Source organism: Notechis scutatus, chromosome 1, assembly GCF_049901735.1.
Source record: "Notechis scutatus isolate UNSWTSFEM ecotype Mainland chromosome 1, rNotScu1.2, whole genome shotgun sequence".
NCBI classification, from domain to species: Eukaryota; Metazoa; Chordata; class Lepidosauria; order Squamata; family Elapidae; genus Notechis; species Notechis scutatus.
The window spans coordinates 44334039-44478217 of NC_142009.1; the positions used below are offsets into that span (position 1 = coordinate 44334039).

The 144179-nt window shown below is 36.6% G+C and overlaps 1 protein-coding gene across 4 annotated transcripts; it reads right to left on the reverse strand.

The window, feature by feature from the left end:
- Positions 1-16377: 16377 nt before the first annotated feature.
- EPAS1 (endothelial PAS domain protein 1) lies at positions 16378-110721 on the reverse strand. Of its 4 annotated transcripts, XM_087962679.1 has the most exons (17): positions 85373-85530; positions 68217-68255; positions 59454-59644; positions 47344-47495; positions 45274-45358; positions 43974-44092; positions 43674-43876; positions 32719-32825; positions 25568-25715; positions 24840-25048; positions 24137-24324; positions 23267-23377; positions 21941-22428; positions 19953-20076; positions 19719-19842; positions 18216-18398; positions 16378-16853 (listed from the first exon to the last, which is right to left on the reverse strand). In XM_087962679.1, the coding sequence occupies exons 1-17, from the start codon at positions 85426-85428 to the stop codon at positions 16702-16704; spliced, it is 2679 nt and encodes an 892-aa protein (XP_087818805.1). In that variant the 5' UTR covers positions 85429-85530; the 3' UTR covers positions 16378-16701. The 4 variants fall into 4 exon arrangements, with proteins under 4 accessions (XP_087818805.1, XP_026539430.2, XP_087818827.1 ...); XM_026683645.2 differs by lacking the exons at positions 68217-68255; positions 85373-85530 and adding an exon at positions 110047-110721; XM_087962701.1 differs by lacking the exons at positions 68217-68255; positions 85373-85530 and adding an exon at positions 108752-108888.
- Positions 110722-144179: the final 33458 nt, after the last annotated feature.

The window sequence follows — 144179 nt, forward strand, 5'->3', positions numbered from 1 at the left end:
TAGGTCCTACTTTGCCTGTGCAATTCTGATGAATTTCTTTTTTAAAAAAATTAGCCCCTCCCTCCTTCAACACAAGTTGTTTGCAGCCATCTGGTAGATGCCAAGTTTTTGTTCCCTTTCTGAATAATTGAAACTGTGAAGCAAGCAATCACTAGCAGTTTAAAGGGCTTTTTATAAAAGAAGAGCAAATTCTTCAGGATTCAAACCAACGTGCTCTCTTTATTCCGTCAGTTGGAAAAATCAATAAGAGAATGTGTTGTAATTTGGAGTGTTATTTATAGGAGAGAAAGGAGCTAAAGGAGAAGAAGAATTGCAGGCCTAGTGTTATCTTGTTAATAAAACAATTAGGTCTGAAAGATTCCCAAGAATGTTAGAATTACCTGAGTGCAAGAACACTGATCTTTTCTTTACAAACAACTCAGAGAGTGCTGGGTGGTATAAGAAATGACTGATTAACAGAGTTGTGCATGGAAAAAAAATATTTGAGTCTCTTGATTTAAAGAAGATTGAGGACAGTTTGACTTGTATCTGAGCAATAAGATGGTGGTGCATTTTGCTTCGTTAATAAATAAATTGTCAACAAAAATTATCACATCTCTAAGTATTTATTGTATAGCAAGATTCTTTTCCAAGCTAGTTGCTCCAGAATTGTTCCCTCATCTTGTAGTCTGCCATGTGTCAACTCTTCTTGAAACAGAAATCTATCCAAAACTCTGGAAACCACCACAAACACCAACGGGACTGTGTGAATAAATACCCTAGTTTTATCAGGCTTATGGATAGAATTCAAAATTCTGGTTTTCTTAAGGAAATGGATCCTCCTGCTCCTTATGATGGAATTATACATTAACAATCATATTTAATATCCCACCATAGTTTTTGAAAGCTTCTGGAATGAATCTTTAGAATAATTATTTGGTGAAGGCCAGAATTGGTGTTTTCTCCATATGGGTTCTGGTTTATGCAGAAAGAGATGGTGGGAACTCTCAAGATGTTTCAGTGGAATTTAGGACAAAGATTAAAATGACCTGCAAGGGTCTTCCTGTAGAAGTGTGCTCAAATATTTCTGAGAAATTTTATCTAGACCAAGATCAGGGGCAGCCTGCTCTGCTGGTTTTTGAGCAGAATATCTGGTATGCATGATGCTGGCTGAAACTAGAGATGGAGAGACATGAGGCAATATGACCCCTTTCCCATTTCTGCCCAGAGGGAAGTACCTGTCTTTTCTTCAGAGTAGTTTTTTCTTACCTTGTGAAAATTATAAATATATAAAGATGTAAATGTAAACTCATATGTACTTATACCTATTTATGTCCATGTGTGCGTGTGCATCTAGACCCTGATCACACATTCATCTCTACACACATACAACCCACTTATAGATTCACTGAACAGGAGTAATCAAAAATAAATAAAGACTGCAATAAAACAAGAAAAGGAAATGCATATTTCTCAAGATCACAATCAGAAGCAAATATCCAATTTAATCAAAATCACATACCTAGGACGATGTCAGAGTCATCATAAAGATATGCAAAGAAAAAGAAAGCCTTTTTTTTAAAAAAAAAAAAAAGTGGAGTGGAAACAAAGCATTCTAATAATTTAACAAATTTATCTGCCCATTTAAAAAAAATTAAAAGAAAAGATTTATGCCCCCTTTGAAAAAGAAAGAAAGAAATGACCATATAAGTTACTGGCAATGGAAAGGGAGATAAAGATGAAGAACATAGTTGAACAAGAGTGATAGATTGATAATTGGATGTGTATGGATTCATGGATCTGGTAGTGATCCTATAATCCTCTACCAGTAATCCTAATTGAGGGTATCACTCAGGGCAAACATTAAGCACCCCCTCCTGCCTGCTGTCTCTCACACACAATGACTTTTACATGTAAGATGCATTTTACATGTAAGACATAAAATCTCACTTCTCGCAGAACTTCACTGGGAGTTCTGTTTGTCCTCGCCACCTTTTGGGCACTTGGACATCAGCCATCCTCTGCTTGATTGGGAGGTTGGGAAAGAAAGGGGATTCCCACTCAGCTCAGAAGAGTCCATTCTCCAGGCAGGGACCAACCTTCTCAGGAGAAAAAAACAGGACGCTACCTCTGTTCTGTATCAACCCTTTTTTGCTTTATTTACTTGAAGCTTATCTCCATACGTTTTATTGCTCTATCTGGGATTTGTCTTGGAAGAGAGATTGATTTTTGCAATTTGTAGGAGGTCTTTAATGCCTGTTGATTTTAATCTTTCCTTGTATTAATGTCCATCCCTTTACTGTATGTAAACTGGCCTGAGATAGTTTTCATCTTAAAAGCAAGCAAAAAAAAAAAAAGATATGAAATTAACAAGGATTAAAGAAGCAAAATAGGATTTCTGGCTTCTGTCAGAGAGTATATGTCAAGTCATCTCGTACAATAAAGAACCGAGATGGGCAAAATGTAGGTTTCCAGATATTACTGAACTCCAGCTTTGTAACCAGTGTTGAAAGATGATGGGAGGTGTAGTCCAGCAGCATCCACATTCTGAAGGGATACCTCAGAGTATATACCTAAGAGAGTATCTTAACTTACTGCACCTCTGTATGGTTTGCCAATTGCACAGTAGCAGATAGGAAAGCACTCCAGAGGATTAACATCATTGCCCTCTCCCCTCTTTGGAAGAGCTTTATAGCTCCCGCTGCCTTAAGAAAGTTCAAAACATTCTCAAAGATCCATTTCATCCAGGGCACCCTTTTTTGAACTATTACTATCTGGCAGATGGTACAGAATAATAAAAACAAGGACAAATAGGCTGAAGAACAGCTTCTATCCCAGGGCAGTAGCTCTTTTGAATTCTGCTGTATAGTGCAGTGTTGGTGTGGTGTCAGAGGTTTCCAGTTCAATGTGCGAAGGATGTGTGTTTGTGTTTATTTTCATGGTCGTGGTCATGATGTGCACTGAAGATGGTGTTTATTTATTTATTTATTTATTTATTTATTTGATTTGTCAATTGTTTACAAGATAATAAGTACAAGTGTATACATAGTTGTGAATACATGAAATGGGTACATATAAGAAAAATAAAAGAATAAGAGAAACAATAGGACAGGGACGGTAGGCACGTTGGTGCGCTTATGCACGCCCCCTACAGACCTCTTAGGAAAGGGGTGAGGTCAATAGTAGACAGTCTAAGGTTAAAGTTTTTGGGGTTAGGGAAGAGACTACAGAGTCGGGTAGAGTATTCCAGACATTGACCACTCTATTGCTGAAGTCGTATTTCCTGCAATCAAGTTTGGTGCAGTTTACTTTGAGTTTGTATCTGTTGTGTGCTCTTGTGTTGTTATGGTTAAAGCTGAAGTATTCATTGACAGGTAGGACATTGCAATGTATGATTTTATATACCATGCTTAAGTCGGACCGAAGACGGCGTAATTCAAGGTTTTCTAGTTTTAGAATTTCGAGTCTGGTGGCATAAGGTATTCTACAACGAGTAGAAGAGTGGAGAACTCTTCTTGTGAAATACTTCTGGACTTTCTCAATTGTGCTAATATCACATACGTAATAAGGATTCCAGACTGATGAACTGTATTCGAGTATTGGTCTAGCAAATGTTTTGTATGGTCTGGTTAGTAGTGAGATATTACCAGAGAAAAAGCAACGTAGGATTAGGTTAACAACTCTTAATGCCTTTTTGGCTATGTAGTTGCAGTGGGCTCTAGCACTTAGATCATTAGAGGTGAGTATTCCCAGGTCCTTTACAGAGCTTGGGTCATCAACAAGATCTTGACTATTCAGCTTGCATTTTATTTTCTGATTTTTTTTACCAATATGTAATACAGAGCATTTATTTGTTGAGATTTGAAGTTGCCATATGTTAGACCATTCAGATACATAGTCTAGGTCTTTTTGTAGGGTAGTAGTATTGTCTGTGGTATTGAACAGCTTTACATCATCAGCTAAGAGAACGCAATTGCTCTTGATATGATCACAAAGGTCGCTTTATGTAGATTATGAAGAGAGTTGGTCCTAGAACACTGCCTTTGGGGAACACCACTATTGACAGGTACTGGATTTGATAGGGCATTCCCGATTTTGACCATTTGTTGTCTGTTTGACAGGAATGCTTCTATCCAGTTATTCAGTTGTCCAGAGATACCATAAGATTTTATTTTTAGGAGTAGTTTGTCGTGTACCACTGAATCAAAGGCTTTACAGAAGTCTATGTAGATTGCGTCTATTGCTTTGCCCTGGTCGAGTTGTGTAGTCCATATATTTTTGCAGTGAAAGAGTTGCAGATTACAGGATAGTTTTTTTCTGAAACCAAATTGTTTATTGGAGAGTAGGTTGTTTGTCTCTAAATGGAGGATGATGGATTGGTTAATAATTGATTCCATGACTTTACAGGTGACGCAGCATAAGGAGATTGGTCTGTAATTTTCAACTAGGCTTGGGTCTCCCTTTTTGAAGATAGGGATGACTGTGGCTTGTAACCATAGGTTAGGCAAGGAGCTGGTCCTGAAAGATTTTTCAAAGATTATGCTTAGAGGTTTGGCTATGGCAGTGGATAGTTTTCTTAAGAAGTAGGCACATATTCCATCCGGTCCAATAGATAGAGATGGTTTTAGGTTGCGTAGTGCTTTTTCAACGTTGTTTACTGTAAAATCGATATGTATTAGATCATTGTTGTTATCTGTGGTACGGCTAGGAAACATTGGGCATGATCCATTACTGTTTACAAACACTGAGCCGAAGAATGTGTTAAAGATGTTGGCTTTAATGGTGTCGTCGCTGCAGTCTTTACCATCGGGTCCTATCAAGGGAGGGATGGACCTTGAGTCTTTTAACATCAGCCATCCTCTGCTTGATTGGGAGGTTGTAAAAAGCACGGGTGGAAAGAAAGGGAAGGTTCCCACTCAGCTCAGAAGAGTCCATTCTCCAGGCAGGGACCAACCTTCTCAGGAGAAAAAAACAGGACGCTTGTTCTTTCTGTATCAACCCTTTTTTGATTTATTTACTTGAAGCTTATCTCCATTTTTATTGCTCTATCTGGGATTTGTCTTGGAAGAGATTGATTTTTGCAATTTGTAGGAGGTCTTTAATGCCTTCAAGTTGATTTTAATCTTTCCTTGTATTAATGTCCATCCCTTTACTGTATGTAAACTGGCCTGAGATAGTTTTCATCTTAAAAGCAAGCAAAAAAAAAAAAAAAAAAGATATGAAATTAACAAGGATTAAAGAAGCAAAATAGGATTTCTGGCTTCTGTCAGAGAGTATATGTCAAGTCATCTCGTACATAACAAAGAACCGAGATGGGCAAAATGTAGGTTTCCAGATATTACTGAACTCCAGCTTTGTAACCAGTGTTGAAAGATGATGGGAGGTGTAGTCCAGCAGCATCCACATTCTGAAGAGATACCTCAGAGTATATACCTAAGAGAGTATCTTAACTTACTGCACCTCTGTATGGTTTGCCAATTGCACAGTAGCAGATAGGAAAGCACTCCAGAGGATTAACATCATTGCCCTCTCCCCTCTTTGGAAGAGCTTTATAGCTCCGCTGCCTTAAGAAAGTTCAAACATTCTCAAAGATCCATTTCATCCAGGGCACCCTTTTTTGAACTATTACTATCTGGCAGACGGTACGGAATAATAAGAACAAGGACAAATAGGCTGAAAAACAGCTTCTATCCCAGGGCAGTAGCTCTTTTGAATTCTGCTGTATAGTGCAGTGTTGGTGTGGTGTCAGAGGTTTCCAGTTCAATGTGCGAAGGATGAAGGATGTGTGTTTGTGTTTATTTTCATGGTCGTGGTCATGATGTGCACTGAAGATGGTGTTTGATTTCGTTGTATGAGGTGCAATGACAATAAACTAAACTAAACTAAATCTGGACCAGATTGGCAGAAAAAGGGAAGCAAAAATGTGAATACCTACAGACTCTGACTATTAGACCAGGTTTTTTCCCCCCTTTTGGTCCATGTACTCAATTGGCTGGCAGTAAGGCTTGATGGGGACACCACAATTGGCTGCTTTGGAACTGAGGCCAAAATTTTAAATCTCAATGGCAGTGAGTGGTGAAATTTTTAACCCTATTGGCAGTGAGTGCCCGAGAGAGTAGGGAGTCTGCCAATAAAATTTTAAATTCATTCTCCTCCAAATTTGTAACAAACACCAATTATTTAACCACTAAAACCCTGACCTATTGGGGAAAACTGCAGTACATGCACAAAGAGCTGGGTTTTTAAATAGTCATTAGCATCATTAGCAACTGTGAAAGAGAGGGTTTCTACCATGTTGAAAAAAAAATTGCAACAAATCAAGATGTTTTAAATCCTCACTCAATTTTAATTGGGTCTAACTTAAAATAGGCCAGAGCAATCTTTCAAATGTAATTCCTAATTCTAATATTATTCAACAGCACATGCTTGATGCTCTTCTATGGAAATTGGGGAAAGTTAGAAATGCTGGCTGGCACATATTCAAATCCCATTTCATTGACTGGAAATCTCTTTGTTTAAAAGACGCTGCCTTATAATTATTCGGTTTACTTGTTTGCCTTTTTTTCATTTGTGTTTGATGCTTCCATTTGTTGTCAATACTGCTTTTTGGAATGTTAATCACAACAATGGATAGTTGCATCAACTTGTTGCTCTGGTACATTTGCAAATGCAATCCAGTATGGAAAGGAAATATAGAACGGGGTTGTTGTTGTTTTTTGGACTTATGTAATTCTCTAATGGCTTGAATGAATATGGTTAGAAATCAAGAATGTGGGACTATTTAATCAGAAAACAAAGGGATTGTTTCACTTCAGATCTCATTAGCCTAGGAAATTGTTAGTAAAGTGAAGCATGAAAGATGCAACATGGCGGTGAAGTGGCTGAGCCATCACCTAACTGTAAGATTTCCTACCCAGTAACAGCATTCTTATTAGTCCTCCAGGAATCAACTGCAAAGTATAGTCTCTGCTACATTTTGCAAGCTGAAAATAGACCCTAATTTCTAGACAATTGAATGTATTAATGAGAGGTACCATTTGCTATTGTTAGTTAGTTCACACATGCCTAAACACATGCTCACCTGTCTAGAAGATGGTTTGGAACTTTGTTACTATAAATGTTGACAGCAGCAAGACTATTGCATGTGCAAAAATGGAAAGACACTTCGATTCCTAGCATGGAAGAATAGCATGGTTGCAGAAGTTGATGGAGTTGGCGGAAATGACAAAACTGACTACTTTGATTAAAGAAAAGGACTGCTTCTGACTCTGACTTTGGGTTTTACAATTTAGACTGATAGATCTTTATAGAAATGACTTGTTCATACTATCATGGAAAAGCATAAAGCTGTGATTTGACGTCAATGCCTTATTTTACTGTGACAGAGAGTCAGAAGTCAATGCTTCTTTTTCTTTCCCCCCATCTTTCCTCACTTCACACCTCCCTTTTCCCTCCCCCCCACTGTTCTTCTGTTTACTTTTGTATTTTATAATACTTCAGAACTTAATAAAAAAAATTGATTAGGAAGAAAGTTCTTCTAATGTAACATATCTGGGACATCAAACTGAGAGAAGTCAGTACTGTATAGTTGCCTTTTCCAATTGCCCCACTATATGATTGATAAGGAATTTGATTTGGTTTGATGGATTGCCATACAATTAATCCCTGATATGACAAGCAGACAATTTAATAGAGTTCTATGCAAGTGGGGAGCTCCTGCTTCTTCATTTGAATGAGAAAGATCTTAATTTTGCTCAAAAAAGTTACCTGTAAAGACATTTCTGTTGGTCCATAACTGGGCATCTGCCATTTGGAAAGATGTCACATTGTGTCTTACAGTGAACGCTTTCAGGCAGTAAACCATAGAGATCAAGAGGAGAAAGAACAATGAGGGTTTAGGATTATGGTGAATAAAAAATTCCTCCTGGCAACAAATGATGGAACAACACTTGAAAACAAACACAAAAGGAAGGCAGACAGCAGGTGCTGGTGAGGGCAATGGATGGAAGAAAGAAGTAAATACCATCAGTTTTATTTTTCTGTCAAAAAGGACAAAGATGGTTGTTTTCCTGCTCTAGAAATAGTTTGTTTTTCTGTGGAAGGAGATTTATAATGCAACACACAGAAAAGGGAGCAGGTGGGCAGTTGAAAGAATGAAATAAATGGCTTGAACCAACAAATAGGAAAACACAGAACCAGTTGGGGAGGGGTGCGTGGTCAGCAAGCTGGATCCTCTTTGAAATTCTCAGGCCCAGAGATGTCCTTTTTTTTTTTTTTTTTTTTTTTTGCAGCGGTTTTCTTTCCTGAAGCTACAGAAATCAGCCAAGAAACTTCTGTGACTCCAATGATGCAGCCCTCTGGGACACATGGAATATGGGAGAGCAATCCTGGTCAGAGTTCAAAGTGATGCTCTGTAGTTGCTTAGCAATTTCATAAAATCCCTATAAAATTGCTTTTCCCAGCACAGTTATATTGCAGTTTAATTCTCAGAAATTCCAGTCAGAATATTCCCTTGGGGAGTTGAAGTAATTGAAGTAATTCCTTTATTGCAACCTCCTGGCCTTGCCATATAGAGATGTGTGAGCAGAGGATTCATCCCCCAATATCATAAGAGAGACAACATGAAACTTTTTGTTTTAAAGATAAAGCTTAGAACTACTTTTATGAGTAATTGTAATGGTATGTGAGAATGACCTTGGGAGATGGGGGAAGAGCCACAGCTAGGGAACAGTCAGATAAGAGGCAGCTTAGCCTAAGAAAGAAATATGGGCATTATGGGAAACATTTAGGAAGGGACCCTTCCTAATTTCTTCAGGAAGAGATTTACTTTCGGAATTGCAAGATTCTGTTAATGTTGCCATACCATGAAGTTCATCTGGGTGTGCATCCTGTCTGGACTACATTGCCAAGTTGACAATAACTTTAAAGATGAAAAAAATAAATCTTCAGTGCTGTAGAAAAATATAGAGCTCTCCAGATCATTCTAAAAGAGTCCCCCCCCCAAATGAATTTTAAGCTCTGGATTGACCAGAAGATGGTACTAGTCTGCTGCAATTTTTTTTAAAAAAGAGATTGAAATAGAATTTATAAAGGACTTGGAATAGGATTCAAATTATACAAGAAAACTACAGGAGAATTGATATTGTTATGCTCAACCTGAAAAGTTAAGGGCATCCATGATTCAGTAGCTGTACAAAGAAGTAGAAATATGAGCCAATGAAAATTGATTCACGCAGAAAACAAATTAAACCTAGTCCAGATTCCTAGCTAAACATTTTACCTATTTGGATTTATTTGTATGGTATCTTGAGTGTAGTACAATAAAAAAATATATCAAACAATATGTTCTTTCTCCTTCTGATTTCCATCTGGAAAACAAAGTTCCTCCTCTTGCCTTTTGCTACTATAGATGCTCATGGGATAAAGCATAAGGTCCCAAGGTTTATAGCAGATAATCCTCCATTAAAAGACTTAGTGAGTCACAATCCTCAGTTTTAATAGCCATCAGAAGATATTCCTCAGCTGAAGAGATGCATCAAGTTCAGTTTGGTGTAAAGACATGTGATATAAGAGTACCTCAGGTTTTATCACATGCTGCTGATGGTTACCTTTTAGACTACAAATGATCCAAAGGGTGCTCATCATCAGCATGTGATAAAGCTGAAACAAAGCCTTCTGTAATATGCTGAGATGTGCAATAACTTTAATGATTCATGGCTTGGCTAATTTTGGCTGTAGTGGACCCATGTTTTGCTTGGATTACCCTCCCATTTAATAGACTGAATTTAATAGACCCTCCATTTAATAGACTTAAACAGAAGTTTTATTGGAAATAATACCAAAATCAATTATGTAATTATTCAAACTATGTAAAGTGGGGCAAATCATGTAAATTTCTCCCAAATGACCTGTTAATTGAGGTTTTCCTGTAATTTTTAAGATTATAATCCTAAATTACATCTAAATACAACAACCATTACATCTCTTTTTTCTTTTCTTTTTTCTTTTTACAACCCTGTAATCCCTTAATTCAGGGCAGAGTCAGGGCAACTGAATGGAAGTGAGCGTTTACTGGCCAGCTGCCCATCCTGATGCCTACATGGAGTTCACAGCAGAGCAGTGGTGGGATTCATATTTTTTTTTACTACCGGTTCTGTGGGTGTGGCTTGGTGGGCGTGGCAGGTAAAGGATCCTGTAAAATCTCCAGTCAGAGGTGGTATTTGTTGGTTCTCGGAACTACTCAAAATTTCCTCTACCGCTTCTCCAGAACTGGTCAGAACCTGCTGAATACCACCTCTGCAGCAGACCCTCCTCACCACAAGCCCACCATGTGGTTCTACATCATTTTTTTTTAAATTATTGAAGCTATTTAGCTTTTGAAGACGCAGATATCTAAGGGGCACTGTAGAAAATATACATAAGCTTTAGAGAAGCAGAACATTTTATCTACCATTTAAGAAATATTTTAAAAAGATTCCATTCTTTACATTCATAGCTTTTATTCAGAAAAGTGGAGGGAGATTTATTGTTTATCTCTTTTGCCCTGTTATAGTTACGTTACTTTACAATCTATTCAATTTGGAGAAAACCTGCATTTGAGTAATTTGAAGAAGAGACAACAGAAATGCACTATTCCCCCCCCCGCAATAAATTTTTTAGTTTATGTTCATAGAATCAAGTGTTAATATGATCTTCAAAACCATATGGCCCAGCAGTGTGTATCTGAACTGGAGAATGAGTGCCTCTTCCAACTCCCATTAGTATTTATGACTAGCCATGGTGACTGATCTAAGCTTTTATGGAGTACCTATTAGAAAAAGTCAAACCCTCTCTCTTTTTATAACTAAAAACAAAAATGAAAAACAGTGGAGATGAAATATGATTCAGAACATCAATAGCTGTCAAAGAAAGATGCTAAATCTTCCATTATGCTGTACAAGTCTAAAGGTGAAATCAGGTAACTTACCTCAGTATTATGAAAACCTTTTCAGCTGTACAAGACACTTGTCCTTACATGTCTGTGTATGCAGCACCTTGGGCTTTTTTGAGGAGCAGCAGGATAGAAACATGGTAGAGAAATAACTAACTGCACTTAACACTGAATCTGGTACAAATGGCAGGAACAGTTGAAAATATCCAGTAATAAAAGTAGACAATATATGTGGTTGTTGGTGCCATAGCCAATTCTTAATAGTTTTAGAAGACATTAGAATGCCTTATTAAATAAAAAAAAATTTGAAATGAATTTGAGATTAAATTAATTTGTAATACTGTGGAATTTTAATAATTTCATACAGTTATCTGTAAAATATGTACTTGAAAATCTTATAATAAATTGATTAACAAATTATGGCTCTTATCAGTGAAGGGGGAAGGAGGAGGAAGAGATTAGGAGGAACAGCAGGAGGAATTTCCTGGGGAATATATTTTTAACTTGGAAGAGCAGATCAAAGAATGTAAACAGTTATATGTTGTCTGTATGAGTGTTGTTTAATGGAAAATTTCAAGCCATTTAAAAAGCATTATTCTATCATAACATAAAAATTATAAATTTTATAGAGAATAAATAAATACAACATGAAATAAGATTCATTTTAGACTTCTCTAAAAGTGTACTTTTTTATTAGCTGTCAAGATGGCATGTTTAAAAATAATTGCAAACCTTAATTCCTATAAACAATTTAATAAACACTTGCACTTCACAAAGATACTTTCCACTGATGTTTTGTTTTGCCAGAATCAAGAATCACAAGACATGGAAGGATCAGTAATCTTTAATAAAGTATCAGTGTCAAAATACATTTCTTTATTGAGTTAAAAGTTGCCATACAATTACAAGATTATCAGTAAGAAATTCAACAATAATAGAACATGAAATATGACAATAGTTATGGTTAATATTGTAAGCATGGTCTCCCTCTCCCTCAGTGTATTTTTAGTAAAAGGTTAGGGTAAACACTTGAATGCTGAAACTACAAATAAAAATAAAATAGCAATATATGAGTGCCATTCAGGCACACAGCTCTTTATCACAAACAGATCTGTTTTGCTTCAATCACTTTAGCTCCAGAGATATTGTTGTAAATCAATGGATCATTTAAAGCGAACTATTTGAGATTAGCAGCTTAATGTGGATATTTTAAATTTTTAATTTCCTCCAAAATTAAAACTTTATAATGATAACTGAAGATCTGATCCAATCAAAACTCATATATGAGAGTCACATTAAGCAAATCAAATTTGCCCGCTAAATATATTTTAGATGAAGCCGTAATACGTTGCATTGTGACAAACTATATATATATATATATATATATAAACAATACTTTAATGCTTCATAAATCCTAATTTTTAAATACAATATTCTGATAAAATACTCTTCCTGCAGATCTGAAATTATGGCATATACTTAATTAGTTGTGAAAGTATTATCATAGTCTTCCTCCACATTAGATATCCTTCTAATATAAAGTATTGTGGGTTCTGTATTTCTTAAAGTTGCAATCAACACTGGAAAGCACCAATTTGGAAAAGGGTATATTATGATGGCTACCCTTTGAGAAATTCTTCCTGAAATTTGCATGGCTGTAGGCAAACACTTGGAAATGCAAATTTATACATGTCTTTCCAAAATTATGTCCTTTCTCTTTCAGCGGGGCTTACTATCGTATAGGTATAGAATTATGGCTGTGTTTGTACTTCATGTGAACCTAGAATATGCATTTTTCAGAGGCATGGCCCACATTTTGGCTTTGGACCGCTTGCTGAATAATTTCTAATTTAGGCTGCTACATTTAGATGAGACAGAGGATATTCTTGTCATCAATTATGAAGAAGATTCAATTCTGTCTGAACAATTTCTGGAATTGGGAGAGTTCTATACTTCTTTATCCTTTGCTGTAAAGATGGCTTTGACTGGCCCCAGTTTTCCCTCTGCCTTATACAATCTCACCTGTAGATGCTAATCATCAAGTGGTAGAATGTTAAGGCTAACATCTTGAGTGGAAGACGTGCTCCAGACTTTTCTTTCACAAGCGCTTGCCCTTGGTACAATGTAGTGAGCTGCTGGGAAATGATGAAAATCCTAATTTGGGGACCAGAACAATCTCCTGAGTATGAATATTTTAACATGGAGAGATTATGCCCTGGAACAAACAGAATCAAGGCATCTTTACAGCATTTCTGAGCTTTTTTTCCATTCATTATGGAAATGTTGAATCAATAAACAAAAGTGTAATGGTTTAAAAAATCAAAACAAAGATCCCTGAGCAGACCTCATTCCTGAACACTTTTCACTCTAAAATCTTTCTGCAAACAACTTCTTTCATGAGTTTACCTAGCTTGAAGAACTATTTTTCCAAAATTGCAAGCAAAATCTATTTACATCATATTTAATCTGTTTTTCTCCTTTCTATTAACTTAGCTTTGGCTAGATGGAGCATTGATGTTCGTCAAAACTTCAACTTCTATGGAAGGCAGTCAGGCAACTGCTTGGAGTTTACAAGGACTCCACTAATACCTTCAATAAAGAACATACAAAGTTCTAACAAAGTTTTATATTTCTCATGTAGGGAAGAATGGGAGCCATATTTGTAGCAAATATGGACTAAGCATTTTAAGGCACTTCAGCAGTAAACCACAAATAAATATAGGCCTGAAACTCTCCTTTCCCCCTTCAAAACATAGTAATGATAGTCAAGATAATAAATAAAACTTTGAGAAAAGCTTGGCTACATCTTGAACCCTACTGTCTTCAATGAGCCTTAAATACTAACACATTTGTCTATATGAGGGCAATGAGCACAAGGAGTAATATAGTAAAACTGTTTTAATTTCTAAGAATGGAATTTAATGCCATGTAAGTATGCTTCCACTTATACAAGAGGGCTTTTTTCCCCTCTGATTTTTCCCAAGGCACAGAGTCTTCACTCCTTCCCCCAATCTGCTCTGGAGTGTTCCCCCATAACCCCATTCTCCAATAAAACCAGTTTCACTCTAAAAGAAGTCTCTGTTTTTTAAAATTTCAATTGGTGCTAATTTAGATAATCATCTAAGCAGATGAGACTTCAGCATCAAGTAACATTATCACATTTCCCGATTCCATGACTCTACCTTGGCCTTCTAAACAGGGGTGGGATTCAATTATTTTAACAACCGGTTCTGTGGGCGTGGCTTAGTTGGTGGGCATGGCTTGGTGGTCATGTTATTAGCTGGGCGTGGCCAACTCAGTATCACTCACACCGAGGCATGCATCTCCTCGCCTGGCCTCTCATGACTGTGGGGATGCTGCAACAGTCGTAAGTGTGAAAAATGGTCATAAGTCACTTTTTTCAGTGCCATTGTAACTTTGAATGGTCACTCCACACAAGCAAAGTACCAGCAAAGGGGGGGGGGGGAACTCCAGAGAAGTTCCTGAGACGGGAAGTCTAGTCCTGCCAAAAATGTAATAAAGGTTAATGGAGAGGCAGTTTGTGTAAGCAACACCAGAATGTTTCCTTCCTGCCTTCCTTACAGGATTAGGCCAGTAATTTCTTCTAACAATAGGTTCTCTGAACTGCTTCGAATGTTAACAACCGGTTCTAGCAAATAGGTACGAACTGGTAGAATCCCACCCCTGCTTCTAAAGCTTGTTCTAAAATTCAAAGGATGTGCAATTGTTTCTGTGCTAAGCATCACACTGAACCTTGGGCAAGCTAGCTGGTAGCAGCTCTCCAATATGATGTCATTTCATTTACATCTAAACTGAATTCAAATTAAAATAATAACAACAAAACTGATCTCTACTTGCACATTTAATAACTTTAGTTTGCTTGTCTTATTAAATATTGCTGTTTGGTAACAACTTTTGGAAGTCTCTAAGGGTTGGGTTCAAAGCTTTTGGGGGCCAGATAAGACCTTAGGGCCTCAGGTTGTACACATCTGTTCTATGGTTTTAATAAATAAATTTAAATCTGCTAAATTCCTTGAGCTTATATTATTACTGAATTGAATGTACAGCTGTTCCTGTTTGCCCAGTAAAGGGAAACAGGACTATAACATGGAATGAAATGGACTCCTTCTATTTAAATAAATTCCTGAGCACCAACATGTTTTCTTATAGTGTTTCTGAAAGTTCAGAATAGTCTTTTGAAAACCTACTAAAAGACTATTTGCATGGAAAGATTATCAACATTAAGGTAGACTAAAAAAAGTGACAAAAATCTCAATTGCACCAGAATCTAGAATGCTTTCTGTAGCATAGTAAGCAAGCAAGCAGGCAAATGTATTTATTTAGAGTGAGGGATGTGGCTGCTAGCTGAGAGGGGAAAACAAAAGCCTAAACTACAAATAGCAGTGTTAATGATAACCTTTAGACAATTCTTGTCATGGCATAACAAAATGATGGAACTGGAGAAAAGGATCCCAAAGAAGCATTCATAATTCAGCCTCTATCTTAAAAGATATTATAAAGTACCAGTATGTGAAATATTTAACCCAGACAAAACTATCAAATCAGCATGATGGTTGGGTAAAAAAATATTAGGGAATTAAAACATATACAATAATATAGGAGATTAGTATTTTTATGACTATCTCCAATTCTTTTAACTTCTCGACTTAATTAGACAGATTCCACAGTAATTCTGATCTAAATGAGATAGAATGCAGTAGTTCCATTGTTTTGGATTCTTTTCCAAAATACATGCTTAAAACCTAAAAAGTCAGCAACTTTCCCACCTATTTTAATTTAGGAAAACATTGAATTGTGGGAGTTCTCTTAAGATCGGGTAAGGAAGGCACTTCCATATTGTTTAAATTCATGGCAGGGATTGGCCAGATAGCTTTGGCTCTTCAATACACAACAGGAAAAAACATCCCTCTTTAAAGCTAAATCAGGATAAACTCTGAAGCCCAGTCTCTACGCTGCATGTTCTGTGAGTGCACTTTAAGATAATTTGCAATGTTGCAGAGGAACTAAATGATCCATTCTCACATTTGCTTCATTTTCTGTTCTTGATATGCATAGCCTTTGCATACTATTGCAAACCATTGTTTGCATTACCAGAACATTCAGTTTTAAATGAGGACACTGACCCAAACGTTAAATTAGACTACAATTTGTTATTTTCACAGGGATTAGGCAACACACTATTAATTCTTAGAATTAACACAGATTTTTCTCTTCTTTTTTGGATTTGTAAAAAGATTGAAACTTGCATTCTTTTGCACACTAGAAAATTTAAGAAACAATTTGGGAATGGCCATATAGATCTTCTGTTTGAATAAGGCATTGCTGACTATCATCAGGGGAAAGATTTATTTCACTTAATCTTTGGCAAAAAAAAAATGACACAGTTGCAATAAATTGAGCCAAAGTATTACATACAGGCATTAGCACACGCAAAGCCTTTTTAAAAAAAATTAGCATGAATATTGAGGAAATTTCAGAACATATAAATTACACACAGCAAAGGGGAATAATATAATATAAATTTTCTAAGGAACACTTTATTGGAATAAAAGGAAAAATACAGTAGATGCATACTTCTTTTAAAGCAAATAAGAACGTGAGTTAACTTTTCAGAAAGGCCACTGTTTGGTAAAGTGGACAAGTTCAACAAGTAAGTAAAATCTTGTAAAAATGTAAATTGGTATTAGAAATTGTCTACTTGCAAAAATATATTTTGAAACTGCAGCTGCTTGGAACAGTATCAGCCCGGGAGCCGGGGGAACCAGATTTGCTCAAGTGGCTTGGTCAAGAGCTTGAAGCAAGTCACCTCCTTGCAGAAGTGTCGAACTGCCCACCACCGGAACGTTAACCTCACAGTCATATCGGGTTAATTCTGGCAACAAATAAGGTTCAAAAGAAGGCCCGAGCAGACGACTTGCAACTCCTGAGAGGCAAAAAAATATATGCAGAAGCTGAGCAATATTTCATACCCAAAGGGTCTTAGCAGCAGTTGGGTTGAACTTAAAAAATGTCACATTATAGTATAATCGAAGTTAAAAAAAAACCTGGGATCTGCTTTTAGACTCAAATGCTAGGTGAATAGACTTCCATAATATTAACATTCTCCAGTTAATATTAGTCTCATTGTCTATGGAGATTCTCAGTCATCCAGGTCATGTTTTCCCAAAGTTGCTTTTTTCAAAAGGCAGCTGAACATTTCCCCCCCCCCTTGAAAACGTTTTGCTTCTCATCCAAGAAGCTTCTTCAGTTCTGACTGAATGGTGGGAATGGAAGGATTTGACTGAATGGTGGGAATTCAGGTATATAAATTATCTATGCAAGGAATATAAATCCTTCCATTCCCACCATTCAATCAAAACTGAAGAAGTTTCTTGGATGAGAAGTGAAACATCTTCAATAAATACCCCCCTCAAAGTAAGTCCAGTTGTCTTTTGAAAAAGCACATTTGGGACATTAGGCCCACTGATCAATAATTATCCATGTTCCCATTTCTTAAATATTTATTTATACTTCTCCAGTTTTCTAGTATCTCTGGTTATTTACAAAACAATGCTGCTTTTGACTTATATCAACCATCATATAGATTTTTCTATAGCCAGTTTATTAACTAAGAGAGATCAATTAGAGAAAGTCTGGTCTAGTGTTTAAGGCACCAGGCCAGAAAGCCAGAGACTGTGAGCTCAAGTCTCACCTTAGCCTTAAAAGCCAACTGGATGATCTCGGGCCAATCGTTCTCTCTCGGCCCAACTCACCTCACAGAATTGTTGTAAGGAATAATAGGAAGAGGGAGGAGAATTAGATGAGCTTGTAGCTTTGAGTTATTTGTAAAGATTATAAAGATGGGATTTGAATAGAAATAGAAATAAAGAATGGAATGGAATGGAGCGGAACGGAACGGAACAGAACACAACAGAATAGAATAGAATAGAATAATAGGTATCTCAATTTATGGGAACTGGGAAGAAAAAAAAAAATTCCAGAAGATAGTAATGGCAAACCGCTTCCATATTTTTGCCAAAATAAGTACAAGGTCCACGAGGACCCTAGCAACTGAGCTTTATTTATATGAGACTTTATGGGAAAACCTTCAACTTATTTGTTGGGCAGATTGATAAAACCTTCAACTTATTTGTTGGGCAGATTGATCATAGTACTTCATTTGATCACTTTCAACAGCTCACAGTAAGAGCCCCTCCCCCAACTAAAGGAACCGGTTTAAAGTATTCTTATCTTTATTAAAAGTAAATTTTTCATTACTGAATGTAATCTTTGACATGACACTCACCTGACATCCTATGAGCTTGCGATACACTGAAGTCCTGATAAGGGGTTTTGTAAAAAGGCGGAGAGTATACTGCTTTGGAATTATTTGCAGAGTTGCCAGAGGACAGTGGTAGATCCTGCTGTTGTTGCTGCATCACATGCACTGGCTGGCCTGGGCATCTTTGTAGGTTATAAAGAAACTTATCTACAATTACAAAGTTAAAAATTGGCTTTAAAATGCTATCAGAAACAGAATACTTCACATAGCCAAATTTATATTTTGCCTGGGAAAGTATCTGTGTGTGGTGATGGTGGTGGGGCAGATAGGCAGAAGTCCCATGTTTTTGTAAGGCAATTTCAGAAATGATGAATTGTTTTCTGTGGATACTTTCCAGATTGCAAACATCTGCAGAAGGAAATTAAGCAGCTACTAGAGTCAATTTAATGGTGAGCATCAGTTCATAATATCTTAAGTCACAAAGATTTTTGAAGGTTAGAATTAGTTTATGCATACATATAATAGGCAATATTGGAAGATGGATCTATGTATAAGCACGAATAGATTAGATATTAAAAATGAATTCATGCGCCCAGTTTTCATTCATATATAATATAGAGATATTCTTATCTTGCCAAAAGTCATTGAAAAATAGCTGAAAAACCTAAAGGCATTTTGACAGTTGGATATTGAGCCTGTGAATATATGATACTGAAAAGTAGGCAGGACATAAGGGCTTTGGATTATTATTTGATTATTATTGTTGTTGTTCATGACATGTCACTTCTGATCCTAGAGGAGATAAATAGCAAATATATGGCTAGTGGCCATTATGCATTTGTCTAAGCTTCTTTTTAAGACATTTAAATTATGAATCAACATCATATCTCATGGTAATTGACAATGCATTTTAACCATGTGTTTTGTGAAAAAGATTTTGTTTCCATAGACATCCAAATTTCATATCATGACTCCTGGTTCTGAATTACAGAAACCACTGTCGGTTATTGTCATTTGAGCTGCCTGTAGAGTTCTCAGAAGTATCTGAATTTTCACTGTGTGAAATAATACTAGATAAGATGGTCCACTACTCTTATTCAGCAGAACCTTTACTTTTAAGAATGATGAAGCCGAGTGTAGATAGGGTAGCACAGAATTTGGTAAATATGAAAGAAAAAGCATATGCATACCCTCTTTTGAATAATTTTTGGTATTCTGCTCACAGCCGCCAAAGAGTGATCTATTCCACTATGTGTGTGTTTTTTTGGTTAGATATGAAGCCTAGTGGCCCAGTGGTTAGAATGCAGTATTGCAGGCTGACTCTGCATTCCACTCCCAGGAGTTCAATCCTGACCAGCTCAAAGTTTGACTCACCTTCCATTCTTCTATGGGCAGTAAAATGAGGACCCAGATTGTTGGGGGCAATAGGCCGACATTTGTAAATGATCAGAGAGTGCTGTAAAGTACTACAGGGTGATATGTAAGTCTAAATGCTATTTCTATATTACCAATTTAAAAAATTCTTACCATTAAGGACACTTGTGCTGAGTGACTTCTTTTCTGAATGCAATGCACAGTTTTCACTTCTGAGAAGTTTCATTCTTTTCAACATTAAGTGGGTTGGATTAAGGCCGGATATGTCATCTTGTGTCTATGGTAGGTAAGGAAAAACATGAAGACATGCTACTCAAAGAAACTTGTACAACCTTATATTTAGAAACATGAAAGGCAAAATACATTGATCAGTCATAATAAATTTACCCCATTTAGATGTTGAAATGTTTGGTCCTCGTAATCTAACTGCCGCTTCAACTTCAGACTGTTGGCAAGAGCAACTCGGGCTGGATTTATATCTATGCCACGCTGTCCAAAACTTTCCAGTGATCTATCAAAACAAATCATTTTTTTAAAATTAAGTTGAAACAAACTTCACTTTAATGCAGAGAAATGTGACATGTTGGTCTGCAGAAATCTTTTCTTTTTCAGATCTGTTCCTATTATCAATGGTTAAAACGGAAGCTTGCAAGAATATTTTTACTAAGACAAAAGTGGCTAGTAGTTGAGAACAGATATGAGATTCATAACTGGCACAATGATAAACATTAACAAATGATAAACATTAATAAGGTGTGTCAATGCTAATAAAAATTGAAACATTATTTCTGTAAAATCTCTTATCAGAAAGCTGAAATGGAAAGAACAGAGTGAGCTGTGCAAATTGATAATAGCATTTTATTTAACCATTGCTCAACAACTGCTTTCTGCAGTTAGTTTCTATTGCCTAAGTACTGTTGACTCTCTGGTGTGGGCAAATCACTAGCTTGCGCCACAGACATTCACTCATTGATTAGCAGTTTGTTTATCTCTAAGGTTAATAAATAGTGCAAAGATAAATTATGGTCTGGGAATTGCTTGAAATCTACCCTCTCATGGATAAAGTCAATCATATGGATCCCATCCCTTCCCTATTGGCTATATACCAACCATTTATTTTAATTATGATTTTATTTGTCAGATTTAAAATTGTTCTTGGCCAGAAACTTAAGGCAACATACGTAAACTTTATTTCCATTTTTTCTACAACAATATTGTGGAGGCTGGTTAAATTAAGAAAAAGTGACTAGCCCAAAGTAACTTAGTACTATTGGTAATCTAAGTCTCCTCAGTCTTTCTCCAACTCCTTAATACTTGGTTTCCTTGTATCTTGAGTGCCTCATACCAAAAGATGATAAAAAACAGGTGGATTTGGAATTCTTGCTCCTTAATTTTCTCAGGTGCAACTGAACCAGATTCCTTATACAGTATGTAGTCTACAAGGTTCCTGGGAGGCACAGAGGGATGCTGGGAACAAGAATTACATTTTTTGTACTCCTCCCTTACATTGTGGTATGCTGAGGGGAAAGGACTTAACATTTCAGAAGGTTGGAATGTATGCTAAGCTCCTCTCAAACCAAGAGAGGACTTCAGATGGATGGGTGGATAAACACTTTGGGCTACATCCTCATTTCCACCCTCCCTACAATGCCCTTGATACTCACACTAGATTATCACCTGGCATAACTTCTAGGTAACATACAGTCCACTTCCTCCTTTGAAAATATGTGGGTTTGTTAAAAGATAGTTAAATGCTTGGTGCAGCTTGTGACTTTCAGAGAAATTTCAAAATAGAAATAAAATTGATTAAAAACTGTGGATCACTCAGATGTCCACCCAGAGAGTCAAACAACACTCATTGTTTCCTCAAGTTTTCCCCTTTTCTATTTTGGATAAAAAGATGACTAATGAAAGAAGTGGAATCCTTGCTCAGCTGCAGTGATTAGAAAAAGTGTTGTACACATACCCTGTGCAAATACTCTCACAGTATGTGAGCACTTTTTTAAGTGTTTTTTTTTTAATGAAGAGATATGATTATGTGCCATGAAGTCATTTTCAACTCCTAGCACATAATCTCTTTAATTGAAGCTCTGATAACTTATTTAAAAATAGGCATACGAAACCACGACCTTTCTCTGACCCTTTGACAAATGGTTTTGCTGGCAATTTTCTATTTTTATATGATAACAAGCTTTGCTCTGATGTTTCTGTTTTGCCATTAATGCATATTGTGTTTTTCATTTCTTCTTTTTGATTCAACCACTTGCTTCCACAAGCATGAACGTATGTGGAAAATGAAAAATCTAGCTATTATTTTGCTGTATTTAAACTACTTTTGTCTATTATCTTCAAAATCCCTTTCTGTGTTGAATTACCTTTTCCTATCTGTGCTTATGCTGGACAAATGCAGCGATGGAGGGTCTGATGCAGAGCTTGTTAAAGACTTATTGCTGATTCCTCTCCATTTTGTTGGCATATACTGTAATGGTGGGTCAGGTGGCCACTGTGTATTTGGTCTCCCACCCATTGAAGACAGTGGAGTGTTGGCTTGTGCATAGTAGGGCAGCAAGAATGAGGGTGATTGACTGCCATGGTTGTAGAATGCCAGTGGCAGAGTCCCTTGGCCTGCTGGCATATTTTTGTCAGATCCTGGCTGGCAATATTTCTCTAGCAGGAAGTCGCTTTGGGAAGAAGGAGCAAGTGGTTGGAAGAGACTGTTCATGTTACTTAAGCTGTGCTGGGGAAGCTGGGCGCTTTCACACAGAGGACGTTCCTCTTGACAGATAGGGCTCAGCTGGAAATCTTCTCCATCCATGGGAATATAAGGAGCCAAAGTTTCAAGATCCAGTTCATTGAAGTCACTCTGTCCAATGAAAATTAAAAGGGGTGGGGTAGTGAAGAAAAACAAATTTACAATTTAAAATGAGAAAGCTAGAATCCCTCTCTTTTTGCATGTCCCAGAACAATGTCTAAGGCACAATATGCCTTACTCCATGTAAGATATGGCTTTGCAATTTCCTAGTTTCCCAAATTTAAACCAAATTCTCCAGCCATCTAGATCAGGGGTGTCAAACTCGCATCATCACGCATCGTCACGTGACATATCGTGACTTTTCCCCACTTTGCTAAACTGGGCATGAGAGTGGCCAACACGCCTGGCCTGTGGGATGTGAGTTTGACAGTCCTGATCTAGATGTTTTAGACTTCAATACTATAGCACAAAGACTAAGAATGATGGAAGTTTTAGCATCTGTCAGATATGTTATATAATACTATATATTACTATATATTAGTTTTCTGAGGTTAATTAATTATTATATATCAGTGATGGGATTCAATTTTTTTACTACCGGTTCTGTGGGTGTGGCTTGGTGGAAGTGGCAGGGGAAGGATACTGTAAAATCCCCAGTCAGAGGTGGCATTTGCTGGCCCTCCAAACTTCTCAAAATTTCTGCTACCAGTTTTCCAGAACTGGTCATTATATAAAGAGCCCCAAGCCTGACATTGCCAGGTGGAAAAGCCAAGTCTAGGGAAATGGAAATGATTTTTCCATTATATCTCTCCCATTAATGCAGAATCCCTGCTTCCCATTTTAATGAATAAGAGCAGTAGCCACTGACCCTTGAGTGCATATAAGGAACTGAAACAACATGCTCTTTTGACTTTTGGTTTGATGCTAATTTATTCATGGTTTCTCTTACCTGTGAACTGCATTGATTCTTGGCATCTGTGTCCATGGCAAAAAGCTTCTCAATCATCTCTATCTTCAGGTCTTCATCTAAAGAAGTGTAATAATCTCCTGGGCTACTTGGCTATAGGATGAAATGAGAAAACAGACTATCAACAAGTACACAAATGGCTGTAATGCAGTTGGCTGCATAGAATGAAACACCAGAAAGAAAAGACCTGGCCAACTGTCCTGATACTCCCATTTTTTTAGCGCTTGGCGCTGCAAAACTGTGTCTTGCTTCCCATTCAAATTACGATGCAAAAATGATGACAGAAACAGAGAACACTGAATTGTGCTTCTTTTTCTCCTTCTGCTGATTCGGGGATCAGGGCTGATTTAGCCAAATCTCCAGTGAGTGAGAGAATTGTAAACTGGGTCCCACTGCTTTCTGTCCTTAAAAGATTGATATAGAATCACATGAGATAATAGGAAATATTTGCATTTCTGTTTGGGAGCACTTCTTTCCCGATCTTGCCTTTGTATTTACTGGTGACTTTCCATATTAACCTCTTAAGGTCTGGGAATGGCTGCTCCCCTTCTAAGCTACTGGTGTGTGTGTGTGTGTGTGTGTGTGTGTGTGTTACTGATAAATTCCCTGAAAATGTCATTCCTTTTCTCTCATTTTCACATTCTGAATGAAGTAGGATTACACCAAATTGATCTCACCCACCATCAGCCTTTGATATTGGTTTTGAGTTCAGTGGATAAAGGCAACTGGAAGTAATTCCTTTAAAAAAAATACTATTTCTACTATAACTCCAGTTAGTGCTGGTGGAAAAAAAAAACCCCACACTTCAAAGCTGGCAATGCTGCCAGATTTCAATGTAAAGTTCTTTCTTACGGTGGAACAGCTGCTGTTGCTGCTTGCGCTGGGAGTAGTGCTGCCAGGTGCCACTTGAGGCAAGGTAAATGATGGCACACTCAGCTTTTCAGTCTGGGATGGCTGGTTCTTCCCTTCTGGAGCCCACTGAGTGTTTGGAGTAATCACAGCTTTGTTATAGGTAGGAATTTCCTCAAAGTTTTGTGTTCCTGAAATTGAGGCAAGCAAGGTCAGTTCATCCTTGGTACTAGAAATCCTAGTACTTTTTTAAGAAAAAGAAAACAAATTGGGAAATATATTCAGATTGGGAAGCTTATCTTACTCCCCAAGTAGTTAACAGCTAAATTTCAATTAAGTGGGAGATATTAAGCCTCATTCAATGCTCACTAATGCTTCTTTTATAAGTTTGAAGTCACTGATATGCCAATAAATGACTTTCTTTAATTAATCAATTCTAATCAGTCAATTAATCATACTTCCACTCTGCCACAATCAAAATAATTCTTGGCTGTTTGTACTCTATCTAATCAAGAATTAAATTATCCATAGTTAGAGTAATCATCAGCATGAAACATAACAATAATTATCCATCCATCCATCATCTATCATTGTGTGTATCTGATACTTTGTGGGAGATGCTACAATCTACTAGCTCTCTTGTGGTTAACTACAATACAAACACAAGATGATTTTCACCACTTATTTTTCCCAAAATATTACTAACCAAAGTCAAGAGAAATAATTGCATCGCCTGGTGTTGGTGCCAACTGAGCAAGTTCTTCTGGTTCTTCCTTCAGCTTGCTGAATAAGAAGTCACTCTTATCAGCCACTGGAATTCCATGGTCATATATAGAGTTCATGGCCATCATATGAGGCTTAAAAAGTGATTCTGTCTGATCCATGGAGAATACAATGTCGTTGTTCTCTATTTCACTACCAAGATAAAGTGTTAGATATTTGTATTATGGAAGACAGTATTCATGTAAATACAAAGAATCACAATAAGAGAGTTAACCAAAGATCATGGGACAACTAGATATTGTTGGTTTACAATCATCTTGAGTCCTGGGATTCTCCAACAGTCTGCAGGGCTACCGTTTCCCCACTCCATACTTTCCCTGTTATTTGAGGGATTTGCATATAGCTTTGTTAAAAGTGTCTAGGGAGATTCCAGTCATCCAGGCAAAGGCTGTCCCAAAGATGCTTTCTCAAAAGGCAACAGGACTTTGTTTTTTCCTTGAGGAAGGCATTACACTTCTCATCCAAGAAACTTCTTTCAGATCAGTTCTGTTCCCACCATTCAGTCAGAACTTGGGTGAGAAGTGAAACATCTTCCTCAAGGAAAAAACATCTTTGAGACCTCCTACAGAAACATGCAAAACTGCTCAGACTGTGTTGCTTCTTCGTCTGTTCTCATTTAGCTAGCATTCTTTGGGATTTCAGCTGCCTTACCTTAGAACATAGTTAACACAAATTATGCACTGAGGCTGCAAGTTCCGAGTATTGTAGATGACTGTTCCTTGGGTCTCAAGCCACACATAGCCGCCATGCTTGGCTAGCATGCGATACTGCCCTGTAACCACTTGACCTTTTCCACACACTGGGGATAAAGAAAGAAAGGGAAACATGGAAAGAAGAGAAATTGCATTTCAATATCATTTTTCAGTATTATGACACCTTGCTAAAAGCATCAGAAATATGTGGCATCACAGATCTGTTAAAGTATTAATTCACTCGAAACAAAGTAAGGAGCAGCAAGGCGATAAGCAGTAAGGGCCCACTTCAGTTCTCAACCCTTGCAAGCTTCTAATTGACCTTCCTTTTCCATTGGTGCATCTTCTAAGAGAGGAGAAAACTCGGATGAGAGAAACCAGCCAATCTCCATTATTCCCATTGGCAATTATATCTCCATCTGGCAGAAGTCACATCTGTGATGGGTTTCGGTACTTCAGTATGAGCTCTGTGGCAGTTTCCCAAGGATCACAGAATTCGTCTGATTCCCTCCTTGAGATTAGAGGCAGTTTCCAGCATTGGATTCCCCAGGTTGTCATTTTCCCCAGCCTTGAAGCTGGCTTAATTCTGATTTAGATGAGAATTTAGGCACTTGTTGGATCAGTAGAAGTATAATATATTTACTATAGTTACAGCCAATGATAGGCTATGAAAAACTCAAAAGAGCAACAACAAAGGCAAGAAAAACAATGACTGTTGCTTGATGGGTTTGTAGATATTGTAAATATTGATTTTACGCGCACACACACACACACACACACACACACTATCTTGATATTATAAAGACTGAAAAATTCTTGCACAATTTAAATCCCAGCTTCAAAAATACTTTGCACAATTTTGCAAATGGAAAATCTGAGAGGCTCTAATTCTGGGACTTACTTCTGGGTAAATATCCATCAGATTTTATTATTATAATTCACACAATGTGGTATTATGATTAATGTGGTATTATTAGATTCTAGGACTAGAACTGGCAAAACCTGGGTTCAGGTCTGCCAATCTCTCTGCTCAACCTCCTTACAGTGTTTTTTGCTGTGGTAAAAATGCAAGAATAGAGTGGTATGTAAGCCATCTTGAGTTCCCATTTAGTGTAAATAGACGTTACTAAGGAACTGCTTAATAAACAGGACTATTATAGAAACAATAGCCTGGGACTTTTCTGAGACAGCCATAGAACCATTTTAAGGTGAACAAATAGCCATACTAAATCCTTTGTTTATGTATAATCTACAAAGCGCTCCTCTAATGTTTTTATTGCATCCCTTTATTGGTGAAGTTCTGCATTCAGAATAATCTTGCTCTTAAAGAGATTATATTTTGATTATTAGATTAGTGAGGTGCATAAACAAAAAATAATAATCAAAGATTTTGTCTGAAAATCATTTAAGCAAATGGTTTCTGTTTGTCTGTGAAACATTATTACATGGGATTCTTAATCGAGAACTCATTAAGGCATCATCATGTGATGTGCCTGTTACATTACTCAGAGGAGTTTTAGTGCTTTCATCTTTAAAAGAAAACAAGTCACACCGTGATTTGATACAAGTTGCTGTTGCAGATATGTTAGTGGAGAATGATATCTAATGGTGAATAAATAATTCTTTCATTTTAGGCCAACTGAAGGGTAACTGCTAGCTGATTGCTACAAAAAAGGAAACACACCACTGAACATACTATACAATCTGCACATGCCACTAGCCAGCTTTAATAAATTGGGTGTTAGCAACAAATTTGGCCTTCCATTGCTCACTTGCAATTTCTCATAAATTATAAACAAGCTAAAAAAATAATGCTGTTAATTTGCAGTTAGGAGTGAACTTTGAAATGGGGTGAGGAGCTCCTTTTCAACTAACTGATTTTATTAAAAAGGCTAAAAGTTTGCAATTCCCTTCAATAATTCATTTTAGACTACAGTTAAAAGCAGACTTCATGTTTTTAATACAAGCTCTTTTCCCCTCCCATATGCCTTCTTGTCTAGTGCCTGGAATATGCCTCTAGTGCTTGGAAATCTTGCATATTATGAGTTGCCTTATTAAGGATACTGCCCTAACATACTGAATTTAGAATGCTGTTTCCCGTCCCTCCTCTGATTCAAGTTTTCACAATGAATTGTAGTCATAAATAGCTGAATTTCTGGAAGAAGTCTAGTCTGTGATGCTATTGTTAAATTCAGAAGTGGTTACCATAAAGCAGGAAGCAGGAACATGCATTAGATTAAGCCATATCCTAAATCAAGATTGGAAAGATACAATATTACAATATTAAGTCAAAGCAGGGCTCCTTTAAATCTGAATTACCTAGCAGCTTCATAACAACTCAGAGCACACTGCATTATCACTTTGTCCTGTGTCTATGATTTGGACTCTTTGCATGGCACATGATGTACTACCAAACCAATACTCCTGATGCTCTTTCTTTTTCAATATTCCAATTTTTCCAAGACTACTCTCATGACAATTTTCTACTCTGTAGCAATTGTTTTGGAACATTTCCCCCCACCATCTTCTCTTACTTTTTCTTTTACTTCAGATTAACGAATGTGATTTTATAGTTTAAAAAAGCAGATATTTTTCATCTGCATAAATTTGAACGTTTACGTTTTTACACAGCTATACAGGTGAACATGCAGTTAAGGAACAATAAACTACAATTTCACAGCTCAAATTACAGCATGATCCCCTATTTCTTTACTCTCTAAACTATAGAGCACTTTGTGGCTTACTTCTACCCAGATATTATTTCTAGACCATATCCCTTCACAGTTGCACATACATGCACACAGTAGTCCTCAACTTACAACTACCATTGAGATTGGAATTTTGGTTGCTAAGCAATGCACTAGAAAACAAGTCAACACATAATCAAACCCAATTTTATGACCAATTTTACTGTAGCCATTAGGTGAATCATGTGATCATTAAGTGACTCTGGCTTCCCCAATTGACTTTGCTTGTCAGAAACCAACAGGAAAGGTTACACATGATTGCAAAATGCTGCAATGGAGAGCCATTGGGCGGTGCCCAATTAAGACCACATGATTGTGGAGGGATGGTGTGACAGTCATAACTTTGAGGACAGATCATAAGTGACATTTTCTCAGGCCATTGTAACCTTGGACTGATGTTAAATAAATGGTTGTTAAGTGAAGGGCTACCTGTTTTTATTGAATATAATTTCCTAACTTAAAAGACTACAATTGTTTTAAATGGCAAAAATACATATATGCTAGGTTTTATTTTTTTTAAAGGCTGGCAACCAAAATGAATAATAAAGTTCAGTGGGATCAGAACAGACTGAAAATTGAAATGAAAATTTGTATTAGCATTAATACCGTTTGGATGACTTTATAGCATAAGTACATAGAAATTTTCTGTCTCATTCTCTTTCCCCATATCATATATTCAATAAAATGTAAATTTATTCATTAGTTTATTTTCTCCCTGCCTTGATTATGTTTATAAAGAACTCAAGGTAGTGAACACGCATACTACTCCATTCTCCTATTTTTCCCACAACAACTTCCCTGTGAGGTAGGTTGGACTGAGAGAGAAATACTAGTCAAAGTCACATGCCTAAAATGGGACTAGGACTAATTGTTTCCTAGTGTCTAGCCTGGTGTCAAATTAAATTAATTAATTGTGATCCCATCTTCCTTATTTTTATTAATAACTGCAGTGAATGTATCTAATATTATCTTAGACTTGCATTTGATAACTCCAATAAAGTTTTGAAAGTTTGAAATGAGGCCTTTACTCATTTTTTTCCTTGGTCATTAAAATAGTTGTATCTCTTTTTTTAAAACAAACAAACAAGATGTATTTAATTCTCCAATAAAAATAGCAGTGCCAGGACATTGTACAGGCACTTTTGAAACTAGAATTGGTATTTAATTGTTTATGCTTGCCTATAACAGAAGTCTCCAACCCTTAGAAAATTTATGAAATATCGTGAGTATTCTCCTAAAAAAGCTGCCATGAAGTTTGTGACTAGTCACAAAACACCCATTTAAGCAATCCAGTAAGACCACAAAAAAATCCCCACATGAATGTGTGTTAATACCTCGTTTTCAGTACATAATCTTTTCCTCTACTTGACTCAATGCTTGTTCTTAGGGAGAAAAAAGCCATAGGAAAACTGAGAGACTATTCTGCAATGACAATGTATAGGTAACTATAATTAGCATCTATTTTTAGATATTATGTAACAAGCTACAGTGAGAAACAATATGAAAGGAACTAAGAGACAAGAGGACAGACAGCAATAAAAATAGAACAAGCTGCAATCCTGCTTTCATTTATCTGAGGATTAATAAATCTTGATGAGAATGATTTCTGAGTCATACTGACTTCTGAGACATACATAGGATTGTGCAGTTAATGTTTTGTTGTTCTAAATATACAGCATTAAGAAAGGAAAGCTGTCAGAGTTATTATAGTGTGGTTGCATGAGTCACTATAGACTTCTAAAACATGGCCATCCATAGGTTGGCCTTCAGGTACCTTGTGCAGGTCTCTGAACCTTGGCAAATAGACATCTTTTAAAGGGTTTCCACTATTTCCCCACCAATGCACTATTTTTATTAGCAGTAGTAGCACATGATGTTATTGCATTAGCCAGGAAACCACAATGCTATTACAGAGTAGTAGTTTGGCTGACCATTTACCAGCTCCATTGTAGGACATGTTCACACTCTTCCCAAGGTGCGCCATAGGAGAGCAGGCTAGTTTTGCATCAGAGAGAAAGACGAGCAGCTCTCCTGCAGTGTTATCAAAGGTCCCCTCCCTTCTTTGGACCTGACTTGCAAAGAGGTGCTGCAAACGGAAAGGTTCAGAACTGGCAGGAATCTGCCTGCCTGCATGGAGCACCAACTCGTCTCCCCCCTGAAATGGTACCTATTTATCTACTTGCACAGAACATGCTTTTGAACTGTTAGGTGGATAGAATCTGAGGTGAGTGATGGGAGCTCATCCTGCCACACAGTGCTAGGACTCAAACCTCTGGAGCAGACACCATCTCCAGCATCATTAAGCTATTGAGCTGCCACGGCTCTACCAAAACACTGAGCAGGGGATTGGATTCAGTGATCTAAATAGCCCCTTTATTTCTGTTTCTGATAACTGTATTACTCAGCAGACCGGTATCCGTATACGAATTCTTCAGGTTGCTTTTCCTGTAACATGTTTCACACAGCTATTTGCTTATTTATAGTTTCATAAAACCATCTACTTTTTCCTTTTCCCTTCATTATGAATTCCACCCCTACAAAAAAATCCTCTACTACCAAGTCCCTAACATGGGTAAATCCTTTCCTGTTAGCATTTATAACATTTATCAAATGCCATCAAGATAGGTTTTTTGTTTATTTATTTTCTGCTTGAGAAAAACTAACTTTCCAATTACAAGCTAAAAGCAGCAATAACTTTTATGGTGCATTAAAGACCCACAGATATATTTCAGTGTTAGCCTCAGTTAGCAAGGTTATTTATTTATTTATGATATTTGGAGGAAACCTGGATACAGAATGACCCCTAGGGGATTAAAGTAGAAAATCCTACATATCCAGACAAACATATTCCCTGTAACTTAAAACATAACCAACAGGGTCTCCACAAGCATCCTTTTGGAGGGCCTGGAACAGTCAAAATTTTAAAGATGTTCTGAACATTATCAGGGTGGTAGCCAATGGATGTCTGGGGATACAATATCTCATTCCAAAGGGCAGCACAATTACTGAGAAGGAATGCTTCTTGGCCCTGGTAGATCATAGTGTTTGATCCAGGAGGCTGAAATGCACCACTGCCCAATTTAATTAGTTGGACACTGACCCTATGGCATGAATGGTGGCATATCTGCATATGTATAGGTAAGTCTGTCTGTAATGAATGACGAAACAGGGTTCAGTCTGGGTCAATCTAGATGTATTCTTCCAAGCTTCTAGCTCATGTCAGAACCTATCAACAGGGAACTTCTTTCTCTCAGGAATATGTGCATTGGACTGTTCTACATGTTATATTTATATGGTTCCTGTTGTGTGCAGCTTTTAGTTGTTAGAGTATTTATGGCTGGCTATTAAGTCATTAATTGTTGCCTTTTGCCACCCCATCCTCGGCTCCTAAGTACTTGTTAGGCAGGTGGTAAGTCAGCACTCCTATTGACTGACAGGGTTCTCAGGCTTCAATCATTTTTCTGGATGTTTTGGTCTCTGCTCAGCCAACAATCACAGTAGCTGCAAAATTGAATGCAATGTCCTTGTTCATTGCGATGTGAGGCTATCACTGAGTTCGAGTCATTGGTAAGAAAATTGGAAGACTGGAACACATGTATTTACCTTTCTTCTCAATGAGGAAACAGTTGAATTCAGCAGTGGATAATGTGGCCTCAGAGTCACTTGAAACTCCCCTATCAATTTAAGCATATCCCACACTAGAAGTTCCCTCTGATTGCACTGCCAATTTTTGCATATAGATAAAATAGGTTTTTAACACCTAAAATTCCTCCCCCTCAAATAAGAAGGAAAGAGACATTTGTTTAATCCTGCCCATGTACATTCTCTCCTGACCACAGTGACAACGGTAATGTACAAGTTATTATAAAAAAATTGGCCCTTCCAGCTTTTTGTTTTCTTAAATAATATGGTCACTGGTTCTCAACATTAATCATTTTCCAAATCACACCATTCACAGGGAATTAGAGACATACAGGTAGCCCTCTATACAGATATCTGTAGAAATACACCTCCAACTGGAGTCCCTGACAGCTTCTGTGAAAGAGACATAAGGCTCATAGTCTAAGTGATGATGATGACGATTATACTTTTATTCATTAAATGTGAAACTTAGTCAACTGAACATTTAAAAATGTATCACAAATATTATTGACTGGCACTGATGATTGATACGGGATGCTGCCAGCATCCTAGGTATCAACTAAGCATCTTCTTAAGATGTGTGATGTTCTGAGTAGCACAGTTTTTGGTATCATCATCATCATCATCATCCTCCTCCTCCTCCTCATCATCATCCTGGCTGACTAGAGTCATATTCAATTCATGCTTCACCTAATAATTATAGTTTTTGAGTGTGACTTACAGTTTTGATGACTTTTGGTCATACTCTCAGAATCCAGTGCATGATAGAATTCATATGCAGAACGACCCAGCAGCTCCTCAGGATGATATCCAACTAATTCAGTTATCCTTTACAAAATAAATAAATAAATAAATAAATAAATAAATAAATAAATAAATAAATAAAAATTATATCTATATCTATATCTATATCTATATCTATATCTATATCTATATCTGTCTATCTATCTATCTATCTATCTATCTATCTATCTATCTATCTATCTATCTATCTATTTTCTTAAGTTTTCGCGGGTACTTGCATGTATGGTATTCAGCTTTGTTCGGGTATTTTCCCACGTCATTATAGTTGTGCTTTTAAAGTTGTAGCAATGTTTTGGCAGAATCTCATCTGCCATCATCATCACAATACAGAAGCCTGATGATGGCAGATGAGATTCTGCCGAAACGTTGCTACAACTTTAAAAGCACAACTATAATGACGTGGAAAATACCAACAAAGCTGAATACCATACATGCAAATACCCGCGAAAACTTAAGAAAACACACATATATATACATTAATTACATACTGAATTTAAAACACAAACCCTACAAGAAGAAAAGATTGAATACATTATACCTGTAGTCTATTCTTGCCAAATCTACAGAAGTGGTAATCAAGTGCTGAATAATCCAGACAACTGCACATAACACAAATTTCATTTAAAAAAAGAGCTGTTTAATGCACTATCTTACATGTCAGTCCAATCTGTAGTCTTAGCCTAGCATTAGTAAGGGTTCCTGAATAAGCAGATATAATGTTTTGTAGATTTGTACTGCATCTCCTATCTTCTATTCTAAGAACGTCTAGGTGACAAAATGTGTAAGTCTCCAGAGTATTTATGATTAGGAATTAAAATCCAGACTCCAAGCTATCATCAGACAAATTTTTCATGACTTTTGCCAATGGTTATATTTTTCTTTCCCTCTCACATAATATCATTTTTACTTGACCATAGTGCAAACATTGCACCTAAATTACAGTCACCTATGATAAGCTTTAACCCCAAGTTTCCAAACTATTGCTAGTCATTTATATTACATTATCAATAAAACCTGCATAATGGGACTCCAAAGAGATATGGAATAGAGGCATTTGCAAACTAAGGAGGATCGTATTTGATTTATATTTTGATTATTTCTTATCCCTAGATAAAAAGTGAAGTAACATTCATGTCTCGGGATAACAACTACAGCTCTGATTACTCTTGAAACAACTGACTGGAAGAAAGCCATGGAGTGAGGTGGAATTTAATAAAATATTGAATTAAAAATTGAACTTTTGACTACTGTTCCTCTTTGAGGTTCCATAATTTATACAGTTGACTTTTTCAGTTGGAATTTATTGTTAGGGATTAGCTCATTGTTTTTGGTATTTCCTTTACTAAAGCAAAAATTAAACAAACAAATACTAAGGAAGCAACTAACAGCGAGGTTGTCCCAGATCTCCATGAGAGTCATCTGCTAGTTTATGCAATAATGCTTCCTAACATAAATTCCACAAAGATTTTCACACAGTGACTCTGGTCCTTGCATCATCAATGTAAAAATAAGTACTAGATTACAAATCAGTGGTGCTGTGAAGATTGGTTCAAAAATCACATACATAGGATTATCTTTTATTAAATATAACGTGTATCCTATATTAAAATAATTGCCGTCATTAAAAACAAAGGCTTTTTCTCCTCCTTCTCCTCAACATATCAGGATAACCTTGTTAACATTGTGTATAGTTTTGATCATATCTACGTCAGGCACATGAATCCTATTATCTGTATAGTATAATTGGATAAACCCTTTTAAAAAAACTGTGAAATGAAAAGACTGCAATAAGGTTACTCCCTCCCCTTTGAACTGCATCACTCCTAGTTGACGTTAAACTCACAAAGCCAGGAAATAAAACGTTAGAACAAATGCAGAGACTCCTCTGCCTGTGAGCACGTAGTTGCCATTATCCCTAATGACGGTAACACTGTCATTATTCTCACAAGGATTGTGATTTTTGTGCTGCCCTAAAGGAGTCTGGCTTTTCTTTTTCTTCCTCTTTTCCCTCTTTTCATGCAATTAAAGGACACTTTCACTCAGACACTAGTTTTGCCCTCCTGTTCCCTGTAGCAGTTTTGCACCTGTAAGATCTTGTGAACTGTGGTTGGTAACTGAGGAAAGAAGAAAGTAGAAAGTCCATCCAGCTGACCCACAGGATAAACATAATTTCCTCCAAGCATTTGCTCACTACATTTGCGTTTCAGAAGGAGAAAAATATACAGGGACTGTGGAAAGAAGACAACCGTCTTCCCTACTGTAATTAAAGCATGGAGAATGGTGGTAGGTGCTATAATGCTTGCATCAACAGAGAGGAGGGAAGATTCAGAGCTGGGGTTCAGAAGCCAGGAACCAATAGGCAGCTATGAACCCTGCAGCTCCATAGGAAACTCTGCAAAGTCATCATTAAACATTCACTATATCATTTAGTTGTCTTGCATTCTAAGGTACATGGGTTGCTGGTTGCAATGCAATGCTCTCATGGCAATTATCTCCAACAGTCAATGAAACAGAGAGATACTGTTTTTTGATTAATGACAAACATAAGATTGCCAGAACATGTTAAAGAACAAAGATGGGATTCATTGTTATGTGTTCATTTGGTGGTTACTTGGATGAGTAGTCTGATTTTGCCACGTAATAATGCATAAATTGCCATGGTATAATGTGTGGAATGACTTAAATTGCAATAATAATAACATATATAATAAATAGTGGATGTGGCAATATCTGGAGACAGCAGAATAGAATAGAACTGGGGAAGATAACAAAATACAAAGCAAATAGATATAGAACAACAGTGGCAGTTGAAAGCAAAGGTAATACCAATAGTAATAAGTGCCTTGGGTGCAATCCCAAAATAACTGGAGTACCATCGGCATTGACCAAGTCACCATCAGGCAATTGCAAAAGACAGCTTTATCCAGAACAGCTTACACCCCTGTGATGATACCTTTAATACCATGAAACATCAACATCTCCCTATCCCAGGTCCTTGGGAAGGACTCAATAGATACTTTTAAATGCCAAATCTAGTCTGAACATCTTGGTGACCAAGTAACAAACCATAATAATAATAATAATAATAATGGTTATTAAATATGTAAATTTCTCATTTCAATTCAGTTAATGCAGGAGTAAGATCCAGTAATTAGAACTTCTAAGTAATATTGCTTAAGATTGCAGTTTTACTGCTGTAAGCCTATTTCATTTTTATATGTGCTGTCAGTATCTTGTCTCTTTGTCCAACTCTGACATTGGTCATCCTAACTTCTTTTTGGGGAAATGCCAAGTCACATCAATGCAGAATTAAGGCAATTACTGATTTCCCAAACACGTGCACTTTTATATGAGCAACTCTCAGGACTATAACATACATTCAACAGGGTGTGTGTTTTCCAAATCAGCCTATTACAGGGTAGCTGGATTATTAGCATTTAATGTGACTGTCTTTTAAAATTTTAGAATAAGTACCATTCAGGAACTTTTGAACTTTTCTCTAGTGCTGAAAGATAACATTATGTGCTTTAGTCATTTCATATATCACTTTATTTTAATCTTAGCTTTTCAACCTGCCTCCATCACTTGGCATTAGCCTCTGAAATACACACACCTTTAAAGCACTTCTTATAGTACATATATCCTGTGAAAATGTCATGTCAATAAGATCATACGTATTATTGGATTAGAAGATCTTTTGGACAAAAGAGGTGTTATTTCATTGCCTTTTCACTCATTCTCACTAAGACCATGTCTGCAGGAGGGCAAATAGCTGTTTAGATCCTAAATGTCAGAGGACAATGGGTATGTTCTCAAAGAACAGGCAAAGCGGAAAATAGGAAAATTCTACCCCTGACTTATATTACACTGAAATATTATCCAAGGATTATGACTTTTAATAATTGGATAAACTATCCATATGCTCTTGTTAATATTCAGCTCATCTTTAAGCAGCATTAACCTTGGGGCACTATGCCTTTAATTATCAACCTGGCCTTGGCTAATTTTTAGAAATAAATATTGTAATTGGTTAATTTTATTCAACTCCCCATAAAACATGATGCACTAAAAGTGTTTCTTCTTCAGCCCTTTGACCCACCTGAAACACTCTGCTGAAGTAGCCTAAGAAAGACGTACTAGTGGAGCTCTGCCTATTTCTGAAACCTACAGAACATTCAGAATCAATGCTTTTTAAAGCCTTAATGCATGCAGACTGCAGGCATGGAAATCACATTAGCTTGGTCCATGTGGCACAAAGCACCAGATGTGATGATAAATGGCCTGTCAATCTCGTATCATTTACTTCATCCCTTTCAAGTGGCACATGGTTCACGAACAGATAAGAGATGCAGCAACAGGCCTGAAAGAAAGTATTCAGACTCCTATGCTACTGCGTGTGTGGCTCCATGTCTAGGAGTCTCTATCTGTACTGCGCAAAATGACAGTTCTGCCTCAGATTTATCTCCTCTATCTCCAGAAGATGTAGTCAAATTGACACTGACCTCTCATCTACATTTTGTATATTTCCTCCAACATCATTCACTGCCATTAATGATTGGAGTTGCAACAGTGTGATGTCATTAGAAACAGAAAGGGAAATATTAAAACCTAGCATGATGGTTGCAATTCTCCAATATATGAACCCCATGCCTGGGACCAAAGTGACGATGATGTCCATATCGCTGTATGGGAAAACAAAATATAGATCAATAGGAGGGCATCTGACTTGCTCAGACTTTCTAAGATGTATGGACTTCAACTCACAGAATTTCCCAGTCCGCATTAATGTTACTGAGGTTGAGAAAGATTGTTCTGGAAGGACTCCAGCCAATAATATATTAAAATTAAAATTTATATGCTGTCTGACCTCAACTGACTGGGTGTAAAAAGCATTAGGGCTCAGAAAGTCCTATCTGAAGCCCTAGATTGGCAAATTTGTTGACACTGTATAGTGACACTGTATAGTAAAAGATAGTTTTAGAAAACTGCCTTCTTTTTTGTAGGTTTGCTGTTATTTAACTCTTGCTGGCTGCAACCAATACAGATTTAGTAGAGCTGGCAGCAGAGTAACTGAGTTAGAGAGGTGATGGCATGCAGTTACCCAATTGAGTTTCATGGCTGAAGATGGTTTAGCCATTACTAAGCTTAATCATGCTGACATGATATGCTTTCTACATTTGGCTTTAATTACACAAAATGTAGATATTTTATGAAAATATTCCCTGACATATTGGAAGCTAAAGTCTTGAGAGAAAGATCAGCAACTAACTAATCATGTTTATGTGCGATGCTTAATTGGGTCAAAGGAAAAGGAATTAATGTGTCATTCAAACTGGTCGCTGCTGTGGGGTTGTAGACAGTAGATATTTTAAGTAGAGACTTAAAACTTTAACTTTAGTACCAAATAACCTAAAAGCTGTTTCAGGCTAAATTAACTTTCCACCCATATATCTCATTTAGCATGAAAAACAAGAAGGCGGAGGGAATTCTCCAATCCAGGTGATGAAACAGTCCTTGGAGGAAGTCTGGAAAAATAGGCTTCTCTAAAAGATTATGTTAATGATTAAATTTATTCAATAATTAAATAAATAAATGTATTCAACAATTTATTAAATTATTAGGTTAATTATTAAATTATTAAAAATGGGCTTCCTAAATAATTAGGAAGGTGGGTCTATGTTGATTGACAATCATACTGTAGCACAAGGTCCCCAAACTTGGCAACTTTAAGGCTTGTGGACTTCAACTCCCAGAATTCTCCAGCCAGCCAGCGAGAATTCTGGGAGTCCACAAGCCTTAAAGTTGCCAAGTTTGGGGACCTCTGCTATAGAGTCACAGGAGAAACTCATCATCATCTATCACCTGATTCTTTTAAAACCAAGGGCTGAATTTGGGACCTTCTTTGTGGAAAGCAGATGCTTTAGCACCGAGACATGGGTTCTCCTCTGTTTTATTTTGTTGGTTCATAAGCAATGTCAACTCAACTTGACATTGTAACCTAAATGGTTGTTTCCTTCTTAAAAGATCTTCAAACATTGCTTATTTTTATGCTCTTCATTCAGGTGAACTTAAGGTTCATCAAGCTGACTGTAACATAATGGCTGTGTAATTTGCAAGAACCAAACAGGATTACTCAAAATTGTGAAGCCAAAAGTACATTAATCGCAAACTGAGGTATGCAGGTGAGTGTTAGTCTTTGAGGTCAGGAAACAGATACTACAAAAAATTACTGGACCTCTACTATTACATACTATTATAACAGAACCTTAATAGTTTGATAGCTTTCCCTTTTTATATGAAAGATAGTTAAAACATGGCAACCATTAATTTCTTTTTTCCACATTCTTGTTTACTTGGATTAAGCTCATGTTTTACTAATTGCCACACCAAAGAGAAGACTGTGCTTCTCTAGATTTGGCAGTGGTTAATTCCTATGACAACATAAGGCACATTTGTAGGATGCTGACAATTACTTTCTCAAGCCTTGAACCTTTCCAATCAAAATCACAAATGCCTCTTGCCCAATTCTAAAGACATCTACTTAAACCTACTCACAAATCCAGCCTTTCTAACCTAACAGAATACTGTCTACAAATTGGTTATAGTTGTCTGGAAATTGAACTTTTGAAAAATAATTGAAAATGAGATTTGACATGGTGGGAGAAGTCAGTTTAAGAAAGACGGAATTAAAAATGGGGCAGATCTGGCAAAAGGACATAGAGAACAACTTTCCAGTAAAAAAAAACAACTCAGTGCATCTTTTGGATAGGTAACCTGTCCTGTGCTTCCCAGTGCAGAGAGACACAGAAAATGTACATGAAGAGAACACCAGAGGAAAGTAAGAAAACACACCTTTTTCTTAGTTATCCTTAAAAAAATGAAGATGCTTACAATGACCATTTGCATCAAGAGGTTAGAAAGCATTTCAGAAGCCCTCTTGCAAGCTTTCTCAACCTTGAACTCACAAAGGGTCCTGGGCAGCATTGTTATCTTACTATCAGCTATTGCAAACCAATATAAAATAAATAAACAACACCATAGAAAGAACAGAAAAGCTTACTCTCATACTGAAATGCTAAATGATACAAAACAAAATAAAATCCAAGGGGAGACATTACTCAAGAATTAATATCTTGTTTGCAAACTTTGGGTTTGAAGGCTTGCTTTTTTCCCCTTGACTCCCCAAACCATCAGTTGAAATCCACAGTAAACAACATTTGCCTCGAGTTACAAAGTCCAGGAATTTGGTTGCTATCAGAATAAAACTGAACTCACAGTCCCTCTGCAGCAAGGTCTGCTTTTGTTGACTTCAACCATTTTAGCTATATAATTAAGGATAGATGAGTATAAAATCCTTTTTATAACTGCAAACATTGATAAAAAAACAAATAAACAAAACCCTGCTGTCTATGCAAATCATATACAGATTCAACATTAGATCCAGATTAATTTTATGCCAAGCCCAGATTTAGGTAAAATCTATAAAATGTGGATTGTATTGCATAGTCTTAGGTATGCAGCAAAACCACAGGACATGATACATTTTAAGGACAAGAAAATTTATGCCATAAGATATTTCTTTACTTGAAGGAAAATCAGAAAATAGCCTTTAACTTCACAACAACCTCTGTTTGAAGGATTGCTTGGAGATCAGTTCATCTATTTTTTTAAAAAAATATATGAAAACCCCTTAACAAAATAAAGGTAGATGCTTGAAAATGCTGTTCAGTAGTTAACACCTGGAGCAGTGACCAAATAGGTACACAGGTCATCTGATTACAATGCTGGTGAGATATTTAAGAAATTATTTCTTAATTTGCAACTATGCATATAAAATAATGTGTTTTTACAGGAATGTGTGACTTTAGCTACTTGTTCTTTTTTCTTTTGGGTAATATGCAAGATAGCCAAAATGTCTTAGGCTTATACATTAGTTGCAAAACATCAGCAAGGATCTGGAGAAGGAATCACATTCAGTGATGTTTTTCATTGAAGAATAAGATTCATTTCTGTGATTTTACATTTTACAAATGAATGTAATTGAAGGCATATCTATGAATTTAAAAAAATCCAGGACCAGTTCAGCTGCATTCAGGAGTACTGAAAGAGCCTGCCAATTGCTCAATAAAGGGAACAAAATGCTAATAACATGTAACTCTAGATACAAAAGGGCAACTAAGAAGGGATAGGACTGAAACTTCAGTTAGATAGAAAGAAGTTTTGGGAATATCTAGTTATTTTGAATGAATGTAAGCTTCCAATGTCAGATGAACTGCATCAAAGGCTACTGAAAGATCTTACTGAAGGGCTATCTAAATCTGTATGTATAATCCTCCCATAACAATTGGGGAATTAGAACAGTTCTAGATGATTGGAGGGCAGCAGATGTTGTTCTTGGTCTTGAAAGAAATAGTAAATGCAGAAAAGTATGACTTCTGTAAATCTAACCCATCTCTTTACCAACAGTAATTATAGTTACTTCTGTGTAGAAAGAACAGTGTTGGTTCTGTGCATGCACGTGCACTTTTACCTCATAACTTAATTGCAGAAGGTGCCTATATGCTGCCTCCATGTGATAGACTAATCAGGATGGGTGCAGACTTACATGTTGCTCCTAGTTCTCCACTTTATTTATTTATTTATTTGAAACATTTATTTAGCTACCCATCTTATATTGAAATTTGGGGGGTGGGGCTCCCAATCAGCAATTAAAACAATGGCAATAACAAAACAGCACAATACCATATTACATTTATTTAAACCGGAAACATTAAAAACCTGGCATCAAAGTTAAATTTCTGACAAACAGTCTCTCATTAAATCCATTCACCCAGCACTTGCAAAGAAAGCCAGGTCTTCAGTGCTTTTCAAGAGGCTAAGAGGGTAGAGGCCTGCTCAACCTCTATAAGGTTGCCATAAAATATTATTTTATTTATAAACTAATATCTGCCAATGAAACTTATTTTCTGCATTATGAGGAATTTTTGCATTTGTGCAAGGATGGAGCATCAGTAGTTCACAAAGTTAGCTCCACCGAGAGAGGAAAGACAGATCTTTTTCATACACCAAATATATCATTTTTTTCAAAGAAATAAGAATTGATGATATTATTCTTCAAATTACGCTGTCACAAAAACTGTTGATTTGATCATACACCTGTTTATATCACTTAATTCTCAGTTAGGATTAAATGTTTCAAATATTTTTTCTATCAGGCCACAATTTTCATCACTTTATTTGAATTTCAGTATTATAATTCTCACAGATCCTAAAATCTGGAAATACTTTCGGGGAAACAGGTATTTAACTTCTTATATATAGCACACTTTTCTTAACACTTTTCTTATCATGGTTGTTCTATTTCCAGTTTTAGTGGTAAATGTTTTTTCTTTTCAGAGCAGTTTGTTCCCTTTGTCATGCCCTTCAATTTCTTACATAGCCCACATGTGAGAATTATCTATGGGGACAATGTGTTGGTGGTATTAAAAGAATAATATTTAATGTTTTGAAAACATAAAATATATAGCTGTTGTCAAGTGCCCTCTAATACTAAAAATGAATTCTCTTTCCTGAATGAATAATATCCTGGTAATTGTTTCCAAAATGCAATTTCTGTTCAATAGGAATATAAAATCCCTGTATAATACAAATGGACTAGATAACTAAAGGACATCAGGTTTTGGCAATTAATAATTGCCACAGGAACAGAACTTACAAGCTTCCATTATATTTTGGATGCAGTGAGAGGTTATCCCAACTATCTGGCTTTCAATTTGTATAAGTTTGGTTCATCTTTTTTGTTTGTTTGTAACTTAGTATTTGATCAAAGGTAATCAATCCTTTCCTTTCAATCCCTTAGAGAAACATCCCACTTTCCCTTCTTCTCCTTGGCAAGCTTTCCCCTCACCAATTTGTTTTACAAATGGATATTATAGGCAAGTGGGCAGTTTCATGATGCCTATAAAACTCTCTGGCTTAATTTTACCTGCATGTATCAGTAGTATTTATATACTCCAAAATGATCCACACTGCAAAAGGAGACCCTGCAAAATTTTGTACTAAGGCTTTTGACATTTGGCTATATGTGGAAGCTATAATTACTTGAAGAACCATCATAAAGCTATTGCTCAGATTTTTGAGGAAAAGTAGTTGAGGATAGCCAGCCTGCACCTGATGTTCCGAGACTGATGGGATACAACTCCTATATATTGATAGATGACAGGTGGTCATGAGACAGGTGGCAAATAAAATTTATAAATAAATAAGAGAAGAAAATAAAAAATCCATATGGTCTTAATCTGAATATTAGGCCAAATGAGGTATAATAAAATGCATTTTTCTATTTAAGATTCTATAGGAGAAGATACTGTTGATGAGATCTTTCCATTAAAAAAACAATCTTCTTTATTAGAGAACAAGGTATTTTTAAAAGCACTTGGGGTATTTAGTGAACAATATCTTTCTTTGTAAAATGAAGAGGTGTGATCCATTCTCCACATATGAATAAACTTCATGCCTCCAGAAACAGAATGAATATATAGTTGGCTGTATCAGTTCAGACTACAGGAGGGAGATAACGATTTTGAATGTTTTCCCTTTGGATATATTCAAATTAAAAGAAAACATAAGATGACAAGAAGAAAAGTTAGTACAGATCAACCTCCATGGTACTATTTTCAATTTGCAAGAATATAATTCTCCCACTAAAAGACTCTGGATGATCCAGTGTAATATACTAGAACTCTGCCATGTTCTCTTTGTGCTGTGTCTATGCCTATTTTAAGCATTTTTTTTTAAAAAAAATTCTTCAGTCATATTAGAAATAGACAAGGCTGCTTATGTTTCCCAACAAAAAAGAGATTATTATTTCACCTGTCATCACAGTAAGTAAATTTCATGTCCATGCTATGGCGGCTCAGGAAAGTCTTGCTGTCCAGTGGAATATCAGTATTGGAAGGATGCTGAATAGGCTCACACATCAGTATAAGGCAGGATAAGAGTGGGTCCTTAAAACCACACAGAGCATGAGGAGAGCAGGTATTATAGACCTTAATTTGCCCTGTGCAGTGCAAGACCTGAAATGTAAAAGTTGTTTGTATAATTATATTGTTATAATATAGAACAACGGGGAAAAATAAGACTGAATTTTTCAACCATTGTCACTAAAGTTACCTTCCATGTGGCAGATTTGAGATTTACAGTTCTGCCTCTGTTAGTAACAGTGCATTTCATTCTCATGAAGAAATCACGTTCCAGGGACATTTCTTTATTTTTTTTCCCACAACCTGGACCTAAGGAAAAAAAAAAAATTAGCTCTGGAAATATATATGAACTCATTTTCTTTCAGAATTTCCAAGGTTTGAATCTTTACTTTGGATGTCATCTTACATGAGGATTGAAATGTTGCAAGATAAATTAGTTATTGCTTTATTAATAATTAGATTTTAATGAGCAGACAGCTCAGGTTTGAGGAAATCATCACTTTTGTTATAAGTGTTACCTAGCTTCACTATTTCGTTACTATAAACCTGCTACCTTTCTGAGTGATTATTAACTAAGTAAGGTTTTCTGTTCTGTTGGTTACATTCTAAGGTCATTATTATTCACAAGGATCAATAGTTTCCTGACTCTCTAGATCAAAGTTTCTCAACCTGGATACCTTTAAGATGTGTGAACATTTACTCCCAGAATTCCCAAGCCACTATGAATCTAAATGAAGTGATTAAGAGCTAAGGAGGTATGGGAAATAGGGAGGAAAGGAGTATTCTGATGGTGCTAAATCTATGTTGACTAGGACCATGCATAACAGGTAATGGTTGGTAGCAATGAAGGTGAGCAGTGGTGGTTGGGAGGACTGTACAGCCCTTCTCCACCACTGTCCATACGTATTGGATCTGAGCAACATTTGTTAGGAAGGGGCACTGGATACACATATCTCCTTTTCAGTATAGCTGTTACTGGATATTCTATTCATTTTTGCCAGGAACATGGTTTTCAAAATGCTTTCAGAAGAATCTTGGATAACAGCTGACTGGTAATGGGGCTGGTATACCATCACCAAGACATCTCTGTTGCTTCACAACACAGACACACCTCTACACAATTTGGCTGCTATAATTCAGGATTCTTCTCAATACAGTCAATTCCTATTTGAATAGGTCCATCTTTCCAAGCCAGTTCCCCCAAACCAGAGATCAGCCCAGAAACCTGGTGGTAAAGGGGAGACATCCCAGTTTAGAAGGGCTGGATTCTCCTGATACTCTTTTATCAACCTAGAGGAAAGAACTAGGGGGATAAAAGGATGAGGATATGCCCACACTAACCCAAAGTAACGATTAGGAGTCCCTGACTGCACCACCAACCAGGGATTGTTTGCCCATAAATAATGTGTACATGTAATGCAACTCTGAAAACTCATTCTCAAGATTATAATAAATCCTCCAGGGGACAAAGTTTAAAAAAAAACATTTACCATTTTTCAAGCTTAGATTTTCCCGAATTTCTTCATGATCACATGGGTGAGTGAAATCAAAAATGCTGTGGCCAGTCAATTCCACCTAGAAAAATGGGGGGAAAAAACCCAAGAATGGTATTTCCATCTTGTTGGCAGAAAAGACAGAATAAAATTAACTGAGAAAAAGTGAAGATATAAAAAAGATACAAAATGAATTTACCTGTACAATGAGTGAAATAGACAGACAGATGGATGAAAATTTCATCTATCCTCAAACACACAAAAACCAAATGAGAGAATGTGATAAAAGCAACATGATAAAGATGGACAGCCCCATGTAGAACACATTGCAGTAATTCTCATGTGCCATAAAAGTATAGATGACCAAGAGAAGGGATTTCTAGGATAGGAAACATTTACCACTGCATAGATCCAACCTCATATCATTTCTCAGCAGGCCTTAATAAACCAGAAGGCAGGTGGTTCTAATAAGCAGGTAAACTGACAGTTATGAGGATCATATCCATTTCGTTAGGAGTCATAGAATCAAAAACTTTGCAGGTAACTGCTCCTGTTTCATCTGACTTAGAGAAATCAGTGCTGAGAATTCTGATCCAGCAAGTTAAATAATCAACTACTTGAGGCTGACTCAGCAGGAGCAAATGTGGTAGGAAACAGATGATAAGAGACTAAATCCTGGCAGAATTCCCAGTTTGAGGATGCATCAGAAGCTTTGGAGCACTTGAGCATGGGGTTTCTTCTAGAAGCAAAGGCACAAGTACCCATAACTGAATTATACAACAATCTGGTCCCAACTCCCATAGTACTCCCATTCCAGATGGAGATTAAAGCCTCGACTGAACTCCAAGAAAAACATGAATCTGGTCCAATAGTTACCTGGGATATTTCTGATCAAATAATGCCTTCCTTCCTGCCGGAGGAAGGGGCAGCCCCAGTTAGCTAACAAGCAACCAGAGAGTCATCTGATTCTTACAAAAGACTGATGCTAATGTTCTCCACCTTCAAATTATGTTTTAACTGTTCTGAGATTAAAAGCAGATCTAGCACATTATCACCTCCCTGCGTTGGGCTTACAGTAACTTGGCTCAATCTATGGCAGTCATGGTAACCATGTGAACTCCTGTGTTAATGCCACATTAAGGAAATTTAAAATTTCCCAAAATTATCAATCTTGAAGACTCCATGGACACCTCAACCTCGGGCAATGAAGTTGCTGCATAGCAGGAAGTCCAGAAAGCAGCAACAAACCCACCTGTTTCCCCAACTTCAATCACGGGTTTCATATACTGCAGTGCAAAGCCTCTGTCAGGCTTCCAAGTGATGAAACCATTAGGGCTTTGTGAATGAGAACTGCCATTCCATCCCATCTGCGCAGGAATCACAGCTAGTTCTAAACTTGAAACCCATTTGAACATACCTCAGAAAAAAATACTTCTCTTCAAGCCCACCCTTGTCTCAGTTACATATGCCATGTTGACTGCCTCACCCATGATAAAGTCATGAATAAGGAACATTGTTACCACCAGCCTGGCTTTTAACAGCACCCTAGACCAGGGTTAATCATACTGTGAACTCTGCTGTACAGACTTGTCCTTACTAATAATGGTTTCAAACTCACCCAAGTCTTCAGCTGAACTCTAGACAATAATGGAAATCAAAACAAACCATCAATGTGAAATAAAAAGATAGGAAGCCAGAAGGAGGATGCATGGCTGAATCGTACCTGTACAAAATATTTCATGCCCTCTGTCCAAACTGATGGTATGATTTATTGGGCAGATATATGCATACAAATCCCTATTCCTCTACCCTACACAGCTGTGTACATAGAACTTTTATTGTTTCAGAGCATCTTCTTGTGTCTCTAATCCTATAAAAAAGCATTGGTCTCTTCATGGATGCTGCAGAGACACCAGAACAGGTATCTTTTTTGTCTCTCTGAGATATATAGAAAATATGTTGTTCAATCTTATTTTTTAAAGAAATCCTTTACCAAGAGCAGAATGTGAGAAGGAGCAGAAAGTCATATCCAGCTTGCTATGAGAAATGAATAGATAATACTCTTACCTGTGTCAAGCCCATATATTTGCTGATGTTTTCCGACAAAAAGATCATGTCTCCATCCTGTGTGATGACAGTGATAAAACCCTCTAAAGCTTTCAGGTACAGGTTATCCAGCTGCTGATCTGTCTCAATTTCTATCTCATTGTGGGTGCAGACTGCAGGCATGGGTTGTGGGAAACGGAACCGAAAGAAAGTAAAACGGGAAAGATAGTAAGCAAGTAACAACCAAACCTACTGAAAAACCCTATAGGTAAGAAATACATAATTTCACCCAAAAGTAATAATACAATCATTTTAAAGTAATGGTAAAGTAGACAGTGGGATATTGAATCTTATGCCCAGTTAGCACTACAGAGGACACTGAAATGTAGTGTATATTCTATTAAACGCATATAAGACAGCACTATAAATAGGATATTGTCTACCTATTGTGTAGGAAGAAACATCACCAAAATAACATTTAAAGGGATTTCCATAGATATTATATGTGATAATTAATATGCTGTAGAAGGTTATGAACATAGAAGTAATATTTTAACAGAATCATGACCTTTCAAATGCCCTTTATGGAAACAACAGCTTTTGGCAGTACAAAAATATTATCCAACAAAAGACTTGGTTACATTTTTTCAATTTAATTTAAAAATAACATGTGCAATTTTTCTTCTTTCAAAAGGATACAATTTAAAAAATAAAATAAAATTTGAGATTTTTAAAAGTAATATTGCAGTTGAATGTAGTCAAATATGTATCTTACACTTTAAAAAAGAGATTTTAATTAACAAAGGAAATGGCTAATAAGATAATATGGCAAGAGATATTCATGGGGAAATTACCTCATGGAAGGTCGGCTTACACTAAAGTGATACTAAAAGTACAACTACAAACAGTTCCAATGAGGAAAAAATGGAGTACCAAAGAATTCAGTGTGGTTTTGCTAGTGAAAATCTGAAACCTGAAAACAAAATCTGAAAACAAAACGAAAACAAAATGGATATTTTCAGGAAATGTAAAGAAGGATAGGTCACCAATGAAGTTCTAAAGTATGGTTCTGAAGGTACTTTATAGCTGTAGTAATGGTGTCAAGAAAAAAAAGCTCAAAATGTGCTGAAGTTAAGGAGGTGGGGTGTTCAAAGCAGCAAATGCTTCAGTATTTTTAAAAGAAAAGAAAAAGAAAAGAATCAATGTACCAATTGGTTGGTGAAGATGCCAACATTCAACTAGTTAGCACTGATTAAGATTCTTGTTTCTACAGTGCTTGAAGATCATTTAGTTATCTTTTGCCATTTAGTCTCACTTTAACTCAAAAGATTGTCACAAAGATAAAATCAAATAAAGTTGTCCTTTATATGTGATAAGACTGTCATGTAGGGAATGAAGGGAAGAGAAATTAATTTCCTCAGTACAATCACAGTGGTCATTGAACCAAAGGCCAGGAAGTGAACTGGTTCACTGACATGGAATGGATGCTGCAGTGTATGGGGCTTCTTTCCCGTTTAGTTAGTTAGTTCAGACCGAGAAAGCACAGCACCCAATGTCCCAGATGGTTTAAAACAGAATTTAGTAGACAGAATTCATGGAGGAGGAAGCCATCAGTCCATGTTACATCTAACAGTGGTGTGCAAAACTTCCATATCAAAGGTTAATTATACAATATGGGGATAATATGCCATGTGTGTATGTGTATGTACAGAGATTTTGGATGTTGGAGGGCCATAAACAAATACTATAGTCATTCATTTATCCATCCATCCTATTCGTAGATAAGTAAGTGAAGAGATCTGGCTATGAAAAGAAATATGGGTACAGAGTAAATGTCACCCTTATTCCATACATTATAGCAGTTGCAATAAGCACTGAGACATATATACTGCTTTATAGTGCTTTTCAGTCCTCTCTAAGCCATTTTACAGAGTCAACATATTACCCCCAACAATCTGGGTCCTCATTTAACCCACCTCAGAAGGATGAGTCAACCTTGAGCCTGGTGGGATTTGAACTGCCAAATTGCAGGCTACTGATAGTCAGCAGAAGTGGCCTGCAGTACAGCACTCTAACCACTGCGCCCCCAAGGTTCTTATCTCTCAACTTCAGCTAGTTGCCGTGTTCCTCTACTCTTTGTTCCATTTCTTACTTTCATCTTACTTTTTCTTTTTCCTAAAAAAATGCTCTCACTGGATATGATCACCTCCAACTGTTGTAATTTTGAGTTACATCATTCTGTTGCAAATTATTTATCAAATTTATATAACCATCCATGTCACAAAATTGACATAAATATGAAGTTATAAGGATGTGGAATTTGATTCTATAGTATTTTTACCTTATTTATGTGGCATTACTGCCTTAGGGAAAGAGTTGCGGTAGATGTCTGTACCCTTCTTACTCCTCACATGAGAATGTGAGATACATATTCAATCACAAACATACCAATATCAGCACTTTGGGTCCCAAAAATCATTGGAGCAGTTTCTAGGTTTCTGCATGGACTGGCAAACTATCTGTATGTATATTGATGGTGCCCTTTGTAAATAAATGCAGATGCTCGCTGGAGGGCCCCTTATAAAATAAATATATTGTTTCAGAGATATTAAGGTTTGGCCCAAGTTTGTATGCTAATGGAGGCACATACAGTGGTGCTTTCACAAACACAGGATGATAATATTTTCTGAATTCAACACTAGTCCAGGGCAGCAAATTCAGCTAGGGTTAATGGCAGCAGTTTGCTACCACTCAGTATGCCACTTACTTGTAACTAGTCTCTATTTCAATAAATGAAACCATAGATAATGGCTGCATGAGCATATGTCCCTTAAACACAACATAAGTGCATGTTCAATGCTGGACAACTGCCTTCTCTTTTCTTTGGCCTTCACTCTTTTCTTTTCATAGAGAGACCTTTCCCAACAAGATTGCATGTGATGTATTGTGAAAAAGTACTTGGGGATGCAAACCAACCTGTTCAAGGCAGCATCTTTTGGAGTCTAGCTCCAGAGAGCAGAAGTCAAAAAAGTGAATCTGATTCACAACTATACCTGCCATATATGGCAGCTACTTCCCTCTGCCTACTATTACAGCCAGCCCTATGAGAACAAAAAGGAAAGAAATGTGAAGACTTTGGGAAGCAGGAAAAATGACGAAATAGACTGAGAATTTGAAGCAGCTACTGGAACCATTGTCTTGAACCTCAATACACTTGAGCAGAAAAGGAAACGGTTTAGCTCACCCACCCATCTTGCTTGACTGTCGCTGTAAAATGAATATTGTCTTATGCTGTATTTAAATAATTTCCTAATGACATTTTGTAACAAGTGCCAAATATAGGTTCTGAGAAAGGTATTTTCTAAATTAAGTTTTTTTGTTTGCTGTTTGTAGTCAGTTATTAGAGATGTAGCTGTAAGAATACATGTGTTCAGAATATGGAAGTTGCAGAAAAACTCCAAGCTATGCATATTGAAGTTCTTATAAAACAGAGTTGTGAATGGGAACCACAGGAATTTACTTTAAACTAAGTCAGCCCATTGATTCGGGCAGATGTCCTTTTCAAAATTGCCAGTCAATCCACTTTTAAGACTGCCCAATTAGTGACTGAGAGGCTTGCAGACAATAAAAAAAAATAAACAGTAAAACAAACATGTTGGGAAGAACAAATCAGATATATTATATTATAGCTAGTACTCCGTGTGACCTTTCAGAAAACTAACTCAGAGTCTGCTAGAACAGTCACATCTTAAACTCTTCCCTTAAAGACAACTGATTCAGGGTCATAAGGGCCTTTGGAGCACTGGGCAGTATACTATCCATAGAGAGATCCTGTTTGGTGTAGTGATTAAGGCAGAGGTGTCAAACTGGATTTCTTTGAAGGCTAGATCAGCATTGTAGTTCTCCTCCACAGGTTGGCTGGGGGAGCAGCACCCTGCCAGCCAAAATGGGGCATGGGGGAGTTGCATGAATCCCCCGTGCTCAATTTTTGGCCTGGATGGCCTCATGCAGTACTCTGCCGGCCAAAATCTGGGCTGAGTGACATTCATATTCTAAATTAAATACAATAAGCTTTTATTTCACTGTGTTAACTGTTCATTTTATTTTTTACAGTACATTAAAGCATATGATAAACTAAGAACAAATAAGTCCATGGATCTATTGGAATGGACAGAAGTTTTTATTTTCATCACACAGAGAACAAAAAAGTTGCAGTGTATGTCTGTGTGGCATAGCTCTGCTACAGTATTGAAAATAATATTTGGGTAGGAATACACAAATTACTTAATACTGGAAAGTTGTACTATATTTGAAAATGAAAGCCTTGTTCACATGGAAAATTGTAACTTATAGAGTCAGTAAAATGCTAATAATCAATATACAACAAGGCCTTGTCTTCTTAGGGGAAACGTCTACTGTAATATTCAAAGAAGATATTCTTTCATGCTAAAAATAACCTTTGTAAACAAGTTTTGATTGATTCTTACTATCAGGATGTACACGGTTCTAAAGGAGAAGAACATGTTTCCACAGATGCTTGTTCGTTTCCTGTACTCCAACTTTTTAGAATGTAGCTAAGAGTTAATAATCAGATTTTCTGTCCAAAAGTAAATGATTCAAGTGAAATCCAAATCTGAAACTCAGATTTAGAAAAGTTGTGTGCATTTATTTGTGTGCATTTTGTTTAATTTAAATGGCATCATGCTAAATATAAAGCTGTATCATGTATGGTATCAATCTATCCTTCTTGGCCAAAAAGTTCATAAAAATACTGGAAATCTGGGGAAGTAATGTAAAAATCATAAGAACGTTATGCGGAAAAATGTGTGTTAAGATTTCAGGCATTTCCACAAACAATGTTTGCATGGCACCAAACGTAGTTCTATTCCTATGGGCCATTAAGCTATGATCCATAGCCTCTTTCAGATACAAGGGCTACCACGATGATGAGTTAGTTCTATGCCAGGATCCTCCCAAGATATTTAATCTTCCTCATCTCCAGGAGCAATAGAGAGATACTTTTGCAAGGACACAAAACTGCTGGATAACAAAAATAAGGCTGGTGGAGGTGAGAGAGTAACCTTCATTCAGTTATTAAAGCCAATTATTCAAAATTAACCCACATTTCATTTGTGGATTTACTGCCAAATATGTGTTCTTGCAATAGTCAAGTAAATTCGTTCATTCATATAATTTAGAAAATCCTATGCATTATCTTAGAAATACTGTATGCCAGTTGATCCAATATCTGACAAGAATTTGTATTAATTATAAACAGGATCAGCTGTAGCTCATGCCAGCTTTTTGGCTCTGCTTAAATACAATTCAGACATCTTCCCTCCCAACTCACTTTTCTGGAATGGCTTTCTCTCTGTTTCCTATCTTTTCCCATTACTTTTACCACAAATAGCCACAGGACAGAGGGAGTTTCCTCCAGCTGCTAAGAGTGAGAGACTGAGAGAGAGCGAGAGAGAGAGAGAGAGAGAGAGAGAGGGAGAAAGAGAGAGAGAGAGAGAGAGCAAACGGGGCAAGAAAAAAGAAATGAATTTGGCAAAATGGGCAACATGGAAGTTTGATAAATAAATAAAAATGATCCTTCAGAAAAATGATCAATATAACATTTGCTTAGCCTAACTTGAAAAGAGAAACATTCTATGGGATCATCTCTATTAGGGACAGGCAATGTGGTGCCCACTGCCCCTAATGAGCCAGTGGATACCTCCCTTGAGGCCTAGGAAGTTCCCCACGCAACATGACTTCACTTATTTCCTTTGATGCTTTTAAGTTAAAAATATAAAAGGAAGGAAATATGCTGCAAAACAAAATACCATATTTATTTAAGAATGTCTCAAGGCTTCGCATGGGACAATATACATTCTTAGAAAATAAAAATGGGGGAGTCAGCCACAAGAGATATGCACATCTGCCCAGGAAAAATTTAGACACCATCCTGGGGAGTTACTATGGAATATAGCAGGGAGCAAACTCACTCATTTGCTTTCTAATTAAAAGGTGTTTTGTGACCCAACAGGGCAGCTATTTTATCAACAGCAAAGTTTCCTGGCTTTTATATTGTTGTTCTATAACATATACTCAAAACTCTAGTCAGTAACCAAAAAGACCATTTTCTTCTGTCCTAGACTATCTCAAGTTAATCACCTGGTTTATTTGGGGCAATCTAAAATGCTCAAGTTAATTGCCTGGTTTATTTGGGGCAATCTAAAATGCTGAGTAGGATTGATTATTTTTTAAGTGGAAGAACACTTCACATGCTATAGTTTTAGATAGGTAGACTGGAAAGTCATCCTGAAAGAGAGCACAAGTAAACCACTTCTATATCATACCAATAAAGCTTCATGAATGTTTCCATTAAGTCAACAGGAGTTCAGCTCAACTTGAATAAGTCTCCATTTGACTTTTCAGGTGTACTATTGCCTCTTACAGACCAGGGTTTGTAAATTCAAAGCCATATGAACATGGGCCTTATCTATGTTGATTTGCATTGTCCAAGGCTAAAATGTCAGAAGTCACTTGAATTTCATTTTGTCATATATGTTTGCTTGGTTGAACAAATTCTAGAAGTTTAACCCTTCATTAGACTTGCAGGGAAATTGGGTACTAAGGAGAAGGTCTTCAGGGACACATACTACCTGCATTGGTTCGCATCCGTCACATGTATTTCTTCCCAAAAGAACATCTGAACAAAACTATTTAGATTTCAACACATCAAAGTTGCTAGTTAGTCTTTCTACAATTGGGATTTTCTGTCTTCATACATCAAAGAACAAACCCTTGCCCACAACTCCAGACGTTCATGCTATGTTAGATGGCTACTAACCAACCATCCATAATAGAACAAATTGATAACTAAAGCAACAGACTAAAAGGCATGGCTGTTTAAAAGAAGTCATAATTACAATATAAACAAAGATATGGTACATCACACTATAATATTCCTTCTCTGCTTAAGTGTCCCATTGGGATGCTAAGTGTTGATGGTGAAATTCAAAGTGCTGGTAATTTCTTCATGCATGAATTACATTTGATTGTTAATGTCTAAACTGCACTTAAATTGGGAAGCTGGATGAACAGAGGATACCTTCAAAGAAAGGGATATCCTATAAAGCAGATCATGTAGCTTAATTTAATGCCTGCATCTATTGGATTTCTGGCAGTTATTCCATTATTAAATGAGCTATACTTCTGTAAAGTATTTCAGGGAAGAATACCAGTCAGGCCAAGAACACCAAGAAAAAAATAGGAACAATATTCTACAGCTATTGTTCAGTTAGCTTCCTGCAATAGTAATCTCAGCCAGGGCACCAGACCCCCAGGCTGAAGGTTTCCTTCCCAGCATTCTTGTTCAGCAGCCTACTGTGAAAAATCAAAGGGAAATGGGTTACTAAGTAAAGAAAGAACCAGAATAAAGCAAGGTTTGGTATACTGCACTCTTTTGAACTCCAAGACATTGGAATAACATTTCCTATTATAAAATGATACAAAAGATCATATCCAGACCTTTAGGTGGCTTTAGTGAAGCTTAATTTTTAGTAGTCTATATAGTATTCTAAAAAACAGGAGGATTGCTGAATTGTTATTATTATTAATCTTAGCAATATATATGGAACAACTTCCCGCTGTTCATTTTGATCAGATAGGAAGCAAGCTGTCATCTTTAATATAATTTTGTTGTAAGTAATTAATATCTGATAGAGCAGATTTTCCAAAATATTTTCTATAATAGTTACATTTTTTCTTTTTCTGAAATAAAAATGTATGATATAGTTCTAAAACTCCAAATCCTTGTTACAAGCTAAGGTTTAAGCTTGAAAACTCTTTAACTTAAATATTATTTGTATAAGAGAATGCTACAAAAATGTGACAAAGCAGCAAAGAGCCACTTATCAGCATAAAATATAGACCAAATAATGGAAATATTTTAATTATTTTAAAGTAAATTACTGATCATTTATATGTTAATCTTAATTAGTAAACTTTAAAATGCTGATCAGATTGCATTTTACAAATTGATCATTTAAATCAAATTTTCCAAGCCTAATACTATCCAGATATGTTGAACTATAACTCCCGCTATTTTCCAGCCAACAGAATGAAAGCACTAGGTTAAGATGCCTGGCTTAAAGTTTTCTCAATCTTTTAAAATTTCACCTAAGCAGATATTCCTGATTTTTAACCTTTTATAGGGGATTGTATTTACAACAGATGCTTTGCTTTGCTTTACTCCATTTGTTTTTTGTCTTCCTCCTGTCTTGTCTTGCATCTATCCATTAGCTAGCTCATTTGAAAAAGAGGAACCTACTACAAAATGTTCCATTATGAAGGGATATTATGTCCCACATTCCAGTGAGCAAATATCTTTTGCGGGATGATGCATTTAAATTTGCTCTTCTCTCCTGTCTGCTACTGTTCAGGGATGATGCCGTTTTAGTTACTTAGTAAATGAGGTTTTTTACTACCACTAGGATGGAGGCCAAGTTTTCTAACCATATCTTTTATAAACAGTAAAATAATGTCGCAGTAGTATTTAACAATTTAAGATAATTGTATTCACTTCTTTAGCCCAAATATCTTTTTTGTTTAAAAACAGTTTCTATTTCTTAAAATTTGGGATTTATTTTAAATGAAAGCTTTACTTACTAATGAAAACAATGAAATCTAAGACAAGACTGACCCCTTTCATTTATTTTAATAGATTCAGTAAATTTTGGTACCTTCAATTAATGTTTAATGATATTCTTTCATAATAGCATATAGGCAGCTGTTTTCCCCATTAACAGTTGATATTCTTCATTAGTTAATGAATACATCTTTATGTCCATAAAACATCGCATCAAGTGGTATGTGTTTAAGCCTATTTATTTCTTTGAATATTATGTATATAGAGGAACCTGTGTTACCAATCTCTGATTTAGATAAGTGGTCATAATATGTGACACTTAAAAGAATAATTATATTCTAGCCATAGTAATGGCCTTCACCTCTTTAATGAATAAAATATTATGTTCCACTGATAGGAACCTTATGTTCCATTGATAGGGGAACTATCTTTTGTGCCTAATTTTTCTTAAAAACAAGATTACAAATTCTGGAATGGTATTATCCAAGTTGTAAACACAATTTATGCTGGAAAAAATAACTGAGATGCTTAACTGAGAATGAGCAAAGGACAAACTTTGAAAAAGAACATGCCCCAGAAGAAAAGGAAAGTATGCAGTGTTCATTTTGTTACTGTTGTAATCCAAACTATTTAACTCCCTCCTCCACTTGATATATGAGAGCACTTAGCCAAAAGAATGATGAAATCCTTTGATTCAAAATGTTATCCCATTTAAATTCAAGGCAAAGAACACTACTTCCGACAATTGGGAGTTTTCCTTTTAAGTACCTGGCATAATTGATTCTTTCAAGAAATGAGGAAACTGAAAATATAGAAGTCAAGCATGTTTGTTATATGCTGGCATTCAATGTATGCAACACGGGTATCTCTGCAGACCACATGAACAGCAAGGATGAACTCAAGAAGATTTAATCACGAGCCTATTTTGGGCTCTCTGTTCTACACAGTGTCTTATGTATAATGGGTAACTCATGGATTTTGATTTTTGAATTATATCTGGGGCAACTCCAATATGGAGTTTTTTACATTTGCAGTCTAAAACTATCTTCTCCAAGCCTTCAGAAATATGACATTTCAGCCCTTAGAAATCTTAGCCAGCATGGGCAATAGCTATAGATAGGAATTTTGGGAGCTGAAACCCAACAGAGCTAGATTGATCCAGGCTGAGGAAGAGTAGCGTTTTTTCCCCCCAGTGTACTTTCCTCTTCTGACCAACATTATCAAAGCAACAGCTCAAAAACAAAACAATGACCCTGGACTCTATTTCCTTCCTAGATAGCCAGGAAGAAAAAGAAATTTGTTTTATAATGGCCCTTGGCTCATATACTGTAGCTTAAAATATTATCTTCACTAACTTGGAGTAGCTCACCAAGTCTTTAAACAAAGGCCTTTTTCCATTAAAGATGTCAGTGTCTGATGAATTTCCTAGGATCTTCTATACAAAAGTAAGGGCTCTTACCTTTAAGGAAGGACTCCTGGGAAAAGCAAGCACACAACTAGATTTCTATTACACATGGACAGTTGTGAAAAGATGTTACTTATAACAATACTGTTATTTGCAAACAATCTGACTTATTAAGGTGTACTTTGCTGTTTCAGGTATTTTCATATAATCATAGAGCTGGAAGGAGTTATCCACACCATCAAGTCCAATGTCTATTCAGAGCAAGAATTCAAATTAAATTATCCTGAACAGATTGCGACTAGCTTTGCTAAATATATTCAGTGAATGGAACCCACTATCTCTCCCTGTAACTGGTCCCCCTGTTTAAATATTTTTTTCATCTTAAATCCTTTATATATAAGGCAGTTAGGCTAGATGTTGTGGCACAGAGCACTGAGGCCATATTGAATGATATAGTTTGAGACAAGCAAATAAATAAATTATAAATATATAAATATGACAAATACACATTTAAAACCATCATTCAAATGGAATGTGGGCATTAGATTTCAATACTGAATTGTTAAAATAAAAATGGGCATACTACTGTATTCCTTCTATGAAAATATGTATATATTTTACTTCACAGAACTTTGTTGAACTGAAAACTGTTTTTTCCCTATTTCACATTCCAGATAGTGAACAAGGGAAGGAATGAAAAAACCTCTCACACAGGCAGTCATATCTTTTGACCAAACCAGAGCTATAACAACCAATAGGTATTAAAATAGTGCAAGATAGACAGAATGGCTATTGTTGTCTTATTGTATTGTACTGTTGCATTCTTGTATAATGTATTATTGTATAGTGATTTAATTACTATAGCTGCTCATAAATATAATTATGCAGAATAATTCATCAAATTGAAGTATCCTTATTCCTTCACTGAACTGTTGTGATATATAATCCCTAGTGTTTTATTTAGGATTAGAAGTTCTGCAGGCCCAAAATCTTTTTTGAAGATTTTAGTTTTAAATATTTGGTCCTTTTAGTTTTAAATATTTGGTCCTTTTCTGTTTGATAAAATAATGAATTAATTTTCTTACCTTAACTTAGATAATATGGTTATTTTATTTGTCACATTTATGTCCCTCCCTTTCTTCCAAAGGGACTATGTAGATAGCAATTAACTGACAGTAATTCAGTTTTACATTTCACAAGTTCCTTAGGGAAACAAGAAGAGCTGTAGTTTTAAATGAGTCTTAAACCCTAGCCTTAAGATTTCCCAATTTGAACATCAGACAATGATGAAAGTAGCAAATTAATCCTTTTCCTCTACTGTTTTTTGTTGATAAGCCATTCACATTATGGTGGATTCCTAGCTATTTACACTATCCCCATGAGGCTTTGCTATAACTAGCATAGAGAAGATGGTATTTAACCAAAAACTAGAAAGGAACAAATCATTAGACACCTTTATTCTTAATTCCTCAGCTTGTTTGATGAAAGGAAGAAAAACATAGATTCAAATATATATTTAAAATGAGATCTAAATTGATCTGAATAGGAATATTTGTCAAAATCTAACCAAATTTAGCCAAATTAATGGCTAAATGAAGATTGGTATTCAAAGCAAAATTCACATGCTACACATACATCAAATTTATCTTATATGACTCCTGCTTGTCTTTTCTTTAAAGACAGAAGGTAATTGTGGCCCCTGTAGGTGCTATTGAACATTTCCAACACTACGGGATGATGGGTGTTGCAATATAAAGCATGATCTCCACAATTTGTTGTATGAGCCCCATGAATTACCACAACATAAAGTTCTGAACTTGACTATAGTTTGTATTTTTCCATAATATATGTCTTACTGTCAGAGGGAAGACAGTATTTTTCAATATTAATATACTCAGCAGCTAATTTGCAATAGGGGCAATTCCAAAATAGCACTGGCACTACATTGGTGAGCAACTGGCTTTATTTGTTTACAGCTTAGTTGATTTTAGATGCATTGGGTTACAACACCCAAATTCCAAGCCAATATGACCCAGTCATCAGATAATACAATGGAATTGACCAGGATTGAAACATTTTTTTTCTTACCTGAAGACAACAGCTTGTGTGTCCGTAAGAAACTGATTGCAAGCCTCATAATAGATGCTTTGTCCAGATGTGAGCTAATGTTGTGAGGCAATGGTAGCTCATGGGCCAACTCATAGAATACTTCAGTTTCTTTGCTTCTTCTACATCTTGCGGCATCCCTTGATTTCTCTTTCCTTCTTTCAGAACTGCTCCTGAGACAATAAAGGAAAAAAGAAATTTCAACCCAAGAAGCAGGTTATATTTATATTTACATACAGGTAGTCCTTAAATTACAACCATAATTGAATCCAGAATTTTGGTCATTAAGTCACTGCAGTTAAAAGTCAAGTCAACCCATGACTGGATTCAACTTAACACTCATTTTTACATATTATTATGTATATTATTGAGTCACATGGTTATTAAACAAATAGCGCATACTGCATTGGTCCACATATAAGATGACAATAGCATAAAACTCTGTGAGAAGAGCCTCCCTTTTAAGGACTAGGTGTAACTCGTGGATCTGTGCGAATGCCTTCCTCATCACAGCTCCCACTCACTCTTGAAACACAGGTTAACAGTCCAGATCTTGTACACCAGTTCTACCTGGGGAATTGCCATCCTGCATAGAACTAGAAATGAAAGTTCCTTAATCTGAAAAGTCCACATACTTATAACCACTTGGTCTTGCAAAGGCTGAGCTTATGTTTGTTTTTGACTATCCAAACCCAAATGGCTCCTAAGTGCAGGAACAAAACTTTGGCAGCATCACTCAGTTGCGTGCGGGTTGAAATAAACAGCTGAATATCTACCCTGAGAACTGATAATACTAGGAACCTTAAGTCTTCTGAACAAAACATTCTATGTTCTATGTCATCAAGTTATACAGCTCTCAGTGCAACCAAGTAAGTGAGGCATTGGTACATTAACATTCTGTCTTTACTCACAAATAAAAGTATTTTTTTTAAAAAAATCTCTTCTCTTCAATGATTCAAAGAAGGCTTAAGCTATGAATGTGTGTTTGAACTTACAAACATGATAGATAACAACACAAGGAAAACATTGGCTGCTAAGGAGATACTTTAAGCAATAATGTTTTGCAGTTAAACTGGTTCTTATCTCAACTTTTTTTTTTTTTTTTGCTTAATTAGAAAGGCCAAATATCATCACTGCAAATCACTTGGTTTATTATTATTACCATTATATTATTATTATTATTATTATTATTATTATTATTATTATTATTATTATTATTAGTGTTTAAATCTTTCACTAGACTACAAATCCAGGCCAGCTTACAGCAGTCATTCATATCTTTTCTTGCTCAAAAAGGGCCTCATAACTATATTATAAATAAAATGCTGCTAGGAAATTAAAACTTTGCAAACAGTGAAAAGATATAATTGGCCACAGGAACCAGAAATAGCAGTATTGTGCACTAGTATTCACAAATCTTGCTGCAATAGTTTCTGAACATTTGTCTGTAGTTCCATGCACTCCTGCAACAGAAATTGATAAGACCTCCAAAATATGTATCAATAAACAGTTTTTTAGGATTTCAAATAGCTATAGCAATAGCACTTAGACTTACATACTGCTTCACAGTGTGTTACAGCCATCTCTAAGTGGCTTGCAGAGTCAGCATATTGTCCTCAACACTCTGGGTCCTCATTTTATCAACCTTGGAAGGATGGAAGGCAGAGGTGGTATTCAATAGGTTCTGACCAGTTCTGGAGATCCGGTAGCAGAAATTTTGAGTAGTTCATAGAACTGGCAAATACTACCCCTGACTGGAGATTTTACAGTATCCTTCCCCTGCCACGCCCACTAAGCCACGGCCACATAACCAATAGTAAAATATTTTGAATCCCACCACTGATGGAAGGCTGAGTCAATCCTGAGCTGGTGAGTATTGAACTGCTGGCAGCCAGCAGAATTAGCCTGCAATACTGTATTCTAACCATTGCACCACCATGGACATGTGGCTAATAGTCCATGAGATGCACCTACTGTAGGTGTCTGTGTAGAGTATTATAAACTCATAAGTACAGTGATAGGCTAGAACCTGCCATGCTGACCCAGGAAGGAAATCATATGGCTCAGCGGAGACACACCTAAAACTCTTTAAATTTGAGCATTCCAAAAAAAGCTGAAGTACCAGAAATGCAACTTTTGTCATCTCAAACAATACAAATGTTTCCCAGTGCAAAGGTATATTTTGAAAGCCCCACTTTTCCAAGTTAAATTAGTTATGCTTGAGATGAGTACAATTTTTATATATAAAACTTACCCATACTGGTATATAATTGGAAGCCACCAAGTTTCTTAAGAATTTTAATTACATAAACACACAGAGCACATACATTTGTTTACAACTGTTAGGCTACTGGAAACAGAAGCCCAAATGTATTCTTATGTGTTGCATAAGGCATAAGAAATATAATAAATTTCTAGGATGGATAAACATTTTCTATTTCTAAATAACAGAAATAATGACCTTCAAATAAACAGATTGTATTTAAACTATTATACCTTAGCTTCATATGAATAATCCATTTGCATATGGTACTTTTCCTTCCTCTTACAAGATGGAAAATTTCATTTAAAACCTTCTTAACTATAATTTCCCATTCAAATTAGGTTATACAATCATGATTTGAAACTGTTTAATATTCTGTCTTATAGGAAACTTGTAAATAAAGCTTTCCCATTAGGATGAAATAGGAAAATATTTTCAACTTCATGATTTACCTGATCCCTTCACAAAGAGAATATGATGCGACTCCTTGAACCTTCAGAAGACTCATTCATATTATAGCTTGTGTTGGACAAAACAAAAATCAGATTACAGGTAGTCCTTGAGTTATGACCACAATTGAGCCCAAAATTTATATTGCTAAGTGAAACATTTAAGTGAATTTGTGCCATTTTACAACTTTTCTTGCCACAGTTGTTAAGTGAATCATTGAATTTGTTAAGTTAGTAACATGGTTGTTAAGTGAATCTGGATTTCCCATTGATTTTGCTTGTCAGAAGGTCTCAACAACTGATCACCTGACCCTAGGCATTGCAACCATCATTAATGTGAACCAGTTGCCAAGCATCTGAATTTTGATGGGGATGCTGCAATGGTTGTAAGTGTGAAAAACGGTCATAAGTCGCTTTTTTCAGAGCTGTTGTAACTGTGAACAGTCAGTAAATGAACTGTTGTAAGTTGAAGACTACCTGTATTTCTTAACTTTATCTACTAATCCTTCTTGTGATACAGAAATCTGTAAAGCACAAAAACACATGCTCTAAAATGGAGATGAGCAACCTTTAAAAGTCTCCCCAACTTTTATGCGGATGTGGGATTTTTTCCCCTTGATATTTTGACATTGACAGAAGGGACAGGGCCAACATTTGGCCTTTTCCAGGTTTTTATAGATAGCATTTTAAAAAAAACATGAAAAATTGTATCGCCACGTGAGCATTTTGTCAATCAATTTTAGCACTACTTTTTGAGATGACGGAACTATAAATTGTGTATAGTGAAAATTGGATGTAACTTGTGAGATCTAAGTTTTCCATTTCTATCTACATATGCCTTTCCTAAGTATCAGTTTTTCAGAGTTATTTTACTAAAAGGAAGCTTCTTTTTTAACAGTTTATACATTTTCTCTTTACATACGTAAGTGCTTTGTGAACGGCGTATTGTCTGGATCAATTTGCTTAAATAATAGTACCTTTCCAGTTCCTAATTTCCAACTCTATTATCTAACCACTAGTAAAACAAGTCCCATGTTTGAAAATATCTTCTTTTTCTTTTATCTTTAATGTCAATCTCTCCATTTCTGCAGTCTAGTATTTTTTAAATTACATCTTCTTCTGTAGATGTTTCTTTATTTTTCCAGTGCTGTGCAAATACAATTCTTACTGCTGTCAAAACATGTAATATTAAATATATATTCCCTTTATCATACTTTTCTGGTACTATACCTAACAAAATATTTCTGTCTTATAACCTATATGCTGCTTTAACATTTTTTCTAACCATGTATGTATTTTTGTCCATTTTTTTTTTTTGCTTTTCCACATGTCCACCACATGTGGTAATACATGCCCGATACCTGATTACATTTCCAACACTTGGCAGACATGTTTTTAAACATCTTTGCTAATCTCGCCGGTGGTAAGTGCCACCTATAGAACAATTTATACAGGTTTTCCTTATAAGAGGTTGCCATTGTTAACTTACAATTTCTTTCCCAAAGTTTTTGCCATTTGTCTAATTCTATAGTGTATCCAAAATTTGTTGCCCATACTATCACTGTCTCTTTTACCTGTTCATCTTCCATTTTTAAGATTAATAAGAAGTTGCATATTTTCTTTATTAACTTTTCATCTACCGCTAATATTATTGGATCAAATGTTGTTTGCTCTTTATAAAAGCCAAAGGAAGCTTCTTCAATGGGGCAACAATTATCTGCCCTATTGATATTATAAGCAAAAGAATGCTTGCAAAAGAATGCTATTAAAATCAATGAAAAACAATCAATGGCTTACTTTTGTTTAGTTCCAGAAACATGCACACTACAAAACCTTTAATTTTAATTCAGCCACACATCACATGTACAGGATATAACCCTATGTAAAAAACATCTCAATTACTAAGTTATTTAACAAAACAGAATTGCTTGTTCAGAAACTTGTTCTAAAATCAGACAGATGCTGAAGATAAACACTATTAACAGAAACACCAATTAGATGATCACAGGGGGGGGGGGGGGGTCAGAATCATACATAACCTAATCCTGCGTAGCTTTTTCTCAGGTAATATCATACTACTTAACTAGAGCATACAAAACTTTTGCTAGACCAATGCTTGAATACAGCTCATCAGTCTGGAACCCGCATTACATATCTGATATTAATACAGTGGAGAAAGTCCAGAAATATTTCACAAGAAGAGTTCTCCACTCCTCTACTCGTTGCAGAACACCTTATGCCACCAGACTTGAAATTCTAGACCTAGACAACCTAGAATTACAACCGCCTTCGGTCTGATCTAAGTATAGTAGATAAAATTATACATTGTAATGTCCTACCTGTCAATGAATACTTCAGCTTCAACCATAACAATACAAGAGCACACCATAGATACAAACTCAAGGTAAACCACACCAAACTTGATTGCAGGAAATACGACCTCAGTAACAGAGTGGTCAATGTCTGGAATACTCTATCTGACTCTGTGGTTTCTTCCCCAAACCCCAAAAACTTTAACCTTAGACTGTCTACTATTGACCTCACCCCTTTCCTAAGAGGTCTGTAGGGGGCGTGCCTAAACGCACCAACGTGCCTACCGTCCCTGTCCTATTGTTTCTTTCTTTCTTTTTTCTTATTCGTATCCATTTCATCTATTCATAACTATGTTTATACTTATACCTGTTATCTTATAATCGCTTGACAAAATAAAATAAATAAAAATAAATAGATACAGTAAAAAGGGGTTTCTATAAAAGTAATTGTTTGGACGTCCAATATGTCTTAGCCATTCTGAAAGAAGAATAAAAGCAAGAAAAGTACCTTGAACTAAGAAAAATAAATGTAAAGGACATGATTTAAGCTATCATCTTAGTTTAGAACTTCTAAATGCTTCTGGAATAATTAACTCTGAAAATCTGTGAGCACACATTGTGTTAACTATAAGTAAGGAGAATTTTAGGCGCAGACATCTGGGTGTCTTTAATTCTATAGTTCGGCTTTAGTTAGCTGTTAATCAGTAAATAAATGAGATAGTGGGGAAGAATCTGCAGCCTTTGAGATATTGTTAAACTACAATTTCCAGCCTGTGGCATGAATATTGTAAATGTTGCAGCAGCAATCCCCTTGGAGGCCTTACAAACAAAGTAATGACTAGTTGGGCCTTTAGAAACCAGGCTGTAATTTTCTGCAGGGCTGGCAAATGCCCACAGAAACTAGGCATTTGTTTAGGGCAGCATGATGGACAGGTATGGAGGGGCAATCAGATGTAACAATCAGCCTCAATGTGACAATCAATGTTTGGTTAATCATTACATAGTAGCAAAGAGATTCACAAAATAATAATAATAATGCCTTACTGTTATTTAGTGGTCATCTATATTTTTAAAGCCAATATTTGGTAGCTGAACTACTGATACAATGTTCTGGAACTGCTTCAATCTCTGAGAAAGCACCTTTGATCCCCATTGTTGCTGTTGGTCCCTGAGATTTTACTTCTGGGAGCTGTTTGTATATGCAAATCCCCGGTGAATTATGGTACATATTTAGCCTGGAGAAGAAAAGATTGAGCAGAGACATGAAAGCACTCCTCAAATACCTAAAGGGCCAGTTAAAAACCTCTTCCCTAGAGAGCAAGATTAGATCAGATGGGTTAAAATTATAAGTTTCAACTTCAGTTGAATATGGTAAACACGCGAATCTGTTGAGCACCACTTTAAAACATAATGATGACCATTGCCATATTTTGTGGTATTTGATTACAGTACAGTATTTACCAATATTTTGCGACAAGGAACATCTCCTTTTCGCTATACAGACTCTTCCATCATTTAATGTAGAAACCCTTTTGTATTATTTCAAAGCAATGTTCCTCAGCTTTCATAGCTTCCTATGTATTAATGTATATCTTCACCCTTCATGTATAAATTCACTACTGGATTTCCACATCTCAAAGGTCAAGAATCCACAGTTAAATTAAGCTGTCAAAAATAAGTGCTGCTGTCAAAAGGCTTGCTGGTACAGCTTCAAATGTTAACTTGCAGAACAAGAATAGCATGTTTTAATGCTACCAAAAGATAAAGGTAAGTATGTTTGGCTTTATGTACACAAGGAAACTGCTGACCGAACTGAGTGGACAAGTTGAGAAAGTGAATACTTAAATATATTTTCGACATTATGTTGAAATCCATTTTCTGTTGTTTATTGCAAAATTTATTCATATTTAAGAGAGCTAGAGATAACTCTGAATTTCTGAAAACCTCTAATAACTCATCAATATTTAACACTGAGGTGGCACTTAAGTTATCTGGTCACAATTTCAACTACCAAGGAAGAGTGTTGCTTATTTTTTAATTTAAATATAGTCAATATTGCTAAATGACATACAACATTGTTACATTGACATGTTTTATGGAGACCAGATTCCAAAACTATTCTCTTCTTGTGTAACACTTTTCCTCTTCTAGGATACACTCATTTTGTAATTAGTTTTTGTACCAGATTATTTCAAAAATTTAACTCAGGTTATTTCAAATTTGACACAGATTTAACAGATATTAAGAGTTGGAAGGGACCTTGTAGATCATCTAGTCCAACTTCCCACCCAAGTGGGAGACCCTACACCATTTCTGACAAATGGCAATCCAATATTTTCTTGAAAGTCTCAAGTGATGGTGCTCCCACAATTTCCGAGGGCAAGCTGTTCCATTGGTTGATTGTTCTCACTGTCAGAAAGTTTCTCCTTATTTCCAGGTTAAATCTCTCCTTGTTCAGTTTTCATCCATTATTCCTTGTCTGGCCTACAGGCGTTTTAGAAAATAGCTTGACCCCTTCCTCTCTGTGGCAGCCCCTCAAATATTGGAAGACTGCTATCATGTCTCCCCTGGTCCTTCTTTTTACTAGACTAGCCAAGCCCAGTTCCTGTAACCATTCTTCGTATGTTTTAGTCTCCAGTCCCCTAATCATCCTGGTTGCTCTTCTCTGTAAGTTTTTCTAGAGTCTCAACATATTTTTATAATGTGGTGAACAAAACTGGATGTAATACTCTTGGTGTGGTCTTACTAAGGCTTTATAGAGTGGTATTAGTACCTCCCTTGATCTTGATTGTATCCCTCTGTTAATACAATTTAGGATTGCATTGGCTTTTTTGGCTGCTGCTGTACACCAAGTGCCCATTCAAGAAAATATATGCTAATTTGTTCATCAGACAGAATACAGCTCAACAATAGATTATATCTACAGCACATCTCCTGTGGTTGCTAAGAGTTGACACCAACTTGATGCCATATAAACAATCAAACATGTGTTGTTTGTGTGTACACACACGTGCACACGCACACACACACACACACACACACACACACACTTAAAAGAAAAAGGAAATCCTGAATGGCAATCTACAAGTAAATAAACAAGTAAACAAACACCATTTCTTTCTTATAACTTTCTATTCTGAAGTAGGTTGTAATATTTATTAATGACTTTTGTCATGTTACCCTTGAAGGAATGAATCCCTCCTCAGCCATATTGTCAATTCAATTGTCAGAATGCACACTTGCATACTTCCTTCTATATAATCACTGCAGTTTTCCTGCACTTATGTTAATGGATGTATAGAATTAAAATGTGACTACGATGATACAAAAGTACAGATAATATGGAGTACAGAGGGTCTTTATCATTCATTTGTGTATGGAAAGCCTCAAGATTCTAATCTTGGACCAGTCTTTCACTGTATCCATCAGTCATTTATTTTTGACAGGTTATCTACAGGTTTGCAAAAACATGATTACCCAGAAGCTAAACCTGCATTGCTGAGATCTGCCTGTAGATAAGTCAACTATTTACATAATCTAAAAACTGCATACCAAAAGCTAAGTTTTGTCTTTTCTGCAAAAAATAATGTAATGGTAGCCAAAGTGTAGTACAAAGGTCTCTTAGCTGAAGTTTTAAGGTGCATCACCCTCAATCACTATCAGAAAGATATCAATATTATATCTCTGTACATTTACTCAAAAAAAGTACTCCTTTACTCACAGCTTGAGTTTTCCCATTTGTAACTGATCATGCTTCACTCTAAAATGAGAAAATATAAATATAGATCAGGATCATTTTCCATTAAAATATCTCTTGAAAATGACTACTTCAACGAGCTCTTATGATTGCTGTACACATTCTGAATCAGGAATCTTTCAAATAGCTGTTCAGTATGGATTGATATCATCTTAAATGTCATTGCAAGAAGATTGATATGAAAAGGAACATCAAATGCTAAGAGTGAAAGACTCCCTATTCTTTTAACTCTATACAAGCCAGTACTCACACAATTGAAATCAGAATTTGGGTAGTAAGTTAAAGAGGTGTTTAAGTGAGTTGCCACATGACCAGACCTGATTTTATAACTATTTTTACAATGGTCACAAAGCAAGTCATTACAGTGAATCATTAAGCAAATCAACTTTCCAATGGGCAAACTAGCAAAATAAATAAATAAATGCAAATCATGATCATATGACTGCAAACTGGTTGTAAATGTGAGCTTGTTGCCAAACCCTTGAATTGCAATCATGTGACAATGTGCAATGGTCATCATAAATGTAAATACCTGTTGTAATTAATTTTTTTTCTGAGGCTGAGTTATGCTTAGGATGTTATTAGATTATAATATGCAAGTGTATGGTACAGATGGTTTCTAGAAACTAAAATAGCTGTTTGAGTATGAAGTACTTATAAGAAACAGGAAATATCAAATAATTCATTTACTCTGGGACTCATAAAAAGATCAAAGTTTTAAAGTCTTAATCAGAGCCTACATCCCCAATGAACTTCCCCTTATTCTCATTGCTCGGTTTACCCTTCCTCTTCTCACACATCACAACCACATTCTTCCCCCCCAATCTATTCCATCTAGGGTTATCAGACCCTCAGTAAAATGTCATCTTTTTTGTCCTCAGCTCCTACTTCTGCCAGGAATAGCTTTAAAATCAAATATTGTCAGGCTTTTTGAATGTCCCTTCCTGAACAGTTTTTTTGGGGGGCAGTACAGCACTTCCCTAGTAAGTGCCAATGACAAGTTAAAAGCTCAGGTCTGTGATCTCAATTTATTTATTTATAAAATTTATAGGACGCCCCCCTTACCTCAATGTAACTCTGAGGGGCTTACAAGTACCCTCCCAGGATTTTTGCTGCTGCCTTAAATTGAAAAGACCTTAACCAATTACACGCAAAAGGCTTTTGCCTCCTAACTCTATCACATCCATTTGGAAAACCTAATTTCATCTACGTGTTTTCCTAAGCTATTTTTCACTTTCTCACTGCAATTTTTGTTGTGGATAATAAGAAAGTTAAACAATATATCATCCAGGGATGTTAACAACCGATTCTGCGGCTGTGGCTTAGGTGGTGGGCATGGCTTGGTGGTCATGTGACTGGGTGGACATGGCTTGGTGGTCATGTTATTGGCTGGGCGTGGCCAACTCAATATCACTCACATCGAGGCATGCATCTCCTCGCCTGGCCTCTCATGACTGTGGGGATGCTGCAACAGTCGTAAGTGTGAAAAATGGTCATAAGTCACTTTTTTCAGTGCCATTGTAACTTTGAATGGTCACTTCACACAAGCAAAGTACCAGCAAAAGAGGGGAAAAAAACTCCAGAGAAATTCCTGAGACAGGAAGTCTAGTTCTGCCAAGAATGTAATAAGGGTTAATGGAGAGGCAGTTTCTATAAGCAACACCAGAATGTTTCCTTCCTGCCTTCCTTACAGGATTAGGCCAGTAATTTCTTCTAACAACTGGTTCTCCCAACTGCTTAGAATGTTAACAACCGGTTCTAGCGAATAGGTGCGAACTGGTAGAATCCCACCTCTGATATCATCCCCTTCCAATTGTCTGTATCTTCCTTTGCCTATTCAGATATCTGATAACCTTAACTGCATCCTATTATATAGCAGTGTAAGAGTTACTTAATCTTGCAATGTTGAGATAGATAAAATGGTGGAAGACATTTGTACAGGTAGTATGAACCTAACAATGTTGGCCTTCAGGAAGCTAAGATGACATTTAGGAGGACCTGTTTACAATTACATTCATTTTCTGGTAAATACCTGCAAAGACGCTAAAATGACGTTTTCCTTCTTAAGTTGTTGATGAACTTCTTTACTTTACTTTCCGAGCAGAAGTGAATTAAATAATGCCAAGGAAAACTGTTTATTCATTTTCTGATAAATAATTTCAAAGTCTTTTCAATATCTTCAAAATACCATCGCATCTATTTTTTACAGCACAGCATTTTCCTTGACAAATCTTTGCCAAATCTCTTTACTTTTCAAGCAGAAGTAGCTAGGTAATGTCATCCCAGCCAAAACAGATATAACAGACCTTATATCTCATCAGTGTAAGTTAGCACATATACTATGTCAGCTTTTCCCAAGCTAACAATCTCTCAGAATTTCCAGAAAGCGTGGTTGTTTTCTAGTATGATTTGATTGCTTATTGTACTCTATGACTATTATTAAATGTACCTTATGATTCCTGACTCTTGACGAATGTATCTTTTCTTTTATGTACACTGAAAGCATTTGCACCAAGGTAAATTCCTTGTGTGCCCAATCACACCTGGCCAATGAAGAATTCTATTCTGTCCTGTCCTGTCCTGTCCTGTCCTGTCCTGTCCTACCCTACCCTACCCTATCCTATTCTATCCTGTACTATGGTTTCAACACAGCTGACTAAAAATGAATGAAGGTTATCTTTTGTGTGGTTTTAATTTTTGTGTATCCCAACTGAGGAAACTAATTTATGAACCAGATGCTGGATGAACATGCCCAGAGAATTCTATCAGTTTAGAATTCTGAACTTTCCCAAGAATACATCTTGTAAATCCAGCCCAGGTTTTTACAAATCGTTATATTAGACCCTTCTTTTTCACTCACACTTTCTTTTATGCCTTTGAGCCAATCTTTCCCATTGCCTCCTTCCCAAGGCTTCCCAAGAGAGAGTAACTAGCCTAAAGTCACCGAGCTGGTTTTATGCCTAAAGCAAGATTAGAACTCATGATCTCTTTTAGCTGGGTGCTTTTAACTACTACATCTAACTGGCTCTCCAGACTTTTTTTTAATCTATGGCCTTATTCACATTAAACTTATTATATATGGCAACGGATAAAAACATTTTAGAGATGTAATTATTTTGTTAAGTCCTCAATTTCCAGAGTAAGCATTAAATATTCAGCAGGTGAACAAAAGTGTTCTATTAACGTAAGAGTTCTATACGAAATCCAAATCTGCTTCAATTTGCTACAAAAAAGTGATTTATAGTAAAAGTGATATATTTGTAGTATGTGAACAGAAGTGTAACCTGCAAGAATGCTTTTTTAAAAACAATAGATGAAAAAATATTGCCCACAGAAGCTTATCAGGATTGATTCCAAAAATAAAATCAACCATGAGATAATTGAAATCATTAGCTGAACTGTACTGAGCTTTGAAAAACAGGCAGCAATCTTTTAACCCTATTAGACCCTTGTTACTTAACTCCAATTCAAATTAGCACAAACTGAAAACTTAATTTTGGCAGAATGGTCACAGTGATAATAACTGATTGACACTCAGATATTTACATTCATTTCTAAACTGGAAGAGAAAATATGAACACTTTGTTTTGTCATGGAAATTCTCATTCCTTTTGTTTCAATTCTATCAGTCAAATAATAGTTTTTCCTGGCTCTATCAGTTGTGATGTCAAAAGCTAGGATTATTAATATAGAAACTACAATTGTCCTCAGAATTACCTAGAGTTTTAAAAATGTACTACCTTGACTTCAGGGGGAGGGATGGTGAACTGAAGACATCTTCATGAAAGCAGAGCCAGTAACAATGGCAAAGACTGAAGAACTAGTGAGCAGACCAGTTACTTAGAACCACTCCAGATAAGGACAGGATAGGAGATTGCCCACATGTGCTTTGGATAGCTACTCCTCACAAAGAGGCTTTAAGAAAGCAATCTTTCATGGGCTAAAGCATCAGGAAACAAAGGGATTATTCATCTTGCTTGCAATCCCAGCAGAAACTTTAAAAGTATACTAAATTTGTAAGACTCACTTTCTGACCACTTTTAAAATTTGTCTATTAATTTAGGCAATTATTAGAGAGCTTCAGAACAGCAAATTTGAAAAGTCTCTGATGAGTTTAGCTTCACATTGAACAAATAAAAATTAATTATAAACTTAATAACTTAAAGGATTTGAACTAAACAAAAAAAAGTTAAACAAGGTTAATAAAAAAAAAGTAAAACGATAAAGGAGCATCTTAACTGCTGAGCCACTGCACTGCCTTTTGCTATAATGTTTTGGAATGAACTATAAAAAATAGTTTCTCTGGGAACTGTATTTATTTTTGGCTATCTTAATTTCATAAAAATAAGTGACTTTAGAAACTGGACCCATGAGGGGACTAAAGATTCTAAGCAGAAGGAAAAGAAAATACCAGTGTGTTATCTTGATGTCAGTTAATACTCGGACACAAAATAACAAAACATAACATTGCTCTATGGAGATTCTCAGTCATCCAGGTCATGGTTGTCCCAAAGGTGCTTTTTCAAGAGGCAACTGGACTTCCTGGTTTTTCTTTGAAGACATTTTGCTTCTTCAGCTGTGACTGGATGGTGGGGAATGGAACTATTTATATTCCTTGCAGAGAGCTGGTCATTTGCATTCTTTTAGCAACTCATTAAGGCCACCTGAAGATTTATCTGTATCATCAGGGTCATCTAAGTGTTCAATTTTGAACAGCCTTCTCTCAACAGAGGGGGAGGGATTTGACACCATCTGTGTCCAGTCTACAACAGTCTTCAGCAGTTCCAAGAAGGCTCCACACCCATTTGCACCACTCAGGTGATCTTTCACACCTCCTGAAAGCATCTCATTCTCTAATTTTTTGTTTATCTTTCTTCATAACCTTACAAAGACAGCAATTTGGAGTCTTATTAATTTAATCACTTTTTACTTTTTTTGTTATTTAACAATACAATTTTGTTCTTGGCTGATTTTCTGTTTTAAGATATCAGTTCAGATTTTCTGGTTCATGTATTGCTCCTTATCCTATTTCAATATTTTAGACAAATACAACCCCATCAATATTTAGGCATATAAATAGGTATGCATATTTTTTCATATTTTTTTTAAAAATACTGTTATAGTTTCCTCTCCTCCCCAAACATATTTTTTACATTATGACAAAAATTAAATTTAAAAAGAAAATTCCTTAGCTCAATTCTTCACATTGGGAACCAAAAGATTTGCTATTGTGCATAAGGGCACTTTTTATTTGTCCTTTAATAATCAGCTTACAAACAACTTTAGTCTGTTTATTATTAGAAGCTGGAGTACTGTATGTTGACAACTAGATTTCTCACACCCTCTTTGTGGGCTGTTTGGCAGGCTTTCTTTATCTCTAGGGGTACAGTACATTGTGACAGCCTTCTCCACTTTGATGTCTTCCAGCTATGCTGAACTTCAGAGCTTTAAAGACACGTGGGCTGGGGAAGCCACATGACAATTGAAGACTACAATAGAGTTTTTTTTTTTTCAAAAGCCAACTATAACTAATTACTATTTTAACTTTAACAGAAAAACTAGAGGTGGCGGGGACATATTGTGGGGAGGGGAATAAAAACGTATGTCACTTTCTAAACTTCCTAGTAATTTGTATCTCTATTATGACATGAGTTCCAAAATCAGTCCAGCTGAATAAATGGTTCAGGCTAGACTTGTATAACTTGTGTCTTCTTAAGTCAAAAGATGCCACACACATTTTTTTTTAATTCTTACTAAAAGATTTACAATTTTTTATTTTGGTTTGTCTGCCTTTGGCTAGTTTTCATACATTTACACTGGTAAAATTATTTATTATTTGTTTGATGGATTTAAATCTTGCTTTCCGTCATACTTTTTTTCCAAAAACAATTACCTTTTCCTCCTTTCCATACTTTTTTTCCCAAAAACAATGATGCTTTGAGGAATGTTGGACATACAGTTACTGATTCAAATCACCTGAGTTTTCATGGTTGAGATGATGGTCCAGGTTCTTTAAAAAAAAATGAATACATTCAGGCATCAGAGGTAGAACTATGTACCTCAGTTCCCCAGGAAGCTATCTTTAAATGTTGGCAATTTGCAACAGGTGCCTTATTCATTCATGTTACCTACCAAAGTGAATGGCAGCCATTTATTCCAATAAAAGAAAGTAACTGGATTTACAGAGGCACTACCAGGAAAGGTGCTAAGTATTAACACCCTTAGTTTGGTCAGCAGTGACTGTGATTGGATATCCTAGTATCTGCATACAAGTATATTATGGAATTGAACTGGGGGGTGGGGGAGGCAACAGGAGCTGGGAAAGTAGCAAAGCACAATGATTCTTCCTCCGCAGACCTCAATAAAATGCAATGCAAACTGCCCTTGACATTTGGAAACTGGCAAGCACAGGATGTTAGTTGGCAGGCTATCCCAGCTCAAAGCAAACCGGAGAGTACAAAAGAAATCTTCATGCTTGACTTTTATAGCTGTGAATTAAAATACACAATGTTTATATTTCAATGAAGCTGTTAGTTTTTTTTTTAACTTTTGTTAATGAAAGCATTATCTGTTAGTAAAAATCAGAGAAGGAGCATCAAAGCACTGGAAAAAATAATCCTTTTACTTGTAAACCCTTCTCTTGCCTTCCTAATAAGTAATATTTGCATCATTAATATATACATATTATATATTAGGTATAATGATGTCTTAACTAATTATGAACATATTTCATTACCTTAGTCTGATCACACCCCTTGATAAGGCAAACTCAATACAAACTGATGGAAAAGATAAGATAACAAAAGGCTAAGAATAGACCAGAAACACAGGAAGTTTGTTCACGGCTTAAAAAAGAGAGAAGACAACAATGCTTTACTGCATCAAACTTATGCTGGGAAAAAAATGGTCTTGATACAAAAAAGAAAAAAGAAAGAAAGAGTAAGACAAAGAAAAAAGAGGCAGCGGATAAGAGTTAACTACATACACAGAAAAGATTATCAATTTTAGTTGCTAATGGTAGGCTCTGTTGTATTTTACCATTGCTCATCTGCCAATTATATTTAATTGGAAATAATTTAGTTTTTTATTTCATTATCTAGCACAGCAGACAAAAGGGACAACAAATTTGTTTTCCATGGGCTCCAGCACTTGTGCTGTCCATTAACACAGACAAATCAAAGCCAATTAAAGCTTTTGTCACATTTTCAAAATATATTGTTTCAAAGTGTTTTCTGAGCAGCACACAGTACGTTCAAAGTCGCTAAAGTCTTGTGCATCTTCTCAAGAACGGGGAAGTTTATGTATTTTTGCAGCATTGTACAGCTTGAGTGGAAAGCTTTCTTGTGGCTGCAGGTTCCTCCTCTTTACTATTTTGGGAGAGCTTAATGATGATAGTGGGAAGGTCACTAGGTAGTTGAGTTGGTGGGAGCTTCTCCCTTCTTCTGCTTGTTTTCAGAAGGTCATTTTTTTACATTATGTTAAAGTACCAGACAAATTATGGTTCTTACGTGTTTTTGTAATTATGTAATTAATGCAATTATGTTTTATGTACCTTTTATATTCGTACTCTGAGAAATTGTACTACCAATTTTCAGCAGTGAAGAGGAGGATCTGCAGGCTGACAGAACATACTTAAGTACCACACTTGTCCCTAGAGTAATAAGTTGCCTGTGTGTTTGCTCAGTCCAGTATGAACACAATGCTTCATTGTTTAGGCAGTAACACTAGAATTACATAATTTTATATGTGGAAAATATTCAGATGGACTATATAAAGCATGTCACTTTAAAGTAACCCCTCTGGAAACTGCAAGCATAAATTATCTTCTGGACAAAATGATGTTCGTTGTGAACCATACCCTAGAAGTTTTGAAGCTGATTGTTATAACACAGATATATGGAAGAATGGGTTTGAACACTTCTCAACAACATCATTGAGCCCAGGATGGTGCATTGTTGCTATAGAAATTGTAGCAACAAAATCTTAGCTTAGTTCAGAGCTGTCAAACTCGCAGCCCGCAGACCAGATACATCATGTGCTGGCCACATCTCTGCCCAGTTTCGTGAAAGGAATAAAAGTCTCGATATATCATGTGACCCCGCCATGATGATATGTGTTTGACACCCCTGGCTTAGGTGTTAGAGATCCATTCTCCCTCCCTCCCTCCCTCCCTCCCTCCCTCCCTCCGTGTGTGTGTGTGTGTGTGTGTGTGTGTGTGTGTGAGAGAGAGAGAGAGAGAGAGAGAGAGAGAGAGAGAGAATATGTCTGAATTTTCCTTTGAAGCCACTTTTTTCTGATCTATGTCAGTTATCTCCATCCAATCTGGTATTCTCCAGATATATATTCATATTTCATAATGATTACTCACTTTTGTTGTACAATAAATTGGCCACAAAAAAGGAAAAAAATGTAGGTATTTCAGATAAACATTTTATTAGAACTTTTAAAACACATTCATGTTTTTTTCTAAATTCTTCCTCCACTGTCTGTAATAGCTGTAGGTAGTTTTTATGAAGACAAATTAAACTTTGATACCACTGCTTACAGTGCCCATTTCCTCTTCTTTTCATCTAATATACCTTAAGTATGAATCATCTCCTTAGGCAATGGAGTTTTAAGCCACACAACTGATTTATAGGAAGTTCTTATAAGCAGGCAAGGAGGTTGGGTTAGATACCCCACAGCCTAACAAATTATCTGGGAAAAGCCCTGGAATGAATGTTATGCCATAGCTTTAAAGCCCTCTACAAGGCAAACCTTTTATGGCTACTCATAAGAAAATGGAATTTATACATCTGCTATGGTCTTGCAGATGCAAATTCAAAGGTATTTAGTCTCCATGGAACTTATGAGAAAAGAAAACTCTCTGTGAGATAGGCTTTATTTTTGATGAATAGTAAAATACAAACCCTATGATGCCAGTATCAAGACAACAAAAATTAGTGGCTTTCATTAGTGGCTAAAGTAAATACCATGAAGAACTCTAGATTGTAAGTTATTACAGGCCCCAGTTAGAAGACTACAAATTCTAGCCAATTTTGCTCAAGGGAAGATGGATAATTAGTTCATGGATTGATTTAATATTGTATTTAAAGATGATCTTCGAACAAACAGAACTTGTTCATATAAATAATGAATCCACAAATCATAGAATATTGGAATGGCATATAAGAAAAAGCATGCAAAAGGTCAGGGTTAATACACCTGAATAAAAAATAGTCAATCAGCAGAACATAACTTCTCAGTTTATGAGAAGTTCATAACAGCTTGGGCAGCCTTTGTGCAAAATATTCCAAAGTCTAGATGTCATCTCTGCAAAGGACCTACTTGAATGGAATTAGGATGCCTTGTTTTATAAATGAGGAAGACTACCCTTGGGTTTTTAATAATTTCCTCAACGTCATTGGAAATTGTCCAAGGCAAATAATTTAGATATAACAACTTTGAGGAAGCTAAGCAGATTTAGTGAATTCACCCCAAACAACAAAGCAAGTTTACGTAAGATTCAACTGGCAGTGTTATATGACCACAGCCAGTTTGTCATGCACACTACAGATTATGGTTTAATTAATTCAATTGTTTATCTAATTCAACAAACTATCATTAAAGTTCTCATGTCTGACCAGAAACATTTCAGTGGCTGGATAAACATTGTCTAACAACCTCATACATGCAACTTGCTGGCATTGAAAAAAACTAGAATATATACTGTAAGTAACACCTCATCTTCCATGCACACAGAGAGATGTATGGTTTGTTTTATTTGCAATTATGTTTAATGTATGTGGTATACTTCCAACTAAAATGTTTTGAGTAGTAACACCGGCTGTATTATATTGGCCTAATCAAAACAGGTTTGAAAGCAGTGGGATTTAACATGTGAGATTTATGCATATTCACATTTCTGTATTATAAGAATGCATCTTAGTAAATATTCAAGTGTCATTCAACTCTAGATAGTTTACTAGAACTCATTAGTATATTATCTATTACATAGCATCAGTGGTGGGATTCAAATAATTTAACAACCGCTTCTCTGCCCTAATGATTTCTTCCAACAACCGGTCCACCAAACTGCTCAGAAACTTAACAACCGGTTCTCCTGAAGTGGTGTGAACTGGCTGAATCCCACCACTGCATAGCATCTTAAAACTGCAAAGTTAAAGAAGAAAGGAGAACTTTAATTCAGAGTGCTGTATCAGTCCAAGATTTTCCTCGAAAAGTCACCTTCTATTTATTTATTCTTACAATAAATATCCATCAATAAATGTTACTTAAGAATGGATCTACAGATTTAGTTTTTAAAATCCAAACGTATTAAAGGTAATTGAGTTTTGCTTATAGGTTTCTTAAAGAGAGATATAAATTGACTACTAGGAGAGTGGAGATGCTGGGCAGAATGAACTTTCCTTGATTTTTTTCAAATTTGGCAGTACAATAAATCACAGAATAGTTATATTACTGACTGCTAGTGTGCAAATGTATTGCCAAAACATCATACTCTGTACATGTACACATAACTTGCCAACTAGGAAGAGCTTGACTTTATTTTTTGTACTAACTAAAATGCTTTTTCAGCCTGTTGTAAGAAGTCCTTCAGCCTTAATGTTTTGCATAAACCATTAATATAGGTGTTGATATTCTTTTGTGTCCCTAGGTTGGACACAAAATCTGCATCTATAATATTCCATATACATTAAAGGAATAAGAAAGGGTTGCATATGAGAATGAAGAAAAAGAAAGAAGAAGAAAATCTCAGAAGTTATATAGAAAAGTCTTTTACTTTAGAACCTTAAAAACACCACAATGAGGTCCAGTGCTAGCAGGCTGCTGTGGGCTGACATATATTGTAGTTATGACATATATGCAGTCACAGAGAACTTCCATCTGCTAGACTTCATAGCATGAAACAGGCAATATTTGTGGGCTGATTTTGAAAGGAAAATGTGCAGAACCTGTTTTTGATATTGGTAGAAATAAAAAAATGTGTCAAAAAAAACCCCTGTGACTATCGTCCTACATATCTCGATGCAATTAACATTTCTACTTCCACAATCCCTCAAAAGCAATCTGAAGATGATTCACAATCATCTTAACTTCTGCTGACATCACATTATCAAGAACAAGGAACAAAGATGATAAGTTTAAAATTCCCTTACCTCATTGTGCACAAAATGTTTTACTTTAAAAAGAGTATGTTTTCGGTCTGATTTAAGCATGGTATATAAAATCATACATTGCAATGTCCTACCTGTCAATGAATACTTCAGCTTCAACCATAACAACACAAGAGCACACAATAGATACAAACTCAAAGTTAACCGCACCAAACTTGATTGCAGGAAATACGACTTCAGCAATAGAGTGGTCAATGTCTGGAATACTCTACCCGACTCTGTAGTTTCTTCCCCAAACCCCAAAAACTTTAACCTTAGACTGTCTACTATTGACCTCACCCCTTTCCTAAGAGGTCTGTAGGGGGCATGCATAAGCGCACCAACGTGCCTACCGTCCCTGTCCTATTGTTTCTCTTATTCTTCTTTTATTTTTCTTATATGTACCCATTTCATGTATTCACAACTATGTATACACTTATACTTATTATCTTGTAAACAATTGGCAAATCAAATAAATAAATCAAATAAATAAATAAATATGTAGAAGACTGGAGGTTTTCCAGTATCCTTCCCCTGCCACGCCCACCAACCCACGCCCACAGAACCGGTAGTAACAATTTTTGAATCCCACCACTGTCCCAGTCCAATACATGAAGAGCTATTAAAATGAACACACATGCACATACACGCATGCGCGCACACACATGTTGCAGTTGAATGAGGACAGACAAATATATTGGTTTTTCCTTCCTTTCCCATTGTCAGGACAATATGAAATTGCTTTAAGGTGTTCCTGACCTGCATTCCATGTGCATTCAGACTCTCTGAATCATGTTTTGCACTTTGCATCCAGATTTGCTCCTTGTTCTTTTAAGAAAGCTAGTTTGGTCTAGTACTTAAGATACCGGCCCAGAAAGCAGGAGACTGTGAGTTATAGTAGGCTAGGTGACCTTGGGCCAGTCGCTCTTCTCTCAGACCAATCCACTTCGTAGTGGTGTTGTTGTCGGGAAAAATAGGAGACGGAAGGAGCATTATGCATATTTGTCACATTGAGTTATTTATAAAAAATAACAAAGGTAGAAAATAAATAAAATATTAAAAGCTCTGTTTAAGAAATAATAGTTTCAGTGGATATCTCTCCATTTTACCCATTTTACCAACGGGGTACAAATGGTAGCTTACAATAAAATACATTATAAACAATTAAAACTCAGCAAAAGCACCTAAAAATATGATTACCGCAACTCAAAAAGCTTGGCTGAAGAAGAAAGAAAAACTGCACTGCTTATAGCTGGCATTGCACACTGTAGTTGGATCTAAATTAAGTTCCTCTCCTCCCCATCCTTTTCATTATCCATTGAGATCAAAAGTCAAAGCTTTCCCAAAGAGTCAGGATGCCTGGTGTACATGTTGTCCCTTCGGAGATCCCATCATGTAACTGTATAGAACAGAACAAACTCTCTTCCTTTCTGACAATCCCATGAGAGCAAGCCCTTGTGCGTTCACTGTCACTGCAGAGGGCCTAGAAAACCAATCTGTTAAATGACCTCCCAACTATCACAAAAGTCTCACTGGTTTTAAAGAATGCAGAGCTCTCTTATTTTAGATTAAGACACAATATAAGAAGTGATGTAAAATCCAGAAAAGGGGAAAGACTATTATGTTTTCCCATTACATCAAATAATGCAACCTCACTGAGAGCATTTTTTTAATTTTTTCGTCCTGCCAAGGAACAGAGATACTACTTTGCTGATCATGAAAACAAGTGGGCCAACATGACACACACACCCCTATGCATTTCACAATGCAAAGGGGAAGTAAAATGTGACCACTTAACAGAGTACTATTAATTATAGTATTATAATTATGAATCTATGAAATTGTTCCCTAAATTTCCTAGACTGTGATTCAATACAACAGCACAAAAAGCCAATAACACATTGAAATGTTGAACATTTTGCTCTTAATTATTTTATACCCAAAACTCCTGTTTAAGGCATATATTTTTAAGATTCGTCACACTTAAAAAAATCATAGAATACAATACAAAGTTTCATGTTCTCAACACTTCATCAAAATAGGAAATAAATAAAAGAAGAAATGAAGAAGGAAAATGAGTGCTGGAGCTGAAATCATGGACTCTACTTCTAGTTGCAATCTAATGAAATGTGAAAGGAGACTATAGATTTTCAAACGCTTCTAACAAAGTGCTACACAATTTTATGATCTTTTTTCAGGTGACAGTTTCAGGAACATGAATTATTCTTAAGCCTGTTGGGATGAAATAAAGAATGGCTGATCCTTCCATGTAATTGCATCAAATCTAGATGTTATTCAGAAGTTCAATCTTCAGGTAAGACACACAAGATTCTTGATAGAAATAGAGACAAATGGATCAGTTTGTTAGATGAATAAATATATTTTTATAAATAGGAACCAAAACTGGGTTCTTCATCAAGAAAAAATATATACATCTTAGAAATCAAAATGTAGCAACTCTTAGAAAAAAAAAACCATTCAGAAAATTTAATCCTAACTGTATTGGGATTTAGGTACATAAAATCACCTTCTGAATTCTCTCTTCTACCAGCTGTTTTTCTGTTCAACATCAATAAATATTATATTCCTATAAGAATTGTAGGAATTGTGATAAATACACATGTATTTATCACAAATCACATCTAATTTCTTCTTTAAAAGAATAGCAAACTGAACTGTGGAAATATGCATCTATATCATTGATTTCAATTGTATTTAGAAAGTACTGTAAGTCTAGTACATAATTTTATTTCAGTTTGGAAGCCATTCACTGACTATACTATGGATTCAAACTACATCCAAAATTAGAATTTCTCTTAATAAAGATTTTAATATATTAATTTTTGCCTGATTTGTTAAATAGAAATAAAACTTTTCAGATCACACAAGCTACTGAGCTAGCCATAAGAAAATATGTTAAATCCATCAGTAAAATACTTTCATTTAGGCAAATTTAATAGTTACAAAGCAGTATATAAGCACTAAGCTCTTCAGAATTCTTCAGATGAGATAATAAAGACAAAACATTCCTCTTCAGAGATGATGTTTTCATGATCTCTGGGGTCTACATTTCCCAAAGGGTAGATCTAGGCACAACCGCACTTGCAAAGTATTAGTGTATTATATGCAAGGACAATGAATTTGGGAATTTCCATAAAATTTCTCAGTGAAAGAAATTTTTCAACAGTTTTTTTGGTGTAGAAAGTTGTCATAGTTGTCCAGCTGTTTTAGGCTCATCGTTCAAGCATGCCTCAGGAATGGCAGTAACTCACTTTTTTAAAAATTAGATTGCTTGTCAACCCAGAACTATATTTTAGCAGAAGCAATAACTCAGTACTTTTACATCCTCCATAGTAGAGTTTCTCAACCTTGGCAACTTTATGTCAGCTGAGGAATTCTGGGAGTTGAAGTCCCAGATATTAAAACTGCCATGGTTCGAAACTGTGTTCTACAATATCGTGGAGTCACATCTCCCATCAAAAATGGTAGATAATATTTTATAAAATTCAGCAATACGGTCCTCTTTTCCTGGGTGTAGGGTGTGAGAACTAAACAAATCTCAAACGTAAAAAAACATTATTTCAATTTAGCTGTGGATGTGTACAGCATAATCCATCAGAAGCAAAGGCATTACCCATGTCTGTAAGAGGAAGATAAGCTCATAGTTTATGCCAGATAGACATTCCAGGCATGTTTGTTCTTGGCTTTCCCCCCATTTCGCTGCATGGAATTGTCAAATTAATAATCCATATACTGAAGTATATGGATTGTCAGAGTTTCCTTAGCATTCAGTTGGTGGAAAACAAGGTTCAATAGTGCTGTGTTATTAGCAGCATGAAAAGCATTGCCTAGCCTATTTTCTGGTTTGTCAAGATACCATGCTCTATTAGTAATAGACAATTAAATCATGTCAGGAGCTATAAAAATAATGTGAGGTTCATAAATATAACTTGGGGAGTGAGTGAGGAAAATAAAACCTCTAGTTTTACTTTAATCCCTTAGTTCTAGTCTTAGATTTTTAAAAGCAGGCAGGTGGGGGAATCAGCAAATTCTTTTCTAAAACTGGTTTTCTCAGTTGCATAAGTTGCCAGGTTTTGAAAAAGGGATGATCAATTACGCAAATTCAAACAATGATATTATTGTTTAAGCCATGCAGGATCATTTAGACCCTCCAAAGTGTTGGGATTATAACTACTAGTGTTTCCAGTCAGGAATAGGGATTTTGGGAATTACTGTCACTGCACTGCCTAGGTAGTGTCAAGCCAATTGTTATGAATAATAAAATTACAAAAACTAAAAGTATTTTTCTGTAAACATATAGGGCTTTACTGTGTTACTATTTTGGTGTCAATAGAAGAGGATATATGACGAAGTTGTGCTATTGTGATAAAATTCACAAGATAAAGTCTAAATGTGACATTCTACCAATACAAGGTTCTATCAGGAAAAATTCTTCATCCCTTCTGCAACTCTCTGAGCACTTCACATAAATTGATCTAGAGAGGAAAGGCCCTCTAGAAGTCATTCTAAACTAAAGGAACCCACTATCCCCCTTTTACCAGTTGGAAATAATGTCATTACCCCAACAAAATAACTGACTTTATTGTTTTACACAAGCGTCTCAGCAACAACACTCCCAAACTTGATCCTTGACTCACAAACAAGCAATTACGCCCAAATTACTCCTGATTTAAAGAACTGTTGTAGAACAAATCTAGAGGATAGATAGTTATGCCTGTCATACTATATCCTTTTGACTGAAAATGTTTCTTGTGGCCTTTATATGTTTTTAAAGTTAGCTAGTATTATACTCAACTTCAGAAGTCTACTTGCCATTAATATAATGTCAGTTATTCAATGCCTAGGTTCGAAATAGAGGAGAATGTGGCTAAACCCCAGGGTGATTTCAATCAAAGTTCAACTCTGTTACAGCAACAAAAACCTGCTATTTGTTTTAAGTTTTGTTTCTGAAAGCCACACTGGAGATATAAAGAATTTAAACACTGAGAAGACAGAAATCCCCAAAGCAGAAAACATCTAGCATTTAGCAACCCATCCCCTTTTATCTTTAAGCTCAGACACGTTCTGACAGACTTATCTGCTACAGCCCGCCTTTGGTGGAAAGTGGTATCTTTGTAACCTGGCTGCAGCAGAGGGATGGAGACATGAAGCTCCAATCAAGATGTCCCTCCCAATGCCTCTTGCTTCTGAGACCTGACACTTGCACTAACTGGAACTGGCATAAACTGCAATACTACTGTTACATAAGAAGAATGGGTGTTTCCCCACCCTTGAAAGCTGATTACTTTGAATAGCTATGCATTAATCTAAAAACAGATCGCATGTAACGAAAAAAAAAAAAAAAAAAAGACAGCCTCTCTCATAGTCCAAACCTGAGCATTTTGTTAGAAGTTTAAAAATAGTCACCTATTCTTCCTATTAAAGCAGTGGTTCAAATTGGTTCAAATACAGCACACAGAAATAATCCCAAAGAATTTAAACTACCTCCCTATTCACGGCAGAATTCCTCCCCAAATATTAAGGGATTAAACAATATATTCAATTATTTTTTGATAGATAATTGACTCAACTACTACCTTAAACAAATAGATTCAATTATGATTTTAGAATTTGGGGAAGTAAAGAAAAAAGCTGAATTTGCCATTACTCATACCTAACAAAACATCAAATTTCACATAAGCTTTAGAATGTTGCTTGAATTTAACTGACATACATATAGATTTATTCAGCAATGTGAACTTTGCTACTTTGCAAACTGAGAACTGCAGTATGAATTTTTCAAGCAGGGAAAATCACAGTGTAAAGGGAGGAAGGGAGGAAACATGGGAAGAACATGCACAACTCCACCTATATAAATGTTTACTTTACAAGAGAATGACAAGGGGAGATTAAAGGCCTTGTGGAAGAGGTGGATTTTGAAAAGAATAGGCTAGAAGACCTTACCTGTGCCCCAGCCTCAATTGTTTGTTTTTCTTCTTTCTACCCAGTTGCTCAGCCATCTTCTCCCTCTGGCCAGAGGAAACTTCAACAATGTTAAGGAAGACCAGCAGAAGCCATGGCTGCTTGCTAACTCACTCCCCTCTCCGTCTTGACTTTATCTGGGATCAGACTAAAACTTGGCTCCAGTCCACAGGTACTCAGAGGGTGATATGGGCCAGCAGCAGCCTCTCATCTCTGCCGTTGGCTCCAAAAAGCAGCTGAGTGGCAAAAGTGATGAGAAGTAAAAGCAGCCCCAGCTCTCAACCTAAATAAATAGATGGATATAACCTCCACTGCTCCATTGCATATTTAGACTATGTATCATCCACAGAAACATGAAACTAATTAAACACATGGAAACAACCCTAGTGATTCCTGTAATATCATTGTGACCCCACCTTCCCTTCTACCTTGCCAGCACAATCCTGCAGAACAGCAGCTGCTACAGTTCTTTGCAGAAGGCCATTCAAGATCTGCATTCTGTAATGAGGAGGAGCAGAAGGCCATTCAAGTTGCAAAGAAATGTATTGAAAATGAAATAGCACACCAAATTCTGGAACTGGGAAATGCCTGCCAATAACTCTTTACGCTGTGTCACCTGTAAAGTCATGGAATCAGTTATTAACCAATCCATTATCCTCCACTTAGAGACAAACTACTCTCTAATAAACAATTTGGTTTCAGGAAAAAACTATCCTGTAATCTGCAACTCTTACACTGCAAAAACATATGGACTACACCAGTGGTCCCCAACCTTTTTTATGCCGCGGCCCGGTACCGGCATCAGCTGGGCACCGCGGCCCGGTACCGGCATCAGCTGGGTGCCGCCATCTTGTTTTGATGAAAAAGTGCTTCCGGTGAGCTTTCTACCCGGAAAAGCTCACCGGAAGCACTTTTTCATCAAAACAAGATGGCGGCGCCCAGCAAACCAGCGGCCCGGTAGGATTTGTTCCACGGACCGGTACCGGTCCGCGGACCGGTGGTTGGGGACCCCTGGACTACACAACTCGATCAGGATAAAGCAATAGATGCAATCTACACAAACTTCTGTAAAGCCTTTGATTCAGTGGTATACGACAAACTACTACTAAAACTAAAATCTTATGGTATCTCTGGTCACCTTCATAACTGGATAGAAGCATTCCTGTCAAACAGAAAACAAATGGTCAAAATTGGGAGCGTCCTATCAAATTCTGTACCTGTCAACAGTGGTGTCCCCCAAGGCAGTGTTTTAGGACCAACTCTCTTCATACTCTACATAAATGACCTCTGTGATCATATTAAGAGCAACTGCATTCTCTTCGCTGACAATGTAAAGCTATTCAACATCACAGACAATACTGCTACCCTTCAAAAAGACATTGACTGTGCATCAGAATGGTCAAACAAATGGCAACTTCAAATCTCAACAAAGAAATGCTCTTTCTTACATATTGGCAAAAAAAGAAAATAAAATAAAATACAAGCTGAATAGTCAAGACCTTGTTGATGATCCAAACTGTGTCAAGGACCTTGGAGTATTCATCTCTAATGACCTAAGTGCTAGAACCCACTGTAACTACATAGCCAAAAAGGCATTAAGAGTTGTTAACCTTATCCTACATAGCTTCTTCTCTGGTAATATCACACTATTAACTGGAGCATACAAAACATTTGCTAGACCAATACTTGAATACAGCTCATCAGTCTGGAACCCACATTACGTATCTGATATTAACACAGTTGAGAAAGTCCAGAGATATTTCACAAGAAGAGTTCTCCACTCCTCTACTCGTTGTAGAATACCTTATGCCACCAGACTTGAAATTCTAGACCTAGAAAACCTAGAATTACGCCGCCTTCAGTCCGACCTAAGTATAGTATATAAAATTATATATTGCAATGTCCTACCTGTCAATGAATACTTCAGCTTCAACCATAACAACACAAGAGCACACAATAGATACAAACTCAAGGTAAACCGCACCAAACTTGATTGCAGGAAATACGACTTCAGCAACAGAATGGTCAGTGTCTGGAATACTCTACCTGACTCTTTGGTTTCTTCCCCAAACCCCAAAAACTTTAACCTTAGACTGTCTACTATTGACCTCACCCCTTTCCTAAGAGGTCTGTAGGGGGCGTGCATAAGCGCACCAATGTGCCTACTATGTCCCTGTCCTATTGTTTATTTTTATTTTTCTTATATGTATCCATTTCATGTATTCATAACTATGTTATATTTATACCTGTTATCTTATAATAGCTTGACAATATAAATAAAAATATATATAAACCAGTTAAAATCTGGGAGGGGGAGAAGGGGCTTGGGGGTAGGGGGCTGTGAATATTATCCCTGTCTAGAGTATGGCATGGATGTCAGTTCCTCGTCATCTATTAATGTTTGATTGAATTTTAACTGAATTGTTTTATCCTCTGCTTATGGTTCATTGTACATCTCTTAGAATCAATGTGTGAGTTGGGCACCCATGTAAAAATTTATAAATTAATAAATACCATCAGAATTGAGATTTCAAAAATTCAGATAACTGGATGGCAACAAAGAAGGCATACTTGCTGCCATCCAGTGGTCATCTGAATTTTGTGGTGCAAATATGGTAGCTGTAAAGATAACTATCCAAGAACACTCAATATATAAATATATAAAATATAATTCTTTGAGGGAGATGGGTGGTTCAAAAGTGCAATGAATCAAACAATAAAACAGCTCTTGACAGACAAGATGCTTCATGGAACCTTCAAAGGAATATAACTAGCAAATTATTGCGACGTGTAGCAATTTCTAAGAGATGCAATGGCCTTCGTATCACCTAACAGAAAACCAAAGTAGGGAGGTGTATTACTGTAATGAGTTGTTTGCTATCTGTCATAGTCATGCAGCTGAGTTCAACTTAATTTTGTACGTAGAATATATTTATTTTTTCCTGTTTTCTTTTTATTATGATAGTACAGATCTCTAAACATTGTGTTATTTTGCTACCATTATATTTATATAACACACTTCATTTTTTGTGTATTGTTGATTGGTATATTTTCCTCTGTGTGTTTGTGTGTAAATATATTTATGTCTGTGTGTATATGCATGTGCATGTTAATAGAAGAAAATGTAGAAGAACAAAACAAGGTCAACAAATTAAAACAATAAAAAAGCAAAGAATAAAAAATAGCTTTTAAGAAAGCTATTAAGTTTCTGACTTTCCTTTTTGATACATCTGCTAATTTGCAATATTTATAAGTATTTAGGCCCCCTTAAAATCAAACAGTATATGATTAGTAAATCCAAATGCTTTATTGTGTTGCATAATAGATTGTATATATGGGAATATTCTTGCTTAAAATTAGTGAGCCTTTGTATGTGTGTCTGTCTGTCTACACACACACATACTGTTTTGCCATTGCTGCATAGTTTTGTCATTGCGGCATGCTTCCCAAGTTTATATATTTAAATTATTATTTTATCATGTTATTTTGCCTTCTCCTTATTATATTTATAATATTCTGCAATTGTCTCAGATTAGACAAAGTAGAAATAGTTCAAGAAGTGCCATAACTTTTGGCAAAGTCTTCTGTCCAGTCTGTATGCAATGCAAATTTATCTATTTGTCACAAAAGAACATCGATTCCCCACTAAAATAAAATGCATTGGTTTGATTCATTGTGCATTTATTTTTCAACGGGACATTTATTGTTTCATTTTGGTGCACCATTCGTTATGTAGTTTTGGCTTCTTTTAATATGTAAGCTGAACCTTTAATATTTGTAAACCATTATTCTTTTTTTTTGCAATATGTGAACCCAATTTGCTTTAGTTTACATAATAAAAATGATTCAATTAATTATGAATCCCATCACAGTATCTACAGTCATGGTCCTTGATTTACAACAGCATGTTTAACAATGATTCAAAATTACAACCCATCTTCAAGATAATCACTCCTGTAGTCATAGGATTGCAATTCAGACACAAGATAACTGTCTTGTATTTATGACGGGTGCAGCATGTTGAAGTCACAGGATGAAATTTGTGACCTTCTCAGATGGCTTCCATTGGAGAAGCTGGGTTTGCTTAATGACCATGTGACTCACTTAACAGCCATGCGATTTGAGTAATGATCATGGTCAGTGGTGGGATTCCAATTTTTTTACTACTGGTCTGTGGGCATGGCTTGGTGGGCATGGCAGGGGAAGGATACTCAAAAATCTCCAGTCAGACGTGGTATTTGCTGGTTCTCTGAATTTCTGCTACCGGTTCTCCAGAACTGGTCAGAACCTAATGAATACCACCTCTGATCATGGTGCCCTATTTAATGTCCACAGTAAAAATGGTCCTAAAATTGTGTCCAGTCACATGATGATTCACATTATAGCTGCACAAAATTACGATGGAAATTTTGGTCCCAATTGTGATTGTAAGTAAAGAACTATCTGTATGCTTTTTTATGCTTTGCATGGCATGTTCTAGCTATCCTCCCTAGTTAAACTCATTTTAAGGGAATATCAGGAGTTTTAAGTGGTGAAATCTGTGTTTTAAATATTTGCAGCCCATTTGGGGTTCTTAGGGCACCCATTTTCCTCCTTCAACCTATCCTACATATTCCCAATAAAAAAAGGCCAAAGCAATAGGCCCCATACTAAGAGATGCAAAAGGGTTCTCCAGACCCACATTTTTTACCACTAGTGTGATATGTGGATCGATTCTGGTTTGATAGTGCTGTAGTATTTCCTAGAAAGTATGTAGTATTTCCTTAGATATTGAGAGTGTCTATGAGAGGTTAGCTCTATCATAGATTGTGTACATCTGAAGTCTTTTCTGGCTGGCATCTGAAAGCTGATGAATTCAACTCTGCATGAAAAGCATGTTTCTACAACTACCTCTTATGGTCTACATCCACTTTCCTTAAACTGGTACCTTTAGGATATGGTCTCCATCCACGAATTCAAAAGGTGACAGACTCGCTGTTATTTATGGGACCAAAATCAGATATATCAGAAGGGTACCAGGTTGGGGAAGACTTCATCAGTCTCAGAACTTCAAACAGTAGTCATCTACGTGAGCAGTCCAATTATGTCACCTGAAGTGACCCATGGCAGCTCCACAAGGGATCAGACCTTTTGGTTGAGAGCCTGAGCCATTAATGTGCTCTGTTAGCATCAGAGTCAGCTTCAGCAAACGCACAAAGTTATAACAAACAGCAAGGAAATATTATGCAAGACCACAGGAAGTCAAAGGAGACAGTATTCTGGGCAGACCTGGCAAGACGTCTGTGCGAACTCCAGCTAACAACAGACTTCGATCATTGGCGCCAAACTGAGCAGAGAACATTTCTAATGCTGCTGTGGATAAAACCCCACATGTTTTTGCTAGTGGGCTGTGCTCCAAAATGCTGTGTACCTGACAAAAATCAGATATACTCAGGTCTCTCTTTTCAATCTCTCTCACTCTCAACTGGGAAGGAAGGAGAGGAAGAAAGTGCAAGTAATTCATTTAGTTTTTGTAAGAATGGACAAATTCATTCGGCATCCCACTAGGTAGCAGCACTTAACTAGATTAGGCCAACCTCAACAAATTAAGATTCATTAGGCCTCATTAGAGGTTGGATGGCAGACCAACAGGAAACCCCAGATCTACAAGCTAGTAAAGGAAATAGCAAAGCACTTCTTCCTGTTGCAAAAAAACCCTGCAGGTATATATCTATGGACTTATGAGGAGTAGATTGACCCATGGGTCTTTACAAATTCATTGCACTAATAATGTATTTGCTAATTAAGATTTCCTCCTCTAATGGTGATTAATAATTTTATAAAACAGAAAACAAATAAGCCATTTTGGGCAGTTTACGCTTACCTTCAATGAACCTTTGTTCCACTGTTCGACCAAATTCTCTGCTAAAGCAAACCCACTCTATAAATATGCTGCTTTTTTATTTCTTGGCAATTGCAGCAATATTTGGGATATTTCTAGACCAGGATTGCTTGCAAACATGTATTGTTCACTAGTGACCGACAAGTCAATACCTGGTTTCTTTAGAGAACCACACCGAGAAGACTGCTGCCAAAACCTAGTTGCACAGAGTCACACTCTCCTTTGTAGTAGTTAGTTAGATTTACAGGATGCTACACCATAGTTTATAATAACATGACTTGTTGAATAAGTCACAGTCACAGGATTTATATACAACACTTTATTATCGATTAGTGTTTATAACCCACAATGGCTGATGTCAACCATCAGGCTAAGCCAAAGCCAAAGCCAAACTAAATACATTTTTGGATTCTATAAATGAGGAGAACCAGCCTCTAAAGTTAGCATTTGCTCTTCAAAAGAAGCCTGAATTTGTCTCAGTTGCTATTCTTGATTATGTGAGCAGAATTCCTATATAAACTAATATTAAAAACATTTATGGAGGCCTATTGGTTTTTTGTTTCATTGTTAGGGAAAGATACACATGCTATATCAAATATATTTTAAGAAGAAGAAGAGAGAAAAACACTGTAACCTTGACACAGAAGCTTTGGTTCTGGATTCATGCAAAAGAGAATACTCTATACAATTCTATGCAAGCTTAATAAGAAATACATCACATAGAGCTGCTTTGGCACCTGCAAGTTTCAAATGTCTGTATTTCTTAGTATCATTGATTGTGGAAAAAAGAACCTATGATATTCAATAAATTTAAAGAATACAAATTAAAGAACCCTTTTCCAACAGTGACCACAATATGATTGACTTTTGTCTCAACATACATACACCCACACAAAAATCATCACAATGACGGAATCCCCAATTATAACTTCAAAAAAGGCAACTATGATCTTATAGACAACGATCTCTCATCCCTTGATTGGCAATCTCTATTCACTGGATGCAATACTGTTGAAGACCATTACAACATATTTTTACTTGAAGTCAAAAGAGTCATCAAACTATATATAGCAACAACAACTCCCAAAACAAAACAAAAACATTACCCATAACAATAAGAAAACTTCAATCCAAAAAGAGATCACTCTGGCGGAAAAACAAATCTGGTCACGTTGCCAATTTCAAAAGCCGATAATTTATGTCACCAGATAAAGACTAAATGCACCAATTATCACATTAAACAAGAGGAAAACCTTCTATGCACCAATTCCACCCGCACTTTTTACAATTTTGTAAACAACAAACTAAAAGACTCAAGGTCCATCCCACCCCTGATAGGACCTAATGGTGAAGACTGCAATGACAACATCGTTAAAGCCAACATCTTTAACACATTCTTTGGCTCAGTATTTGTAAACAACAATGGATCATGCCCAGTATTTCCTAGCCAAACCACAGAAAAATACAATGATGTAATACATATTGATTTTACAGAAGACAATGTTGAAAAAGCACTACGCAATCTAAAACCATCTCTATCTATTGGACTGGACGGAATATGTGCCTACTTCTTAAAAAAGCTATCCACTGCCATAGCAGAACCTCTAAGCATAATCTTTGAAAAATCTTTCAGGACCAGCTCCTTGCCTAAACTATGGTCACAAGCTACGGTCATCCCCATCTTCAAAAAGGGAGACCCCAGCCTAGTTGAAAATTACAGACCAATCTCCTTATGCTGCGTCACCTGTAAAGTCATGGAATCAATTATTAACCAATTCATTATCCTCCACTTAGAGACAAACAACTTACAAATCAAATAAATAAAATAAATAAATATCCATTTCTAGTGCATCTCCATCTATACTTTTTAACATTACCCCATCTTGTGGGGGAAAACAACTAAAGCAGTAGATAAGAAGAACTATGATAATTATGGAAAGTAAAGCAATACCTCTGATGCCTAAAGAGTGACAGTGAGAAGTTGCAGTGTGGACCTGAATCCTCTTTTCAGAATCAAGATTCCTCTAAGAGTGTGAATAAATAAGCTTTGATTTTGTTCTCATATCATTATTTGGTTTTCACTGTGGTTTATGCTTTTTCATATGGATTGAACATAGATAAGACTTTCTCCAAGATGGTATATGTTGATGATATATATTCAGGTCTTCCAACACTAAGCATGTAAGAATTATGCACTGTTCTGTATTTATTATGTTTAATAATAAATATAATTGGGTACAATGCTCATGTTACTGACAAGAAGCATTGCTAACAGGCATTTATTAAACTAATGTACACATTAGATATAGAATAAAATAAACTATTTAGTATTTTTTTAGTATTTATTTGATTTGTCTATCGCTTACAAGATACAGGTATAAGAATAAATATAGTTTTGAATATATGAGATACTTATAAGAAAAATAAAAAACAATAGGACAGGGACGGTAGGCACGATTGGTGCACTTATGCATGCCCCCTACAGGCCTCTTAGGAAGGGGGTGAGGTCAATAGTAGACAGTCTAAGGTTAAAGTTTTTGGGGTTTGGGGAAGAAACCACAGAGTCAGGTAGAGTATTCCAAACATTGACCACTCTGTTGCTGAAGTCGTATTTTCTGCAGTCAAGTTTGGTGCGGTTAACCTTGAGTTTGTATCTATTGTATGCTCTTGTATTGTTATGATTGAAGCTGAAGTATTCATTTGCAGGTAGGACATTGCAATGTATGATTTTCATATACTATATTTAGATCGGACCGGAGGCAGCATAGTTCTAGGTTTTCTAGGTCTAGAGTTTCAAGTCTGGTGGCATAAAGTATTTTGTAATGAGGAGGAGTGGAGAACTCTTGTGAAATATTTCTGGACTTTTTCAAATGTGTTAATATCAGATACATGATATGGGTTCCAGACTGATGAGCTGTATTCAAGTGTAGGTCTAGCAAATTTTTTGTATGCTCTAGTTAGTAGTGTAATATTACCAGAGAAAAAGCTATGTAGGATTACATTAACAACTCTTAATGCCTTTTTAGCTATGTAGTTACAGTGGGCTCTAGCACTTAGATCATTTGAGATGAGTACTCCAAGGTCCTTGACAAAGTTTGGATCAAGATCTTGACTATTTAGCTTGCATTTTATTTTCTGATTTTTTCTGCCAATATGTGAGACAGAGCATTTATTTGTTGAGATTTGAAGTTGCCATTTGTTTGACCATTCTGATGCATAGTCAAGGTCTTTTTGGAGGGTAGTAGTATTGTCTGTGGTGTTGAATAGCTTTACATCATCAGCGAAGAGAACGCGGTTGATCTTAATATGATCACAGAGGTCATTTATGTAGAGTATGAAGACAGTTGGTCCTAGAACACTGCCTTGGGGGACACCACTATTGACAGGTACAGAATTTGATAGGCCACTCCCAATTTTGACCATTTGTTGTCTGTTTGACAGGAATGCTTCTATCCAGTTATGCAGTTGTCCAGAGATACCATAAGATTTTAATTTTAGTAATAGTTTGTCGTGTACCACTGAATCAAAGGCTTTACAGAAGTCTATGTAGATTGCATCTATTGCTTTGCCCTGATCGAGTTGTGTAGTCCATTTCTTAAGAATCATCAATCTTTTTAATAACATGATTTGCTAGATGTTGATTTATTACATGGTTAAGCTCATGTATTATACCTAAAAACCATATAATGATCCAAGCTCCTGTAGCTTATTTAAACAAGTACAGAAAAAAGATTCCCCATTTGGCATTATGTGATAACTGGATTATACATTGCACTGTAAGATACGGTGTGGGCTGTTTCTTTTTGGCATTAGTGTGAAGAATAAAGCAAGATAGTAATGTTTCTAAATAAACTATAAAAACAAAATATGTCTTAATATGATATGTATGTAAATGCAATCTAAATTTTGACCTAACATTCTTCATAGGATTCTAGCGAGAATAAAATTTTTGCTAGAGAGGAAAACTCTAGAATAATTTGGTGGGTTGCACATAAGCTGGCTTCCAGGTGCTGATTATAAAAACAAGCATACTTCACTGAAACATTTGTATAGATGTTATGCTTTACTTTAGGCTGGAGAAAACACATAAATTCATAAAAACATTTAACTTGTGTTTGATTAAAGAAGACAAGAATTTTCCCCCAATTTCCCCCAATTTCCCAAAGACCTTCAAAGAACAGGATGTAGTACCTGAGATTCAAACAACTGTTTGGATATTATTATGATAGTGACTTTCACTCTTTCCATTTTCAAAACAAGAAATGGAATAAGTACTTTATGATGTCTAGGATTCAACAAAGCATATCTAAACAACATCCATTAAGTGATTTCATCAACACAAAGTAGACAAATCGCACAAAAATAAAGATATACAATTCTGTAACACTGCTGCACTTAAGCAGAGTGGATCTCTGGGCATGGCTAGTCTAGTGAAGAGAAGGACCAGGGGAATCACGATAGCAGTGTTCCAATATTTGAAGGGCTGTCACAGAGAGGAAGGAGTCAAGCTATTTTCAAAAGCAGCTGAAGGCTAGACAAGGAATAATGAATGGAAACTGAACAAGGAGAGATACAACATGGAAATAAAGTTTCAGTCAGGGAGAGCAATCAACCAATGGAACAGCTTGTAACAGTTGTGGGAGCTTCATCACTGGAAGCTTTCAAGAAGAGACTGGACTGACATCTGTCAAAAATGGTGTAGGGTCTCCTGCTTGGGTGGGGGGTTGGACTAGATGACTTACAAGGTCCCTTCCAACTCTGTTAATCTGTTAAAACTTAAATTAGTCTATTTTTTAGAAATTATGGAGCTTTATTTTTAGCCTTTTTTGCACTATTTTCCTTCATGACTAGGTGACTTTCAAGAGTCCAAGTGCATTCGGTATCTGTTAAACCAAATCAGAAAAAAAGTTACTGTCCTGTAAGTCCAAAATGCTCTGGTGAAGTATGATACAATATGATTTTATCTATTCTGTACATCATAGTCTATAGATTTTATACATTCACCACACGGGTTGGATATGACAGGGTTAACTACCGGTTCGGGATTCACGAGCTTCCCTGCCCGTCTTTAGCACGGCTGCATGCCAAGAAGCAGCCTTTGAAAAAGCCCCCTTTTCTTGTTTTTTTTAACTGCAGCTGTGCCTCGTTTGGCAGCTAAAGTTGAAAAATCCGGAAATAAAGATCAGGTAAGAGCCCAGGTGGGTGGGTGGGCAAAAACATCAGCAGATATAGAACTGGTTCTATGTCTGCTGCTCTTCAGAGCTACCGGTTCTACAGAGGTGGACAGAACCGGTAGAAACCCACCCCTGATTCAACACGATATCAATCTACAAACATCTACAATCACTAAAATACATCTTAGGTCATACTCTTTATTTACTAAGCCAAATAGTAATAGCACTTAGACTTATATGCCGCTTCATAGTGCTTCACAGCCCTCTCTAAGTGGTTGACTGAGTCAGCATATTGGCCTCAACAATCTGGGTCCTCATTTTACCGACCTCAGAAGGTTGGAAGGCTGAGTCAACCTTGAGCCAAATCCTCCCAATAGCATTTAATCTGCAAGTAGATATTATGGAATTATAAAGGTCATATTCCAAGCAGACCTAAAAGTGCCCAACAGTCACCCCTGTATGCCTCTGAATTTCTCTATTATTGTATCATCCCCACATTTTCCTTTATTGCTTCCCCAATCCTTCCAAAACAGCTTCTCCATTATTCTTATTTCTCTGCTTTCTTAGTCTGTTTGATCACTTCTTGGATCAAACAGTAAAACTACAATAAATGAATTAGGACAGGTGTCCTCAACTTATGACCTTTTATAACTATTTGAAGTCACAATGGTGCTGAAAAAAGTGAACTTATGATCATCACAGAGTCCCTGTGATCACGTGATCAGAATCTGGACACTTGGCAACTGATATGTATTTATGAGAGTTGCAGCATTCTGGGGTCATGGAATCACTATTTACAAACTCCCCAGGGGGGGGTGGTCCAAAAAGCAAAGTCAATGGGGGAAGCTACGTTTGCTTAAAAAAAAACAACAGGCATGACTCACTTAAAGACTAGTTGAAGATGGAATGTCTAGTCCCAATTGTGGCCGTAAATTGAAGGCTACCTGTATATGAATATTGCAAAAGGGACCAAATCTCTTACATTTCTGGAATATAGAGCCAAGGATATTACATCGTGGCTGTGCAAGTACCAAGCTCAGTCTTTGACTTTTAATGTCTAGGCGCTATACAGTATTGCTAATATTTAGACTTTGTTTACTAAACATCATGCTTTTAATTAGATATGCATATCTTTAAACATACATTTGCATTTAACAATTTAATTAGTTATATGGATTTAAAAGTTTTTTATTTGAGTTGTGTATTATTTTATCATTGATCAATCAGATTGTACAAATATAAGCCTTAACTTTTATGGAATGGATTACTATTTCCATAATGTATTCCTTAGTTCTCCATTCTTCTTTGTGAGTATATACTGTAACAGGAAAACTCCCTTCTTTTTTGTTCCCATTGAGGCCTTATGTACAATAGCTATATTCTGGCATTTTTTTATGGCATCAAAGTCAGTAATATGGGATTTTTCTCACTAAAAAGTACTTTTTAGCATTTTTAAAGAGGATATAAACAATAGTTTTTGAAATACACGCTCCATCCCCAATATCTTCAGAACACGGGAAAAACTAATTAGTGGCATTAGGTATTTATTTATATGGATGGTAACTTAATTGTGTATGTCCAGAAGATTTATGGATGTTATCTGGGATTTTTCAAGCACAAGGCTGTAACTTTACATTAAAGACAAAAATGAGAATAACCAGTATGTTATTCTAAAATTAAAAGTATAATGATTGCACACCACTTATTGTTATTATGTATGGCTAACATAATCAGTGGCAAAATCAAATATAATCTGTTTCTTGTTCAGCTGGTCACAAAATTACACTTTTAGAAGCTTTTTCAAAATATAGCCTTTGGACTTCCTATTGACCCTGGTAACAGGTATTTGCTGAATATTCCAAGTGCTCAAACTAAACATTCTAAAATATTTAAAATGGGTGAAGTGTTGTTAAATCTAAAAAAAGTATTCAGCTGGGTGGTCTTTTATGTCTACATTCACAAAAAGTGATGAGGAGCTTGTGTGTCAAAATACATACAATCATGACTGAAACCAAAGCTTTAAAGTTGGTTTTCAAGCAGCAATCTATATAACTGTAATCAGTCATCTGGTTTGGATCCAACTGAAGGTAGTCCTTGACTTATGACCACAATTGAGCCCAAAATTTATGTTGCTAAGCGAGACAATTATTAAGTGAATTTTGCCCCATTTATGATCTTGCTTCCCACAGTTGTTAAGTGAATCACTGCAGTTGTTAAGTTAGTAACACGGTTGTTAAGCAACTCTGGCTTAACATTGACTTTCCTGTCAGGAAGTCACAAAAGGTGTTCACATCACTCCAGGACACTGTACCCTTCGTAAATATGATTCAGTTTCCAAACGTCTGAATTTTGATCACGTGACCATAAGGATGCTGCAATGGTCATAAGTGTAAAAAATTGTTATAAGTCACTTGTTTCAGTGTCTTTGAAGTCACTAAATGAACTGTTGTAAGCCAAGGACTTCCTGTGGCTAAAGTCCCACCTGAGAAACATGATACATTATAGATAAAAGAATGCATTTACGATGACAAGGAGGAAAAAGAGAGAGAAAGTAGCAGCAATGTGGGACTCACCTAGTGTAGCCTGGATTATTTATTAAGTAATCCACAATTTGGCTGAGTTCACACAAACGATGTCAAGCTCTACTGTACTACACAATGCACAAAGAAAATACATGGTTTAACATGATGTCTAAATAAGGTTTCATGTAGTTTCTTAAAATATAGCTTGGTCGAAGTATTGTTTGTATGGTTTTGAATGACCTTACTTAATTTGCAACAAATTGCCTTCTTTTAATTATATCTAAATAAAGCATGGAAGTAATTGTCCAATTTGGAGATTATGAAAATTGGCTCGAAAACAACTCAGAATTTTAAATATTGTTTTACAAATGAAGCTCATATTCTTGCCTTGGATGTCATACATATGAAAGTTTATAAGACACTGCTTTAAGCCACTCAGTTTTAAGGCACTTAGTCTTGCCCTCCATTTGCCCAGTGACCAGCACTAGCTATCCGAACTGCCTTGCAGGAAATCAGAAAATGGAACGGAGTAGCAATGAAAGACATTCAAAAGTGATCTGAGCCAAATGCTTTCCCTCAGCAAACTAAAATTATGTCTCCTTTCCTTTCTATTTTAAAAATCTGTGTCCTTGCCAACCAACTCTGGCCATCATATCCAGAATTTTCCTTTTTTATCCACTCCAAAAATGCTGTGAATTAGGTCAAGCTAAGAGATGGAATGAGCAGAGCAAAGATCTATTGAATTAATAGTGACCAAGTGGCTCAGTCAAGACAAACATTCTGTCCACTCCTATTACAGTCTTTTCCCACAAAGTGGCTGGGAATAGCTTTTAGCAACAATTTGTACTTCACTGACTGCAGCTTTCAAAGCTATTAGTATCAGTTTTCTCCCCTTTACTAGTAAGCTATGGCCATCTTGAACGTGGTTTCTTTCCTTATTTCCCTATTGTTATCCTAGTACACAATGTGGATGAAAACCATTGTGCTAAAATGTCAGCGTTACCTGTCCTGCAAATGGTTTTGGATCAGACCATATCACAAGGCTGTCCTTTTCCAAGCTTAGAAATAGCTTGTTCGGGTTATGATGTGTTCCAGTTAATGCTCAGAGTTTTCTGGCTACAGGAATTTCCAAAAGACTTTTGTTTAGCTGTATTACCACACATTTCAGCATGCCAGGTCTGGAATACCTTAAGCCACACCCAGGTGAGTCATGCACTGGCTAGGTTTCATGATATACAACAAATAAAAACCTTCTGGAATCCAAACTTCTTGTTCAAACAATACACATTAATTCCTTAAAATCCAAGAAGAGATTAGCAATATAAATCCAATTATTGTACAACGGAGAGCCATAGTAAAAATATCATAAGCAGGTAAAAAGAATCATTGTCTGACTTAATTCACTTAAAAGAATGCAGTTCATATGTTTGCATAATCCACTATGGCCCTCAAATAAACAATAACATGTTAAAACAATCCTAGTCAAAATGTGGAGAGGGAGAATATTGGCATAGCCCTGAGAATTTATTTGGCTTAAGTCATGGTTTGCTGAGTTCACAAACTCCATTAAGCACTAAACCACTAGGTTTAATTCACAAAACTCATTAAACCAAGGGTTGTCAAATCATGAACAGTGATCCCTCAAGGAACTGTGGGCAAGTTAGAGAATGTCAACTTAAAAAAAAAAGTCCATTCTTTGCAAGCATAGTGGCAGTGTGTCAAAACTCTCTCGGAGCTTTGTTTCCCATTGTGGCTACGCAAGACCACTGTGACCACTTTCAGGGGCCCTGTGATAAATAGATTACATTTCAACAATTCGAAGTGGTTTATTGTTTTATTTGTTATGCTTAATATAGTGGAGGGATTTCACACAAATTCATCTGTTTAGGGGGTTATAGTATTGCATATTTAAAAATTATGGCATGTAAATTGAACCACATTGCAGTTTATAGTGACATGAGAACACTTGTAAGTAATGCAGATGGATTAACAGACACATGTTTTCTGCTGCAGACTTTCCCAACTTAATGTCCTGTGGAGAAGTGAATAAGCCTTCCTTGGTTCCAAGAAACCTGGATCTTGCTGAAGGCTCACAGCAATGTCACACAGTGGAACTGAACTAAGCATAACCTCTAATGCAGTGGCCCCCAATATTTTGGGCACCAAGGACCGGTTCTGTGGAGAGAAATTTTTCCATGGACCAGAGGGGTCATGGTTTCACATGGTGCCTGCATCCCACAAATGGAGTTTCACTTCTTTGCCGGGCCCTGATTCAGGCATGCCGCAGCCCATGCCAGGCCGTGGGCTGAGGGTTGGGGACCCCTGCTCCAATGAAAACCTTTACCAGAAGATTCTTAATATACTATAACCTCTAACAAGATATAGGAATCTGGTTTCACTCACATAATCTGGTAGTATAGGGTTACCCATCTGGTTGGTAACCATCAAGAAACAAGAGTTGAGAAATATATTGATGTGTATGCAGCCATGTTGGGCCAACTCAAAAGAAGATATAACATGAATTGACCTTAAACATTATTAGGTGCCAGATTATTAGATGCCAGTTAAAAGAAATACATGGTCTGAAAAAGCAGTAATATAATTTATACAATCTGTTCGTTTTAAAGAAATATCCATTAAAAAAAACCCAGATTGTTAAAACTGGAAGAATTTAAGAAAGGACATATGCATATAGATGTCTACAATGTGCTACTTCTTCAGACCATGTATTTCTTTGATTGGCATCTAATAATCTGGCACCTAATAATGTTTAGGGTCAGTTCATGTTATATCTTTTTCTGAGTAGGCCCAGTGTGGCTGCATACACAACAATTTATTTCTCAACTTGATTCTTGATGTCTAGCAACCAAATAAGTAAACCAGCATATTTTCCTAGTCAAAGAAAGTGACTGATTCCATTACATTCATGATCAGAGAAAGTAATAAAAGACCAGTCTTCTGGAAAAACATCATTTGATACTTTGCTTTGTGTCAAAAAATAAAAATAATGTCCGAAATGGAATACAATAATGAATTTGTTGCTTCAGCTAAGGAAATGCAATAGAAAACGAAGTATTTTTATCCTAGTCTAATTTCTGCAAACTTTAAACAAATTGAACTGCACAATGCAAATGCTGCAAGTATAATAATAAAGCTTTGGTAATCTGATTTGCCAAGGTATAAGGATTTATTTTTCTAGGATAATGATTTGCATACTTTTACTCTCACATAATAAAATGGTTATGTTACCTTGATTTCCAAGTATATTGGGACTAAAGTACAACTTCTGGAATCTCCATCCGGATCACTGGCTATATTAGTTGGGGATTATGGAAGTTCAGCAGTTCAGCGTTAAAGAAGTCTATTTTATACCATTTCAGACCATTAATTGATCTACTAAAATTAATCTGAAATGTCTACTCTACTAGTGATAATTGTTCAAGATCTTGTGACGAAGTTTTTCACACATTTTTCAAAATATCTTTTTGACTGGAGATATCAGCAACTGAATCTGAAATCACCCGCATGAAAAAGGCATGTTCTATCACCAAGGTACTTCATTTTCAAGTCTCCTATCTTTGAAGTATCTTTGAAGTTGCATACACATAATTTTCTTCCCAAATTTTGAGAATGTGTCATAACTTTATCCTGACCTTTCCCTTACTTTTCCAGTATTTAGACTACTATATAACTGTCTTGAGACAAAGATCCAAGGTTTTTGTTTTAAGTCATTCCACCAAATAGTAAATAGTAGTGCTTGTATTTCTCGGGTTATTTTGCAGTATTTGATATTTATGGGAGTTAATTATTCACTTTTGCTATTATAATAAAGAAATTGGAGGGAGGAGAAATTATTGGATTAGTGATCTACAAATGTGGATTGTTTTGTTTTTTTCCATTCCCATATCACTCACAAAAGTTCAAGACGTTCATCTAAACTCTTATCCAAACTGCATATAGTCAGTTTAATTCATAATTCTTATTCAAATTATGTGATAGTGTTACAATTTTGTTTTTACATCTGAATATTTATTGAATCTTACTGCTAGATTTAGGATCTCAGAGGGAAGTAATATCGCTGTGACTTGGTGCTACAATTAGTGTTGATATTTGTCTTACTGATGAAGCATTGTCAGCCTCCGTGAATTAGGAAAAAAACAACAAAATACAAAAATGAGTTGCAGTGATAACATGGAAGGTCACTGAACTTTTCACTCCAGCCTCCATTTGCTACATTTTGTATTTGGTAATCCAAATTAACACACTTGCTTCTTGTAGACAAAACAAGAAGATCTACTTGGCCTTGTAAATGTCTTCAGCAACAGCAACAATAAATGTTTAATTACATTTTCAGGAGAATGCAAGGGCTCTGATTAAATTAAAAAAGGCCTTTCAAGAATTCAGCTTGAAATGTTCTCAGAACACTGGAACATTGCGTTTAAAAAAGAAAACAGGAAATCTGCCCCAACAAGAAATGGACATCTGGTCATTCTAATCTGAGGCAGAGCAACAGAGACAGCACTAAATATTACAAGTCTCATGTGTAAATAGAATTAACTCCCATTGTGCTGGGTGGGACTTACTCCTGAGTAAGCCTGTATAGGGTTTGAAGCTTGAATGGTTTTAATTTGCTTTTCGCTTCTAGATGGTTGTAGAATAGCAAACTCTTTATTCTACCCTTAATCAGAAACAAAAGCCATTCTTTCAGAACCCTCTGAAGATTGTGAAGGAACAGAGTTTTCAAAGAGCGACAAAACTACTGTACAACCCCTTCACTTTTTATTTTTTTGTATCAGGCACTCTAACCACCATAACCTGTACAATGACCACTCTTATCCACCTGAGACAATCAGTTTAAGAATAAAAGATAGTATTGCAGCAATAAATGTTAAAATCTCAAGCATGTGATTGTAAGAGGGCCTTGATTTCAGGTTTGCTGATTTCCTAATAGTATCTCTGAAGATATCTGTATTTCTGGGGATGGAATTGCCTCTATCATTAGGCACTGCATTAGACAACAAATTTTAGGTGTATGAATGGGTAATTATAGTTTATGTTTTTTTAATGTTAATTATAGTTTATGTTTTTTTAATGGACAGATAGCAAATGTACATAATAACTGGGACATTTTTTGCTCTGTATTAGCATAAAGTATTTTGCAATGATCCCTTTCTTCATTTTGCAACTGTATCTCCTTGAAACCTCATTTGTGATGCACCAACATCAAAATACTTTTCTCCAAACTCTATGTATGTAATCTATAAATGCATAAGAATATTATAATATTATAAACTGTACGAACATTCTTTTCTAACCATGTATAGAACATTCCATAAAATGATAGTGCCAATTTAAATTTTTGCAAATCCATAAAATGCCAGATCTCTCTCTCTCTCTCTCTCTCTCTCTCTCTCTCTATATATATATATATATATATATATATATATATATATATATATATATATATATATATATATATATATATATATATATATATATATATATATATATATATATATATTGTGTGTGTGTGTGTGTGTGTGCTGTGTGTGTCTGTGTGTGTGTCTGTGTGTCTGTGTGTCTGTGTCTGTGTGTCTGTGTGTCTGTGTATCTGTGTGTTTATATATATGTATAAAATTTACTTATTAAATTTTTATGCTGCCCATCTCACCATGAAGTGACTTCGAGTGGTTTAGAATATTTTTAAAAAAACCAATACAAAAATATGCATATAATAAAAATAAAATGCTATAGTTGCCTTTCTATTTATAATTAAGGCAGATTGCAATATTTCATTTTAAATTAAAAGCCACTATCAATAAAAGTGAATTTAGTAATACAACATATGAATCTTTTTTGTATCTTATATAACAAGGCCTCTGCAAAATATTTACACCCAAGGTCTGAAGCTCATTGGCTCCTACATGAATTTTTAAAATATTTTTCTGTAGAAATTTAATTTTGTTCTTTTAAATCAACCCATGTTAAGGACTTCTCAAGTTTGATGAGATAAATATAAAATACAAGTATCTAATAATAAACTGAGTTTGTTTTCTGAATAAAAAGACATAGGACTGCAATATATGACTATAATTTGATACTGTTTACATGGCAATAATCCTTAGTGAATCATTGGGGTTTTTGTATTTGTGGTATATTTTTGTAAGCTGCCCGGAGTCATCATGAATCAGATAGCCAAATAAAAAAATAAAATCTAAGATACCTGATTCTAAAAAAATACATTCTGCTTGATTATAATAGTAATTTAAAATGTGACAAGCAAATTTAATACTGCCTGTCTACGCAAAAGCCAAAAAAGGAATATATTAATTTTTTTAAAATATAAAATATTAAAAATAATAGTTTAATAGTAATAATAGTTAAAACTATTACATAGTTATAATAGTTATAGTTAGTTATAGCTAAATATTAATTATAAAAAACTATGTAAAAAGACAAGAGATCAAAACAGAGACATTTGCAATTTCAATTTTGCTTATGTGAAATTATTGTTAAAACAATTGTTCCTAGTCCAGCACAAGCATATCTAACTTATCTTAATTTCAAAAACAAAGAATATGTATCCATTTTAAGCCTCTTTTTGGAATTAGTATAACTCAAAAATGCTTTGTCTTGACTTATCATATCCATTAGCAATTATTTGGGGAAATTTCCCTCTTCTCAAAAGTATTAATCATATATTTATTAGACAATGATGATATATTCATTTAGCCTACTCCCTTTCTAAAAAAGGAGCCACATGTTTGTTTTTACTTTATTTAATGTAAAGTTTTGGTAAATAGTATATTAGCAACTATATTGAAGCTGATTCACTACACACACACACACACACGGGGGGAGAGAGAGAGAGAGGAGGAGGCAGGCATACATAGATCTTGTAAGAACAACAATCAGAACGACTAGAACTTAATGTGAACCAGAGAATCTGAGGGTCCATTCTCTCAGGATATCAACGATGACAGGCAAATGATTGACAGAGAAGCTAACTTAATTAAAACACTCTTTACTTTATACAGTTTATTACTTTTACTTTCAACGTTTTTTAACATCTTAAATAGTTGCGATAGAAGCTACTATGATACTTTGTTTCACAGAATATTTGAAATAAATTGAGCTGTATTCAAAATAATATATTAAAATTAAGTACATTTTGTTTCAGGAAAATATTTAAAAATAAGCAAATAATGATAGAGGCACACTGAAATAAATGGCTACTTTCAATCAGTTGTAATGTAATCCAAATCCAAGCCATAGCAGCTGGATGACCTTGGGCCAGTCACCTTCTCTCAGCCCTAGGAAGAAGGCAATGGCAAACTACTTCTAAAAAATCTTGCTAAGAAAACAGCAGGGACTAGTCTATGCAGTCTCTGAGAATTGAGACATGAATGAATGGAAAAATATAGACCTTGCTATATCGGTATAAGATAATAAAGTAGCATCAAACTGAGTAAAATTCAAAAAGAACAAGCTTTTACGAAAGCTAAGAGGAAAAATCTATTTTCAGGACTCAGCAGATAATGTTATTATCCTCTTCACATTTAGATGGGAATAAGTACTACTAAAAGTAGCAATATTTATTTCCAGTTAATTATAATTATGATTTCCCTGCACAAACTTAACTTTGCTGTTACAGTACAGAAATACTGGAGTGAGTTAATTTTTTCTAGCTGGAATCACTTCAAGCAGAAAACTGTCAAGCAACATCATTTGGTTTTTTTTTCCTGTGATGATTCTGTGCTAGTGCTTTTACCTTTTTCTCAGTTCACAAAAGAGGCAGATTTAAATCTGACTTAGGTGCCAATGTTAAAACAGTGTTTTTTGCTGCATAAACCAGAAACATTGAGTCACAGCTCCAGTGTGTGCAGGATCTGCTCCACTTCAACATCCATTATGTCATACATGAAGTCCTAGGCAGTTGCAAATGAGATCAGAAGGGCAGGCAGATACAGAAATATGCAGACCAGCCCCTCACCTTTTGGTTCCTGATTAGAGTTATCTGCTGCACTTCTATTGCTCCATCTCTAAAAAGAGTCAGATATAGTGGCCATGAAGTGTAAACAAAACTACTTGTTGGGTTTTGAAACAGAGCAGCAATGAAATAGCAAAATGGTGTAACAGTGCACAGAAATAACATAACAGGCCAACACAGCATAACACTGAAATGATCATCCATTACTTTATGAGCAAAATATGAAAAAAAACTTAAATATTTTATTTAAACCTTTATTTACCATACTGCTTGTGATTCAGTTCCTTTTCTAACTTCAGTCAATTACACTTTATTCAGCTCAGACCCTGTCCAGTTTTCCTAGAGTGACTTTTTCCCACCACCTAGGACTAGGTTGTATGTAGAAGCAAATTCTATCTGCTGCATGCAAAAAATCAGGATAGCCTTACTTCCATAGTTAGTCAGAACAGAGACAGTAATGAGGTATCAAACTTCACACTGGCAGAACTGTCTGGTAATAGAGTTTTCAGCCAACTCAAGAAGTACGGATGGCACAAAACAGCCACGAGGAAAGGTCCTTACTCTGCCACCTAGTTCCTCAGCTATTCTTTCTCCTCAGACAAATTAAGCCACTGTGGCTTCATGCTGTCATTTCTCTGCATTGTTAATAAAACAATCAGAAGAATAGTAGCTTGTACCTTGGTGGTTTTACAGCTTCTGATTTTGAATGTTTACATGTTATACAGGACAAACTGGGCCACCAATGGGGAGGAACATTAGTTGAAGGATGGTACCTTCTATTAATCAATTAATGGCTTGCTTCATGCATTCTCTGTGTTTTGAGATTAGCAAGAGAAAGGCAACTTTAAACCAACTCAAAACTACTTTGGAGAGTTTAGAAATAAAATCCATGGTACTGTGGAAGAGTATCTTCACAGACAACACGTTTTAAAGAAGACAAGCTGTTGAAATTCCTCCTTTGCACAGTCAATATCTTGCAATGAAGATGGACATAAATGGAATCTGGGAAAATGGGAGATAATCTGATGTACATGGATTTTGGGGAGGAGGAATGTTGCATAATCCTAATTGCAAACCCTTTAATTATAAACCTTTCTGGAGGCTATGTGTCTTTACCCCAACCCCAAATTCATTTGATTTTCAGAACTGGCTTAATTTGTCACACCAAGAAACAAACTTTAGCATTCTGAGGCTGCCTTATGCAAGCCAGAACCTCCAGGTTGTGTTGAACATACTAGCTCAGGGTTCTGAGAGTTGTAATCCAATAGTGTGGAAGACAATCTGAGTTTGATGGGCATGAAACATCCTGCATGAAACATCCTGCAGATCCTAGTGGCCATCAGCTGATCCAAATAACAATCCACATAAAACACAAAGCAATGGGTGACAAGTTAGAGACTTTTATCCAACCAAGCTTTCCTTGAACTCTCCTTGTCCTGCTGAACTATTTCAGTACAATTCAAGATGTTTGCTCAGAACAATATGTTTGAAAAGCCACTGCTCTTCCAATGAAAGCTAGTCCAAAAACCATTTTTGGCTAAGAAATCTATATAATAATCTATCCTGAAAATTTTGAAACCACCTTTTTACTCTAGGGCATCTGTACAGAAGACAAATCTACCACTGTACAGAATACAGAACACAAGTCATAACCATTGTTGGCAGGCTGAGTATGGATGAATAGACAAACATCGTGTTTTTCCTCCTGTCAAGTACTGTAGCACAAAACTAGGAAAATGGGGGGTGGGGCACTGAGTAATGGAATTATGAAGGAGTAGATCCTAACTTCAGTACCTTTTGATGTCTAGCTTCTCTCAGATTGGGGACCATTTAAAAATTGATGGCAATTTCTGGAGCAGCAGTGGTTCCTTGTAAGGGGAATCAAATAATCTTGCATTCTCCTGCCATCCCCAGGAATGAACCTTTTCCTCCTCCAGCAGGAAAAAAAATACAATAAAATCATCTCTTTTTTTTTTCAAGTACCGGGCAAATTAAATCACTCACGATTCAAGGGAAGGAGTGGACCAGATGCTCTTTAGAGACTTCTCCCGGACCCTAAAAGACTAGAATTAGCATCCCAGAATAAAGCACTGATTGAGAACACTGGGGGCTTGTTGTTCCCTCTCCCTCATCTCCGGAGAGCCTGTTAGATAATCGTGGCTCCCTCCTTAAAAGCGGTTTTGTTTGCAAAGGCGCGCATCCTGGCAATCTCCTTCTGCCCCGAAAATGCAAATCCTTTTCCGAGCGCGGTCCCTAACTGTGGATGCAAGTCGTCCCTGAACTTTCGCGGCAGGCAGGCAGGTAAGGCTGGAAGCACCTTCTACGCTTCTGCCAATCTTAGCCCAGTTACTGGAGGACGGGGTCCCGCACCTCGCAGGGGGCAACCCCCCCCCCCATTTTCGACGCCATTTATGCTTCGGACTCAACGATTAAAAGAAATTTGAAGCGGCGTTCAGGCGCCGCCGGCGCGGAGGACCTAAGAAACCCCTAGGATCTCAAAGGAAGACTTCACCAGGCAAGCTCCTCGCTCCCATTCCTTGAGATCGATGGGGTTTCCGAAGCACCCCGCCCCCACACCCCACCCCAAATCAAAGCACGAAGCGAGCATGTTAAGATCCAGCTTTCGGGTCCGTTCAGTTCTGTCCATTCAACCCAGGCTTAACCCCCTCGCCTTCAAGCAAACGCTCCTAAAACTCCCGGAGCTTCCTGGCTGCTTAGAAGACCTACCGAAAAGTTTAAAGGTTAACTAGCGAAGCGCATATCTTTCCAATCAGGGTAGTATTTTCAATTTCGAAACCTCCGGCGCGCAAGGCAATCCCTAGCCAAAAAATATTTTAAAGGGGCCGCCTTCCCGAAGACAGATGCCCGTTACTGCGTAAGATCGTCGTCCCTGGGACCTTGCCCTTCCAATCGGCTGCACTCCGGAGAGCGGCTTTACTGTTGTTATTACTGCTGTTGTTGCTTGTGCTACAACTGCTGTTTTTATCTAGTTTTAACCGCACTTTACTGGACGGGCGAAAGAAGCTACCCTTCGGTTCAGTTTGTCCAGACGCCTCCATCCTCTTCGCCCCGTCTCCTCCTCCCCTTACCTCTTCTTTTCCTTCTCAGCTGTCATCTTGGACGCCTCTGCCGCTCCCGCTGCTACAACCTTTTCGCTCTTTCCCCCGCTCGTTGCTTAACTCAAACGCCGGGAGAGGACGACCAAGGCTCCCGTGGGCGTCCCGCCGGGCTAAGGGCGCACCGAGATCCAGGCGGCGGGGCTGGGCGCGGAGGGGGGCTGTCTGGCTTCAGTGGGTGGGAAGGTCCCTGAAGGCCTTTGACAGGCGCTGGGCTGAGTAGCTTCGCTCGCCCTTTTCGCCGCTTCTGCCTTCCCCGCGCTTAAGATTCCTTGCCCCTTCCGCACAGTCAGACGCGAAGCAGAAGGACGAAGGTCGCCGAAGTAGGCTGCCGTCCCTGAGCTGACCGTACAGTCTCAGGACACTGCCGAGGATTGTACAGCCCCGCTCAGGGAAGAAAAAGGGGGCAGCGAGAGCCCGCCGCGACTCTTGGCCGCGTCTCCCTTTCTCAGGCTCCGTAAAATCTGAGGAAGCAGCGACGCGCTCAGGGCTCCCTTTAAAACGTCAAGCCTTGGCTGGGTGCTCCGGGCGGAGGTTGGGGGGGGGGGGGGGGAAGGCTGTCTCCGACTCCTGAGCCCCGGACTCCGGCTCCAGCTGGAGCGGTTCGACCGGAGTGTCCTCCAATGGGCAAGCGAGGCGCTCGGCTCTAGGCCCGCCCTCCTTTCCCCTCCTCCCCGCCCGTCCTGCAACTTTCCAGGATTTGTTTGAGAGGGAGGTCAACGGAGTGGTTCGAAGGCGGCGGCGGCGGCGGCGGCGCGCGCGAGCGGCCGCGGACACAAGCGAACCCGCGCGCTCGGCGATGAGGCGAAGAGCCACAGGTGGCCCCGTTTATGAAAGCCCAAGGCGCCCATTTACACTCTTCACGTATTCCGGATACAAGAATGCCTTTTATTCCGTTATCTCCCGAACGGTTTTTTGCCTGTGTGTGACAGTATTTCCCCCCCACCCCGGACTTTAACGCTGGAAGGATATTCTCCCAATGAAGGCGAAAATGCGTGTTCCAGGATAATGTTGCAGGATCCAATCTGGGTCGGTCACCGGGAGCAGAAGTTTTGTCTTCTGACCTTTCGGATTCGCGCTGGAGCCCATCTTCAGGGACTTTCTCTCAAGCCAGGCTAGCCCGAGAGAATTTCCCTGGAGATGGGCATCAACACGAGTCCCAACCCTCGGATTTTTTTTCTTTTCCTTTTACTGTTACACATTAATGTGCCTACCTGAAAATCCAAAGCCACGTTTGCCTCACTTTAATCAGACTGTTTGTAGAGGCGATGGCTTGCTTGCCCCTTTCCTTCTCCTTGCCATCTGCTCTAGGCCTGGTTGAATGAAGGTTAAGATCAAGGTCAGTAAAACACTTTTTCCACAAATGAAGACGAATAGGCAGGTCCCAGGATAATCTTGCTCCAGTCCGGAAGACAGAACTTATGCTCTCGGTGACCCACCCAGATTGGATCCTGCGAACCACTTTGTGTTGCCTCCATGCAGCCAAATTTCAACAACAAAGTTGCCTAAAACTTTTCAGATCCGTGTCCTAATGTTTTGATCAATAGAAAGCCCATATCTGTACTGAAGTCTTCCATAGAAGGGAGATAGTAAAACACATTCACACCATTCCAAAATCTCTATACAGGTAGTCCTCAAGTTACGACCACAATTGGGCCCAAAATTTATGTTGTTAAGTGAGGCATTTTGTTAAGTGAGTTTTGCCCCATTTTACGATCTTTTTTTGCCTCCATTTTTTAAGTGAACGCAACTGATAAGTTAGTAACTCAGTTGTTAAGTGAATCTGGCTTCCCCATTGACTTTGCTTGTCACAAAGTTGCAAAGGGGGAAATCACATGATCTTGGGATGCAGCAATGGTCATAAATATGAACCAGTTGCCAAGCATCTTAATTTTGATCACATGAATATGGGGATGTTGGAAACATAGCTATGAAAAATGGTCATAAGCAGAGGTGGTATTCAGCAGGTTCTGCCCAGTTCTGGAGAACCGGTAGCAGAAATTTTGAGTAGTTGAGAGAACCAGCAAATACCACCTCTGACTGGCCCCGCCCCCATCTATTCTCTGCCACCCAAGTCCCAGCTGATCGGCTGGGTCTTCTTTTGTTGCCCTGCACAGGAGAACAGAGCTGGAAAGCAGGTTACTGGGGTGGGGAGGGAATGGGATTTTGCAGTAACCTTCTCCCAGGAGTAGGGAGGGAATGGAGATTTTACAGTATCCTTCTCCTGCCACGCCCACCAAGCCATGCCCACAGAACTGGTAGTAAAAAAATTGAATCCCACCACTGGTCATAAGTCACTTTTTTCAGTGCCATTATAACTTTGAAAGATCACTAAGCTAACTGTTGTAAGTCAAGGACTATCTGCATTCCTGAACCTAGATATGCAACTTTGGTTCTGGCTATTTTATCCTTTATATACCCCATAATGAAGCAGCTAGGCCTTGTCTTCTCAGCAGCTGATAGCACCTAACCACCCTTGGCTGATCTTACAAGCGAAGCAAAATCAGCTCTGGTTTGAGACACCCTTGGGAAATCTAGGGGAACTGGATGAATGGGGACGGAAAAAGAAGGTAGCAGTAGGAAATCATCTTCATAACTATTCCAGGAAAACTGCATGGATGCAGCCACCTGGAGTCAAATTTGACTTGGAGATGTCTTCTCGGGGAAAAAAATTGATGGGTAGGTCTAGAATTTTCTGAGGTCAGGGCTCTGGGGAATAATGGGGAAATACTGTCTGTCCACCCCTCTTCTTTAGGCTGTCTTTTCAGACATACTATAACAGGTAAGTAAGTGCCAACTGTGTGTATGGTGACCTTATTATCTTGGAAAGAATAAAGGACTAACCTAAAAAAGGGGCAAATTTTGAAGTAAGTTTGTAAGGATAAAAAATAGGAAATTGTTTATGTTTCTAACTTTGCTATGCAAAGAAAAATTCAAGAGTAAAACCAAGAAAATCTTTAGAAAAATGCATATTTGAAAAACAACAACACCAAAGTCTACACTACTATTACTGTTAATCTTCTCATCACTCCTTATCACCCATCCCCTCCCACTTGTGACTGTATGACTGTAACTTTGTCGCTTGTATACTTATGATTTATACTGACTGTTTCCTAGTATGATTTGATTGCTGATTGTACCCTATGACTATCATTAAGTATTGTACCTGATGATTCTTGATTCTTAACAAATGTATCTTTTCTTTTATGTATATTGAAAGTATTTTCACCAAGACAAATTCCTTGTGTGTCCAATCACACTTGGCCAATAAAGTATTCTATTCTATCTATAAAGGCCAAAGTATTGAATGGCACCTCAGCTAAACTCATCAGAGTCTCCCTTACAATTACACTGTTAATAATATTCTCATAATAACATATATTATTTTTGCAGCATGTATTTTATGGTTTGGGTCATGGTTAACATGTTGGAACTGGAAACTCCTGTGGAGCTAATTGCATACCTTTCAGTTATTCTCTTTCAGTCCAACCTCTCACACAGGATTTGTGTTATGGAGAAACATGGAGAAAGTACTGCATATGATGCAGAGTTTCTAGAGGAAAGACAGGATAGAAATCTGATACATCAATAAATAAAAGTAATAATACTATTTCTTACATATCCCATCCAGTTGCTAAGAGAAGTATGTTCAGAGGTAGCATGGCAGAAACTATTAAAAGCATAGAAAAAAAAGCACTGCAGAAAAAAAAATACAGAACATTATGATTCCCATGCATTTCAAATAATATTTTACCCAAGGGAAGATGGACTTCTGACTGAGTTAATGTAGGCAGATCAATAAGGATTATCAGATTATCCCTTAAAACAGCTATTGTTCATTAAATTAAAGTTTACATTTTAGGATAGTTGATACAGAGAGCTTAGAGCAGGGGTGTCAAACTTGATTTCATTGAGAGTCACAGCAGGGTGGTGTTTGATCTCAGAAGGCTGGGGTGGGTGGAGCCAGGGTGGGCATGTCACTCATGTTGGGGGAGGCACCTGTGGTGTCCTGAATGCTCTGCCAATGAAAACGGAGCTTGGGGGGGCATGCATGGCCCTCGCAAACTCCGTTTTCATCAGGGAAGATGTCCTGCAACCCTTTGCCAGAGAAAATGGAGCTCATGAGGGCCATGTGCAGCCCTCCCGAGTTCTGTTTTTGCTGGCAAAGGCACCACGGGCCAGTCCTTCACTGTTTCCAGGGTGGTCCCACAGGCCAGATCTAAGCACCACATGGGCTGCATCTGGCCCCCAGGCCTTGAGTTTGAAACCCCTAGCTTAGAGGACACTTTAGAACAGGGGTCTCCAACCTTTTGGACCTCAGGGACCACCAAACTCATTATTTTAAATCCTGGGGACCACTAATATGAATTTTGACTGACGGTGGCTTGCTGGCGTTGGTGGGAGAGAGAGAGAGAGAGAGAGATCTGATCCAACCTCTCTCTCTCCCTCTCCCACACACACAGAGGCAGGATTCAAATTTTTAAACAACCGGTTCTGTGGGCATGGCCTAATTTGTGGGTGTGGCTTGGTGGTCATGTGATTGGCTGGGCATGGCTTGTATGTAAATATTATAAATATTTATATAAATATTGAATTTTTTATTTAAAAAAAGAGCAACTTTCACCCAAAATCAGGCAAAGCAGGCAGGAAGATTGAGTTGCTCACAGAATCACAGATTCATTCAGCGATCTATCTTTCTGCCATCAGCTAGCTGAGCCTATCACATAAAATTTGCTTGCAAGCAAACCCATAAAATTAATTCAAAACATACCATATATGTAAATATTGAATTTTTTTATTAAAAAGAGCAACTTTTCCCCAAAATCAGGCAGAGCAGGCAGGCAGATTGAGTTGCTCACAGAATCACAGATTCACTTAGAGATCTGTGTTTCTGCCATTGGCTACCTGAGTCTGCACTGCTTCAGTTCTAAGGAAGGTTTGACTAGTTAAAAGCAGAGCCAAAGATCTAAGATTAGATAGAAAGCAAGAAATGCAATGATTTCCTGCTTTCTAGCTGATCTAAATCTCACAGCACAGCAGAATAGCTGATGGTTGGGGGGGGAAAGGAAAAATAGCAACTTAGCAGGCAAGTTTGCCAGGTAAGGAGTGAGTGGGCAGGGAGGGCTCCCATGGGCGATGTGGGTGGTGCAGCCTTGTGTTCCTGCACAGTCTGGATTAATTGCTTTGGGGAGTGCTCTGGGGGTGACATTTCTCTGCGGATCACCAAAATTTTCTCACGGACCACCTTTAGATTGATTGTATAGCAGGAAAGTTGCCTATCACTTTTTATCAGTAAACATAAATATTTTCACTTGATATGTTTTCTCAATATATTCAGAGAATTAAACTATTTCATCCATGCATCTATTGCTCTTTCCTTGTTTGTCCCCCTATTAACAGTTTACATATTCATAAAGAAATAGCTATTATGAATCATTAAGTCTTTCTTCAGATATAACTTGGTAGCTAAATTAGTTTAGATGTTGTTTTAACAATACCCTTTTGAGTTTGTGTTTTGTTTTATTGTTAGTTGCTTTGGGCACCAATCTTTGACAGAAAAGTAGGGTATAGATTCAAGAATCAAATGCATTTCCCATATATTTACCTAGCAAGTAAAATCTTGTCAACACTTATTTTACATAGCTGCAAATAATGGTTTTTGACAAAGTTTCCTATTCCGGTATCATCCTCTGCATCCTTTTTACATTTAGTCTGGGAACTTTCTCCTTGTCAGAATATACCAGCCCATAGGCACTAATACAGGACAGTGATTTATTGATGAGAGGGTGAGATGGGAGGGGAATTTCCCTCACTCAGCCACTAAATAATGGCTCCCTGTTCCTACTATCCTTTATTGGCTTGACAGTTTCCTGGCTGGTTGAATTTATTAATCAGCCATGCTTTGCTAATGAGATTGTGTCTCCTTGTTTCAGTCAGTCTTGTCTTCCGATTATTCTTCCATATCTTAGAATTTCCACATTTTAGTTAGAGCTCCAGCTTTGTCAAGGCATTGCATCTCTTATAGTTGAAAGGGGTATCAAGCACCCGGTGATACTGTTTGGTTGGAAATAAATAATATTACTGTTATGCTAAACATTGGTTTATATCTTCCTTTTCTGTCAGTACTGTCTGTGTGCATAACTACTTCCCCTCTTCACCCCCACTGGAACACTTGAGGTTTGTCTTTATTTATTTTCATGCAAAGCTGGCTAAATCCTTTCACCATTCCCATCTCCCTTCTGGTTAAGAGAATGTTTGATCCTAAATATGGGGATGGGGATGGCCCAGGACACCTAAACATAATGTCCTTTTTTTTGTAAACAATATTAGCAACACAAAATCATTGATTTCAACTCATTTGATGAAATTTCTCTGGCTTAAACAGGCCCACAAGGTAGTATTAAAATGCCCCCTAAAAATAACACTTAGAAATATACTTTAAACATACAAAGGTCAAATACCATGGCTAAAGAACAGGTGTAATATTATCAACAATGAAACAAAATAACACTATCCAAAATAAACAGTTTTTCCAAAGTCCTAAAATAAAAAGAGCCCAATCATCTTCCCATCTAAGGGAAGCAAGGAGACTTGGAGAGGCCAAATCTACAAATCTCCAAAAGATTGTCACAAAGAAGAAAGGATGGGCTTTCCCCCTCTTTGCTTCTACAGCAGTGTTTCATAAACATTTTTGTTTCGGGATCCTTCCCATCTTTAAAAATTATGGAGGACCCTAAAACAAAACATTTGTCTGAAATTTCCTGCTTGAGCCCGGGATTGTACTAGAGTACCCCAAGATCCCTTCCATTCTGTTAGTTTACTTATTTTAGATTTTTTAATCCCACTTTTATTATTTTTATAATAACTCAAAGTGGTGAACATACCTAATATCCCTTCTTCGTCCTGTTTTCCCTATAAAACAGAATGAGTTGGAAGTGAGTTGGGCTGAGAGAGAGTGAATGAAATCCTATCAAATTTAATTCTTCATATTCAATAATGGTTTCTTGTTTTTGAAAGATGAATACCAATATAATACTGTGAGTGTTTTCTTTTAATTATTTTAATTATTTTTGTTTTTAAAATCTGTATGCTGTCCTTTAAAACCAGATTTTCCCAGGTGTGGCTTCATAAATGTATTAACTCATTTAAGCAAGGTGATTTCAATATGATGCTCTCAACATCCATTTGTGAACTAATTAATGTCAGCATTTGCATGATTCATACTTCCTACATCAGAAATAAACAAGATAACAAAATGTTATTCATATATATTAATAAATATATATGTATTACCTGCTCATATTTCCATGAGTTTATTATGTGAATGGGAAAAAAAAATCTAAACTAAAACATAAGCTGAAAGTTACAATTGCTGCCACAATTCTAGTTCAATGCAGTAGCAAAATTTATAACCAAAATCTGTTCCTGAACATTTAACATGAAAGTTTTAACCACTAACAACGATTAGCCTAAATTTTATATGATGTGTGAGTTTCACAGCTGAACCTCCCATGTCATAGAGCATCCAACATTTGCAAATCACTACATTGCATTCTTCTTGAGAGTGAGATGGGTGATATCTAAGTCTGACAAATAAATTAAATAAATAAAAATTTCTTAGTACATATCTGCTCCCCCTTCAAATCATTCTTATGTTGCACTTGGGTTGATATTGATTTCTCACTGGCTGAAGGTTGAAGGTTTACTGACCATTTTCCGAGGTCAGTAAAATGAGGACCCAGATTGTTGGGGGAAATATGCTGGCTCTGTAAACCACTTAGAGAGGGCTGCAAAGCAGAGGTGGTATTCAGCAGGTTCTGACCAGTTCTGGAGAACCGGCAGCAGAAATTTGGAGAACCGGCAAATACCACCTTTGACTGCAGATTTTACAGTATCCTTCCCTTGCCATGCCCACCAACCCACGCCCACAGAACTGGTAGTAATAAAAATTGAATCCTACCTCTGCTGCAAAGCAGTATATAAGTCTAAGTGCTATTGCTATCATTGGTCACCAACATCTAAATTCTCAGATTCCTCATAACTGTTTTGTTATAATCTGCAGAAAATCCAGACCAAAAGTGTATCTAACCCAGCCTTCTGCTTCCCACATTGGCCAAACAAATGCATCTGGAAAGCCCACAAGCAGAGCAAGAAGGTAATGTCTCCTTTCTCCTCTGGATCAGTGGCTTCTAAAACTCAGAATCATGTTGTGTCTGCACCAGAGCAAGTATATCACCATCAAGGCTGGTACCCACTGACAGTCTTAGCCTATCTGTGATTAATGGTTGATGCATCTTGTTTGGAGCCACTCTGAAGAACAGGAGAACAGAAATACAGATATTTTTAAGAAATGAAAAGGAGCTATTCTACACGAGTAGAGTAATTTTAAGCTTTGATTTAAAACTGCCTTACAATCCTGACTTGAATGCATGCAATAAACCATAATCCTGGCTTTAGATGTTATAGTAAGTTATCTCTGACTGGATTGTTTACCAACTTACAAAGCAGGAGCCAATGTTCTTCGCCAGCAGGAATTTGTGGCTTGATGCAGCCTGGATTCCTATCTTTTTCTTATGTGCCAGTATGGCCATTGTCTTCTGGCATTTCTATTTAAATAACATAGCACTAAATGTGTACTTTAAATAAAAGAATAAGGTATTTACTTTCCATTCTCAAAATCTAGTTTTTACTAAAAGATGCAAATTACTCCTCCCAATCTATATTCATCCTTGGTTATTATCAATTTGGGTCTAGATTCCAGCAATTACATTCTCTTTAAAACATCCAGCAGAATATTGGTTCCACTAATCAATAGATGCTTTAAATTTATATTTGCTTAAAAAATTGCAAAAAGCCTTAAAAATGGCTCAGAGTGTATATGAAAAAAAGCTGTTTCTATATATCAAGGGGCAAGCAATCCTTCTGGAACACTTTTTAAAGAATTGGCTTTTTTTATTTATTTGTTTTATTTGATTTGATTTGCCAATTGTTTACAAGATAATAAGTATAAATGTATACATAGTTGTGAATACATGAAATGGTTACATATAAGAAAAATAAAAGAATAAGAGAAACAATAGGACAGGGACGGTAGGCACGTTGGTGCGCTTTATGCATCGCCCCCTACAGACCTCTTAGGAAAGGGGTGAGGTCAATAGTAGACAGTCTAAGGTTAAAGTTTTTGGGGTTTGGGGAAGAAACTACAGAGTCGGGTAGAGTATTCCAGACATTGACCACTCTATTGCTGAAGTCGTATTTCCTGCAATCAAGTTTGGTGCGGTTTACTTTGAGTTTGTATCTATTGTGTGCTCTTGTGTTGTTATGGTTGAAGCTGAAGTATTCATTGACAGGTAGGACATTGCAATGTATGATTTTATATACCATGCTTAAGTCAGACCGAAGACGGCGTAATTCAAGGTTTTCTAGTTCTAGAATTTCAAGTCTGGTGGCATAAGGTATTCTACAGCGAGTAGAGGAGTGGAGAACTCTTCTTGTGAAATATTTCTGGACTTTCTCAATTGTGCTAATATCAGATACGTAGTAAGGATTCCAGACTGATGAACTGTATTCAGTATTGGTCTAGCAAATGTTTTGTATGCTCTGGTTAGTAGTGTGATATTACCAGAGAAAAAGCTACGTAGGATTAGGTTAACAACTCTTAATGCCTTTTTGGCTATGTAGTTGCAGTGTGCTCTAGCACTTAGATCATTAGAGGTGAGTATTCCAAGGTCCTTTACAGAGCTTGGGTCATCAACAAGATCTTGACTATTCAGCTTGTATTTTATTTTCTGATTTTTTTGCCAATATGTAAGACAGAGCATTTATTTGTTGAGATTTGAAGTTGCCATTTGTTTGACCATTCGGATACATAGTCAAGATCTTTTTGTAGGGTAGCAGTATTGTCTGTGGTATTGAACAGCTTTACATCATCAGCGAAGAGAACGCAATTGCTCTTAATATGATCACAGAGGTCGTTTATGTAGAGTATGAAGAGAGTTGGTCCTAGAACACTGCCTTGGGGAACACCACTATTGACAGGTACTGGATTTGATAGGGCGTTCCCGATTTTGACCATTTGTTGTCTGTTTGACAGGAATGCTTCTATCCAGTTATTCAGTTGTCCAGAGATACCATAAGATTTTATTTTTAGGAGTAGTTTGTCGTGTACCACTGAATCAAAGGCTTTACAGAAGTCTATGTAGATTGCGTCTATTGCTTTGCCCTGGTCGAGTTGTGTAGTCCATATGTTTTTGCAGTGTAAGAGTTGCAGATTACAGGATAGTTTTTTCCTGAAACCAAATTGTTTATTGGAGAGTAGGTTATTTGTCTCTAAGTGAAGGATGATGGATTGGTTAATAATTGATTCCATGACTTTACAGGTGACGCAGCATAAGGAGATTGGCCTGTAGTTTTCAACTAGGCTTGGGTCTCCCTTTTGAAGATGGGGATGACTGTGGCTTGTGACCATAGGTTAGGCAAGGAGCTGGTTCTGAAAGATTTTCAAAGATTATGCTTAGAGGTTTCAAGAACCCAGGTGCCTATTGGTGATGCAGTGGAGAGGTTGGGGCAGAGATGGTATTCAGCAGGTTCTGACCAGTTCTGGAGAACCGGTAGTGGAAATTTTGAGTAGTTTGGAGAACCGGCAAATACCACCTATGACTGGAGATTTTACAGTATCCTTCCTCTGCCATGGCCACCAAGCCACGCCCACAGAACTGGTATTAAAATTTTTGAATCCCACCACTGGGTTGGGGGACAACTTCGTTCTCCTCCTCCCTTTTTCACTGTGTTTTGTATAATTTGGAAACTGCCTTTCTACACCATACAAATAAAGGTTTAAATGTCAATAACAAAACTTTGAATAGAATGGAATCCCCTACAAATGTGAAAGCATAGATGCTACTTGATCATATTAACCAATTCCAGTAAATAATAAACTCTTATTTTGGACAAAAAAAGAGCAGAAGATAATGGGAAAAATCCCTTTTTGACAAAGATTTATTGAAAGCTGCTTTCTAGTCAGCAGACAATGGTCCCTATACTGAGAAACAGTCTGTGCTTAAAATAGAAACAATCTGATCTGATCTGATCTGTGAGGGTTCTACACAATGTAAAAATTGCATATATATACAAGTAGCATTAAATATCTTTCAACACTCCATAGGTGGAAAGAGATATTATGCTCAAACACTCCTGTCCTCTCCCTGTGAATTATCCTTTACTTTTCCATACTGAGTGGAAACTTTTCACCTAACATGTTAATATTCTCAGGGACATCAGCCTGGCTACAAGTTTTTCAATCTTCCATTTGTAAACATCTTTCTTTTGTAGGATTTCCCAGTCCAAGTTCAATTTAAAGAAAAAGAGGAGGCAGTGAGAGGTTGAGTTATCCATTAGGATTTAACAATTGAAGAGCAGATTGAGCAGACATATTCACCTGGTGCCAATCTTCTATACTTTGAAAAAATATAGTATATTTCTATTTAAATATAAATAAGCGTGGGAGTGTGTGTGTGTGTGGGGATTAAATTGTGAATTTTAAACTATGGATCTTTAATGTTGTACACCACTTAGAGTCACTGTGTGAGTGTTGGGCGACTGTGTAAATTTGTTTAACAAATATATAAATAAAAACTTTATTTCTAATGGATGTGCATATGTTCTGAAAAATTTCCTTCTCCTGTCCAACCATTTTAAAATAATATCTAAGCATCTAAAATAATGGTTTAGCCTGCATACTAGGTAATCCTCTTTTCCCAAGATTTCACTTCTAACCATCTAACTAAATGAAGCAATAATATGTAGTATGTACTCACAGCAGCTAATATTAACAATGCTTTAAAAAGATGTTTTTTTTCCAAAAGAAAAAAAAAAGATAGTAAAAAATAGGACACTTCTTATAGCTCAAAACAGAAAATTTGATTATAGTTCCTCTTTTTACTGATCTGATGACAGGTAAACATGCTTCCTCTGTAACAATTTGATTGTATGGTAATAGAATGGAAAGAAATGTCACCTGCAAATATCGGAATATTCAGGTAATCAAAATACATGTATGTGCTAGGATTTTAAATATAGCTCCCAGATGATAGAAGAACAGAACAAGATCAAAGGACCAGGTCACTTATTTCCTAGATCAACTAACTTTTAGTTTTTCCACTGATCTGAGTTGGATTCAAAGCTTCTTTTCTAGAATAAACACTCACCTTCACAGTCAAGAGACAAGAAAAATATTTCAGCTGGTTGAATGGAAGATGTACATCCAGAATTCAGATAGGTCTGATATATCAGCCACTACTACTACTACTCAAGAAGATAAACTTTTACTGAAATGACAGTTTCTATTCTCCTAACTCCTTTTGCCATACTTCAGAAAGAATAAAAATTGCTTGGTAAATTTGTAACTATTCCTAAATATCTGCAACTGAATCTTTTCCTGTCAGCTGGTCTCTATTCTCTGATCATTTTTCCTTCCTTAGGATACACACAGGACCAAGATAAAGGCCTTGGTCTCTTGAACTTTGCAAATTGTATGCATACTGCTGAGAGTCATGCATAGATGTAAATAAATAACAGCAGCAAAAGGGCCTTGGAGGTAAACCCAATGATAGTGCACATGCTTTGCATGCAGAAGTTTCCTGGTTAGCTTTTCTAAATAGGTTTGAGAATAAAACCTCTCTTCATACAGGCTCACTGGGTACAAGATTATCTATCTATCTAGATACTTAATTTGAAAATGCCTATTCCTAAAACAACAAACAAAAACTCTTCAAAAACTCATTCCATACCCTAAACAGAGAATCATTGATCACAAAATATTTTTTTCCTGATGATCTTGAAGCTAGATATGCCATCAAAATTATGTTACTGTGACACTGCATGAATATTATTCAAAGATATAGCAGGAAGAAAACGCAGCACAGAGGCTTTTAAATAGTACTAATAGCTGGGGACAAATAATGTCACTGCTGACATTGGTCTTGGATGTTAAAGCCCTTGATGACCTAAGTCAGGGGTGTCAAACTCGTGTCGTCATGGCATCGTCACGTGACGTATCACAACTTTTTCCCCCTTTGCTAAACCGGGCATGGGCGTGACCAGTGCGTGATGCATGAGTTTGACAGCCCTGGCCTAGGTTATAGGAAGGACTCAATTTCTACTTCTGTTACACTTGCTGCTTTCTGTAATTACAGTTCCAAAAGAACTTCTCTTATAGTAGCATCTCCATTATGGAGCTTGTTCGCCACATAGTGCTATTTATTTATTTACACGCTAACTTTTATATCCTTTCTAGCTCTAGGAATGAAGAGTGGCTAACATCCAAATGAAACACATAAAATAACAATAACCATCTTGAGTTAACATAAGAGGAAAGAGCAAACACACATATGAGGATTAAAAATGTTTCTCAGCTCTCAAACTTTAAGTGTTTTTTGTTTTTTAAATATTGCTCTATGGAAAATATTTTTTCCCAATTTTTTTTTATTTCAATCTGCATATGCACAACAATACATTAACAGTGTGGCATCAATATATCATGCATTTTAGTATAGGCAAAATTAATAATATCAATCATATTTCTCAATGCATATATTTCACATTAATTCATAATCCTTCAATGCTTATTTTCAACCTTTCAAAAGTCTATGAAAATATTTATGGAGTCGAGGGGACCCTTCAATTTTAGGAGGCAGCATAATGTACCAGGAATGGTCTGCTAGTCATTTTTTTTTTTTTTTTTTTGCTTCCAGGTCCACTCATCCTGATCTGTGGAAGACAAGGAATCCAGAGCATCCTCTCCTGGACTGGTTGAATGGGATAGTTAGAATCCCTCTGGAGAAGACAGTCCCGGAAGTACTTTGGTTCTAAGCCTTGTAAACCATTTTATATTCATTAGTTAGAGTATACATTTATCTTTTTTCTCCCAAATATCTAACTAGGTTTTTATATTCTTGTGAGTTTTGAATGAACATGATCACTTTTAATTACAAGTAGTTCCCCTCCCCGCATATTTTTAATATGTGGAACAACAGTGGAATATATTTACATTGCTGGATCCTTCTTGCTGTTTAATTTGCAATAGTGACTCCTATTATCTTGCATTTTTGCTATTCAGGACTGTGTGAGTTGTTTTTTGTTGCCAGAAAAATGTATAAAAGGGACATGTGTGCAATTCAAATTTAAAAAAGAAAAACTAAGGAAGATAGAGCTCCCTAAACAGCCTGATAAAAAACTGAGCATTTTCACCAGTCTGGGATTACTGTACTTACAGGTTACTGGTAGATATGAAAAAGTGAGAGGTGAGATGACATAAGGCCATGAAAAGGAATAACTGAATTTGCAGTGAATTTTTGGTGCAAGTTTCAGTTCCAATCTATCAATTGCTGTATTTAACTTTTCCACTTTTTGTGGATAATAACTTAAAAGACGAAGCTAACCAAAAATAAGGCCAGCCTAAATTCTTAACATCTCTATAGTGAACTAACAAATCAAGGGCTGTCTTTTTTAAATTATACATATAAAAGCTAACATGGATAGCCTTTGAATATTTTCTTTAATAAAGGCATTTTGCATTATGGAAGATAATATCAATTTTATGATTTACAAAATTCATAGAGCATAATAAAGATTGCACTTTTATATTATGGAGTAAGACCAAGACCAATCTGAACAAGCAGCCAGGCATTATGTCAATATTTGGGGTCATTATGACATTGCATCCTCTATTTTTTTTTGCCCAACTCATACTTAGCAATGTTAGACAGTTGAAAGTAGCTGTCATTTTAATTCCTACAATGCATCTGATGTAATGACACTATGAAGAATTTATTGCAAGGTAAAATAAAAGTCCAAAGCTACTCAGTACTGTCTTCCTGCTTGCTATTTTTACTAGATGTTGATTCTGGACCTGGATAGCTCAGAGAAGGAGTCCCACAGAACACTGGGGCATTCCACAAACCAGGATTTGGCTCTGATAGTAACACTATCGATGGAGAGCAATACAGAGATGGTTAGGATTATTTCAACAATTAAGGCAAGCATTGTTCAAAGTAAGCTCTTTCTCACCTAGTTCTGTTTGTTCTTGGCATCATGTTCTATCAGTGGGATAATCTTATTTTTCTATTGAATTATTAGGTTTGAGTCACAGCTATAAACTCATCTTTTTGTGTACTGTTGACAAACAAAACAAAGAGGCAAGGAGAACTGATCACACTTAAGGAATATTTACAGAGTTTCAACATGGATTCTACCAGTTTTGGTTAGTTCACTAATAAAAAATGAGCTAACTACTCTAGATAATTTCAAATGTCTTCCCAATCTCTAAAGAACTAATTATATAGAATAGCATTTTTAAAGTGATCACAATTATTTAAAATTAAATAATTCACAGCTTTTGAAATCTCATTTGAAGTTTTCCTCAAGCAGTCTGGTGGTTATTATGTCAGATTCTTACATAATCACATTACTGACGTAGCTTCAAATTTAACAACAAATATGAAAGGTCGTGAGAGTTATGACCTTGTGGAATAGGATAACAAGGTAAAGAAGAATGTGACTTTTAAGACATGCAGAATTTCTGAAGTGGTGGTTTAGGTGTAATTTTTCAAGAAAAATATTTTTCAAAATTAGATGGTGCTGCTGGTTACAGTACAAAGAGTGAAAGGGTCATATTTCCCAAAGAATGTTGTTGCAAAATTCTGTATCATTGAATTAAAATTTGGTGACAATATGAAATCACATAGAAATGAAGTTGTCTAGAATATCTGAGGGTATTAAATTGGAGAAAGCTGATGTCAGGCTATCTTGGCCTAAAATCAGCAAAAAACATAATAAGCCATAGTCAAGTGACTGCAGGATTCTGCAAACAGCTAAAAATGTAGGTCTTTTGCCAAGCAGCCAAAATGAGATCACATGACAGAGTGACTGTTGGATTTTGAATCTGGGTCATATATATATTTCTGGGAGGTCTGTGGTAACTTAAAATTGTTGCTAAGCAACCAGTTGTAAGTCAAAGACTACCTGTAGTTAGTCCAATATAATCCCAATACCAACTTCTAGTTAGCTGCCTAATGGTTTCATTCTGAATTCAGTGCATATTTCACATTATTCCTAAAGATTCACCTGCCTACGGAGCAAGGTAATGTATGAAATCTCCATATCCAGAGACACTAGATCACTGGATAAAGCCAGTGAGACCCTGCAGTGGCAGAGGAAAGCCACATGCTGAAATTCAGAAGACCTTCAGTTTGAACCATTTTAACATCCACATGATTGTTCTTTAAGAGACAAATATCTATTTTCAAGGGTAACAGAATAACATATTTCACGTAAATAGACCGAGCCCATTCTGAAAAATCAAAACATAGAGTGTGCTATAGTTTTGCTGCATTCTGAAGCTTTCTTTTCCCTGTATTTCCTGTCTTAGTTCATGGTAATCAAGCATCTTCCATCTCAGCTATTGCATAGATTTTCAATTTTTGGTGTTTGGCTCGGTCATAAATCAAGCAACTTTTTTTATTACAGATTAATAGAGTTGGAAGGGATCTTGTGGGTCATCTAGTCCAACCCCACACCCAAGCAGGAGACCATACACCATTTCTGACAGATGACAATCCAGTCTCTTCTTGAAAGCTTTCAGTGATGAAGCTCCCACAACTTCAGAAGGCAATCTGTTCCATTGGTTGATAGCTCTCACTGAATCTCTCCTTGTTCAGTTTCCATCCATTATTCTTTGTCTAGACTTCAGGTGCTTTGGAAAATAGCTTGACCCCTTCCTCTCTGTGGCAGCCCCTCAAATATTGGAACAGGGCTATCATGACTCCCCTGGTCCTTCTCTTCAATAGACTGGCCATGCCCAGTTCCTGCAACCATTTGTATGTTTTTAGCCTCCAGTCCCCTAATCATCTTGGTTGCTCTTCTCTGTACTCTTTCTTGACAGCTTTAAGACTTGTGGACTTCGACTCCCAAAATTCCTCCTCCAGTCATGTTAGCTCAGGAATTCTATAAGTTGAAGTCCACAAGTCTTAAGCTTGCCAAGTTTGGAGACTCTTGTTCTAGAGTCTCAGCATCCCTAGGGCTACTTATGATCTGTATTTGAAATTTTGACAGCTGTCCCTCGCCCCCATGGTCACCTGATCACATTTTGGCCACTCAGCAACTGGCCTGCATTTACTGCTGTCTGTAGCTTCCTTTACAATATATATTTTTTGCCAGCAAACAGCATTTACTTCCAGTTGCCAGCAAACAACACCCATTGTAAACAATGAATTTGCTTAATGAATGCCATGTTCACTGAACAACTGCCACAAAAGAGGTCCTAAAATCAGGCATAGTCACATGCTATCCTTAACAACTGGCATGACTTACAATCATAACTCAATTGTGGTCATAAGTCAATTGAAATTATGAATCTCAATTGATCAGTAAAAAACTCTCATTAAAGATCAAGAGCATATCGAAGTTTTTCTTGGCTTATTGTGCCTCATATGTTTACCTGGTTAACTCAGGTTAACTGTGTTCTCTTTAAGCAAGCAATGGGATGGAATGGGATAGTTTCCACCCAGTTAATAAGCACAAACTATGACCAAGTAATCTGTTTAAATAACTATTTATTTAACAAAATTAGATAAATTAACTTTGTGCTAAACCCAATTCTTAAACATACTGTAAAGTAATCATGCTATTCAGGGAATTCTAGAGCTAGAGTCCAACAAACCTGGAGGCAGCAGTTTGAGAAAATCTTCTGTATCTTAAATAAAATGCCCAACACTAATCCCCTGATTTTGGAAGTTTTTATGGGAAGGTAGCATTTAATATAACTGTTTGCATGTCCCATAGAGAGGAAAGCTGGGAGTAACCTCGCCTTTAATTTCAAGTGACAGGGATATGCATTTTAGCAATCCATTTGTTGATTCACTTCTGAGAGCAAAACATATTGGGCTGGCCTTGGGCCATCCTTGTCAGGAGTAGCTGAGGAGGTATGAACAATGCTCTTTGTTAAGTTGAGTTATATTACTGAGAAGGCTTTATATGCTGAACCTCTAAGCAAGCAAGTTGGAACGGGAGCAAATATTATTTTTGAGTGATATGCTCAACAAAAAAAATACAAATTAGATGTCATTAATTACAATTAGCATTGTTTTCACATCACGATGAGATGAGAAGTCACATGACGAAACAGGTCTAGGCTTCAGTTTGTTACCATTTTTTTCTAGAAAGTGAAAAATCTATTCACTATTTTGTTAGCATTCATGCTGATCCATTAGATTCTTGGCTACAAAATAGTTTAATTAACATAAAGTAATCTTTAAAGCCTCTGGGTCTTGCAAGGACTTTACTAAAAATGATGAAATAAAACATGCTAGAACCTGCATTAAACTCCAAAACAATGTTAACTCATAAATATCCCTTAAACAAGTTCATCCTAGACAGACTATTACTGGCTTTTATAGATGAACAAATTAGGCAACAGGACTAACTAGGGCAGAATTCTCTCTGTGTGTGTTTGTGTGTCTGTATACATGCATGCACATGAATGTAAGGATTTAGGTTAGCATGGCCACATTCATTTGAAATCCTGGCAGTTAAAATCCTAACATAACTAAATGCCCTTAGATTGGGGAAGATGAGTATAAAAGATCAAAATACATTTGCTCTTTCTTTTCCCAAATCATTGATTTCAACAGGGACTATCATACTTAAAACTGGATAATAGTGACTAGTATATTAAAAAGGCCGGAGAGGCAAAAACTTTAGCAAATTAAACTATCTCTAGCAATGGGCAGCTTTTGACATTTTTTGAAACTCACCATGAGGAAGACTTTATTAAAAATAATGTTTAGTCTTTCAAAATCCAAAAGCTTATAGCCGATGTTGGAAGGTCAGATTGGGTTTTAGCTCACCAAAATTAAACTCTTAGGCTCATTTTACCCAGAGCAAAATAAACATTCAGGCAGGTCTTCACCCCAATTAGAAGTTTATGAAATTTATACTCCTTACAAATAGGAAGTTACTTCCTACCCATTCTTTTTCTGTTTACCTAAAGGACCACAAACTTTCTTTTCTGAAACAATATAACAATTTTCCTGTACTCTCAACCAATGGGTATCTTGAATGACAGAAGGTAAGGAAGCACCTCCCAACACCTTTCCAGTCAACATAGTTAGAGAAAATGGCACTTTTCATTCACTGCTGGCAGAACAATAAAATCTATAATTGTGCAATTTGGATTAAAGTCTAAAACTTAGCACACCTAAGTTTAAGGGGAGATGCTTGATGCTTGATATTCTCTGATGATGTTTCACATGTTAGTGATGTCATCATTGTCGTTGACCTCTAGACCAAATAAGATGGCATTTGGTTGCTTCCGTTCACACTCAGCGGCTTCTTTGATGAGGATGGGAATATCAATATTTGTAGGATTTGTGGTTTTTTGTTGTGGTTGTTGGGTAGAGATATGGTTTGTAGATGTTTGATGTTCATTTTTGTGTGCTGTCTCTTTTTTTTCAAGGTTGGTTAATCTTGCTTGTATAGTGTCCAGGGATGTTACAATGGTTCAAGGGATGTTATATGTGTTTCAATGGTATCAATTCTTTTGAACAGGGCAATGTATTTGTCTAGTTTGGGTCTGCACAGCAGGCAGAAATATGGAAAAGCATTGATGGATGATTTTAGGAATAGAGCCATTTGTTTGGGTAATCCTAAGCAATTATGGTGAGCGTAGTTATCACAAAGGGAACATTTGATGTAATCTTCATTCTTCTTTAAGAAATCTTTACATATAAGGCAAAAGCAGGAGTCTTGTGATTCTTTAGTAGGGATTTCTTTCTTTTTAGGTTGTGGTTTGACATTGGATTGTTTTCCTGGCGTTGTTGAGATGGTTTGTTGATTGAGTTGTTCAATAAAACAAGATATTATGGTAATCAATAAAGCAATATCACACCAAACAATCAATTATACTAATCACAGTAGTCAATTAATTTAACTAATCTATAATCACCCTATAATTAATTACACTAATCACTATACACACTAGTCAATTAATTGCCCTAATCACTAATTTGCACTAAACATTCTGATCAAAATAATATTCAAAACAGTTAATCAAACTAAACAATAACCACTAGTCTATAATAATCTATAATAATCTATTACTCACTAATGATAAATAATTGTAAAAATTAATTAATCTATTAGTTAAGACCAGTTAATCAATTAATCAGCCACTGTATATAGAGGGAGTTAATCAGCCACTGTATATAGAGGGAGTTCATGTGGAACAGGTGGTTGAATGTAAGTTTCTCGGGACCATCATTACAAATGACCTGACCTGGAGTGCAAACACCGCTGCTTTAATTAAGAAGGCACAACAACGGTTGTATTTACTAAGGATTCTTAGGAAACAACAACTGGCTGAGAGTCTATTGACTACCTTCTATCGGAGTTCAATTGAGAGTATATTATCCTACTGTCTCTGTGTATGGTTCTCGAGCTGCACAGTGGCAGAGAAAAAGGCAATTCAGAGGGTGATCAAGACGGCCCAAAACATCATTGGCTGCTCACTCCCTCTTTGGAAGAACTGTATAGGAATAGATGTAAGAGGAAGATACTTAACATATTGAATGACTCCTCTCATCCGGGACATCAGCTCTTTGAACTATTACCATCGAGAAGGAGATTTAGGGTATTAAGAACAAGGACGACCAGATTTAAGAACAGTTTTTATCCAAGTGCAGTTTTGAGTCTGAATGCAGGGTCATAAGATTTTTGTGGAGTCTAATGGCTGAGAGTAGTGGGGTATTTACATTTTTAAATTGTATAGAGATTATTGTATGGTTGGTTGTGTTTAGTTTAATTTTTTTTCTTTTTTAGTGGTGTTTGTCCAGTTTTACTTGTGGAAGAGCACCTCATTTCGTTGCACCCGCTTGCGAGTGTAATGACAAATAAATTCTTATGTCTTATGTCTTAAACAGAATTATACTGAGAAAAATTAGGGCAGGAAGAGAAAATGGGGGTGTAGGGCAGAAAGAGAAGATTTAGTTTGGATGGCTCCTGGGAAGAGGGCATATATTAGGTTGAAAATCTAGATGAAAGTCTAGATGAAAGACTTTTAGCAGAAGGCTACTCTTCACTCGTTACTTCAGATCTTCAGTTAGTGATGTTAGGGAACCAGATCTGTCTTCTCATGGATCTTCTTGTCAGCGATCTTAGGGATTATGCTGTTGCGTGAATCAGTAGGGCTACAAAGAAGGCAGGGAAGGCACACAGCCGTTAGAAAATCAGCCGTTGAAGTTCTGCCATTGATTAAGAGTCAAGGCTAATTATATATTGCTAGTAGCACTGTAATGCTCAACGGACTCTGATTTTAGCGCTTTTTGGTGAAATAGGAGCACCTGCTCTTCGAGTTCAGGACCTCTATCAAGGGATCGGTTGAACACAGGTGATTAAAGATGAAGGTGGCTGCCTAAACAGTGGTTTCAGGGATGGACAGCGCTCCAGGATCCAGCCCTCAGCCATGGGATTAATCGGTTGTGGCAATAATTGATGCAGGTAGCGACCCAACAGAGCTATTCTGATCGGGGATGATCCACAAATCTATTTTGATCAATCATATACTTCTGTCGGATATGAAAACAGTGAGAGCCCCACTCGTGATTGATTGACCAGCGGGAGCAAGAGCCTCACCTTCCTAGTTGTGTGCTGCCATCTTCAGAAATCACCCAGTGCTTAGCTGGAGATCCAGGCCCAACACTTTTAATTGCTGCACTATGCTTGTTGATACTTCTTACAGATTTTATTTCTTCTTGCCCTAAGCTAACATCTAAAAATGTACAACAAAAACATGCAATTGAAACTGTAATTTCCTCCCTGACATAAATAGCAATATTTAGAATGGAATGCTTTAGGAAAGGGGATGAATTTACAGGTACAAAGAATCAAATATAACTTTTTTTTTCTTGTGCCATATCTGTCATCAGACATTGGCAATCGTGTTGGCAATCCTATTTTTATCAACAGCTGCACAAAAAAGTGCTGTTGAGTTTTGTCCAAAACAGACCCTTAGATTTTGAAACCAGGATCTTCTGCCTGGACCTCATTTGCCTTCAATCTTTCCTTGGAGGATTAAATGAAGTATGCCGTATTTTTCTGGGTGTTGCATCACATGTCCAAAATATTCTAACTTTTTTATGGTTTTGATTATTTCCCTTGGTTTTCCCAAGTGGCTTATAACCTCCTCATTTCTGATTTTGTCAACCCAACTTATATGTAACAGCTGCCTGTAAACCCACATTTCAACTGCTTCTAGTCTCTTCAAGGGGCTTTCTGTCAGAGACCAACTCTTCACTCTTTAGAGCAGAATAGAAAAGATGTAGCATCTGACAAGCCTGATTTTCAATCTTAGGCTTATGTCATGACTGCAGAAGACTTTTTTTCATTTTGAAGAATGCTGTTTGAGCTATCTCTATCCTTGTTTTTACTTCAGTGGTCATGTTCCAGCTTTCATGTAAATTAGAACTGAAGTACATGATCCTTTCAACTTTTTCTAGTGGTATTCCTTCCAAAGTTATCAGTGGTAAATTAATTGGTTGTTTGCTGATGACTATGATATTGGTTTTTGAGGTGTTAAGCTTCAAGCCTATTTTTCAAATATTTTTGTGACTCTGTTGATGAGGAACTGAAGGTCTTCATGCTTACTGGCAAGCAGAACTGTGTCATCAGCATATCTTAAATTGTTGACCCAAACACCGTTTATTTTGAAGCCAGCATCAATGTTTTCTATGGCTTCATTGAAAATTGACCCAGAGTAGATATTAAAGAACAGCGGAGACAGAATACAGCCCTGTCTCACCCCTCTTTGTATTTCTGCATCATCTGAGTATTTTTGGCCTAGTCTCACATTTGCTATCTAAGGCCAATATATATTATTTATGATTCAGATGTCTTTGTTATCTAGTCCCACTTGTTTCAGGATTTGTAATAGTTTGCTGTGTCTTATTTTATCAAATGCTTTTTCAAAATCAGTGAAGCACATGCAAACACTGTGATTGACATCTCTACAACTCTGTAAAGAACTTGAATGCTGAAAAGGGCTCTCGTGTACCAAGATTGTTTCTGAAACCAAAATTTGTATGTATGTTCTTATGTGAATTATCCTCAGGAATATTTTAAGGGCATGACTCATTAAGCTTATTGTTCTTATTCAGTACACTTCTTTGCATTTATTTTTTGGGGGATTGTCACAAAAGTTGACTTTAGCCAATCATTTGGCATCTTTCCTGTTTCATATATTCAGCTGAAGAGCTGCAGTAAAAATTTCTTCCCATTGTCTTCCAGCAATTTTAAAATTTCTACTGGAATATCATCAGGACCTGTGGCTTTTCTTGTTTTTGCTATTTTTATTGCATGTTCAACCTCCTTCATAATGATGTTTGGTCTAGTTATTATGCTTCCCATATCAGTATCATCCCTAGTGTCCAAATTCTTCAATATATTCTTTCCATCTTATTAGTTTTTCGTCCTCATCTAAGATAATTTTCCCCTCCTTGACAATTAAGTTGTTGGTTTTCGTTTTGTAGAGGCCTGCTGCATCTTTATTGTGTAAGTTTTAACTTACTTTGTATAAAGGCCAGTGATTCCTCTTTTCCTCTATGTCTCTTACTTAAAGGAGAAAAAAGAAACATGATTAACAATCACATATTTAACATTCTACAATTCCATTTTCCAATGTTGTGAAACCATCATGAGTTACTGCATATACAAATAGCTTGCTTTCTGGGGGAAGACACATACAAAAAAGACTTGCATTTCTGGAAAACTAAAGAGTTTATTATGCCATATGATTTCTTAGATGACTCTAATGCAGTGTTTCTGAACCTTGGCCACTTTCAGGTCTTAGCTGGCTAAGGAATTCTGAGAAATTCTGGGAGTTGAAGTCCACATATCCGAAAGTGGCCAAGGTTGAGATTTCAGTAGGTAGGGTAGCAGCATGTCCCATAATGAGAACATTGTAGGTAGCAGGGGCAAGTTTAAACATGTTTTCCCTTTGCTTTGTTTTTGGAAGCCATGTGTATGTGTGTGTGTGTATGTTTAAAATACGTAATGACATGTTTATTCATTCTGTAATATTGTGCACTAGTTTTATTTTCAAATGAAATATAGTAAGATATTTCCCTGTTTTTGTTTGGTGATTTGTCATTGAATTTTGGTCACAGAGATATTTATTTAAATTTAGATTTCTAAGATCACCCAACTCAATCAACAGTGGCTTTCATCTAACCAACATTCAAGTTACCTTACAGCAATTAGAAATGCAAATTACAATTTTAGAATTTAAGAATCAGCACAATAGAGTAAAAGTCAAGACAAATTTAAAATCAGTATCATGAAAATCAAAACTGAATTTGATTAACAATTAGAAGCTTGATGAAAGGTGGGTTTCCCCCAATTTCCTAACTATTGACAAAATTCGGGCCAATGTACCTCCTTGGGCCATGCCCAAGGAATAATGTTCCCCCTGTTGGTCCTGATCCTGTCTATCTTTAGAAAGATATTAAAAATCTGTGTTTTTCTCCTCAGGCATTGGGTCTGGAAGTGGTATGACTTGTTGGATGACTTTTCCCTCCAACATGCAGTGTTTGCATGTTGTTCCGGATTATGTTTTTATGCTTTGTTCTCTTATACAGTTTTTATTAGCTTGTAATTGTTTTTGGTTATGCAGGCCTCCCTGAGTCATGTCTTGATGAGGAGGCTAAATGAATAATCCTATAAACAAATAAATAAATTCCATAGTCTGAAGAAGGCCCTCCCCTATCTTCAAAGTAGATGAGCTTTTGTCAGGGTCTCTCCAACTGATCTTGAGGAAAGAGGCTGGACTGTTAAAAGTAGATATAAAGATGTCTTATTGGTAATGGATTATTCATGCTTGGTCTAATGGAGGAATAAGCTTTCCGCTACAGCCCACAGTGTCTGACTGGAAGGAGGAACAAACCAGGAATGGGAAAAATGGTCACAGGAGCAAATACATGGAGCAAAATGTATTGATCTAGCTATTTACTCTCCTCCTTTACCAGTAGGAATGAGAACATTATTTCATTCTCTTTCATGACAGCTATTCCTATTTGCCAAAGTAATTTTTTTTTACTTTGTCCTTTTTGTCATTCACATTTCATTTTGTCACTCCTTTTGCATCCTTTCTTTAATTATTCTATTCCACCATTTCTTTGATATTAGTGTAACTCTTGTTCTGCAGCAAGTTGTCCCTTGGCGTGTTGGCTGTGGCAAGTTGTCCTGCAGCCAGCTGGCTGCAGTGAGTTGGCTATGGCGACTTGGCCATGAAGAATGATGTCATTTACTTATGGAATGGCTGTGCAACTTATTTAACATGTAAGTGAAGTTAATTGGAAAAATGCTGCTGCTATTCCCCTACATTAAATTCTAGGTAACAGAAATGAAGCTAGGAGCTGTGGTGATGCAGTGGTTAGAATGCAGTATTGCAGGCTACTTCTACCGATTACCAAGAGTTTGATCCTGTCTTGCTCAAGGTTGACTCAGCCTTCCATCCTTCTGAGATCGGTAAAATGAGGACCCAGATTGTTGGGGGCAATATGCTGACATTGTAAACTGTTTAGAGAGGGCTAAAAAGCAGTACAAAGTGGTATATAAGTCTAAGTGCTATTTCTATGAACAAGAAGGGTGTATTGCAGAATTCTAATTCAAAGGGTATGAAAAAGGAAAATAAGCAAAATTTCAGAATCACAGAATTACTTTATGCTGGATTGGGAATATGCAGAGAAGATTTTTGTGGCTCACTGAGGAATATATAAATGTGAGAAATGAAAAATGTTACATATTTGTTGATTGTCACACACTTTCTCTTTTTTGACTCTTATAATAAAGTCAATAGATTTGAACTATGAAATGTTTATATGAATATGGAGTTGAAGCTTAGTTGCTGAATACAATAAGAACAATATTTGATGAATTAAATCATGCATGCTTAGGGAATGGTTCAGTACTGAGTTGGGAATTAACAAGAATGTGTAATGACCCTTTTATTGTTTAATGTAGACAAATGTACAAGGAATGATTATGATGACACTAGAGATGTTATTGACAGGGATGTGCGCTTGTATGCAGATAATGTTATTGGCTGGAAACCATATAATTTGCAACAAACATTAGATAGATTGAATAATTCAGAAAGGCTTATGGATTTTAACATTAATGTACCAAAGGCTAACCTATGTTTAACTGGAGTGAAGAATAGTAAGTGCTATACAAATGGTAAAACATTAGAGCAAGTAGAGAAATTTGTATTCTTTGGTAGAATGTTTATGAAAGATTGGGAAGTGGATACAGAAATTTTAAGATGTGCAAATGGCTGCATATAAGAATGTACTCATTTTAATATGGAAATGGCAGTTGGTTGTAACAGGAAGACATCAACTAAATTATGGGAATATTATGGGAATAGGCTGTTTAAGAAGTGATCAAGAAAAAACTGGTATTGAATGAATGTGGATCGAAAACAAAAATGAGTGACCAAAGGAAAGAAATGTATTGAAGTAATTTGGTCAGGGAGGGTGGATGAATGAAGAATGAATTTCAACACAAATATATAAAGAAAGATTGAAAGGATTAAGATGAAGGAGAAGACTTGTGGTGAGCAGAGTTGAGATCTTTCAAAAGAGAATTATAAATTGATGCAGGAGCAAGCAGAAGAATGAAAAAAAACAAGGAATCAAAATTGACAAATTCATGCATTATTTTTGCAAGTTACTTCTGCTTTCAGAAGAAACTAACCTTTGTGTTATTGTGAGTAGTTTGACTACCCCCTCTCGTTGCAGGGATCTCTTTTGTGACCTTCATGGAAAATGCTGACCAAATGGCACAAAGACCAAAGAGATATAGAATGATCAACTTATGTTACCAAACCAAAGAAAAGAGGTGTTAAAAATGGGTAAGGCTGAGAGTTTATCAACTGGCCACAAATAAATAGCTTTCAAGAGGTGTCCTATCAGCCAGCTATATCAGCAAACAATTACAGATAGTAAACATCTACATGAGTTGGCAGCAAACATTGCAAATATCTATTTTCTGATGTTAGGCTTGTTACCTTTTGCTAAATTGGGTTTTGTTGATCTGCATAGTCATATGCAGATCACACTTTATGGTACTATGTGCATAGGATGATACAATGATCCTACTTAGCCCTATTAAGGACATACCTGAAATGCAAACCTAATGGACAAAGGAAATGAAATCTTTAGATATTAGGATTTGAACATGTGGCCACTGATGAGAAAGATGTAGAATAGATAGTATTGTGGATTTGGGATCGCCCCCTCCCATGTTCAAAATATAATTTCAAAAAGCAAATATAAGAAAAAAGGAAAAGCATGCATCAGTTACATAGTACATCAAAAACCTTTAGTACAATGTATTAATTATTACATTTCTTCCTCCTTCTTTAGAATTTAGGTATTTCTATTTTGGGATGACCTCTTGACTCAGGAGAGGTACTGCCAATGGAAGAGGAGGGAAGGCCATTTTTGTTAATGTCAGCCTCACATGTAGTCTCTTAAAGTATAAAAATCTACTGCAAAGGATTGAATAACACTCCAGTAGCTAAACAGAAGGGCTTCAAAGAGAAATGAGAATTACTTTTTCTGCTCTATTAAAGTCTGTTCCACTATTAATATTATATTTTTTATTGAAAGAAGATAAAATACTAAATTCAACCTATAATCGTTGTCATCATCATTGTACCATTTTTATGTTATATATAAAAGGCAACACAAAGATGATTTGATGGAACATAAAAATCACATAGTATCATGTAACTATAATTAGGAAAGAATAGAAGAAAAGGCCAGACAAGACCACTTCTCCAAGTAAGAAATGGCAGTAATTAGGGAATATTAAGGATTCCAAATATCCATATCTATAATATCTGAATCTGTATCTTGATGTCCCATTCAACTTTGAAGCCCCTATCTATTTAGAGTTTGAGATTCAGGAACATGTTTTACAAGGAAATCAGATGGTATACTCTTCCATGTTTTTGCTTATTTGTTTGTTATATAGCTCTAACTTAATTTTTCAAGAACTTTAGCAATGGTCTAATTCTTTGCACTCACTGTTGCATGAATTGAAAATACTTCAACTGTATTTTTTCCTTGAATTATGAATTTAGTTTCATATCATTGCTTATTGGTTTAGTTGCTGATAACTTGAAGATCACAGCAAATATAATTATATAAATTTAATAGGTATTCAGATATTCCTTTTTAACAATTGTTCCCTGAATTCATAGGCATTTTCTGTATCTTTTATGAAATCTTCCTAGCTATGTGAGTGATGTGTTATGTAACACAACCCAAATCTCCTTTAGCTAGATTTCCAGGTCAAGGCCTTTAACTGATTTTCATTTATTTTGCTAAGCAAATATTTGTGATTGTGATTCATCAGGATACATTCATAAACTCCCACTCACTATCTAAAAAAACTAGCAGTGATGAAGATTGCCATTTGGCTGATAGAGAAAAGATTAGCAGGATATCTGTGCATAGTTCCCTTTCTGCTCCACCTGTGGAGAGGCCTGTGGGCAGAATTTGATTGGCTAGCTCTTGATGGTAGCTGTCATAAAGTTTTAAAAAAAGGGTAAGGGTAAAGAGTAGGGCACATAGATATAGCCACTGGTCCTGCCCCTCTTTTGCAATAATTGTAGATGCATCAGGTCAGTGTTTTCCACTGCTGAGTTCCCTCCAGGTATTATTGAGACAAAAAACCCATTAGCCAGAAATACAGTACTTCACCTTTGCTTTCATTCTTTACTCAGTGCACTTTTTTATGGCAAGGGGAGAAAAAAAAAGCCAAATCAATTTGTGTTTATGTGTGTAGAGGGCTATGTATACTGTAAATAGTAAAATCACTTCTGATTGCAACTATGGAGGACAGAGAGTTGATGGTAAAGTATGACATTTTGATACCAAGCCTGGTGCAGGGGAACCCTTGAAGCTGGATCAAGGTAAGGAAATCTCCCACATGGCAGATCCACAGGAAACTTGACAGATCTTTATTTGAAGTTTCTTCTAAATAGAATCTGAATTGAATTTCCAAGCTCAATAGAAGCCCCATGACAAGGGGGAAAGGGGTAGCAGTGATCTTTCTAGTCATGTTATATGTGAATGGCTTAATGAGACACAATCACTTTTGTCATTGCTTCAGCTCCATCCACCGCCACCGTCCATTCTGCCACCGAACTATACATAAGTCAATGTGGTAGCCATTCCCACAAAATTGCGCACTGAGTTCCATAAAATTTTAGAACAAGAGATATGCAACAGAAAAACAGTTATGCTGATGGAGCAAGTTCACTTCGAGCTCAGGGATCAATTTGGAGGACACCTTTCACTAATCTTATCCATAATGATAAGACGGTGCAATTGCCCTCTGCTCTGCACAAGTCAACATCTTGAATCTGATGACTGAGCTTTAATTTTAGTATTCAGTGCCATACACTAAATAAATTAAATACATTAGCATTCAGTTTTATTGAATGCTATGGAAACTGCCAGACTTGCAGGAGGAAAAAAAAACCTACCTCCTGTACATACACATGCTGGTTTGAGGAGAAGTATTGACTAATCTTCCAGTGGTAGTGCCTGGTTGTGAAAGTCGGTGACTGAGAAAGTACAAGAGAAAGAAGCTAGATGCCTTTGAATTGTGGATCTGGAGACTGTTACTAAGAGTGAAATGGACTGCAAGAGGAACAAATTTATCAGTCTTGGAAGAAGTAAAGACTATATGCCCTCTCGACCAGCAAGAAGTAATTCTCATTTTTTAGCCATATGATGCAAAATAGATGATGCACTGCTATAAGGATAATGCAAGTAGTCTTCAACTTAGACTTATTCATTTAGCAACAGAAGTTACAATGGTGCTGAAAAAAATGACATGTGTCCAGTCCTTATACTTACAACCATCGCAATCTCCTTGTGGTCATGTGATCAAAATTTGGGTGCTTGGCAACCAGCATGTATTCATGACCGTTGCAGCATCCAAGCATCATATGATAACCATTTGTGACCTTCCCAGCTAGCTTCTGACAAGCAAAGTCAATGGGGAAAATGCTTAACAACCATGTGAGTCATTTAACAACTGGGGTGATTCACTTAACCTTAGCAAAAAAGGGGTACCATTGCACAGCCAACTTGGAACTTACAGTTTCAGTTGAAGACTACTTGTACTTGACAAGATTGAGGTAAGAAAAAGAGAGGAATAATAGTGGGTAAGTTCAATAGATCAGGAAATCACTGGAATGTCCTTAAAAAACAACAACCCATTACTAGGGGTAGGTTGAAATGCCAGGTGTTTGTCCATACAGTTGCCAAAGGAAGTGTCAGCCTTCAAGATTTTCTCCATTTCCTTTGCATCTTTTGGCTGTCATAAGTAATGGGGGGAGGAGGGGGGAATGGTTATGGGAAGTGAGCTGGAGGTGTTATAAACCAGAACTGTATAAACTGGGGGGGATATATTCTTGCTTAGGTTTCTATCCTATGCTATGCGCAGCTGCAACCCTTTATCAAACTATGTCAAGGTCAATGGACAGAAGCCTCATCACCACCTAGAGATGCCCACATGATGATATACACAACTTTTAATTGGATGAGCCAATTGAACTATTGGGGGTGGGAACATTGCCATTAGTTTGTATATGTGATTTACGCTCCCATTTTCTCAGATTCAGAATTCTTTTGTTGCTACCACTTGATTTCCAGTAAAAGATATCTTTTCTCTGATTAAAGGAGTCTAAGTATTTCTTTCTTGGATTTTGAATGGAGCACCAGCTGACAAGAAGGGCCTCACTCAGTGGTACCTGATATCTATATGATATAATCTAACCTGTCTTTTAAGTGATGAAACCAATGCCAGACAGTACCAGATGAAACAACAATATTCAATGTGCATTTCAGTTTTGAATTTCATTACCCAATAAGATTCTTCCTAAAATATGTAAGACATTTTACTGCATGTGAAGAATACCAGAACCAGAATAATCTGAAGGGCTTTTAAAACAATCAAAGTCTCTTTCGTAGCACTCTTCAACGTGTCATCTGAAAGACACTACAGACTTGGCCTGACTTGAAACAATCCAGACACAGAGATGCAGCATTAATTCATGATAGGTGTGACACATAGGATTGAGAAACACCAGGGATATCATAAACTTACTCCCCTCACATGTGGAGTTTCTCTGTTATATTTGATGCACAATCTGGAAGTATTTTAAACTCTTCTAAATCCAACTCATTTTCGTGTGTGAATTAAGCACAAATATTCCACCAGCAGAGTTCAAAATAAGAAGTATACTATTTAACATCATAACATCTGCATTGCAATTTCTACAAACCTGGTTTTTTTTTAATGTCTTCCTGTTTGTGATTCATTTGAATTTTTTGATAAAGGTAGTAGAGACTGATACTGTTGGATTCACATAATAATCTTTGACTAGTGATGCTGTCAAGAGAAGATCTGGAGAAATAAGTCCCCATTGGCAGCAGTCTGAAACATAGAGCAGTAGAGTTAATGCACATTGTTATCTAACCTTCATCTCCTACTCCACAAGGATCATTACAGTCAACTATTCCCAAACTTTCCCCACTATCTTTTAATAAAAGAAATAGGTTTGAAACATGATCAACAAATCAACCAGGATTCATTTGTGGATGGGCTCTATTTCAACTAGAAGTATCAATTGTGCAGATTTTATTTAGGAATAGCTTTATTCCTTACTTATGCCAAGGCTTAATTCTAGACATTTTACCTGTGTATGCACATGCAAATATACAAGCTGCTTCTGGGGGAGCTACATTCATTTGGATGGGATTTATTTTATTTATTTTTAATGTTATCTTATTTTTTCCTGTTGTTATTATTTTTACAAATAATTCAAGGCAGTGAACATACTTAATACTCCTTTCTTCTCCTAATTTTCCCCACAACTTGTGTGAGGTGAATTAAGCTGAGAAAGAATGATTGGCTCAAATTCACCCAGCTGACTTTCATGTCTAAGGCTGGACTAGAATTCATAGTCTCCTGTTTCTAGGCTGGTGCCTTAACCACTAGTCCGAACTCTCAAAGTAAGGTACCTCACAGGTGAGCGGCTTGGTATTTCCAGTCTAGTACTTATTAAAGCTGAGATTCACATATCTCTTTACAAATGTTGTCTGGATCTGAAAAAAAAAACCAACCCAAAATTCATGGTATTCATGATTTTAAACTCCCCTGAACATAAAGGACTCCTAGATATTGCCTTGTTTTTGCCTTCATTCTTGCATTTTGCAAGTCCAAAGTTTAGGCTACTGATGTCACCGCTGGCAAATACAGCTGCAGAATGCACTAGCTGGTTTAAAGGGATTAGCAAAAAGACATTCAAAGTTAATGCATCTCTATCTTTGGTTGTGTTCTTCCTAAGAGTAACACAAACTTGAGCAAAGTCCAGTATGCTGAAATGGTAAAAAAAAAAAAAAAACGGGATCTGCAGGAATTTGAGTGGTGCAGATTCCATTGAAGTTAAGTCTTTGAATCTATGATATTTCCTCTGCAGAGGTAAACATTGGTGGAGGAAGAAAATACAATGTCATTAAATATGCAAGCCACTACTTTGGACCACCACCTTGTAGGATAGAAACTTCCTATATTCAAAGTTTTTTCCCCCTTTAGTAAGGGATAATTTACAAAAGTTTCCACACATCATCTTTCCCCACACATACACCTGAAATTTACAGTAGTCTGAAATTTTATTCTGCAGTCTCAGGGATTCCACCATTTCACTACAATCTCTTTATCCTACATGTATAAGCCCAGGCTTTAGAGATAAATACAATAGCTTAAGTCTTCTGGAGACAGACTCTTGAGTGTCATTCTGTCCAGTGTGTTTATTTAGGACGTTGTTGGTATAAAAAACAATTAAAATATCCCCCTAATTTTCAACTGGGGGGCTCATTCTGATTAGTGACACATTGCCATTCTCTTTCTCCAAGATGGAATAATTCTTTTAAAAGAGCCACATTCCACAGGGCATAATCCAGCATATTCTGCATGTGGACAAGAGGCAAAGCACCTTTCCCTCACTTCCAGACCACTCTGCATCCTGTAGTTGGCAGTTCATTATTAAGGCATTGAAATTTAGTAGGATTTGAAGAGCACCAAGTTGTGGAAAGCCAGTCGTGGCACAATTTGGGAATGAAGCTTACAGAATCGATTTCTGGAACATCACTGCAAATCTATTTTAAGTTACTTGGTGGGTAAATCTTCACTTCTAATTCAAGGGACATTAATAACAAATGCCTCATTTCTGTTTTCATACCAAAGAATGATGCTGATGTTCTGTTTTTAGTCATTCCATTCATACAGGTACTGGCCAATGTCAGACTGAAACTTTTCCCCTAGTTCAAATTTCTCCAAGTGGATATCTCCAGCTATGCTGGGACAACAAGTTCCAGAACGGTCATGCTGGCTGAGAATTCTGGAAATTGACAACTTGTCAGGCCTGTTATAAATTTCCCATATTTGTAGGCCACTATCCTGGAAAGATCATTCAGTCTGCACTGAAGGGGAATGGCTGTTGGCCTTTTGGTGTAAAACTTGCACTAGGTATGAATGCTGTTAGGTTGGCCACAGGCTCACTGAAATAGTGCAGAAGAAGAAAGCAGAGGATAGGAACCTGCTGATCCTGTCAATCTTGTCAATGTTGTTGTGGGACATACAGGTCTGACCACCTGGCAAGCATTTGGAAAATGTAATTGAAGGCTTTGCTTAGATGCCTGAAGCCTCTCTCTCTCTCTCTCTCTTCCTTCCTTCCTTCTTTTTTTTTTTTCATTTATTTTCTTTCTTAATACACCCACCCATCCACAAATACACACACACACACACACACACACACACACATGTGGTGTGGTTAATGTGCATATAAAAATCTTCATGAAACTTCTATAAAATAAAAGAAGAGGAAGAAGAGAAAGAGAAAGAGGAGAAAACAAACCCTCAGCAGTCTGAATGCCTGGTAAAAAGAAATACAATTTCAAATAAAATTGAAAGAT

Coding starts and splice junctions, on each gene's coding strand:
- EPAS1 (XM_087962679.1), bottom strand. CDS start 85,428: ATGGCTGAGCAACTGGGTAGAAAGAAGAAAAACAAACAATTGAGGCTG. Junction 20,077..21,940: donor ATAAGCACAGATAGGAAAAG/GTAATTCAACAC, acceptor TTGTTTTGATAG/ATCACTGGAAAGTTTTGGAC. Junction 18,399..19,718: donor CAGCACAAGTGTCCTTAATG/GTAAGAATTTTT, acceptor TTGTAATTGTAG/ATAAGTTTCTTTATAACCTA.